Raw genomic sequence first — 121,896 nt, forward strand, 5'->3', positions numbered from 1 at the left:
GATGTGATTAACAGCAGGAATAACAGCAGAATCCAACCCGTCATCACTTGTGAACCCTTTGGTGTCTCAGCATGTTGGACGACTGAGTGAATCCCTTCCCACAGTGAGAACAGGTGAATGGCTTCTTTCCAGTGTGAACTCGCTGGTGTTTCCGCAGTGTGGATGATGTTTGAAACCTCTTTGTGCACTGAGAGCAGCTGAACGGTCTCTCCTCAGTGTGAATGCACTGGTGGGGCATCAGTATCCAAGAGCTTTTAAACCCACTCCCACAGTCAGAGCATTTAAAGGGTCTCTCGTTGCTGTGAGTGACATTGTGGCTCAGCAAGTTATGACTGAGTGAATCTTTTCCCAGTCGGAGAGGTGACCGGGCTCTCCCCGGTGTGACCTCGCTCGTGTTTCATCAGGTTGGATGAGGTTCTAAAGCTCTTTGTGCAGTGAGAGCAGCTGAACGGTCTCTCCTCAGAGTGAACGCGCTGGTGGGATATCAGTAGCTGAGAGCTTTTGAAACCCCTTTTGCAGTCAGAGCATTTAAAGGGCCTGCTTTTGGTGTGAGTGACATTGTGTTTCAGAAGGCTGGATAATTCAGTGAATCCCATATCACACACGGTGCAGATGAACGGCTTCTCCCCGGTGTGAACTTTCTGGTGTCTCTGCAGGTTGGATAACTGAGTGAATCCCTTCCCACAGTCAGAGCAGGCGAATGGCCTCTCCCCAGTGTGAACTCGTTCGTGTGTCCGCAGGTTGTCCATGGCAGTGAATCCCTTTTCACACTGAGAGCAGGTGAAAGGCCTTTCACCAGTGTGAACTCGTTCGTGTCTCCGCAGGGTGCCAATGTCATTGAATCTCTTTTCACACTGAGAGCAGGTGAATGGCCTCTCCCCAGTGTGAACTCGTTCGTGTTTCCGCAGGCTACTAATGGCAGTGAAATCCTTTTTACACTGAGAGCAGGTGAATGGCCTCTCCCCAGTGTGAACTCGTTCATGATTCCGCAGGCTACTAATGTCAGTGAAATCTTTTTCACACTGAGAGCAGGTGAAAGGCCTCTCCCCAGTGTGAACTCGTTCGTGTTTCCGCAGGTTGCCAATGTCATTGAATCTCTTTTCACACTGAAAGCAGGTGAAAGGCCTCTCGCCAGTGTGAACTCGTTCGTGTCTCCGCAGGTTGCTAATGTTAGTGAATCCCTTTTCACACTGAGAGCAAGTGAAAGGCCTCTCCCCAGTGTGAACTCGTTCATGTCTCTGCAGGTTGCCAATGTCAGTGAATCCCTTTTCACACTGAGAGCAGGTGAAAGGCCTCTCCCCAGTGTGAACTCGTTCGTGTCTCCGCAGACTGCCAATGGCAGTGAATCCATTTTCACACTGAGAACAAGTGAAAGGACTCTTTCCAGTGTGAACTCGTTCGTGTCTCCGCAGGCTGCCAATGTCAGTGAATCCCTTTTCACACTGAGAGCAGGTGAACGGCCTGTCTCCAGTGTGACTGCGTTGATGCCTTTCCAGCCCGTACGAGCCTTTGAACCCCTTCCCACAATCCTCACATTTCCATGGTTTCTCCATGGTCCGGGTGATCTTGCGTCTCACCACGTTGGATAATCAGTTGAAGCCTCGTCCACACACAGAACACCTGTATAGTCTCTCCCTGCTGTGCATGGTGTAGTATTTTTTCAGGCTGTGTCACTGGTTAAAGCTCTTTCCACAGTCAGTCGAAGAGTCTCACACGGGTGTCTGTTTCAGTGCTTTTCCAGACACACTGATGTTTAAAGTCTCTTGAAGCAGACAGAATAGACAAACATTTCTCCTTCTAGATTCAAAGGCCAATGATCCCAAGAATTGAGTGACTCAGTCAGTTCTTGACGTGATATTTAGTTTGAGATCTCGGCCTCAAACTCCTCTTGTTGGAACTTCCTGGAAACAGATTTTACAATAGTAATCATTGTTAGTACAGGATAGAAACTCAGAACAGACAATTCTAGTTTCTATCGAACATTCTTTCCTCTCTCTTTCCCCGAAATGCTCTAAATCTCAATCCCACACACTCTCCCTCCATTCTCACTCTGCTGTATCTAATATTCCCCCTCCCAATTCTCCTGAAGGTGCTGATTCAGGCTGATTGACAAATCCAAGCTCACTGCTTCCTACCCTGGACAGAGAGACCTATATTCACTTACTTTCCCTCCCAATTTTCCTGAAGGTGCTGATCAACAAATCTAAACTCACTAAAACCTGTACAAGAGTAGAGAATTTCCATATAAATACATTTACTGATTAGAGATAGGGAAATTCTGAGGAAGAACTTTATTTAGTCATGGAGTAGTCATGACAGGGAACTCACTGCCCACAAGCGTTGTGGAAGTCGAGATGATCAATAATTCAAAATAATACAGGAAAAAAAAAGCTTTCAGGGGAACAGGGATATGGAGGGGGAATGGGACTGACTGGATTACTGTACAGAGAATCAGCATTGACTTGAGTTCCCAAATCGATTCTGTAAGTGCTGCAATGACTGTATGACTGGAAATATATAACGTAGGTAGAACTAATAATACATGTATTTCATTACAGAACCATCAATAATATATCTAATACATTCCATACAACACTAGATATATCTCTGTGCAATATAACATTTAAAAAAAATCATTTACAGGATGTGAAAGTCGCTGGTTCAGCCAGCATTTATTGCCCATCCCTAGTTGCCCTTCAGAAGGTGGTAATGAGTTGCCTTCTTGAACCGCTGCAGTCCTTGAGTTGTTGGTACATCCCCTGTGCTGTCAGGGAAGGAGTTCCAGGATGTCGCCCCAGCAACAATGAAGGAAGGGCAATATATTTCCAAGTCTGTCTGGTGAGTGACTTGGAGGTGAACCTCCAGGTCGTGGGGTTCCCAACTATCTGCTGCTCTTGTCCTTCTAGATAGTAGTGGTTGTGGGTTTGGAAAGTGCTGTCGGAGGAACCTTGGTGAGTTACTGCAGTGCACATTGTAGATGGTATACACGGCTGCCACTGTTCGTCGGTGGTGGAGTGTTTGAATATTCGTGGAATGGGGAGCAGTCAAGCAGGCTGCTTTGTTCTGGATGGTGTAGAGCAGCATCATGAGTGTTGTTGGAGCTGCACTCAACCAGGCAAGTGGTAATTATTCTATTACACGCCTGACTTGTGCCTTGTATATGGTGGACAGGCTTTGGGGGGGGTCAGGAGGTGCATTATTCACTGTAGTCTTTGGCCTGCCCTGATGGCCACCGTATTAATATGGCTAGTCCAGTTCAGTTTCTGATCAATGGTAACCCTCAGGATGTTGGCTGTGGAGGATTCAGCAAAGCTAGTGCCACTGAATGTCAAGGGGTGGTGGTTAGATCCTCCTTTATAGGAGATGGTCATTGCCTGGCACTTGTGTAGCACAAATGTAACTTGCCACTTATCAGCCAACATCTAGATACTGTGTAGGACATGCTGCATTTGGACATGGACTGCTTCATTATCGGAGGAGTCACGAATGGTGTTGAACATTGTGCAGTCATCCACAAACATTCCCACTTCTAGCCTTGTGATGAAAGGGAGGTCATTGATGAAGTAGGTAGAGATGATTGGGCCCAGGAGTGTACCCTGAGGAACTCCTGGAGCTGAGATGATTGACCTCCAACCACCACAGTCATCTTCCTTTGTGCCAGGTATGACTCCAACCAGCGGAGAGTTTTCCCCGATTCCCATTGACTGCAGTTTAGCTGGGGCACCTTGATGTCATAGTCAGTCAAATGCTGCCTTGATACCAAGGGCAGTCACTCTCACCTCACCTCTGGCATTCAGCTCTTTTGTCCATGTTTGAACCAAGGCTGTAATGAGGTCAGGAGCTGAGTGACCTTGGTTGGACCCAAACTGAGCGTCCGTGAGCAGGTTTTGCTGAGTAAGTACCACCTGCTAGCGCTGTTAATGACTCCTTCCATCACTTTGCTGATGGTGGAGAGTATTCCGACAGGGAAGTAATTGGTTGGGTTTGGTTTGTCCTGTTTACTGTTCCCTTTAATGTCAGCCATCTCCTGGGGAAAGCTGCCCTTTAAATGTGAACATTAGGAAAGAGACCATCATTTTAGCCAGACAAATAAATGTGTCAAGTTGAGGGAGCAAAGTATGTCAATGTCTTTCAGTCAGCCAGAGAGAGAGACATGGGCCAACCTTTCCAGAGTCTGCACACTCACTGGATTCACTGTCTTTCACTTCAGTTGCTGCAAGCTACCAATTGAAGGTCAGACTGAGACAATAAATGGAAAGAGGAAGAAAAGAAAGTGTTTTACTCACAGATCTTGGAGACAGGAGTCTGTGTGCAGCTCAAGCTCACCCAGGGTTGACGGAACAACAGCTTTGCTCGGCAGAAACCTTCACGTCCAACTTCCGCATTGAGACAATAGAGGAGCTCTGATTGGTGGAGCAGCAGAATCCTTCCGGTCCTCCAATCTTCCTATTGGTCAACACCTCAGCAGTAAGGTCAGCGGAAGTGAGCTCCCCTGCACATGCGCATCTTCCCCTTCCCTGAGACATGCACATCCCGGTCCAGGGGCGGGGTCGATCACCGACGGCCGGAACTGTCAGCCGGTTGCCTGGAAACCTCATCTGGAGAATATGTGGGGGAAAGGGAACAATGGGTGGGGGCGGGGATCCCGCGTCTGCGCGTTGGGCAGTGACGTCACCGCGGAGCGGACTTATTCCTATTGGTTGAGTTTGAGGACGAGCTCCTTTGTGATGTCACAATGTGGAGGTTGGCCAATGGGTTTCAGACTAAAACTTCCTCCTCTGGGCAACATCTGGGAGCAAATCAATGTCTCCCCTTTCAATAGTTCAAAAGATATAGGAGCAAGTTAGGCTACTTGGCCCATCGAGTATAACCCTTCAACCCGATTCAAAATCTGTCTAACTCCTCCCTAAATTTACTCACTATCCCAGCTCCACCACACTGGGGTAGTGAATTCCACAGATTCACAGCCCTTGGGAGAAGCAGCTTCTCTTCAACTCTTTAGAATTTGCTATCTCTTTTTTAAAATAATCTTTATTGTCACAAGTAGGCTTACATTAACACTGCAATGAAGTTACTCGGAAAAGCCCCTACGCTCCACATTTTGGCACATGTTCGGGCACACAGAGGGAGAATTCAGAATGTCCAAATTATATAACAGCACGTCTTTTGGGGCTTGTGGGAGGAAACTGAAGCACCCGGTGGAATCATAGAATTTACAGTGCAGAAGGAGGGCATTCAGCCCGTCGAGTTTGCACCAGCCCCTGGAAAGAGCACCCCACCCCAGCCCATGCCTCCACCCTATCCCCGTAACCCAGGAAACCCACCTAACCTTTTTGGACACAAAGGGCAATTTATCATGGCCAATCCACCTAACCTGCACATCTTTGAATGTGGGAGGAAACCGGAGCACGGGTACAAAATCTACGGAGACATGGGGAGAACATGCAGACTCCACACAGCCAGTGACCCAAACCGGAATTGAACCAGGGACCCTGTAGATATGGAGCCACTGTGCTAACCACTGTGCTACCATGCTGCCCATCTTATCCTAAGACTATTACATCTCGTTCTAGAATGCCTGAAAGACGTGCTGTTAGGCGAATTGAACATTCTGAATTCACCTTCTGTGTACCCTAACAGGTGCCAGAATGTGGCGACTTGGGGAGTTTCACAGTAACTTAATTGCCGTGTTTTTAAAAAAATTAAAGTACCCAATTCATTTTTTTCAATTCAGGGGCAATTTAGCGTGGCCAATCCACCTAGGCTGCACATCTTTGGATTGAGGGGGCGAACCCACTCAAACCGGGGAGAATGTGCAAACGCCGCACGGACAGTGACCCAGATCCGGGATCGAACCTGGTACCTCGGCGCTATGAGGCAGTAGTGCTAACCACTGCGCCACCAAGCTGCCCCAATGCGGTGTTAATGTAAGCCTACTTGTGACAAAAATGAAGATTATTATTATTATTAAGTGGGAGTAGCCTCTCCAAGGCGGCCTTCAGGACGCACGACAACGCAGAATCGCCGAGCACAAACCTATAGCCAAGTTCCGCACACATGAGTACGGCCTCAACCGGGACCTTGGATTCATGTCGCATTACATTCACCCCCCCCAACCATCTGGCCTGGGCTTGCGAAATCCTACCAACTGTCCTGGCTTGAGACAATTCACACCTCTTTAACCTGTAATTATCCCTCTCTCCAGTCACTCCGTCTGGACCTGTAAAGACTTAATTACCTGCAAAGACTCACATTCAAAAGTATCATCGTGCATCATTGACTTTGTCTATGTATGTTTCTGGAACCCACCTCTTCATTTGCCTGAGGAAGGAGTTGTGCTCCGAAAGCTGGTGATTCGAAACAAACCTGTTGGACTTTAACCTGGTGTTGTAAGACGTCTTACTGTGCTCACCCCAGTCCAACGCCGGCATTACCACATTAAAGTAAAAGGGCAAAGTGGCAGCACAGTGGCGCAGTGGTTAGTTCTGCTGCCTCACAGTGCCGAGGTCCCAGGTTCGATCCCGGCTCTGGGTCATTGTCCGTATGGAGTTTGCACATTCTCCCCGTGTTTGCGTGGGTTTCACTCCCACAACCCAAAGATGTGCAGGGTATGTGAACTGGTAATGCTAAATTGCCCCTTAATTGGAAAAGATAAATTGGGTACTCTAAAATTTAAAAAAAGTAAAAGGGCAAAGACTATTTATAGGTGAAGAGATACATTCCTAATAAAAATAGTGTTCAGGCATTGTTACTTCTATTTTTTTGCAGAAAAAATCATCAAACTTGAAGTTTTTGCCTTATGACTCTTTAATTTGTTCACTGGGTTTAGAATTTATCTTTTAAAGTTACTGATCTTTTCAGAAATCTTACACAGTTGATTTAGAGCTACAAGTTTCAACTTCCTATTCAGCATCAGGCAACTTCTGTCTCTCTATTGATCATGTCAATGACAGCCCAGCAACAGAGCTGAGGGCTGGAGATGCCGTCACTCCTTTTAGGAGCTGAAATCAGTAGAAAGATGAACCACAGTATCTGGTTGAGCTTTGTGTGAGCTGTCTGACCATAATGATATATACAATAGCTAACCAGGTAATATGTTGTGATGAGGGTTTAGAAACAGACCCTGGGTAGACGAGTTCACTGAAGCTGTGGGCTTGTCAGCTGTACAATGAAACCAGGCATCCAACAGCCACAGAGACCTGTAATATTGGACACTGGGTTTAACCCTGTTCTGTATTAAACAGACCTATCTGATACTGGAGGTGATATAGTTAATCTGACCCTTAATTCATTCAATTCCAAAAGTGAATAACATTTATTCAAGTACAGTGATTACTCTGTTAATCGGTGAACAAAGTGGTGTCAGTTCATGCAGATCCGTGTCTGAACTCAATTTAATTACTTATTTTTGTTACTTACTAGGGTCTCTTTCTCTCTTTCCTCTCCTACCTCTCTCTCTCTCTGGTGCCTCTCTCTCCCTCTGTCACTCTCAGCTGCCTCTCACTCTCTGTTATCAGTGCTTAGGAAGGCAGGTGGGATAGTTTCCTTTGGTAGCCGAGGGCCAAGAATATAAGAACAGGGAGATTGTGCTGGAACTGGATCAAACACCAGTTAGACCACAGCCGGAGCACTGTGGACAGTTCTGGTCACCACATTACAGGAAGGATGTGATCACACGAGAGAGGCTGCAGAGGGGATTTATGATGATGTTACCCAGGATGGAGAATTTTAACGATGAGGAAAGATTGGAGAGGCTGGGGTTGTTCTCATCGCAACAGAGGAGGCTGAGGGGAGATTGAATTGAGTTGTGTGTAATTCTGAGGGGCTCAGATAGAGTGAATATTTCCCTCAGCAGAGTCCAACCCCTGCAGTCAAACAAGGAGTCGCTGGTGTGTCAGGAAGTGGGATGAGTGAGTGACTCTCTATCCGCACAGAGAACATGGAAACAGCAGCTCCCCAGTTTGAACTCGCTGGTGTGTCAACAGGCTGGAGGATTGGCCGAATTCCATCCCACTCCTGGAACATTTTTCAATGTCCTCTCCCCAGTGCCAGAAGGCTGCCTGACTGAGAGAAGCTCTGTCCACAGACAGAGCAGATGAATGGCCTGTCGTTAATATGGAGATGCTGGTGTCATATTGATATAGTTCATTCCGGGGACTTCCGGTGACAACATGTCGGTGGATGTCGCACGTTAGGTGGCTCCTGCGAGAGGCTTGGATTTTGGACTTTTATGCCTGGTTTCGGGGTAGTTTTTAGATGAGTTGTTGTGGGAAGTCATAAGGAGGCCGACGAATGTTGAAGTCCCAGAGGAAAGGTGTTGGAAAGAAGGGGCCGAGCGAAGGTCCGCCAGCGAGTGCTGCTGTGAGTCCTGCAGGAAGGAAGATGGCCGGGGCTGGGTCGTCGGGTGGGGCCGCTCCCCTCACCGGGGAAACTCTGACCAAGGTGATGTCAGAGCTTCAGACATAAGTAGATATTACCCCTTTGAACTGAATTGGCCACATTCTTCTCAGAGGTCTGTTCTATTCTCGGAGCCATCACCCATTTGATCCTCGGTCGTCGCTGAAACGGAATCTTCGAGGCTTGGCTCTTATTCTCCTTCTGACCCGTGTCCCAGACAGGTCAAATTTACTCTACTTCGAACTGTCGAATGACATCTTTCTTCCAACCACAGATCCATTCTTCAGACATTGTAGTTAAAGGTGTCAACTCAGGTTCTACTCGGCATTTCATCGGTGGTTTGGGAGGCTCTGAAAGCGGTCATGAGGAGGGAGGTGATCCTGTTTAAGGCTAAGGTGGATAGGAAGGAGAGGGAGGAATGCCAACAACTGATGGAAGAGATTTTGGAGGTGGATGGGAGACCTGGACCCGGAGCTCTTGGCAAAGAGGAAGGAGTTACAGGAAGAGGTTTGACCTATTGTCCACAGGGAAAGTGGTGCATCAGCTGAGAAGGGCGAGTGGGGCTGTCTCAGTATGGGAGGGGAAGGGAGGCAGAGTTGAATTTTATTAAAGATTTAAGGATAGGCTGGCGCCTTTGATGGTTAATGTTCAAGGACGCAATGGACAGTGTTGCCTTGCCACAAACGATGGGGCAGGCGTCCATCTTCTTGTTGCTTAAGAAGGGCAAAGATGACTTCCGGTGGCGGCCCTGGAGTGAGAGGTCGCTTATTTGGTAGCTCCCGCTCGTGCTGGACCTTTGGGACCTTTTCCCCTGACTTATTGGGGATTTGATCGGTAAAATTGGAGACTGGTGAGGTAGAGGAGAAGAATCCCCCACTGGGTTTATAGAGTCGTGGACCAGAAGTGGTCTGGAAAGGAGAGATAGTGGGGCAAAGAAGGGAGTGAAGACTGCACAGGAAAACATGGCGGAGGCTCGGGGACTGGGATTGCCGGTCCAGTGGTCAATGGAGCAGCTGGTGAAATTCCTTCAGCAGAGCTTCGCCAAGCAAAGACAAGAGTACCTGGACCCGATTAAGATGGGGATTGACCGGGTGGGGCAAAGATTGGAAGCCCAGGGACAGGCGATCCAGAAGGTGGAAGAGACGGTGGCTGAGCACGAGGACCAGCTAACCGCGATGGCAGTGGAGGGACCACCAGAATAGGCTGCAAGAGAAGGTGGAGGATCTGGAGGTAGGTGGCGCAGGCAGAACCTGAGGATTATTAGCCTCTCGGAGGGCATTGAGGGATTGGACGCAGGGGCATACGTGGTGCGTATGTTCGTGAATCTGATGGGGAAGGTTTGCCCGACCCTTGGAGGTGGATAGGGCGCACAGAGCGCTTGCAAGGAAGCCACGGATGAATGATCCACTGAGGGCGATGGTGGTACAGATGCCCCGGTTCCTGGATAAGGAACAGATCTTGAGGTGGGCCAGGCAGACGAACTGCGGTAAATGGGAAAATAACGAGCTGCACATTTACCAGGACTTGGGTGCGGAACTGGCCAAAAGAAGGTCGAGCTTCAACAAAGTTAAAACGGCCTCTTTAAGAAAGGGGTGAAGTTCGGCACGTTGTAACCAGCTCGTTTGTGGGTTACTTCCCTACGGATGAGGCGATGAACTTTGTTAAGAACAGGGGACTGGCAGGTGATGGAGGACATTGAACTTGGGGGCAAGTAATTCTGTGCCTATGCTGCTAAATTCCCTTTCTTTATGGGCTGTGTATGTAGTGTTTTTGTCCAATTTTGGGGCCGTTGTTCAGTTTTGTATGCGGGTTAACTTTGTTCTTGTGGGGGGGATGGTGGGTGGAATTTTCTTCTTTGTGTTTGTTGGGAATTGTTATGTTTTACATATGTCTGTTCGAGCGGGGGGGGGAAAGAGGGAGATCAATGGGGGGGTAGGTTGCTTGGCACCATGGGCAGGGGTTACGAGGCTAGCTGGGTGGGCTAACTCAGTGGGGGTCGAGCAGGTGACTAGTTTGGTATGGGGGGGTTGGGATTGCTGTTTTGTTAGTGTGGGGCGGGGGGAGGGAATTGTTCTGCTGATGAGAGGGACTAGCGCTGAGAGACAAATTGGAGGTCGATGACTGTGGGCACCAGAGGGTGGGCCTGAGGAGGCGCGGGACGCGAGCTGGAGGCTGGCCAAAGGGTGATGGTTGATTGGAGGGTGGGCGGCGGCGGGGGGGGGGGGGGGGGGGGGGGCCTCCAGTCTGATCACATGGAATGTGAGAGGGCTGAATGGGCCGGTCAAGAGGGCTTGTGTGTTCGCACATTTGAAGAGGTTGAAGGCGGACGTGGCAATGTTACAAGAGACACACCTGAGGGTAGTGGATCAGACTAGGCTGAGGAACGGGTCGGTCGGGCAGATATTTCATTCGTTGCTAAAACTAGGGGGGTTGTAATCATTTTTAAAATATAATTTTAGAGTACCCGATTAAATTTTCTCTAATTAAGGGGCAGTTTAACGTGGCCAATCCACCTAACCTGCACATCTTTGGGTTGTGGGGGTGAAACCCACGCAGATATGGGGAGAAAGTGCAAACCTCACACGGACAGTGACCCAGGGACGGGATTCGAACCCGGGTCCTCAGCGCCGCAGTCCCAGTGCTAACCACTGCGCCACATGCTGCCGCTCAGGGGGTTGTGATCTTGATTAAATAAGTGGGTGTCATTTGAGGTCGGGAATATAGTGGTGGACTCAGGGGGGCAGGTATATCCTGGTGAGTGGGAAGCTGGAGGGGATGCCGGTGGTATGAGTGAATATTCACGCACCTAATTGGGACGATGCGGAATTTATGAGGCGGGTGTTGGGGAAGATTCCGGACCTGGATTCGCATAAGCTGATCATGGGGCGGTTATAGATCAGAGGTTGGATCGGTCGAGTTCAAGGACAGGGAGGGTGCGAGCCGCGGCAAAGGAGCTAAAGGGTTTATGGAACAGATGAGGGGGGGGGGGGGTGACCCCTGGAGGTTTGGACGGCCAAGAACAAAGGAGTTTTCTTTTTTTCCCCACGTGCACAAAGTGTATTCCCGGATGATTTTTTAAATTTTGAACAAGGCTTTGCTGGCGGGGGTGGTGGATACCGAGTATTTGGCGATTGTTGTGTCAGATCGGCCCCACACTGGGTGGATCTACGGGTGAGCAAGGAGTAGGGTCAGCGACCGCACTGGAGATTGGATGTAGGACTGTTGGCGGACGAGGGGGTGTGCGGGTGGGTGAGGGAGGCCATCCAGAATTATTTGGAGATAAATGACACGGAAGGTTTCTGCAGCAACGGTGTGGGAAGCGCTGAAGGCAGTGGATAGGGGGGAGCTAATTTTGATACGGGCTCAAAGGGAGAAGGTGTTGCGGGTAGAGATGGATAGGCTGGTTAGGGAAATACTCCAGGTGGACAGAAGGTATTCTGAAGCCCCGGAGGCAGGGTTCTTGAAGGAGCGGCAGAAGCTGCAGATAGAGTTTGGTCTGTTATCCACAGGGAAGGTGGTGGGGCAGCTGAGGAAGGCGAGGGGGGCGGTTTCTGAGTATGGGGAGAAGGCCAGTAGGATGCTAGCACACCAGCTAAAGAAGAGGGAGGTGGCCAGGGAGATAGGAAGAGTGAAGGACAGAGGGGGGAACACGATCTTGGACCCAGTGGGGGTGAATGGGGTGTTTAAGGAGTTTTGTAGTCGGCTGTATGAGTCGGAGCCCCCAGCTGGGGTGGAGGGGAATGAGGCAGTTTTTGGAAGGGTTGGAGTTTCCGAAGGTGGAGGAAGGGTTAGTTGAGGGGTTGGGAGCCCCGATCGGGATTGTAGAAGTAATAGAGGGAATAGAGGCCATGCAGTCGGGCAAGGCCCTTTGACCGGACGGCTACCCTGTGGAATTTTACAAGACGTTTTCTGGGATGCTGGTGAGGGCATTTAATGAGGCAAGGGAGTGGAGTGTCCTTCCCCCAACAATGTCACAGGCGATTATCTCATTGATGCTGAAGCAGGAGAAGGACCCACGGCAATGTGGGTCATACAGACCAATCTCCATACTGAATGTTGATGCCAAAGTGCTGGCCAAGATTTTGGCCTCAAGGATAGAGGATTGTTTTCCGGGGGTGATTGGGGAAGACCAGACAGGGTTTGTTAAAGGCAGGCAGCTAACGGCCAACGTTAGAAGGCTTCTAAGTGTGATCATGATGCCCTTCGAGGGGAGGGAGGCGGAGGTAGTGGTCGCTATGGACGCAGAAAAGGCCTTCGACAGGGTGGAATGGAATTATCTGTGGGAGGTCCTGGGACGGTCTGGGTTTGGGCAGGGCTTTATTGACTGGGTTTGGTTGCTGTACCAGGCAACAGTGGCGAGTGTGTGGATGAACCGGGTGAGTTTGGACTACCTTAGACCGCACCGGAGACAAGGCAGGAATGTTCGCTCCCCCACGGTTGTTTGCCTTGGCTATAGAGCCATTGCCGATGGTGCTGAGAGCGTCAAAGGACTGGAAGGGGCTCGTCCGGGGAAAGATGGGGGGGGGGGGGGTTGAACACAGGGTCATTATGCAGACGACCTACTCCTATACATTTCTGACCCGTTAGGGGGGATGGGGGAGATTTCACGGATCTTAGGGGAATTTGGCCGGTTCTCGGGGTACAAATTAAAGATGGGTAAGAGCGAGGTTTTTGTGATCCAGGCGAGCGGGCAGGAGAGGAGACTGGGGGAACTGCCGTTTAAAATGGTGGGAGTTTCTGTTACTTGGGAATTCAGGTAGCACGGGGATGGCAGCAGTGACATCAATTAAATTTGACCCCGTTAGTCGAACAAAGAAAGAGGACGTTCGGAGGTGGGACAGGCTCCCGTTGTCACTGGCGGGGAGGGTATAGACCGTAAAAATGACAGTCCTCCCGAGATTTCTGTTTGTTTTCCAGTGTCTCCCTATTTTTATACCAAAGGCATTTTTTAAGCGGGTGAACAGGTGATTTCTGGTTGTGTGTGGGCGGGTAAAACCCCGCAAGTAAAGAAGGTGCTGTTAGAGCGGAGCCGGGGGGGGGGCACTGCCAAACTTTAGTAACTACTACTGGGCGGCAAATATAGCCATGATCAGGAAGTGGGTCGCGGGGGAAGGGTCAGTGTGGGAGTGGGTAGAGGCGGAATCATGTAAGGGCACAAGTTTGGGGCATTGGTAACGGCTCCTCTGCCGTTCTCCCCAGCCCGGTACTTCACAAACCCAGTGGTAGTGGTGGCTCTGAGAGTTTGGGAGGAGGATTTGGAGGAGGAGTTTGAATTGCCGGGAGGGAATGGGTTTCGATATCTGCAGATAAGGGATTTTGCGCGAAGGCAGGTTTCGACCTTTCTGCTTCTACCGCCACAGGGGATACAGGACAAGGTGGTTTCTGGAACGGGGGTGGGGGAGGGGGAGCTTTTGGAAATTTACAAAGAACTTATGGAGTGGGAGGAAACCCAGTTAGGTGAGCTAAAGCGTAAATGGGAAGATGAGTTGGGAGGGGAGGTAGAGGCGGGTCTGTGGGAGGATGCTCTGAACAGAGTCAACATGTCCTCATCATGTGCCAGGCTCAGCCTGATACAATTCAAGGTGGTTCATCGGACACACATGACGGTGGCCCGGATGAGCAAGTTTTTTGGGATAGAGGACAGGTGTGTAAAGCGCGCGGGAGGGCCCGCAAACCATGTCCACATGTTTTGGGCATGCCCGAAGCTTAGGGGACACTGGCAGGGATTTGCAGATGTCATGTCCATTGTGCGAAAAACAAGGGTGGCGCCGAGTCCAGAGGTGGCGATTTTTGGAGTTTCGGAAGATCCGGGAGTTCAGGGGGCGAGAGAGGCTGACGTCTTGGCCTTTGTCTCCTTGGTAGCCCGGAGACGGATATTGTTAGCATGGAGGGACTCGAAGCCCCCGAAATCAGGGGTTTGGGTTAGCGACATGGCTGGGTTTCTTAAGACTTGAGAAAATTAAGTTCACCCTGAGAGGATCAACGTTAGGGTTCGTTCGGAGGTGGCAGCCGTTTATCGACTTCTTCAGAGAAAACTAAACTGCCAGCAGAGGCAATAGGGGGGGGGGGTGATGGGAGAGGGGGGAGTTTGGCTATGTTGTGTCTAGAGTAGGCGGCAGCAGTGGGAGATGGAGGGATGTTTACGCACTGAACTATGTTTACATTTGTATTTATATCGCTTACTGTTATAAAAGCATAAATGCCTTAATAAAATGTTTTTTTTAAACTTTGCCCCTCGCACCTTAAAAACCTCTGTCACCTGGTAATTGACTTTTCCAACCTGGGAAAAGCTTCTGACTATCCACTCTGTCCGTGCCACTCAGAATTTTGTAAACTTTTATCAGGTCGTCCCTCAACCTCCGTCGCTCGAGTTTCGAATCCGAATTTATCTAACCTCTCCTGACAGCTAATACCCTCCAGACCAGGCTACATCCTGGTAAACCTCCTCTGTACTCTCTCCAAAGCCTCCACATCCTTTACGTAATGTGGTGACCAGAATTGTGGGCAATATTCCACGTTTAGTCTAGCTAAGGTTCTGTACAGCTGCAGCATGACTTGCCACTTTTTATACTCAATGCCCCGACCAATGAAGACAAGCATAGAATCATAGAATTTACAGTGCAGAAGAAGGCCATTTGGCCCATCGATTCTGCACCGGCTCTTGGAAAGAGCACCCTACTTAAGCTGACACCTCCACCCTATCCCCATAACCCAGTAACCCCACCCAACACTAAGGGCAATTTTGGTCACTAAGGGCAATTTATCATGGCCAATCCACCTAATCTGCACATCTTTGGACTGCGGGAGGAAACCGGAGCACCCGGAGGAAACCCACGCACACACGTGGAAAATGTGCAGACTCCGCACAGACAGCGACCCAAGCTGGGAATCGAACCTGGGACCCAGGAGCTGTGAAACAATTGTGCTAACCACTATGCCACCGTGCTGAACAAGCAGGCCGTATGCCTTCTTAGCTAACTTATCCAATTGCATTGCCACTTTCTGTGTTTTTTTTTGTAATTTCCCAATCTACCAGACCATGACAGTTTCCTTCTGCGGGAAACACCCAGATAAATTAGGCAAAAGAACCCTGTAACCCCCATAGCCCATCTTCATGGCAACGTGGCTGCTTTGGGAACTAAATATCTTCCAACATGCAGACATCTTTTCATTCTGTGCTCCTCGTCAAACGTGGAACCAGGTAATCGCAACTAGCCTCAAAAATGGTCAGCCCACCGGAGGCAGGGGTGTTAGACCGGCCAGTCCAGCAGAAAGAAACCCTCCAATCATCACCATTCACCAGATGTCAGAATGAACAAAATGCAGTCCTGGATGTCAGTGAGAGCAGAAAAAATAACAACGGAGCCAACATCTGTAATTTATTGTGAACTTGTTGGAGTCACAACAGGTGTGATGAATCACAAAACCCCTTCCCACATTGACAGCAGATGAATGGTCTCTCCACAGAACTAACTCGCTAGTGTCTTCGGATCATTGAATGTCTCCCCTGCTCAAAGCAGGTGAATGGCCTCTTCCAGGTGTGAACTCGCTAGTGTTCCCGTAGGGTGTATGGATATATGAATCCCTTCTCTCACTAAGAGCAGGTGAATGGCCTCTCCCCATTGTGAACTCGCTGGTGTGTCTGCAGGTGGGATGACCGAGTGAATCTCTTCCCACACTGAGAGCAGGTGAACGGCCTCTCCCCAATGTGAACTTGCTGATGTGACAGCAGGCTCGATGAAGTAGTGAATCCCTTCTCACACTGAGAGCAGGTGAACGGCCTCTCCCCAGTGTGAACTCGCTGGTGCGTCAGTAGGTTGGATAACTGAGCGAATTTCTTCTCACACTGAGAACAGGTGAACGGCCTCTCCCCAATGTGAACTTGCTGATGTGACAGCAGGCTCGATGAAGTAGTGAATCCCTTCTCACACTGAGAACAGGTGAACGGCCTCTCCCCAGTGTGAATTCGCTGGTGTTTCTGCAGGGTAGATGATTGAGTGAATCCCTTCTCACACTGAGAGCAAGTGAACGGCCTGTTCCCAGTGTGAATGCGCCAATGAGCTTCCAGTACAGATGGAACCCTGAATCCCTTCCCACAGTTCCCACATTTCCACCGTTTCTCCAGGGTCCGGGTGTCCTCGTGTCTCTCCAGGTTTGTGGATCAGTTGAAACCTCGTCCACACACAGAACACGTGTACGGTCTCTCCCCACTGTGAATGGTGCGATGTTTTTTCAGGCTGTGTAACTGGTTAAAGCTCTTTCCACAGTCAGTGCTCTGGAACACTCTCACTCGGGTGTGTGTGTCTCGGTGCTTTTCCAGTCACACTGATGTTTAAAATCTTTTGAAGCCAACAGAAAAGACAAACATTTCTCTTTCTAGATTCAATGTCCGGTGATATTCAGTTCCAAGGAATTGAGACACTCTGTCGGATCGAGAGGTTACGGTTGAGATTTCTGTCTGTAATTCCTCCTCTTCTAATATCCTGTAAAAACAATTTACAAAAGACATCACTGTCAGCACTGGATAGAAATTCTGAACAGACAATTCTAGTTCCTAGAGAACATTCTTTCCTCTCTCATTCCCCAAAGCTGTAAATCTCCGTCCCACACACTCTCCCTCCATTCTCACTCTGCTGTATCTAATATTCACCCTCCCAATTCTCCTGTAGGTGCTGATTCAGGCTGATTGACAGATCCATGCTCACTGCTTCCTGTCCTAGGCACAGAGATCATAAGAAATACGAGCTGCAGTTGGCCATTCGGCCCATCGAGCCTGCTCGTCTATTGTGTGGGATCATTGGCCGATCTATGTCAGCGATATTATCCGTGTTATTGACCAGAGGCTGAGTGTGCTGACTCAATATCTGTGAGCTCATGAGGCCGAGCTGCGAAACACCATGAAGAGATTTGATGATCCAGAGGAGAGAATCCTGAATGTTGAGCAAGATGCCTCCTCGGCAGAGGCAAGAATTTAATCCTTGGAAAACCGGCTGAGTGGTATGGTGGACTCCTGGAGTACTTGGAGAACCGAGGGTCAGAGAAAGAACTGCCAGAAGATGTGGAGGGTGAGGCTCCAGCTAGGTTCTTCGAGGACCGGCTGCCACGTTTTCTCAAGCTGGATGTGAAGCCTGAGCGATTTAAATTAGAAAGGGCATCGGATCCTGTCTTTGAGGCCCAGGGATAGTTTTATCCCAGGCCTGTAGTCATTCACTTCCACAACTTGAAAGATCACCAGAGGGTCCTGGAGACGGGTAAGGTGAGATGGGACTGGCTCCCACCTCACCGTGAATTATGTTGCTTCATCCTGTGACCCTGTAAATCGTATCCGACAATTCCGTCAAGTCTTTCGATAATCCGTCTAGTGCCTTGGTCTTCACTAAATCCTCGAAGGGCTAGGATTGGAGCGATGATTTGCAGCTCAGACTAACTCAGGCTCTAATCTGAACTCTTTCCCTATCATGGTGTTGTTGTCTGAAATTATCTTTTATCCCATTGAAGGGAGTTGTTATTCTGTGAGCACCGATAGAATGTCTTCTTCTCCTCGAGTGTTCCAGGGACTCGTGTTATCTTATCTCAGTTATGGTAGATGTGCCGTGTGCTTATTATCCGTCATCTTTCTTCTATTATCCGAACGTTAATCATGGCAGAACCGAGTGGGGCCATTGCCGAAAGGGTGGTTCCACTGTGCTAAAGTGGATTGGTCACATTAAATTGCCGCTTAGTGTCCAAAATGTGTAGGTTCGGTGGGTTGACCATGATCAATGCAGTGGGTTACGAGAATGGAATGGTGGGTGGGCTTCAGTGAAGTGTTCTTTCTGAGGCTCACTGCAGACTTGAGGGGTGAATGGCCTTCTGCACTATAGGAGTTCTATGTCATCTATGTTGTGTTATTCATTTTAATTTGTATATGCTGTTAGTCTGTTTGTAATATTTTACAAACTGAATTGTTATCCTCTGTTTTTATATAATCTTACCCTCTTTTCCCACTCACTACTTTAACCTGTTAACTGGTTGTTCAATTGATCTGGCATTTCATCTCGAGGCTCTGGTCCCTCAAATATCCTGTTCCAAATTAATTCTGCAATGTGTTTTCCTAAGCTGGCACTGAGCGGGAATTAAAAGGATGGGGGATTTATTCATCGAGATAACTTTTGCCAGTCTGAGGGCGCTGGAGGAGAAATTTGGGTTACCTCCGGGAAATGCCTTTTGGTATATGCAGGTTTGGGCATTCTTGAGAAAGCAGATAGGGGAATTCCCGCTGCTGCCTGCCCGAAGGATACAGGACAGGGTGGTTTCGGGCATGTGGGTCGGGGAGGGTAAGATATCGGAGATATACTAGGAGCTGCAGGAGGCGGCGGCAGCCTCGGTGGAGGAGCTGAAGGGCAAGTGGGAGGAGGAGCTGGATGAGGGCCTGTGGGCTGATGCCCTGGGCAGGGTCAATTCCTCCTCATCTTGCGCCAGGCTCAGCCTGATCCAGCTTAAAGTGGTGCACAGGGCGCATATGACAGGGGGCGAGGGTGAGTACGTTTTTTTGGGTAGAGGACAGGTGTTTAGGGAGCCCAGCAAACCACGCCCATATGTTTTGGACATGCCCAGCGCTTACGGAATTTTGCAAATGCTATGTCCAAGGTCTTGGATACTCGGGTCAAACCGAGCTGGGGGATAGCAATATTTTGGGAATCGGATGATCCGGGAGTGCAGGAGTCGAAAGCGGCCGGAGTTCTGGCCTTTGCCTCCTTGGTAGCCCGGAGAAGACTCTTGTTAATGTGGAGGGACGCGAAGCCCCCAAGCGTAGAGGCTTGGGTCAATGACATGGCGGGGTTTCTTAGGTTGGAGAAGATAAAGTTTGCCTTGCGAGGGTCCTTGCAGCGGTTCTCCGGGCGGTGGCAACCGTTCCTTGACTTTCTGGCGGAACGTTTGGGGGAGGTCAGCAGCAGCAGCAACCCGGGGGGAGGGAGGGGGGGTGGAGGAGGAGGGGGGCGGGCTGATTTATTTTGCGTTTTGTAAGGGCTGCATGCCCCATTTTGCTTTGAGATGGGTGTTAAATTGTTAATCATTTAGAGGGTTAAGTTGTTTTGTTTTGTTGGCATATTGCCCTGTTTTCTTCGTATTATTTTCCTTTTTGGAGTGCTTTGTAAAAATTGAAAAACCTGGAATGAAAACATTTATTAAAATTTTTTTTTAAAAACTTTGCAGTGTGTTGCTTGGATTTATGTTGGCAATATCTCTTGTTCCGCTCTGTGCCCATTTCCCACCATGTTTTCTGTTACTCTGTTGCACTCATTGTTTAAAAAATGATTTTTTAAAAAGCAACTCATTACAAATCTGTCCACCTCATGACAAGCTAGTGACATCGAAACAAACCTGTTGGACTTTAACCTGGTGTTGTAAGACTTCGTGCTGTGCTCACCCCAGTCCAACGCCGGCATCTCCACATCATCTCTCTCTTAAAGACAGTGATGTGGAGATGCCGGCGTTGGACTGGGGTGAGCACAGTAAGAAGTCTTACAACACCAGGTTAAAGTCCAACAGGTTTGTTTCAAATCACTTTCGGAGGACTGCTCCTTCCTCGGGTGAATGAAGAGGTAGGTTCCAGAAACATATATATATAGACAAAGTCAAAGATGCAAGACAATGCTTTGAATGCGAGCATTTGCAGGTAATTAACTCTACAGATCTGGAGAGAGGGGTAATCCCAGGTTAAAGAGATATGAATTATCTCAAGCCAGGACAGTTGGTAGGATTTCGCAAACCCAGGCCAGATGGTGGGGGGTGAATGTAATGCGAAATGAATCCAAGGTCCCGGTTGAGGTCATACTCTTAAGTGCGGAACTTGGCAATAAGTTTCTGTTCGGCGATTCTGCATCGTCGTGTGTCCTGAAGGCCGCCTTGGAGAATGCTTACCCAGAGATCAGAGGCTGAATGCCCTTGACTGCTGAAGTGTTCCCCGACTGGAAGGGAACATTCCTGCCTGGCGATTGTTGCGTGATGTCCCTTCGTCCGTTGTCGCAGCGTCTGCATGGTCTCGCCACTGTACCGTGCTTCGGGACATCCTTTCCTGCAGCGTATAAGGTAGACAACATTGGCTGAGTCGCAGGAGTATGTACCGCGTACCTGGTGGGTGGTGTTCTCATGTGTAATGGTGGTACCCATGTCGATGATCTGGCACATCTTGCAGAGATTGCCATGGCAGGGTTGTGTGGTGTCGTGGTCACTGTTCTGAAGGCTGGGTAGTTTGCTGCAAACAATGGTTTGTCTGAGGTTGCGCGGTTGTTTGTAGGTAAACAGTGGGGGTGTGGGGATGACCTTGGCAAGATGTTCGTCTTCATTGATGATATGTTGAAGGCTGTGAAGAAGATGTTGTAGTTTCTCCGCTCCGGGGAAATACTGGACGACGAAGGGTACTCTGTCGGTTGTGTCCCATGTTTGTCTTCTGAGGAGGTTGGTGCGTTTTTTTTTGCTATGTCGCATTGGAACTGACGATCAATGAGTCGAGCACCATATCCCGTTCGTACAAGAGCATCTTTCTGCATCTGTAGATGTCTGTTACGCTCCTCCTTATCTGAGCAGATCCTGTGTATACGGAGGGCTTGTCCATAGGGAATAGCTTCTTTAATATGTTTAGGCTGGAAGCTGGAGAAGTGGAGCACCGTGAGGTTATCCGTGGGGTTGCGGTAAAGCGAAGGGCTGAGGTGACCGTCCTTGATGGAGACGAGTGTGTCCAAGAATGCAACCGATTTTGGAGAGTAGTCCATAGTGAGTCTGATGGTGGGATGGAACTTATTGATGTCATCATGTAGTCGTTTCAGTAATTCTTCGCTGTGGGTCCAAAGGAAAAAAATGTCATCAATGTATCTGGTGTATAACGTTGGTTGATGGTCCTGTGCGGTGAGGAGGTCTTGTTCAAACTTGTGCATGAAGATGTTGGCATATTGAGGTGCGAATTTGGTCCCCATGGCTGTTCCGTGTGTCTTGATGAAGAACTTGTTGTCGAAGGTGAAGACGTTGTGATCCAGAATGAAGCGGATGAGTTGCAGAATTGCGTCTGGAGATTGGCAGTTGTCGGTGTTTGAGTACTGAGGCTGTTGCAGCAATGCCGTCATCATGGGGGATGCTGGTGTAGAGTGCCAAGACGTCCATTGTGACGAGGAATGTTCCTGGTTCAATTGGTCCATGGGTGCTGAGTTTCTGTAAGAAGTCTGCCGTATCACGACAGAAGCTGGGCGTTCCTTGTATGATGGGTTTCAAAGATGCCCTTGATGTAGCCAGCAAGGTTCTCACACAGGGTCCCATTGCCTGATACGATAGGATGGCCTGGTGTGTTGGCCTTATCTATTTTCGGGAGGCAGTAGAGATCCCCAACGCGGGGAGTACATGGGAAGAGAGCACGTAGGGTGCTCTGAAGGTCTGGATCCAAGGTCTTGATCAGTCTATTGAGTTGGCGGGTGTGTTCCTTGGTTGGATCTGTAGGTAATGCCTGTCGTGTTCCTGGTTGTTGAGTTGTCGGTACATTTCTTTGCAGTAGTCCGTTCTGTTCAGTATGACAGTGGCCCCTCCTTTGTCTGCTGGTTTGATGACGATGCTGCGGTTGGTCTTGAGAGTGCGGATGGCATTGCGTTGTGCTTGGGTGACGTTCGGGGCTGTCTTGTGAATGCGACTGATGAATCTGGCATTGACGCGACTCCTGACGGCTTGAGCATACATGTCGAGTCTAGGGCAGCAGCCTTCTGGAGGGGTCCAATTCGACTCTTTCCTCTTCGGTTGCCGCACCGCAGATCTCTCGGTCTGCTGTTCTGGGTCATTGATAGTCTGCTTGGGTTCGCTGTTGGCCTCTTGGGGTCTATGGAAGAATTCCCAGAGCCTCATTCGCCTGATGAACTCCTCCGTGTCTGCCGCGAGACTGATGGCGCAGAATTGCCGAGCAGAAGCTTATAGCCAAGTTCCGCACACATGAGTGCGGCCTCAACCGGGACCTGGGGTTCATGTCGCATTACATGCATCCCCCACCATCTGGCCTGCGAAATCCTACCAACTGTCCTGGCTTGACACAATTCACACCTCTTTAACCTGGGGTTACCCCATCTCTGGATTTGTAAAGATTTAATTACCTGCTAATGCTCGCATTCCAAGCATTAAGACCATAAGACATAGGAGCGGAAGTAAGGCCATTTGGCCCATCGAGTCCACTCCACCATTCAATCATGGCTGATTTCAACTCCATTTACCCGCTCTCTCTCCATAGCCCTTAATTCCTCGAGAAATCAAGAATTTATCAACCTCTGTCTTAAAGACACTCAACGTCCCGGCCTCCACCGCCCTCTGTGGCAATGAATTCCACAGACCCACCAGTCTTGGGCTGAAGAAATTTCTCCTCATCTCTGTTCTAAAGTGACTCCCTTTTATTCTAAGGCTGTGCCCCCGGGTCCTAGTCTCCCCTGCTAATGGAAACAACTTCCCTACGTCCACCCTATCTAAGCCATTCATTATCTTGTAAGTTTCTATTAGATCTCCCCTCAACCTCCTCAACTCCAATGAATATAATCCCAGGATCCTCAGATGTTCATCGTATGTTAGGCCTACCATTCCTGGGATCATCCGTGTGAATCTCCGCTGGACCCGCTCCAGTGCCAGTATGTCCTTCCTGAGGTGTGGGGCCCAAAATTGTTCACAGTATTCTAAATGGGGCCTAATGCTTTATAAAGCTTCAGAAGTACATCCCTGCTTTTATATTCCAAGCCTCTTGAGATAAATGACAACATTGCATTTGCTTTCTTAATTACGGACTCAACCTGCAAGTTTACCTTTAGAGAATCCTGGACTAGGACTCCCAAGTCCCTTTGCATTATGAATTTTGTCACCGTTTAGAAAATAGTCCATGCCTCTATTCTTTTTTCCAAAGTGCAAGTCCTCGCACTTGCTCACGTTGAATTTCATCAGCCATTTCTTGGACCACTCTCCTAAACTGTCTAAATCTTTCTGCAGCCTCCCCACCTCCTCCATACTACCTGCCCCTCCACCTATCTTTGTATCATCGGCAAACTTAGCCAGAATGCCCCCAGTCCCGTCATCTAGGTCGTTAATATATAAAGAGAACAGCTGTGGCCCCAACACTGAACCCTGCGGGACACCACTCGTCACCGGTTGCCATTCCGAAAAAGAACCTTTTATCCCAACTCTCTGCCTTCTGCCTGACAGCCAATCGTCAATCCATGTTAGTACCTTGCCTCGAATACCATGGGCCCTTATTTTACTCAGCAATCTCCCGTGAGGCACCTTATCAAAGGCCTTTGGAAGTCAAGATAGATAACACCCATTGGCTCTCCTTGGTCTAACCTATTTGTTATCTCTTCAAAGAACTCTAACAGGTTTGTCAGGCACGACCTCTCCTTACTAAATCCATGCTGACTTGTCCTAATACGACCCTGCACTTCCAAGAATTTAGAAATCTCATCTTTAACAATGGATTCTAGAATCTTGCCAACAACCGAGGTTAGGCTAATTTGCCTATAATTTTCCATCTTTTTCCTTGTTCTTTTCTTGAACAGGGGGGTTACAACAGCGATTTTCCAATCCTTTGGGACTTTCCCTGACTCCAGTGACTTTTGAAAGATCATACCTAACGCCTCCACTATTTCTTCAGCTATCTCCTTTAGAACTCTAGGATGTAGCCCATCTGGGCCCGGAGATTTATCAATTTTTAGACCTCTTAGTTTCTCTAGCACTTTCTCCTTTGTGATGGCTACCATATTCAACTCTGCCCCCTGACTCTCCTGAATTGTTGGGATATTACTCATGTCTTCTACTGAGAAGACTGACGCAAAGTACTTATTTAGTTCCTCAGCTATTTCCTTGTCTCCCATCACTAGATTATCAGCGTCATTTTGGAGCGGCCCAATGTCTACTTTTGCCTCACGTTTGTTTTTAATGTATTTAAATAAACTTTTACTATCATTCCTAATGTTACTGGCTAGCTTACCTTCATAATTGATCCTCTCTTTCCTTATTTCTCTCTTTGTTATCCTCTGTTTGTTTTTGTAGCCTTCCCAATCTTCTGACTTCCCACTACTCTTTGCCAGATTATAGGCTTTCTCTTTTGCTTTGATGCATTCCCTAACTTCCTTTGTCAGCCATGGCTGCCTAATCCCCCCTCTGATAACCTTTCTTTTCTTTGGGATGAACCTCTGTACTGTGTCCTCAATTACTCCCAGAAACTCCTGCCATTGCTGTTCTACTGTCTTTCCCACTAGGGTCTGCTCCCAGTCGATTTTCGTCAGTTCCTCCCTCATGCCCCTGTAGTTACCTTTATTTAACTGTAACACCTTTACATCTGATTCTACCTTTCTTTCAAATTGTCTGGCATCTTTGAATCTGTCTATATATATATGTATGTTTCTGGAACAGACCTCTTCATTCACCTGAGGAAGGAGCAGCGCTCCGAAAGCTAGTGACATCGAAACAAACCTGTTGGACTTTAACCTGGTGTTGTAAGACTTCGTACTGTGCTCACCCCAGTCCAACGTCGGCATCTCCACATCATGTCTTTAAGAGAGAGTGAGAGACCTGGGCCAAGCTTTCCAGAGCCTGCACCCTCCCTGGATTCACTTCATTTCGCTTCAGTTACTGCAAGTGACCAATTGAAGGTCAGAATGAGAAAAGAAATGGAAAGGGGGAGAAAAGAAAGTGTTTTACTCCCAGATGTTGGAGACAGGAGGAGGTTTCAGTCTGTGTGAAGCTCAATCATTTACACACACACACACACACACACACACACACACAGCCCGCGTGCTGATTGGCTGGAGGACTAGAGACGTTCCGGTCCTCCAGATCTTCCCATTGGTCAAAACGTCACAGGGAGGTCAGGGGGAGCTCCGTCGCACACGCGCAGCTTCCTTTCTTCCCTGCACATGCGCAGCCCCGGGCTCGGGTGGAGGGGAAGGTCACTGACTGGGTTGTCCCCCCCCCGTCAGACCCTGAGCACCGACCAGGCTGCACGGAAAGAGCTGAAGCGGCTCCCTGACTCCCTGTCGGAAGGGAAGCCGCGCACCTCCCGCCAGACACCCGCAAATGTAAATATTTTTATTACTTTTCTTTTCACCATTTTTCAAACAATGAAAGCAGCAGAAAAACTGGCGGGAAATGGGCCCAGAGAACAAGAGATATTGCCGCAGAAATACAACCAGACATTGGGAATTCATTCAGAACAGGATATCTGAGGGAGCACAGCCTCCAGATGAAATGTCAGCAATTCAACAACCAGTCACCATGTTCACATAGTGAGTGGGGAAAGAGGGTTAGATTCTATAAAAACAGGAGGATAACAATGCAGGTCACACACCCCAAAGTATTGCACAAGTGACCAACAACATAGTCAAACTTGAAATGGATAAATTGAATTCGCTCATGGGAAGCCCAGGAAGAGCAAGCCTATAAAATTGAAACATCTGAATCTGAGGTTGGGGTCTCATCCGTTGCAGAATGGGGAGGGCAAATTTTTAAAAATAAGACCGGATCTGTACAACGTTAACTGGGAGCAGCCACTTGTAGAAAAATCTACATCAGAGCAGTGGGGTTCATTCAAAAGGCACATGGCGGCACGGTAGCTAGCACTGCTGCTTTACAGCTCTAGGGTCCCAGGTTCGATTCCCGGCTTGGGTCACTGTCTGTGTGGCGTCTGCACATTCTCCCCGTGTCTGCGTGGGTTTCCTCCGGTTTCCTCCCACAGTCCAAAGATGTGCAGGTTAGGTGGTTTGGCCGTGTTACATTGCCCTTAGTGTCCAAAAAGATTAGGTGGGGTCACGGGGATAGGGTGGAGGTGTGGGCCTCAGTGGGGTGCTCTTTCCAAGGGCCGGTGCTGACTCGATGGGCCAAATGATCTCCTCCTGCACTGTAAATTCAATGATTCTGTGTTCCCATGATAGTGAAGGATGGGAGCAATAAGTCCAGGGAACCCTGGATGTCAAGGGATATCCAGGGTTGGGTAAGGAATTAAAGATGAGCCTTATCACAGATACCGAGGGCTCAAAGTGGATGTCCTGAGGAACATAGAAAGTGCAAAGGATTACTTAAGAAAGGAATTAGGAGAGCAAAGAGGGAGCATGGAAATTAACTGTTGGACAAAATAAAGGAAAATCCAACAAAGTTTTATAAGTATATTTGGGGCAGGAGGTTGACTAGGGTAGGAGTAGGGACCAATGTGGCAATGTGTGCATGGAACTGGAAGATACAGGTGAGGTTTTAAATGAGTACTTTGCATCTGTGTTCACTAGAGAAGGATGATGTAGGCATAGAAATCACGGAGGCACATTGTGATTTGCTTGAACAACTTGACATTGAGAGGGAGAAGGTATGAACAGTTTCACCAGGTTTGAAAGTGGATAAATACCCAAAGCCAGATGAGATGTAACCCAGGCTGTTGTGGAAGGCAAAGAAGAAGATTGCAGAGGCTCTGACAAACATTTTCAAATCTTCTCTGGCCACAGAAGAGGTGCCTGAGGACTGGAAGACAGCTAATGTGGTGCCATTATTCAAGAAGGCAAGTAGGGACAAACCAGGAAATTACAAGCCAGTGAGACTAACTTCACTGCCAGGGAAACTACTGGAAAACATTCTGAGGGACAGAATTAATCTCCACTTGGAGCGGCAAGGATTAAACAAGGGAGAGCACGTCTTACAAATTTGATTGAATTTTTTGAGGAAGTGACTAGGTTGTAGATGAGGGTAGTGCGGTTCATGGAGTCGACATGGACTTCAGTAAGGCTTTAGACAAATTCTCACATGGGAGGCTGATGCAGAAGGTAAGAGCCCAGGGGATTCAGGGCAATTTGGCAAACTGGATCCAAAACTGGCTTAGTCGTAGGAGGCAGAGGGTGATGTTTGAAGGTTGTTTTTGTACCTGGAAGCCTGGGTCCAATGGTGTTCCGCAGGGATCAGTGCTGGGTCACTTGTTGTTTGTAGTACACATCAGTGATCTGGATGTGAATGCAGGAGGTATGATTAGGAAGTTCAAGGCTGACACAAAAATTAGTGGTGTAAATAGTGAGGAACAAGACCTTAGATTACAGGACAATATGGATTTGCTGGTTCATGGGCAGATGAGGGGGAAGCAGGGTGGTGCAGGGGTTAGCACTGCCACCTCCCAGCGCCAAGGACCCAGAAACTATCCCGGACACATTCCGGAAATTCACTCCCTTTCTGACAGGTGCTTGTCTGCCTCCCAATCTGTGTCAGTTATAAACCCTCATTAATATTTCTCTGCCTTTGCTACACACTTGCTAAATTTCTGCCTTTATACAATCTAGCACCTCAGAACTGCCACCAGGGGGTTGATACACAACACCCATTACAGTTTTAGATTGTTTTTCTTCCTCAGTTCCACTCCTATGGTCACCACATTCTCTGTCCCCCCCCCCTGTAAACTTTATAACCGATATATTTAGTTCCCAGTCCTGACCATCCTGCAGCCAATTCTCTGTAATAGCAACAACATCATAATCTTCAACATGCATTTGCGTCTGCAGCTCATCTAGTTTATTCCTTACACTCCGTGTATTTGTCTATAGAACTCTTAATCTGGCTGTTCCCCCTGACCGCTCCCTCAGCACTGCTTGTTTGTTAATTGCTTGTTTGTTAATTGCTTGTTTGTTATTTGATTGTTAGTTACTTTTGCTTTAACCAGTATACTACTTGTAGTTTTGTCATTAGCTGCAGTTCCTGACGACCTCCCTATTTATCCTTTCCATGAGGACACTGGTCCCAGATCGGTTCAGGTGGAGACTGTCCCAACGGTACAGATCCCCTCTGTCCCAATACTGATGCTAATGCTCCATGAAATTGAACCCCTCTTTCCCGCACCACTCCTTTAGCCACGTGTTTACTTCCCTTAATTTCTCATCCTGGGCCAATTTACACGTGGCTTGGAGATTATAACCTTGAGGATCTGTTCTTTAATTTTGTTCCTAGTTCGTGATTTTCCCCAAACAGGTCCTCTTTCCGAGTCTTGCTGATGTTGTTTGTCCCAACGTGGACCACAACAACTGGATCCTCCCCCTCCCTCTCCAATATCCTTTCAAGCCAGTTAGAGATGCCCCTCACCCTGGCACCGGGCAGGCAACATACCATGTGGGACTCTCGGTCCTGCTTCCAAAGGATATTATAGAATCCCCGACAATGACTATTTCCTCCCCCCACTTGAATGGCCTCCTGTACCAGGGTGCAGTGGTCAGCCAGCTCATCCTTCCTACAGTCACTGCTCCGATACTCTGCCCCTCCGAGTCTGCTCCCTGGAGACTCGGCTGTGAATCCCCGAGATAAGGTTTCTGATTCACAGCTCCGAAACTCGGTACCTCTGTCCGCTCCCTGGAGACTAGGTATGGGGAATAAGTGCATCAGGCTCTGGTCAGACCCCATTTGGAGTATTGTGAGCAGTTTGGGGACCCGTATCTCAGGATGGATGTGCTGACCTTGGAAAGGGTCCAGAGGAGGTTCACAAGAATGATCCCTGGAATGAAGAGCTTGTCGTATGAGGAACAGTTGAGGACTCTGGATCTGTTTTTGTTGGAGTTTAGAAGGATGAGGGGGGATCTTATTGAAACTTACAGGATACTGCGAGGCCTGGATAGAGTGGACGTGGAGAGGGTGTTTCCACTTGTAGGAAAAACTAGAACCAGAGGGCACAATCTCAGACTAAAGGAACGATCCTTTAAAGCACAGATGAGGAGGAATTTCTTCAGCCAGTGGGTGGTGAATCTGTGGAACTCTGCCGCAGAAGGCTGTGGAGACCAAATCACTGTATGTCTTTAAGAAAGAGATAGATAGGTTCTTGATTAATAAGGGGGTTAAGGGTTATGGGAAGGAGTCAGGAGAATGGGGTGAGAAAAGTATCAGCCATGATTGAATGGCGGAGCAGAGTCGAATGGCCGAGTGCCCTAATTCTGCTTCTATGTCTTATGGTCTTGTGGTATTGGAACCGCGGTCTTGGGGAAAGAGAGAACAAAGAATGGTCCAAAGAAATTAGAATGATCTGTTCTGAATTTCTATCCTGGACTGAGTGTTGACTTTTGTAAACTCCTTTTACAGATTTTAGAAGAGGAGGAATTACAGACAGAAATCTCAATTGTCACGTCTCGGTCTTACAGACTCACTCGATACCATCGGCCTTTGAATCTCGAAGGAGAAATGTTTGCCCGATCTGTCGGCATCAAACATTTTAAACATCAGTGTGATTGGAAAAGCACCGAGACACACGCACCCGAGTGAGAGTGTTCCAGAGCACTGACTGTGGAAAGAGCTTTAAACAGTTACACAGCCTGAAAACACATCGCACCATTCACAGCGGGGAGAGACTGTACACGGGTTGTGTCTGTGGACGAGACTTCATGTCCAACATGGAGAGACACGAGGAGATGCAAAACATGAGGAAACCGTGGAAATGTGGGGATTGTGGGAAGGAATACAGAATCCCATCTCAGCTGGAGATTCATCGACGCAGTCACACTGGGGAGAGGCCGTTCACCTGCTCTGTGTGTGGGAAAGGATTTACTCAGTTCTCCAGCCTGAAGTCACACCAGCTAGTTCACACTGGGGAGAGGCCGTTCACCTGCTCTCAGTGTGGGAAAAAATTCAGTGTTTCATCCCAAGTATTGAAACACCAACGAGTTCACACTGGGGAGAGGCCATTCACCTGCTCTGACTGTGGGAAAGCATTCACTCAGTTCTCCAGCCTGAAGTCACACCAGCGAGTTCACACTGGGGAGAGGCCGTTCACCTGCTCTCAGTGTGGGAAGGGATTCACCAAGTTATCCAGCCTGAAGACACATCAGCGAGTTCACACTGGGGAGAGGCCATTCATCTGCTCCCAGTGTGGGAAGAAATTTCCTCGCTTATCCAGCCTGAAGAGACACCAGCGAGTTCACACTGGGGAGAAGCAGTTTACCTGCTCACAGTGTGGGAAGGGATTCATTCAGTTGTCAGACCTGAAGACACACCAGCGAGTTCACACTGGAGAGAGACCATTCACCTGCCCTCAGTGTGGGAAGGGATTCACTCAGTTATCCAGCCTGAAGACACACCAGCGATTTCACACTGGGGAGAGGCCGTTCACCTGCCCTCAGTGTGGGAAGGGATTCCCTCGGTTACCGGACCTTAAGAGACACCAGCGCGTTCACACAGGAGAGTGGCCATTCACTTGCTCTCAGTGTGGGAAGGGATTCAGTGATTCATCCAACCTGCGGATACATCAGCGAGTTCACACAGGGAGAGGCCATTCACCTGCGCTCAGTGTGGGAAGGAATTCACTGACTTATCGAACCTAAAGACACACCGGCGAGTTCACGCTGGGTAGAGTCCATTCACCCCTCAATGTGGGAAGGGAATACATGATTCATCGCACCTGCTGACACACCAACAAGTTCCCAGTTGATTACAGGGGTTGGATTCTGCTGTTATTGTTTCTGCTTCAATTACATCAAGGACGGCATTTTGTTCATTCTAACTGTTGGTCAATGGGGAGGGTCGCAGGATTTCTTTCTGTTAGACTGGCCGGTCTCATGGCTTTGTCTCCAGAGGGCTGATGCTCTTCGAACCTTGTTGCGAATACCTTGTTTTAAATTTCACAAGGATCACAGAGTGAAGGGGTATTTGGAAGTGAGAAGATATTTAGTTTGCATTTCTGTTTGGATGCCCCCCAAATCGTGCCACATTGCCATGAAGATGGGCCCTGGTGGTTACATGTTTTTTTTTGTTTAATTTCTCTGGGTGTTTCGCACAGAAGAAACTATCAGGGTGTGGGGGGGCAAGTTGTCGGAGGTGGACTGGGAAACCACATTAAATGGGAGACAGGCAATAGCTAATATTTAAGGAATTATATATCTACCGGGGGGTCAGTTAGCTCAGTTGGCTGGATGGCTGGTTCATGATGCGGAGTGACTCCAATAGCCGGGGTTCAACTGTTGTACTGGCTGAGGTTATCCATGAAGGGTCCACCGTCTCAACATTGCCCCTCGCCTGAGGTGTGGTTACCCTCAGGTTAAATCACCAGTTATCTCTCTCTCTCTCTCTCAAAAGGGAGATCAGCCTCTGGGACTTTGGCAACTTTCATTTCACACACATACACCAAATATAGATTCCTTCAGGGAACAAAAATCCAACCGGAAAAGTGATGCCACCGTGGCTAACAAGAGAAGTTAAAGATTCCATTAGATCAAAGGAAGGGACTCATAAAGTGGCCAAAATAGTTGTAAAGCCTGAGGATTGGGAACTTGTTTTAGAATTCAGCAAAGGAGGACCAAGAAACTGATGAGGAGAAAATAGAATATGAGAGCAAACTGGGGAGAAACGTAAAAAACGATTGGAAAAGCTTCTATAGGAATGTGAAAAGGAAAAGATTAGCAAAGACCAATGTGGGTCCATTCCAGGCAGAGACAGGAGAGTTTATAATGGGGAATAAGGAAATGGCAGAGAAACTAAATAATGTGTGTCTGTCTTCACAGAGGAAGATACAGAAATTGTGCCCAAAACACTGGAGAAGCAAGGAATTAGTGAGCACGAGGAAATGAAAAGTATTAATATTTGTAAAAAGTGGAACTGGAGAAATTAATGTGGTTGAAAGTTAATAAATCCCCAAAAGCTGCTGCTCTACATACCAGAGTGTTGAAAGAGGCGGCTGTAGAGATAGAGGATACATTGGTGATCATCTTTCAAAATTCTATAGATTCTGGAACGGTTCCTGCAGATTGGAAGGTGGTAAATGTATCCCACTATTTAAGGAGAGAGAAAACGGGGAACCACAGACCCATTAACCTTACATCAGTAGGAGGGAAAATGCTACAATCTATTATAAAGGATGTGATAACATACAAATTAGGAGCAGGAGTAGGCCACTCGGCCCCTCGAGCCTGCTCCATCTTTCAATAAGTTCCAAGCTGATCTGATTGTAACCTCAACTCCACATTCCCGCTGACCCCCAATAACCTTTCACCCCCTTGATTTTCAAGAATCTATCCAGCTCTGCCTTCAAAATATTCAAAGACTCTGCTTCCACTGCCCTTTGAGGAAGAGAGTTCCAAAGACTCCCAACCCTCTGAGAGAAAAAGTTCTCATCTGCCGTAAATGATTCTCCCACAAGAGGAAACATCCTTTCCACATCCACTCTGTCGAGGCCCCTCAGGATCTTATACGGTTCAATCAAGTCACCTAATCCCCATCGGACACAGGCCCAGCCTATCCAATCATTCCTCATAAGACACAAGCCCAGCCTGTCCAATCATTCCTCATAAGACCAGCCTCCAATTCCAGGTACGAATTCAGTAAACCTTCTCTGAACTGCTTCCAACACATTTACATCATTCCTTAAATGAGAGCAATACTGTACACAGTGCTCCAGATGTGGTCTCACCAATGTCCTGTGTAACTGAAGCATAACCTCCCTACTTTTGTATTCAATTCCCTCACAATAAACAATAACATTCTATTAGCTTTCCTAATTACTTGCTGGACCTGTACACTCGCCTTTTGTGATTCATGTTCTTGGACACCCAGATCCCTCTGAATCTCAGAGCTCTGCAATCTCTCACCATTTACATAATTTTTATTATTCGTCCTGCCAAAATGGACAATTTCACATTTTCCCACATAGTACTCTATTTGCCAGATCTTTTCCCGCTCACTTAACCTATTTATATCACTTTGTAGTCTCCTTCTGTCCCCTTCACAATTTACTTTCCTACCTATCTTTGATCATTGAAACATAGGAGCCGGAGTTGGCCATTCAGCCCATCGAGCCTGCTCACCATTCAATAAATAGGAGCAGGAGTTGGCCATTCAGCCCGTCGAGCCTGCTCCATCATTCAATACGATCATGGCTGACCATCCACTTCAATGCCTTTCCCCCACACTATCCCCATATCCCTTTGTGTTATTGGGATTTAGAAATCTGTCAGCCTCTGCTTTAAACACACTCAATGATTGAGCTCCCACAGCCCTCTGGGGTAGAGAATTCCAAAGATTCACAACCCTCTGAGTAAAGAAATGTCTCCTCCGAGACCCGTCCTAAGTGACTTCCCCCTTATTTTGAAATTGTGTCCCCTGGTTAGAGTGGTTTCACAGGTCGGCGCAACACCGAGGGCCGAAGGACCTGTACTGCGCTGTAATGTTCTATGTTCTATGGTTCTGGACTCCCCAACCAGGGGAAACATCTCACCTGCACCTCCCCTGTTTATTCCATTCAGTATTTTATAGGTTTCAATGAGATCACCTCCCATTCTTTAAAACTCTAGAGAATACTAGAGGCCCAGTTTCCTCTATCTCTCTTCATAGGACAGTCCTGCCATCCCCAGAACAAGTCTGGTGAACCTTCATTGCCTTCCCTCTGTGACAATAATACCTTTCCTAAGGTAAGGGGAGTAAAACTGCACACAGTACTCCAGCTGTGGTCTAACCAAGGTTCTATACTATTGAAGCAAATCTTCACTACTCCTGGACTCTCATCCTCTTGTGATAAAGGCCAACATCCCATCAGCATTCCTAACAACTTGCTGCGCCTGTATGTTAGCCTTCGGTGACTTATTGATGAGGACACCCAGGTCCCTTTGTACATCTACACTTTCTAATCTCTGACCATTTCAGAAATACTCTGCTCATCGGTTCCTCCTTCAAAGTAATAATCTTACATTTTTCCACATTATATTCCATCTGCCATGTCCTTGCCCACTCACTAAGTTTGTCCAATTCCTCCTGTAGCCGTTTTACATCTTCCTCACAACACATTCCCACCCAGCTTTGTGTCATCAGTGAACTTGGAAATATTCCATTTGGTCCCCACATCCAAATCATTGTATAAACTGTGAACAGCTGGGGCCCAAGTACTTGTGGTACCCCACTAGTCACAACCTGCCAAGGGGAGAATGACCCATTTATTTCTGCTCTCTGTTTTCTGCCTGTTAGCCAATCCTCAATCCATGCCAGTATATTACCTTCTATTCCATGTGTTTTCATTTTGCTAACTGACCTCTGACTGCACAATGGTTAGCACAGCGCCTCACAACACCAGACACCGGGGTTCGATTCCAACCTCGGGCAACTGTCTGTGTGGAGTTTGCATATTCTTCATGTGTCTGCGTTGGTTTCCTCCGGGTGCTCCGGTTTCCTCCCACAGACCCAAGATGTGCAGGTTAAGTGGATTGGCCATTCTAAATTGTCCCGAGGTGGGGTTACGGGGATAGGCTGGGGAATTGTGATTAGGTACGGTGCTTTTTCACAGGGTCGGTGCAGACTCGATGGGCCAAATGGCCTCCTGCGCTCTAGGGATTGTTGATTCTATGAGCTCCTGTGGAGTGTTTATCAAAAGCTTTCTGAAAATCCAAGTGAACTACATCCATAGACGCCCCTTTATCAATTCTGATAGTAACATCCTCAAAAACCCCAAATGGTTCATAAACATTATTTCCTATTCCAAAATCCATGTTTGATTTTTTTAATCCACCGACTCTGCACAGCTTTGGGTTGTGGGGTTGAAACCCACGCAAACACGGGGCGAACGTGCAAACGCCACACGGACAGTAACCCAGAGCTGCGATCGAACCTGGGACCTTGGCGCCGTGAGGCAGCAGTGCTAACCACTGCACCGCCATGCTGCCCTCTAAATGCATGTTTATTCTTACCCAGGTGTCCATTTATCACATCCTTTATAATAGATTCTGGTATTTTCCCAATACTGATGTCAGGCTAACAGTTCTGTAGTTCACCATTTTCTCTCTCCCTCCCTTCCTGAACAATGGGGTGACATTTGCTACCTTAAATCTGCAAGAACCATTCCAGAATCTATAGAATTGTGGAAGATGATCATCAATGTATCCACAATCTTTATATCATCACTTTTGACTGGTTCTGATACACTTAGAACATAGAACATTACAGCGCAGTACAGGCCATTCGGCCCTCGATGTTGCGCCGACCTGTGAAACCACTCTAAAGCCCATCTACACTATTCCCTTATTGTCCATATGTCTATCCAATGACCATTTGAATGTCCTTAGTGTTGGCGAGTCCACTACTGTTGCAGGCAGAGCATTCCACGCCCTTACTACTCTCTGAGTAAAGAACCTACTTCTGACATCTGTCTTATGTCTATCTCCCCTCAATTTAAATCTATGTCCCCTCGTGCTAGACATCACCATCTGGGAAAAAGGCTCTCACTGTCCACCCTATCCAATCCTCTGATCATCTTGTATGCCTCAATTAAGTCACCTCTTAACCTTCATCTCTCTAACGAAAACAGCCTCAAGTCCCTCAGCCTTTCCTCATAAGATCTTCCCTCCATACCAGGCAACATTCTGGTAAATGGGGCAGCACGGTAGCATTGTGGATAGCACAATTGCTCCACAGCTCCAGGGTCCCAGGTTCGATTCCAGCTTGGGTCACTGTCTGTGCGGAGTCTGCACATCCTCCCCGTGTGTGCGTGGGTTTCCTCCGGGTGCTCCGGTTTCCTCCCACAGTCCAAAGATGTGCAGGTTAGGTGGATTGGCCATGATAAATTGTCCTTAGTGTCCAAAATTGTCCTTAGTGTTGGGTGGGGTTACTGGGTTATGGGGATAGGGTGGAGGTGTGGACCTTGGGTCGGGTGCTCTTTCCAAGAGCCGGTGCAGACTCGCTGGGCCGAATGGCCTCCTTCTGCACTGTAAATTCTATGATAATCTATGAAATCTCCTCTGCACCCTTTCCAATACTTCCACATCCTTCCTATAATGCGGCGACTTCAGTTTGGATTTCTGGTGCAGAGTAAAGTATAACCGTGGAGTGGAATTTTAGATTGTGTAAAAGGACAAAAGCTCTATTTTATAAATAAAGATGTAGGTTTCTGGCAAAAATAGTGTTTTGTTAATGTTGCTTCTGAGGCATCACGGTGATGCAGTGGTTAGCACTGCTGCCTCACGGACCCGAGTTCAATCCCGGCCCTGGGTCACTGTCCGTGTGGAGTTTTCACATTCTCCCCATGTCTGTGTGGGTCACACCCCCACCAACCCAAAGATTTGGTGGATTGGCCACGCTAAATTGCCCCTTAATTGGAAAAATTAAAAACAAAATGTTGCTTCTGGTTTGTTTGCTGCAGTAAAATCCATAAAACCGTAAGTCCTGTTGTGTGATCCTTTCAACTGTTGAGTTGGAATTGATTTTTTTTTAAAGTTACTAATCTGTTGTAACTGTAGTAACAGAGATCCTAATCCACAAGTTCTGACTTCCCATTTGAGCCTCAGGCAGCTTTCTGGCTCACTGTTCTCGTGTCAGTGACAACCAGGAGATGGAGCTGAGGGCTGAATTTAGTTGAGAACAATGGGGCCTGCACCCCAGTTGGGAAATTGCCATGGACGTCGCACGAAGAGAGACAGGAATATGCTGGAGGACTGACGGGGAAATGGACATCCAACCAATTAGGACACAGGACGGGGTGACCAGGGCTGGTAGTGACGTCACCCCCGGTATTCAGTGACCCTGTGTCCAGCGTGGGGAGTCACGGGAACAGAGTAAAGAGAAACCATTTGGGTTCTGAACATTGTGAACATCCTTTTACTCTGCTTACTACTTATCCTCAAGTAATTTTCTGTTAGTTTTTTTAACCATGTTGTTTCATTAATAAACAATTAACAGTAAAAATATTTGATTTGGCTGGATTTTTCATGATCAGATTGATGTAGCTCAGGGAAAGTGAGTGAGAGGAGTTGACAGGATCTTTCACAGAATACAAGTCCTTCTAAGGTGATTGGCAAAGGAACCAGAGGGGAAGAGTAGATTTGATTTTTCTTTTTTTTTATAAAATAAAATTAGAGTACCCAATTATTTCTTTTCCCAATTAAGGGGCAATTTAGTATGACCAATCCACCTAACCTGCACATCTTTGGGTTGTGGGGGTGAAACCCACGCAGACATGGGGAGAATGTGCAAACTCCACACGAACAGTGACCCAGGGCCAGGATTCAAACCTGGGTCCTTCACTCTGCAGTCACAGTCGGGCAGCACGGTAGCATTGTGGATAGCACAATTGCTTCACAGCTCCAGGGTCCCAGGTTCGATTCCCGGCTTGGGTCACTGTCTGTGCAGAGTCTGCACGTTCTCCCCGTGGGTTTCCTCCCACAGTCCAAAGATGTGCGGGTTAGGTGGATTGGCTATGATAAATTGCCCTCCGTGTCCAAAATTGCCCTTAGTGTTGGGTGGGGTTACTGGGTTATGGGGATAGGGTGGAGGTGTGGACCTTGGGTAGGGTGCCCTTTCCAAGAGCCGTTGCAGACTCGATGGGCCAAATAGCCTCCTGCTCTGTAAATTCTATGATAACCACTGCGCCACATGCCGGCCCTATGATTTTTCTTTTCACACACAAGTTGGGGTTCAGGGAGTCAATTCTGATTGACTCATTTATTCAGGCTCTTGAGGGAGTAACATGGGATGTCAATAAAGGGGAACCTGCAGATGTGGTTTATTTAGGTTTCCAGAAGGTTTTTCCCAAGGTGCCACATCAAAGGTCTCTGCACAACAAAGGAGCTCATGGTGTAGACTAGAGGGCAACATATCAGCAGGGATAGAGGATTGGTTAGCTCACAGGAAGCGGAGAGTGGGTATAAATGGGTCATGTTTGGGTTGGGAAAATGTGACAAGTGGAGAATCACAAGGATCAGTGCTGGGCCCTCAACTACTTACAATTATTTATATTAATGAGTTGGATGGGGTTAAATTTGCTGATGACACAAAGAGGGATTGGAAATAAATTTGCCAAGTGGACTTCAGGAGAATGCAAAGCGCAACAAATAGATTAAGTGAGTGGGATCAAATTGACAGATGAAGCATAATGTGAACGAGCCCACTTTGGCAGAAAGGATTAAATAAAACAACATTATTTAAATGGAGAGAGATTGCAGAACTCTTGAGGTACAGAGGGATCTGGGTGTCCTGGTACAGGAATCACAAGTTAGTTTGTCGTGTTATGACACCCTGGGCTAGTGTGCGGTCAATTCCAGCCCCACGTGCCCCGGAGTCACAGCACAAGTGAATTGACCAATAAAAAATACCCTATGTCTTTGGCCCTTGGCTGCCCAATAATCAGTCACCATGGTTGCAAATGTAAATACGATTACTGTTTATTTATAGCAAGGACAATAATAAAATATGCCGAAAACACAACTGATTAACTATAAGGCAATTCCTAATTCCCACTTTAACCTGCCCCCCAGCCTCTATACACACACATAGACAGACAAACACAGAGGGGTGGAAAGGGATAAAATCATAAGTGAAAGAACTATTTTTCAGATGTTTTTTAGCACACTTTTCTTCACCGCAAGCTTGCAGATTAAAGTCTTTAGTTTACAGCCTGAAGTGATCTTCTCTGTAGATTAATTTGTTCAGGTTCTCTGCAGTTTAGAAATGCAGTACTCACTTTTCTGGAGAGGCACCTCATCTCTGTTCAAACGTTTCAGTTTGTGGTTTGTATTCGGATCTCCATGATTTCAGGAATACAGCACCCACAGACTATCTGGGAAGAGAGATAGCACTCACAGCTGCCTTCTGGAGAGAGTTAGTCAGTTCTGCCTCTTGTGCTGCTAGAATTAAACTGAAAGCTTGGGACTCTGAAAAACATCCCAGTGGGATAGGATCCAATCACTGCCTGTTACCTTGGAGCACAGCCTTCTGGGCCAATTCATTGGCCACCAGCGAATCAATCAAACCAAGTCCCAACCCCAATTCTCACACTGGTGCCTAAATATCTGCAGCTCCAGTTTAAACCGGCAGACACCTGGATTCTTCTTCTTGAATTAAAGATACAGGCTGCTTGCCTTAAAGTGACATGTCCATTAATCATCCATGGACCAAAAACGTAACGGCAGAAATAAAAGAAAGGGGAAATAAGGTTATGAAAAGGAAGGGCCCTTCCAGCCGGTACAGCAAGTGATTAGGAAGGTGAATGGAATATTGTTGTTTATTGCAAAGGGATTGGAATATAAAAGTTGGGATGTTTTGCTGCAGTTGTACAGGGCCTTGGTGAGACCATGGGCTGGATTCTCCACTGACGGGATTCTCCATTGCGCCGGCAGTGCACCCACGCCCGGGGATTTCCAGGCGACGGGCTGGCAACAATGGGAAACCCCATTGGCCAGCTGGCGGGATGGAGAATAACACCGCTGGTGGGAGCACGCAGCAGGACGGAGAATCCCGCTGGTGGCGGGAGCACGCCGCAGGACGGAGAATCCCGCTGGTGGCGGGTGCACGCCGCAGGACAGAGAATCCCGCTGGTGGCGGGTGCACGCCACAGGACGGAGAATCCCGCGGCTGGCGTGGGCTCGTCGCAGGACGGAGAATCCCGCCCCATATTCGGAGCACTGTGTACAGTTTGGGTCTCCTTATTTCAGAAATGAGATAATTGCATTAGAAGCAGTTCAGAGGAGATTGACTTCCAGATTCTGGAATGAGGGGGGTATCCTCTGAGGAAAGGTTTGACAGGTTGGGACTGTATCCATTTCAGTTTCGAAGAATGAGAGATGATCGTATTGAAGCACGTGAGATCCTGAATGGAATTGACAGAGAGAATGCTGAGAGAATATTTCCCCTTGTGGCAGAGACTAGAAATAGGGGAGACACGGTTAAAATCTGAAATGTCCGAGCAGCCACTCAGTTCAAGGGCAATAAATTCTGGTCCAGCAACACCCGCATCCCATTAAGAATTTACAAAACTCTCTCCACAAAACCTCACTCCATTATTGTCCAGTTCTGTTCATGGCTCCGCCTGGGGTAACATCTACTCCATATTTTCTTCTTGTGCGGTGAGTTCTAGGTTACTGGTGCATCAGGACAGATGCTTCAAGCAACAGATCAAGCATGGATGTAAAAGATTCTCCAGCTCTCTCTTTGTGGACAGTTCTTACTCAGTATTATTTCTCCCAAGCCCTTCATTGTCCCATTATCACTTTAATTTCACTCCCACTTTGACCATGTCCAGTGTGTTTAATTCTATCCGGATTGTTTTAAAGTCAGTTTCTCTCTGGAGTGTGTGTCAATGTCTTGATGATGTCACAATGGTGTCTCAATCCCCTGGCCACATTAACCATTTCATCTCCTGCTGTGTCTCCAGTAGCTGTGTGTGTTTGGGACCCGGTCTTCAGTCCATTTCACCGTGAATTTAGGCTTGTTATCTTTCACATGTAAGAAATCACATCTGCACACCTACACCGGTATCCCAAAATCATGTCACATATTCTTAACTCTCAGATGCGCTGATGAAAAGATCAAAGTGAGTGTCTGTCTGTCTTATCTCCCCTGTTATGGTGCTGATATTTCATGTTGTGGCCGGGCTTTCAAATCTGGATTTCTTTAAAACAAATTTCATGGGCCAAGATGTAAATATTTCCAAGAGAAAGTGATCAATTTATTTATCTCGTCTACACATTCCAGACTTTCACTCGAACGTAGGTAGATACCAGATTGATATATTCCATTCAACTAACCCAAGGTAAACATTCCAATCATTTATTGTCCAGGACAATATTCCCAGTATCTTTAAAACAGAAATTAAACATTCCAATCCGATCCCAGGTATTAACATATTCTGTTTGTTTGTTCATGTCAGGCTGGGATTGTTTACCTTGGAGCAAAGGAGGTCGAGGGGAGATTTGAGAGAGGTGGACAAGGTTATGACCGATTTAGGTAAGGTGGATAAAGAAAAGCTGTTCCCATTCGCTGATGGGACAAGAATGAGGGGGTCACAGATTTCAGGTTTTGGGTAAGAGCTGGGGGGGGAATGTGCAGGAGAGTATTTTGATGCAGCGAATGGCAATGACCTGGAACTCGCTGCCTGTGAGGGGGGTGGAAACAAAGACAATGGAGGATTTCAAACAGAAATTGGATTGACATTTGAAGAAACCAAACTTGCAGAGCTGCAGGGATAGAATGGAACACTGGGACTGATTGGTTTGCTCCAGAAAGCCGACATGGAATTGATGGGCTGAATGGCTTCTGTCTCTGACTTCATCACTCTGATCGAAAGAGAACAATTTCAGCTGCTCCAGTCTCTCCAACTCACTGAAGTCCCTCCTCCCTGGTGCCATTCTCGTAAATCCCCTTGAAATGAAAGTCGCTTATTGTCACGAGTAGGCTTCAATGAAGTTACTGTGACAAGCCCCTCGTCGCCACATTCCGGCGCCTGTTTGGGGAGGCTGTTACGGGAATCGAACCGTGCTGCTGGCCTGCCTTGGTCTGCTTTCAAAGCCAGCGATTTAGCCCTGTGCTAAACAGCCCCTTGGCACCCTCTCCGAGAACTTCACATCTTTCCTGAAGTGTGGGGCCCATATCCAGGGCTCCATTCAAGAGGGATAGAATTGAAAATCAGGGAGGTTTTGTTCAACTTGTTTAGAACCAGGGTTAGACTACACCGGGAGCACTGTCAACATTTGTGATCTCCATTTCGTAAAAGGAAATAGAGGCACTGGAGAAGGTGCAACAAAGATTCACAAGAATAATACCAGAACTGAGAGCATTTCACCCTCAAGAAAGGCTGGGGCTGCTTTTCTCTAGAAAAGAGAAGACTGAGGGGTGACCTGATGGAAGTCTTTAAGATTATGAAGAGATTCAATAATCCAATAGGGATTTGATGAGAAACCTCTTTACCCAGCGAGTGGTGAGAATGTGGAACTCGCTACCACAGTGAGTGCTTGAGGTGAACAGCATGAATACATTGAAGGGGGAGCTAGATACATACATGAGGGCGAAAGGAACAGAAGGATATGCTAATGGGGGAGATGAAGAAGGGTGGGTGGAGACTCATGTGGAGCATTAATACTGACAGAGACCAATCGAATTGTCTGGCCTGGTCCTGCAGACTCAATGGAACAGAGACAAATATATTTATTTCAGATCTACCTGTAGTGGGGGAAAATACTATTCACTATCCAGGATAAAATAAATGTCCTTCATCAGCCTTTGTGGATCATTCCAGTGGAAATGTGCTCCCCCAGGCTCAAAGAGCATCAGCCCACTGGAAGCAAAGTCTTGAGACCGGCCAGAATAAACCCATTGCATAGAACCTTGGTTAAACCCCAGCTGAAGCAGTGTGTGCAGTTTTACTTCCTTCGAAAAGATATCATTGCTTCACAGGAGTGCAACGAAGGTTCACCAGACTTGTTCCTGAGATGGTTGAACTGTCCTATGAAGAGAGATTGGGGAAACTGGGCCTGTATTCTCCAAGTTGTGAAGAATGAGAACAAAGAACAAAGAAAAGTACAGCACAGGAACAGGCCCTTCGGCCCTCCAAGCCTGTGCCGAACATGCTGCCCGTCTAAACTAAAATCTTGTACACTTCCGGGTCCGTATCCCTCTATTCCCATCCTACTCATGTATTTGTCAAGATGCCCCTCAAACGTCACTACCGCCCCTGCTTCCACCACCTCCCACGGCAGAGAGTTCCAGGCACCCACGACCCTCTGTCTAAAAAAACTTGCCTCGTACATCTCCTCTAAACCTTGCCCCTCGCACCTGAAACCTATGCCCCTAGTAATTGACCCCCTCTGACTATCCACTCTGTCTATGCCCCTCATAATTTTGTAGATCTCTATCAGGTAGCCCCTCAACCTCCGTCGTTCCAATGAGAACAAACCAAGTTTATTCAACCTCTCCTCATAGCTAATGCCCTCCATACCAGGCAACATCCTGGTAAATCTCTTCTGCACACTCTCTAAATCCTCCACATCCTTCTGGTAGTGTGGCGACCAGAATTGAACACTATACTCCAAGTGTGTCCTAACTAAGGTTCTGTACAGCTGCAACATGACTTGCCAATTCTTATACTCAATGCCCCGGCCAATGAAGGCAAGCATGCCGGATGCCTTCTTGATTACCTTCTCCACCTGTGTTGCCCCTTTCAGTGACCTGTGAATCTGTACACTAGATCTCTCTGACTGTCAATACTCTAGGGTTCTACCATTCACTGTATATTCCCTACCTGTATTAGACCTTCCAAAATGCATTACCTCACATTTGTCCGGATTAAACTCCATTTGCCATCTCTCCGCCCAAGACTCCAAATGATCTAAATCCTGCTGTATCCTCTGACAGTCCTCATCGCTATCCGCAATTCCACCAAACCTTGCTTTGTCCGCAAACTTACTAATCAGACCAGTTACATTTTCCTCCAAATCATTTATATATACGAGCAGCAAAGGTCCCAGCACCTATCCCTGCGGAACACCACTAGTCACAGCCCTCCAGTCAGAAAAGCACCCTTCCATTGCTACTCTCTGCCTTCTATGACCTAGCCAGTTCTGTATCCATCTTGCCAGCTCACCACTGATCCCGTATGACTTCACCTTTTATACCAGTCTGCCATGAGGGACCTTGTCAAAGGCCTTACTGAAGTCCATATAGACAACATCCACTGCCCTCCCTCCATCAACGGTCTTTGTGACGTCCTCAAAAAGCTCTATCAAGTTAGTGAGACACGCCCTTCCCTTCACAAAATCGTGCTGCCTCTCGCTAATACGACCACTTGCTTCCAAATGGGAGTGGATCCTGTCTCGAATAATTCTCTCCAGTAAATTCCCAACCACTGACGTAAAGCTCACCGGCCTGTAGTTTCCAGGATTATCATTGCTACCCTTAAACAAAGGAACAACATTGGCTATTCTCCAGTCCTCCGGGACATCACCTGAAGACAGGGAGGATCCAAAGATTTCTGTCAAGGCCTCAGCAATTTCCTTTCTTGCCTCCTTCAGTATTCTGGGGTAGATCCCATCAGGCCCTGGGGACTTATCCACCTTAACATTTTTCAAGACGCCCGACACCTCGTCTTTTTGGATCTCAATGTGACCCAGGCTATCTACACACCCTTCTCCAGATTCAACATCGACCAATTCCTTCTCTTTGGTGAATACTGATGCAAAGTATTCATTTCGTACCTCACCCATTTCCTCTGGCTCCACATATAGATTCCCTCCCCTGTCCTTCAGTGGGCCAACCCTTTCCCTGGCTACCCTCTTGCTTTTTATGTACATGTAAAAAGCCTTGGGATTTTCCTTAATCCTATTTGCCAATGACTTTTCGTGACCCCTTTTAGTCCTCCTGACTCTTTGCTTAAGTTCCTTCCTACTTTCCTTATATTCACACAGGCTTCGTCTGTTCCCAGCCCTCTAGCCCTGACAAATGCCTCCATTTTCTTTTTGACAAGGCCTACAATATCTCTTGTTATTCAAGGATCGCAAAATTTGCCATATTTATCCTTCTTCCTCACAGGAACATGCCGTTCTTGAATTCCTTTCAGCTGACATTTGAAAGCCTCCCACATGTCAGATGTTGATTTACCCTCAAACATCCGCCCCCAATCTATGTTCTTCAGTTCCCGCCTAATATTATTATTAGCCTTCCCCCAGTTTAGCACATTCACCCTCGGACCACTCTTATCCTTGTCCACTAGTACTTCAAAACTTACTGAATTGTGTTCACTGTTCCCGAAATGCTCCCCTACTGAAACTTCTACCACCTGGCCAGGCTCATTCCCCAATACCAGGTCCAGTACAGTCCCTTCCCTAGTTGGACTATCTACATATTGTTTCAAGAAGCCCTCCTAGATGCTCCTTACAAACTCTGCCCCGTCCAAGCCCCTAGCACAAAGTGAGTCCCAGTCAATATTGGGGAAGTGAAGTCTCCCATCACAACAACCCTGTTGCTTTTACTCCTTTCCAAAATCTGTCTACCTATCTGCTCCTCTATCTCCCACTGGCTGTTGGGAGGCCTGTAGTTAAACCCCCAACATTGTGACTGCACCCTTCTTATTCCTGATCTCAACCCATATAGCCTTGCTGCCCTTTGAGGTGTCCTCCCGCAGTACAGCTGTGATATTCTCCCGAACCAGTAGCGCAACTCCTCCACCCCTTTTACATCCCCCTCTAACCCGCCTGAATCAACCAAATCCTGAAATGTTTAGCTGCCAATTTTGTCCTTCCCTCAACCAGGTCTCTGTAATGGCACCAACATCATAGTTCCAAGTACTAATCCAAGCTCTTACGTTCATCTGTCTTACCCGTAATACTTCTTGCATTAAAACATATGCACTTCAGGCCACTAGTCCCGCTGTTTTCAGCAACATCTCCCTGTCTGCTCTTCCTCAGAGCCGGGAATAGTGGCCCTATTTCCTAGTTCTCGCTCAATTTTTTCATCTTCTGACCTATTGCTCCGGTACCCACCCCTGCCATACTAGTTTAAGAACAGCTGTGAACTTATTGAATGGTGCAGCAGCCTCGAGGGGCCGAGTGGCCTACTCCTGCTCCTAATCCGTATGTTATCACATCCTTTATAATAGATTGTAGCATTTTCCCTCCTACTGATGTCAGGCTAATGGGTCTGTGGTTCCCCATTTTCTCTCTCTCTCCTTAAATATTGGGGTTACATTTACCACCTTCCAATCTGCAGGAACCATTCCAGAATCTATCGAATTTTGAAAGATGTTCACCAATGTATCCACTAGCTCTACAGCCGCCTCTTTCAGCACTCTGGGATGTCGAGCATCAGCTTTGGGGATTTATTAACTTTCAACCACGCAAATTTCTCCAGTACTACTTTTTCGCGAACGCTAATCCCTTTCAGTCACTAGACCCTTGGTTCTCTCGTGTTTTTGGGACAATTTCTGTATCTTAATAATAATAATAATGTTTATTGTCACAAGTGGGCTAACATTAACATTGCAATGAAGTTACTGTGAAAAGCCCCTAGTCGCCACATTCCGGCACCTTTTCGGGTACACAGAGGGAGAATTCAGAATGTCCAAATTACCAACAGCACGTCTTTCGGGACTTGTGGGAGGAAACCCGAGCTTCCGGAGGGAACCCATGCAGACATGGGGAGAACGTGCAGACGGCACACAGACAGTGACCCAAGCCAGGAATCGAACCTGGGACTCTGGAGCTGTGAAGCAACAGTGCTAACCATTGTGCCACCATGCTTCATCTGTGAAGACAGACACACATTGTTTAGTTTCTCTGCCATTTCCATATTCCCCATTATAAACTCTCCTGTCGCTGCCTGGAACGGACCCACATTTGTCTTTGCTAATCTATTCCTTTTCGCATTTCTATAGTAGCTTTTCCAGTTGATTTTTATATATTTTTTTGAAAATATATTTATTCAAATTTTCAACAACCCCCAAACAAGAAAAAGAAACAAAAACACAACAAGCAGAAATTATACATAGGATTTCCCCCAAGTACAGTAACCCCACATATAACAGTAGAAAACACAAATAGGGAAACCCCCCACCTTAACCCAAACGCCACCCCAAAGGAACCCCCCCTCCCCGGATTGCTGCTGCTGCTGACCTCCTCCTAACGCTCCACGAGATAGTCTAGGAATGGTTGCCACTGCCCGAGGAACCCCTGCACAGACCCTGGCAAGGCAAACTTTATCCTCTCCAGCTTGATGACCCCTGCCATGTCATTAATCCAGGCTTCCACACTAGGGGACTTTGCATCTTTCCACAGTAACAAAAACCTCCACCGGGCTACCAGGGATGCAAAGGCCAGAATACTGGCCTCTTTCGCCTCCTGCACTCCCGGCTCGTCCGATACCCCAATAATGCTAACCCCCAGCCCGGCTTGACCCGGGCATTCACTACCTTGGACATAATCCTCGCAAAACCTCTCCAAAACTCATCCAGCGCCGGGCATGACCAGAATGTATGGGCGTGATTTGCTGGGCTCCCCGAGCACCTCACACATCTGTCCTCCACCCCAAAGAACCTACTCAACCTCGCCCCTGTCATATGCGCTCTGTGAACAGCTTTAAACTGTATTAGGCTGAGCCTGGCGCAAGAGGAGGAAGAATTGATCCTACTCAGGGCATCAGCCCACAGACCCTCATCTATCTCCTCCCCAAGCTCCTCCTCCCACTTGCCCTTTAACTCCTCCACCGAGGCCTCCTCCTCCTCCTGCAGTTCCTGGTAAATCGCCGAAACCTTGCCTTCTCCAACCCATACACCCGGAATCACCCTGTCCTGAATCCTACGTGCTGGAAGCAGCGGGAATTCCCTCACCTGCCACCTCACGAACGCCCTCACTTGCATGTACTCCAGTTAGTTTTTATGTTTCTCACCAGTTTGCTCTCATATTCTATTTTCTGTTTATCAGTTTCTTGGTCCTCCTTTGTTGAATTCTAAAACAAGTTCTCAATCCTCAGGCTCACTACTATTTTGGCCACTTTAAGAGTCCCTAACTTTGAGCTAATGGATTTTTAATATTTCTTGTTAGCCACTATCACTTTTCCTGTCTCAGAGTCCCTGAGAGAGAAAGAGAGAGAGAGACAGAGATAGAGACAGAGACAGAGAGAGAGAGACAGAGAGAGAGAGACAGAGAGAGAGAGACAGAGAGAGAGAGAGGGAGAGACAGCGAGAGAGAGACAGAGAGAGAGAGAGAGGGAGAGACAGCGAGAGAGAGAGAGGGAGAGAGAGAGGGAGGGAGGGAGGGAGAGACAGCGAGAGGGAGACAGAGAGAGGGAGACAGAGAGAGGGAGACAGAGAGAGGGAGACAGAGAGAGGGAGACAGAGAGAGGGAGACAGAGAGAGGGAGACAGAGAGAGGGAGACAGAGAGAGGGAGACAGAGAGAGGGAGACAGAGAGAGGGAGACAGAGAGAGGGAGACAGAGAGAGGGAGACAGAGAGAGGGAGACAGAGAGAGGGAGACAGAGAGAGGGAGACAGAGAGAGGGAGACAGAGAGAGGGAGACAGAGAGAGGGAGACAGAGAGAGGGAGACAGAGAGAGGGAGACAGAGAGAGGGAGACAGAGAGAGGGAGACAGAGAGAGGGAGACAGAGAGAGGGAGACAGAGAGAGGGAGACAGAGAGAGACAGCGAGAGAGACAGAGAGACAGCGAGAGAGACAGAGTATCAGCCCACGAGAGGAAAAGTCCCGAGACCGGCCAGTCCAGCAGAAAGAAACCTTCGAACCATCCCCATTGACCCACTTTCAGAATGAACGAAATGCCGTCCTGGGTGTGATTGAGAACAGAAACAGTAACAGCAAATCCAACCCCTGTAATCAATTGTGAACTTGTTGGTGTCTCAACAGGTGCGATGAATCACAAAATCCCTTCCCACATTGAGAGCAGATAAATGGCTTCTCCCCAGTGTGAACTCGCTGGTGTCTCTGCAGGTTAGATGACTCACTGAATCCCTTCCCACACTGAGAGCAGGTGAATGGCTTCTCCCCAGTGTGAACCCGCTGGTGTGACAGCAGGTTGTGTAACTGAGTGAATCCCTTCCCACACTGAGAGCAGGTGAATGGCTTCTCCCCAGTGTGAACTCGCTGGTGTGAGTGCAGGTTGGATGAGTGAGTGAATCCCTTCCCGCACTGAGAGCAGATGAATGGCCTCTCCCCAGTGTGAATGCGTCGATGAGCTTCCAGTTCTGATGGGGCTCTGAATCCCTGTCCACAGTCCCCACATTTCCACGGTTTCTCCAGGTTTTGGGTCTCCTCGTGTCTCTCCGGGTCAATCAGTTGAAACCTCGTCCACACACAGAACACGTGTACAGTCTCTCCCCGCTGTGAATGGTGTGATTTTTTTTCAGGCTGTGTAACTGGTTAAAGCTCTTTCCACAGTCAGTGCTCTGGAACACTCACTCGGGTGTGTGTGTCTCGGTGCTTTTCCAGTCACGCTGATGGTTAAAATGTTTTGAAGCCAACAGGTCGGGCAAACATTTCTCCTTCCAGATTAAATGGCCGATGAACCGAGTGAATCTGTCAGATGTGGACGTGCTGTTTGAGATTTCTGTCTGTAAATCTATCCTTTTAACATCTGTAAAAGGAGTTTAGAAAAGACATCACAGTCAGTACAGGATAGAAATTCAGAACAGACAATTCTAGTTCCTAGAGAACATTCTTTCCTCTCTCATTTCCCAAATCTGTAAATCTCCATCCCCCACACTCTCCCTCCATTCTCACTCTGCTGTATCTAATATTCACCCTCCCAATTCTCCTGAAGGTGCTGATTCAGGCTGATTGACTGATCCCTGCTCACTGCTTCCTGTCCTGGACACAGAGATCATAACAAATAGGAGCTGCAGTCAGCCATTCACCCCCTCAAGCCTGCTCAACCATTCAATGAGATCATTGGCCGATCTACCTCAGCACCATTTTCCCACACTACCCCCCTTGACATTGTCAATATCTAGAAACCTGACAATCTCGGTCTTGAAAATACTTGATGACTGAGGCTCCAGAGTCCTCTGGGGTAGAGAATTCTAAAGCTTCACCAGATTGTCTTTAAATTCATTGCTGGGGGGGCACAGTGGTTAGTACTGCTGCCTGTCAGCACCGAGGACCCAGGTTCGATCCTGGCCCCGGGTCACTGTCCATGTGGAGTCTGCACATTCTCCCAGTGTCTGCGTGGGTCTCACCACCACAACTGAAGATGATGTGCAGGGTAGGTGGATTGGCCACGCTAAATTGCCCCTTAATTGGAAAAAAAAAAGAATTTGGTAGTCCAAATTTAAAAAAAAAAAAATCATTGACAGGGGATTTGGGGGTCGCTGGTTAGGCCAGCATTTATTGTCCATCCCTAGTTGTCCTTCAGAAGGTGGTGGTGAGCTGCCTTCTTGAACTTCTGCAGTCTCGGAGGTGTAGGTACACCCACTGTGCTGTTAGGGAAGGAGTTCCAGGATGTTGCCCCAGTGACAGTGAAGGAACGGCGATATATTTCCAAGTCGGTCTGGTGAGGGACTTGGAGGTGAACCTCCAGGGGGTGAGGTTCCAGGTATCTGCTGCTCTTGTACTTCTAGATGGTAGTGGTTGTGGGTTTGGAAGGTGCTGTCTATGGAACCTTGGTGAGTTACTGCAGTGCATAGATGGTACACACGGCTGCCACTGTTCGTCGGCGGTGGAGGGAGTGAATGTTTGTGAAAGGGGAAGCAATCAAAATGGCTGCTTTGTCCTGGATGGTGTCGAGCTTCTTGAGTGTTGTTGGAGCTGCACTCATCCAGGCAAGTGGAGAGTATTCCATTACACTCCTGGCTTGTGCCCTGTAGATGGTGGACAGGCTTTGGGGGTTCAGGAACTGAGTTACTTACCATAGGATCCCCAGCCTTTGACCTGCCCTGGGAGCTACAGTATTAATATGGCTCGTCCAGTTCAGTTTCTGATCAATGGTAACCCCCAGGATGTTGGTTGTGGAGGATTCAGCGATGGAAATGCCACTGAATGTCAAGGGGCGGTGGTTAGATCCTCTCGTCGGAGCTGGTCATTGCCTGGCACTTGTGTTACACCCTCGAGGTGAGGAAATCCCTCCTCATCTCAGCTTTCTCTCCATTTTCCTGCCGGTTCCCCATGACCCTCGGCTCCCTCGTCAATCAGAAATCTGTCTGTGGGGGGGGACCACGTGAAGCGGGCGCGGGAGTAGCTGCTTTTCTGCAGGTTCTGGCGCCACTCGTTTATAATCCGTCATTTATCCTGATTGCCCGGCAGTTGTCTACCTCATCCTTGAATTAATATTTATCAGGTCCCTGGAAGACTTCGGGATTGGGTGTGGTGAGATTATGCCAAAGAGCCTTAAGAAATCCGTCGGTAAAAGAGGGCAGGCAGATTCAGCGGGGGTGGAGCAGCTTTTTCAACATGGCGGCCTGACCCTCAGGAGGTCTCTCGACCCCGCGCTCTGCAGGACTCTCTCAGAGATGAAAATGATGACTGCCGACATTCTCCGTGTTACTGACCAGAGGCTGAGTGAGCTGGCTCAATATCTGTGAGCTCATGAGGCCGTGTAAAACACCATGAAAGGCTCGATGATCTGGAGGAGAGAATCCTGAACGTTGAGCAAGATGCCTCCTTGGCAGAGGCAAGAATTCAAACCTTGGAAAACCGGCTGAGTGGTGTGGTGGACTCCTGGAGGACTTGGAGAACCGAGGGTCAGAGAAAGAACATCTGAGTCATCGGCCTGCCAGACGGTGTGGAGGGCAAGGCTCCCGTTACGTTCTTCGAGGACCAAGGTTCTTCGAGGACTAAAGTCAGAGGAGAATTATAAGGCGGCCCCAAGTAAGCTATTGCTGATGGAGGTTAACGCTGCAAGAGTGGCTTTGGACTCCCTGTTGACTCAGCAGGTCAAGAAAAGTTGGAAGTTTGTGAGGTCGAAGTTGGACGAGTTTGGGAATGAGCGGAGCAAATACTTGCCTGTTTGACAAAGAAAAAGGCCGACTTCAGAGCAAATCCCTCTCTGTGGCTTGGGGGATGGAAAAGGATCATGAAGACGGAGGAGATAAACAGGGATTTTGGGAATTCTGTGCAGGATTATACAAGTCTGAGCAGTCTGGTGATGTGTTGGTGGGTGTGGAGCATTCTTTCTCTTCCCTGAAGCTTCTGGAGGCCTCAGAAACTCGTAATGCTCCCCTTTCTTGGGAAGAGGTGGCAAAGGCCATGAAGAAGATGCAGTCAGGTAAAGCACCGGACCGGATGGCTGTGGGTGTGAATTTTATCAGGGGGTTGAAGATTTGTTGTTGGACCCGTTGGTGGGTATATATTAACTCTGGGTTGCTGCCACCGACTGTTCATGAGTCTAATATCTCTTTGATTCTGAAGGTGGACAAGGACCCAGAGGAGTGGGTCTCTTATCGCCCAATCTCTCTTTTGAATGTTGACTTGAAACTGCGATCTTATGTTTTGGCGATAAGGCTGGAGGACATCCTTCCAACAATCGTGCGGGAGGACCAGACTGGATTTATAAGGAGGAGGTTTTCCAGTAACAATGTTAGAAGGTTGCGGAATGTGATTCAGGCTTTTCAGAAATATGCATTGGATGGGCTGCTGATCTCCTTCGATGCAGAGAAAGGTTTTGCTCGAGCTGAGTGGAATTATCTGGTGTATCCGCTGCGAGGCTTCGGGTTGGGTGAGGATTATATTGAGTGGATTCAATTTTTACATCATAGACCGGCAGCGGCGGTGCGCACAAATGGTTTAAGGGCATCAAACCTTGAGCTTCAGATAAGGACTAGACAGGGCTGCCCTCTGTCTCCCTTGCTGTTTGCGTTGGTATTGAGCCCTTGCCGGAGGATATTAGATCGGATCCTCTGATATCGGGACTGGGAGGTGGGGTGAGGCAGCACAAGATCACTCGGTGTGCAGATGATGGGCTGCTGTTTGTATCAAACCCAGTGTTTCAGTCCCGGCCATTATTGGAGTAGTGGATAGATTTAGTGGCTTCTCTTGTATCAGATCAATTTTACTGAGTCTGAGGCCATGCCGGTGGGGAGGGGTTGAGGGGTAAGCCCCCTCCTCTTGCTAACTTCCCCTTCAGATGTGTCTCCCCCACCCCGCCCATGCCATTTAAAAGCCTGGGAATGTCAATGGCCCCTCTTTCAGACAGCTATATGGGGCCAACTTTACACAGCTGATGGTGACTATTAGGTGGGACCTTGCCCGGTGGTCGGCTCTTCCGATTTCATGGCGAGGGAGGATCGCCTTCATTAAAATGAATGTGTTGCCCAGACTGTTGCACCCTCTGCAGGTGCTGCCTGTACTGCTGTTGACCAGAGTCATTAGGGAAATTAATCAAATCAGGGCAGGACCTACTCAGTTAATGGTTGGGAGTTGGGGAGAGTTACAGAACAAAGAGATCCAGGAGTACAGATTCATAGCTCCTTGAAGGTGGAGTTGCAGGTGGACAGGGTGGTGAAGAAGGCATTCAGTATGCTGGGTTTTATTGGTTAGAATATTGAATACAGGAGTTGGGATGTCTTGTTGACATTGTACAAGACATTTGTAAGACCACACATGGAATACTGTGTTCAGTTCTGGTCACCCTAATATAGAAAGAATATTGTTAAACGAGAAAGAGTGCAGAAGAAATTTACCAGGATGCTGCCAGGACTTGATGATCTGAGTTATAAGGAGAGGCTGAATAGGCTGGGACGTATTTCCCCTGGAGCCTAGGAGGCTTAGCGGCGATCTTATCGAAGTCTATAAAATAATGAGGAGCATAGATAAGGTATATAGTCAACAACTTTCCCCTAAGGTAGAGGCGTCTAGAACTAGAGGGCATTGGTTTAAGGTGAGAGGAGAGAGATACAAAAGAGACCAGAGGGGACATTTCTTCACACGGAGGGTGGTGAACATCTGGAATGGGCTGCCAGAGGCAGTGGTAGAGGCAGGTACAAATTTGTCCTTTAAAAAGCAATTAGACAGTTACATGGACAGCTGGCAAGTGGGACTAGCTTACTGGCCGGCATGGACAAGCTGGGCCGAAGGGCCTGGTTCTAAGCTGTAAACATTTATGACTCTACCTGGAACAAAAAGAAATCTCGCCTCAAGTTTGTTAAGCTCCAATCACCAGGAGTTAAGGGAGGGTATGGTCTCCCGAAAATCAGGCTTCATCAATTGGCCTCTCATCTTAGGTTCATCAGAGATTGGGTGAGGATGGACCCAGCATTCACCTGGCTCAATACTGAAGCAGACCAGTTAGTTCTCCCTCTATCCAAAACTGGCATAGGCTGATTATGGAATGCATCTCCATGCAATTTCTAATGTCTGTAATTCATTCTGAGTCTGATGCATTGGGTAAAGTATGGGACTCATATCTCAAATACATAGGCTCCAATTTGACTGACTTGCTCCTCCTGGGCTTTCCATGAGTGAATTAAATTTAACTTAGGCCGGGGGTAGGGCACAGTGGTTAGTTAGTACTGCTACCTCAGCGCCAGGGATCCAGGTTCAATTCCAGCCTTGGGTAGCTGTCTGAATGGAGTTTGTATATTCTCCTCGTTTCTCTGTGTGTTTCCTCCGGATGCTCCGGTTTCCTCCCACTGTCCAAAGATGTGCAGTGAAAGTGGATTGGTCACGCTAAATTGCCCCTTAGTGTCCAAGATGTGCAGGTTAGGTGGGTTGACCATGATCAATGCACTGGGTTACGAGGATAGGATGGGGAGTGGGCCTCAGTGAAATGCTCTTTCTGAGGCTCAGTGCAGACTTGAAGGGGCCAATGGCCTTCTGCACTATAGGAGTTCTATGTCATCTATGTTGTGTCATTCATTTTAATTTGATTATGCTGTTAGTCTGTTTGTAATATTTTTGGGTTTCCAAACTGAATTTTTATATAATGTTACCTTCTTTACCCATTCACTACTTTAACCTGTTAACTGGTTGTTCGATTGATCTGGCATTTCATCCCTCAAATATCCTGTTCCAAATTAATTCTGCAATGTGTTCCTTGGATTTATGTTGGCAATATCTCTTGTTCTGCTCTGTGCCCATTTCCCACTATTTTTTCTGTTACTCTGTTGCATTCATTGTTTCAAAACGATTTAAAACATAATTTATTAAAAATCTGTCCAACTCATCCGTGAATATATTCAATGACCCCCACACCCCACTGGTCCCCGTGGAAGAAAAATCTAGAGACTAATAACCCTCTGAGGGAAGAGATGACAGGAAATATATAACATAGCTACAGTACAATATTACAAGGCTAGAAATAATAATAAATGTACGTTATTACAGAACCATAAATAATATATCTAATCTACCATATAACAACACGAGACATGTTTCTGTCCGGTATTAATTTACTGTCTCCTTAAATGTCAGCCATTTTGCCTGGAGAAACCAGCCCTTCATTGTGAACATGAGGAAAGAGACCATCCTTTTAGCCAGACAAATAAATGTGTCAAGCTGAGGGAGCAAAGGATGTCAATGTCTTTGAGAGAGAGAGACCTGGGCCAAGCTTTGCAGGGTCTGCAACCTCCCTGATTTCACCTCGTTTAGCTTCAGTTGCTGCAAGTGACCAACTGAAGGTCAGAATGAGAAAAGGAATGGAACAGGGCAGAAAAGAAAGTGTTTTACTCACAGATGTTGGAGACAGGAGGAGGTTTTCAGTCTGTAAGGTCCCAGTTTTGCTCAGTGTCCAGCTTCCGCCTTTAGACAACGCGGGAGCTGATTGGATGGAGGAAAAGACTCCTTCCGGTTCGCCAACTCTTCCCATTGGTCAAAACTTTCCGGCGCACGCATCGGAATCCGCGGTGACTTCTCAGGGTTCCAGTGCGCAGCCCCGGCGCGCGGACACAGCAGCTCCGCCCCACTCATTGTTCCCCCTCCTCGAAGCAAGATTTCGAGGCAACCGGCTGACAGCTCCGGCTGACAGCTCCGGCCAGAGCGAAAAGCCTCTGGGTGATTTCCCCTCCCCCCTGCACGGGACTGCGCATGTGCGAGAGAAGGCCCACCCCTGACCTTCCTGCTGAGGTATTGACCAATGGGAAGAATTAGAACCGGAAGGACTCTTGTTCTCCAGCCAATCAGTGCGGGCTTGTGTGAATGAGATTGAGCTTCACACAGACTGAAACCTCCTCCTGTCTCCAACATCTGGGAGTAAAACACTTTCTTTTCTCCCCCTTTCCATTTCTTTTCTCATTCTCACCTTCAATTGGTCACTTGCAGCAACTGAAGGGAAAGGAAGTGATTACAGGGAAGGTGCAGACTCCGGAAGGGGGCAGCACGGTAGCATTCTGGATAGCACAATTGCTTCACAGCTCCAGGGTCCCAGGTTCGATTCCCGGCTTGGGTCACTGTCTGTGCGGAGTCTGCACACTCTCCCCGTGTGTGCGTGGGTTTCCTCCGGGTGCTCCGATTTCCTCCCACAGTGCAAAGATGTGCAGGTTAGGTGGATTGGCCATGCTAAATTGCCCTTAGTGTTGGGTGGGACTACTGGGTTATGGGGATAGGGTGGAGGTGTGGACCTTGGGTAGGGTGCTCTTTCCAAGAGCCGGTGCAGACTCGATGGGCCGAATGGCCTTCTTCTGCACTGTAAATTCTATGATAATCTATGGAAAGGTTGGCCCAGGTCTCTCTCTCTCTAACACATTTACACCCTTTGCTCCCTCAGCTTGACACATTTATTTGTCTGGCTAAAAGAACCGTCTCATACTGTCCACCATCCCAATATCCCCTGATGCTCTCAGTGCCAGGGCAAACAGCAGTAGGGAGAGTGGGCGCTCCTGCCTCGTCCCCCGGTGCAGCCTGAAATAATCTGAACTCAGTTGGTTTGTCGGTACACACGACACCGGTGCCTGGTATAACAACCGGACCCAGTCCACAAAACACTGTTCAAATCCAAACCGCCCCAGGACCTCCCACAAATAGTCCCACTCCACTCGATCAAAGGCCTTCTCTGCATCCATGGCGACCACCACCTCTACCTCTCGTCCCTCTGGAGGTATCGTGATCACATTGAGTAGCCTCCTGATGTTGGCCGCCAGATGCCTCCCCTTCACAAACCCCTCTAGTTATCCCCTATCACCCCTGGGACACAATCCTCTATTCTCAAGGCCAAGATCTTAGCCAATAGTTTGGCATCTACATTTAGCAGGGAGATCGGTCTGTATGACTCGCATTGTTCGAGGTCCTTTTCCTGCTTCAAAATGAGGGAGATCGAAGCCTGCGACAACGTTGGGAGAGCACGCCCAGCTCCCTTGCCTCGTTAAAATCCCTTACCAGCACCGGCCCCAATACCCCAGAGAATTTCTTATAAAATTTCACCAGGTACCCCTCCGGACCAGGGGCCTTGCCCAGTTGCATCACCTCCAGTCCCTCTATCTATCACTTTCTGAAACCTATTTCCTTTACTTGCTTTTGCTAAATCGCCATCTTTCTTTTTTTTAAATCACTCAGTCATTTTATACTGTGTATTATAATTTGAAGAATTACCACAATTTGTAATTGAATGAAAACTCAACTACTGTATTTGCGAAAGACAATCAATCTGACCTAATCTTGTGTTGACAAACAAAGTTTACCAGTGGCACAAGCTGACAAAGTTCAACTGAACTTTGCCAAAAAGCACAGACTTGACCTCTGTCATTTGGGAACTAAGAAGGGATAACGGATATCCAGGATTCCGAATAGACACAGAGATCCATTAGGCTTCTATCTATGGGAAAGGCGGTGGGGCAGTTTAGAAGGGCAAGAAGGGTGGTGTATGAGTTCGGGGAGAAGGCGAGCAGGATGCTAGTGCACCAGTTGAGGAAGCAGGAGACTGCAAGTGAGACCGGAAAAGTGAAGGATGCTTCTACCAGTGCAATTGGGGCCCCCAGGGCCTCCACCTGCTCCTCTTCCATCTTCAGGAACTCCAACCCCTCTAAGGTCCGCCTCATCGCCCCCACCCCGGCAGGGGGTTCTGACTCGTACAGCTTGCTATAGAAGTCCCGAAACTCCCCATTGTCACCCATCGGGTCCAAAACCATATTCCCTCCTACTCCCTTCACTTTCCCGGTCTCCCTCGCAGCCCCGGGATCAATGAGCCTCTTCATGGTGTTTTGCAGCTCGGCCTCATGAGCTCAATGAGAGGTATTGAATCAGCACACTCAGCCTCTGGTCAATAACATGGAGAATGTCGGCAGTCATCACCTTCACCACCTCCGAGAGAGTCCTGGAGAGCGCGGGGTCGAGAGACCTCCTGAGGGTCAGGCCGCCAGGTTGAAAAGGCAACTCCATTTCCACTGAATCAACCTTCCCTCTTTTATCGACGGATTTCTTAATATTACCTTAACTAATCCCGATGTCTTCCAGAGACTTGAGAACAAATATTAATTCAAGGATCAGGTAGATGAGTGTCGGGCAATCAGGATAAATTACGGATTCTAGATGAGTGGCATCAGAATCTGCGGAAAAGCAGCTACTCCTGCACCGCATCACATGGTTCCCACCCAGACAGATTTCTGATGACGAGGGAGTCAAGGGTTATGGATAACAGGCAGGAAAATGGTGAGAAAGCGGAGATGAGGAGGGATTTCTTCACTCGTTGTGGAGCAGGATGAGAATGGAGGGAGAGTGTGTGGGATGGAGATTTACAGCTTTTGCAGAGTGAGAGAGGATAAAATGTTCCAGAGGAATTAAAATTGTCTGTTCTGAGTTTCTATCCTTTACTGACAATGATGTCTTTTGTAAATTGTTTTTACAGGATATTAGAAGAGGAGGAATTACAGACAGAAATCTCAAAAGTCACATCTCGATCTGCCAGAGTCACTCGGTTCGTCGGGGCCTGAATATCATCGGCCTTTGAATTGAGAAGGAGAAATGTTTGTCTGTTCTGTTCGCTTCAGACAATTTTAAACATCATTGTGACTGGAAAAGCACCAAGACACACACAACCGAGTGAGAGAGTTCCAGAGCACTGGCTGTGGGAAGAGCTTTAACCAGTTACACAGCCTGAAAAAACATAACACCATTCACAGCGGGGAGAGAACGTACACGTGTTCTGTGTGTGGTCAAGGCTTCAACTGATTATCTGATCTGGAGAGTTACGACGAGACCCAAAATATGGAGAAACCGTGGAAATGTGAAGTCTGTGGGAAGAGATTCAGAGTCCGATCTAAGCTGGAGATTCATCGACGCAGTCACACTGGGGAGAGGCCATTTCCCTGCTCTGTGTGTGGGAAGGGATTCACTGAATTATCCAGCCTGAAGTCACATGAAAGAGTTCACACTGTGGAGAAGCCGTTTATCTGCTCTCGGTGTGGGAAGGGATTCAGACATTCATCCACCCTGAAGTCACATCAGCGAATTCATACTGGGGAGAGACCGTTCACCTGCTCTCAGTGTGAGAAGGGATTCACTGCGTTATCCAGCCTGAAGTCACACCAACGGGTTCACACTGGGGAGAAGCCGTTCACCTGCGATCAGTGTGGGAAGGGATTCACTCAGGTATCCAACCTGAAGACACACCAGCGAGTTCACATTGGGGAGAGTCCATTCACCTGCTCTCAGTGTGGGAAGGAATTCACTGCGTTATTCAGCCTGAAGTCACATCAGCGAATTCACACTGGGGAGAGGCCATTCACCTGCTCTCAGTGTGGGAAAGGATTCACTCAGTCACCCCACCTGCAGGCACACCAGCGGGTTCACAGTGGGGAGAAGCCATTCAACTGCTCTCAGTGTGGGAAAGAATTCCGAGATTTATCTACCCTGCGGACACACCAGCGAATTCACACTGGGAGAGACCGTTCACCTGCCCTCAGTGTGGGAAGGGATTCGCTCAGTTATCCAGCCTGAAGATACACCAGCGGGTTCACACAGGGGAGAGGCCGTTCATCTGTTCTCAGTGTGGGAAGGGATTCAGTCATTCATCCACCCTGTGGAAACATGAGCGAGCTCACACTGGGGAGAAGCCGTTCGCCTGCTCTCAGTGTGGGAAGGGATTCAGTGATTCATCCCACTTGAAGCGTCACCAGCGAGTTCACACTAGGAAGAGGCCGTTCACCTGCTCTCAGTGTGGGAAGAGATTCCGACATTTATCCACCCTGCAGAGACATCAGCGAGTTCACACTCCGAGAGGCCATTCACCTGCTCTGATTAGGGGAGATGTTGAATGATCTATCCCATCTGCTGAGTCACCAAGAAGTTCACAATTGATTGCAGGGATTGGATTGTGCTGTTATTGTTTCTATTCTCCATTTCATTCGGAACTGCATTTTATTCATCCTGTCAATTGGTCAATTGGGATGATCGGGGTTTTTTTCTGCTGGAATGGCTGGTCTCTCAACCTTTCCTCCAGTGGGCTGATGCTCTTTGAGCTTTGTTGCGAATACGTGAATTCCAATTTCACAAGGGTTACAGAGTGAAAATGTGTGGGAAGTTAAAATACATTTAATTCCTATTTCTGTTTGCAACCCCCCAAAGCATGCCATGTTGCCCTGAAGATGGGCTATGGTGGTTATATGTTTCTTTGTTTAATTTTTCTGGGTGCTTCTCAAAGAAGGAAATGTTGAGGTATGAGGGACAGGTTGTCTGTGGTAGGTTGGGAAATTACAATAAAAGGTTGGACAATAGGCAGACAATTGCTCGCATTGAAGAAATTATTACATATTTGCAACAAATACACATTCCTTTCAGGAACAAAAATCCACAGGAAAGTGGTGCAGTAATTCTTCACACCTGATTACAGCTTTTGGATTCTGCTGTTACACAAGAGAACCAAGGGAGCAGTGAGCAGGAGGGACTGAAAGAGATTAGTATTAGTGAAAAAGTAGTACTGGAGAATTTATTGGATTAAAAATTAATAAATCCCCAAAAGCTGATGCTCTACCCGAGTGTTGAAAGAGGTGGCTGTAGAGATAGTGGATACATTGGTGATCATCTTTCAAAATTCTATAGATTCTGGAATGGTTCCTGCAGATTGGAAGGTGGTAAATGTAACTCCAATATTTAAGGAGAGAGAGAAAACAGGGAACCACAGACCTATTAAGCTGACATCAGTAGGAAGGAAAATGCTACAACCCATTAAGACGGACGCAGAGCAGCGCGGTAGTGCATTGGTTAGCACTGCTACCTGGTCTTATGGTCTTATGGCTACCTCACGGCGCTGAGGTCCCAGGTTCTATGATCTAAGGAGAGAGAGAAAACAGGGAACCACAGACCTATTAAGCTGACATCAGTAGGAAGGAAAATGCTACAATCCATTAAGACGGACGCAGAGCAGCGCGGTAGTGCATTGGTTAGCACTGCTACCTGGTCTTATGGTCTTATGGCTACCTCACGGCGCTGAGGTCCCAGGTTCAATCCCGGCTCTGGGTCACTGTCTGTGTGGAGTTTGCATATTCTCCCTGTGTTTGCGTGGGTTTCGCCCCCCAAACCAAAGATGTGCGGGGTAGGTGGATTGGCCACACTAAATTGTCCCTGAATTGGAGAAAATGAATTGGGTATTCTAAATTTAAAGAAAAAAATATTATGACGAACGTGATAGCATACGGCTTAGGAGCAGGAGTAGACCACTCGGCCCCTCGAGCCAGCTGCACCATTCAATAAGTTCCCAGCTGATCTGATTGTAACCTCAACTCCACATAGACAAGTTGTGAAGGGGATACAAACAGTTTGCAAAGAGATATTAATAGGTTAAGCAAGTGGACAAGAAGTTGCCACATGGAGCATAATGTGGGAAAATGTGAAGTTCATTTTGGAAGGGAGAACAAAAGAACAGTATTATTTAAATGGAGAAAAACTGCAGAAAGCTGCAACACAAAGGGACTTGGGGGAACTTGTGCACGAAACACAGAAAGCTAGCAGACAGGTGCAGCAGGTAATCAGGAAGGCTAATGGAATGTTGGCCCTGATTCCAAGGAGGTTGGAGTATAAGAGTCGGGAAGTCTTGCTGCAGCTGTGGACCAGAATAAAGTCTCAGAATAAAGAGGAGCCAATTAAGACTGAAATACGGAGAAATTGTGAGGGTTGTGAGTCGTTGGAACTGAAAGCTGTGGGGACAGAGTCCTTGTCTATATTTAAGGCTGAGAGATTCTTGATCAGCGAGAGAATCAAGCATTACAGGGAAAGGGCAGGAAAGTGGACAAGGCAAGTGTTGGATCAGCCATGATTGAATGGTGAGGCAGGCTCGAAGGGCCGAATGGTCTACTCCTGCTCCTTTTTCTTGTGGTATTCCTGCTGACCTCCCTTCCTGATAACCTTTCACCCCCTTGATGAACAGGAATCTATCCAGCTCTGCCTTCAAAATATTCAAAGACTCTGTTTCCACTGCCCTTTGAGGAAGAGAGTTCCAAAGACTCACAACCCTGAGAGAAAAAAGTTATCCTCTGCCTTAAATGGGCAAGTTGTTACTTTTAAAGTGACTCCAATTTCTAGATTCTCCCACAAGAGGAAACATCCTTTCCACATCAACCCTGTCGAGGCCCCTCAGGATCTTATACGGTTCAATCAATTCACCTAAACTCCATCGGACACAAGCCCAGCCTGTCCAATCATTCCTCATAAGACCAGCCTCCAATTCCAGGTATGAGTCCAGTAAATCTTCTATGAACTGCTTCCAACACATTGACATCATTCCTTAAATGAGAGCGATACTGTACACAGTGCTCCAGATGTGGTCTCACCAATGTCCTGTATAACTGAAGCATAACCTCCTTACTTTTGTATTCAATTCCCTCACAATAAACAATAACAGTCTATTAGCTTTCCTAATTACTTGCTGTACCTGTATACTCGCCTTTTGTGATTCATGCTCTTGGACACCCAGGTCCCTCTGAGTCTCAGAGGTCTGCAATCTCTCACCATTTCGATGAGAAGCTTCTTTTTCTTCCTGCCAAAATGAACAATTTCACATTTTCCCACCTGATCACCCTTTTGCCAGATGGTATCCCACTCATTTCAAATATACCATTTTAATCTCCTTATGTCTTTTCACAATTTACTTTCCTGCCTATCTTTGTATCATTTGAACATAGGGGCAGCCGTTAGCCATTCAGCCCGTCGAGGCTCCTCTCATTCAATACGATCATGGTAATCATCCACTTCAATGCCTTTTCCCCCACACTATCCCCATATCCCTTTGTGTTATTGGGATTTAGAAATCTGCCAGTCTCTGCTTTAAACACACTCAATGACTGAGCTCCCACAGCCCTCTGGGTAGAGAATTCCAAAGATTCACAACTTGTAGATTTCTATAGATCAAACCATTTCCCTGTTCTATCCCCATATCCTTGTCGGTTTATTTCCCTCAAGTACCCATCCAATTTCCTTTGGGAAACATTCCATCATCTCTGTGTCTATCCAACTTGAAGGAAGTGGGTTCCAAATATTTCCCACTTTCACAAATGTAAATGAGGTTCAGCGAGCACATGAGGCCATTCTGCCCATTGTTCCCATGCTAGCTCTTTGGATTAATTATCAAATTAATTCCACAACCCTATTTTCCTCGTTTATTTCCAAGTTTATTTTGAATCCCAACTCACAACAACTCGTTCTGTTCTAAATCTAATGGGCAGAATGGCCTCCTGTGCTCTCTGCACAGCATATTGTGAAATTATTAGATTCAAAACAGAACAAGTTGTTGTTATTTGGGATTCTCTGACTGACAAAGGTGCAGGAGCTCTTCCGCCTCCGCCATGGTGGAGGCCGTGGCGGAGGCGGAAGGGAAAGAGTGCCCCCACGGCACAGGCCCGCCCGCGGATCGGTGGGCCCCGATCGCGGGCCAGGCCACCGTGGGGGCACCCCCCGGGGTCAGATCGCCCCGCGCCCCCCCCCCCCCCCCCAGGACCCCGGAGCCCGCCCACGCCGCCTGGTCCCGCCGGTAAATACCAGGTTTGATTTACGCCGGCGGGACAGGCAATTTCTGGGCGGGACTTCGGCCCATCCGGGCCGGAGAATCCAGTGGGTGGTCCCGCCAACCGACGCGGCCCGATTCCCGCCCCTGCCCAATCTCCGGTACCGGAGACTTCGGCGGGGGCGGGATTCACGGCGGCCTACGGCCATTCTCCGACCCGGCGGGGGGTCGGAGAATGACGCCCCAGATCTTTGCCTATGGAGTTTTTAAAAACTCATAGCTGTCAGCTTCTGGAAATCAATCAGGTCTCTTTTGCTTATCAGCATGATGACTCTCCCTGTCCTGTTTCAACACATCCTAAGTGGTTCCATTGAAAACAAAAGAGGCAAGGCTTCAGAATAATCCGTGAGTCAAGCCAGAGATGCCTGTCCCCCAGATCACCATATTTCTGCTGGGGATCCTGCATCCTCTGCAGCAACATAATTTTCTCTGCTTGGGGCCCCAGTGGGTACACACGGTATGGAATACGTAGATCAAGTAAATCCCTGATTTTATGCTGTGCTATCTAATCTCAGCTCATAGTGATAGGCACTCAACAAATGGGGGCTGGTGAGACACTAAACATGACTATACAATGAGCTGAATAGCCTCCTTCTGTGCTATAGATCTCTACAATTCTATGATGAGGGAGTGCCTTTAGCAGAATAGAGAACTGAGAAAAAGGAGGAGGAAGTGATTCTCAATTTCAGGGCACATTTTACACAGAAGTCCATTAAAACTGTAGGCATAAAGGAAGAATTGCTGTGTGGGTGATTCTGGTGTGCTATAGGAGCAATCATGAAATTAGATTAAAAAGAAAATGTCTAAGGCCTATTTTGGAACTGTTTAGATGTATAAAGTTAAAAATGTAAACAATTTCTCTCATCACTTGTAGTATAAAGCTCTGGTACATAAAGGTTTAATGTGGGACTGTGTACAGTAGCACCCACAGTAAGAGAACACATGCACCTGGCCATCAGTGTAGTGTTGGACAGAGCTGTGTGTAGGAGCAAGTGTGTAGGGATAGCTCTTGGCTCGGACCTTTACTGCACCTATATAGGATGCACTTTAATGGAAAAATGTCGAAGTGTCATTTTAGGCGTGATTGATGGGGTGTTTCTCAATGGCTGTATTGGTGAGATCGCAGCCCATATTTAACAGTACATAGTGCCAAAAATGAGGCCCCACAACATTCTCGCCATTACTGGCTATCTTGCAATGATTCGCCCGACTCGCGCCTCAGCAGCTTGCCACTAACAAGGGGGAGCTGCTTTTAAGTGCTCACTCACTCCCAGTCAACACCCAAGCATGGCAGCGATTTCCTCATTTGGCGATGCCAACTTGGCCAGGCATCTGGACGCAGCCGATGAGAGACAGGACATCCTGTTCCCCCGAGGGGGTCGGAGGCCCAGCAACAGGGCCACCAGCACTTCCTCCTCCTTGATGGTGTTCTTAGGGGGACTCCATGAGATGGAGGTGCAGCAGGAGTGAGCTCTAGAGGTCTCTGCGCCATCTGGCTCTGCCAGTCCTGGTGCCTCCCCACGGTCTGCACCATGGTGTTGCTACCCTCAGCGATGCTCCTCAGTGACTGGGCCATGCTCCACAGTGCCTCGGTAATGTCCAACTGCGTCTGGGGCATGTCCCTCAACGACTGGGACATGATGTCGATGCCCTCAGCCTTGGACAGCACCACTCAAGACACTGACCTCGTGCTCCAGGCTTTCCACTGCAGTCACCCCTCTCGCAGTGTTGACCTCGGTGCCACGCTATGTCGGCATCATCTCCTCAAAAAAAAAAGACAAAGGTGCAGGAAGTAAATTCAACTGTAACTTTCAAAAGGGAACTTTACAGATTCTTTACATAGTCCCATCGCCCGGCAAGTTTCTGTTCCTACAGAATCTGTAAAGTTCCTGCACCTTCATCAGGCAGCGAATCCCAAATCACAACACCTCGTTCTGTTTTAAATCGAATGATTTACGAGATGCTGCATTTGGATTTTCACCGGGGATTTGAAACAGAGAGAAAGACATGATTGTTGCACAAAATCAAGACTCAGTCTTAATTCATGATTTTTGTGAGTGGGCTCAGTTTGGGGACTAATGCTTGATTATAATTTATTTTTAAATTCACAATAAAGGGGCAATTGAACGTGGCCAATCCACCTACCCTGAACAACCTTGGGTTGTGGGGGTGAGACCAATGCATACACGGGGAGAATGTGCAAACTCCACATGGACAGTCACCCGGGATCGAACCTGGGTCCTCGGCGCTGTGAAGCAGCAGTGCTAACCACTGTGCCACCGTGCCACCCTATTTAGGGACTAATTCTGAAAATAAATTACATTTCTATAGCATCTTTCATGATCACAGCTTCTCCTGAAGCTTTTTTACAGCCAATTAAGTACTTTTGAGATGTAGTCACTGTTGGAATGTCGGAAACTAGGTTTGCCTCAGTTCTAGGGGAGGGGATGGTGCAGTGGTATTGTCAATGGATTACTTGAGGTTTTACACATTCCACTGACTGGGACCATGGCATCTGGGGCAGAGCAGGGAGCATTTACCTGGAGATGGTGCTTCTACCCGGAGTGTAATGGTAATGCTGCTGCACTTTGATATTACTGCTCAGACATTAGCATGTGTCAGCTCTTACTTATACTGAATAGCATCTAACCACTGTCACCAATAAGTGTTATCACTGTGAATCATTTCAGAATTTGGGAAAAGGGGAAAAAGGGCTAATTAACACCCTAAAATGTAGAGTTTCCAATTAAGCGGCAATTTAGCATGGCCAATCCATGTATCTGCACATCTTTTGGCAGTGGGGGTGAGACCCATGCAGACACAGGGAGAATGTGCAGCTCCACACGGACAGTGACCCCGGGTCCTCAGCGCTAGAGGCACCAGTGCTAACCACTGCACCACCATGCCACCCCTGAACCCCATTTCTAACATCGCTGTGTCAAAACTAAGCTCATCTCCCCCTCTGGCTCCTTTGCCAATTACCTCAGAGGGACTCACTTTTTGTTGAAGAGCCTGTCAACCCCTCTCGCCCTCTTTCCCTAAAGTGCATCAACCTAATCATGAAAAGTCAAGAAAAATCAAATATTTTTATAATCATTTATTAATCAAACAGACAAGGTGAAAAATAGAAAATACCTTGAGGATCAAAGACAATAAAAGTAAAGGATGTTCACAATGTTCAGGATCCAAATGGTTTCTCCTCGGATCCTCTGTACCCTGTTCCCGTGACTCCCTGTGTTATACCGTCAGTTCACTGCGAGATTGTGAGAACGAGTGAATATAAGGCTTTATTATCCATGAACTCGCCTACCAGTGTCTGCTGTACAAATGAGTGCCACCCACAGGTGGCCGGTCTATAAAACGCCCTGGGGAGGGCGGAGCCCACCGGGGTTCCAGTACAGTACCTGGAAGTAGACCGTATTATCATTTCCAGGTCATAGGTCACAGCACTATACAGACAGTTCATACTTAGGTGAATACATTCACCACGCCCTGCTTTGGACATGGGCACTGAAAGCTGTGGGCTCGAGGCCATCAGCCCCAATTACGCCCCCCCACACACACCCTCGAGCCCTGATTGGTAGAGCCCCATTTCCCAGTCTGTTCTCCAGCACCTTCCTGTCTCTCTGTTAGTGAGATGCCCATGGCAAGTGTGATGGGAGGAGATGCATTAGGGTTACAATCAAAAGGAAGTGTGCGGGGGAACAGTGATTTCTGGTTTGAGAGGGAAAAGGATGTTCTCTGATGACTAGAATTGCCAGTTCTGGATTTCTGCCCTTTCCTTACGGCGATGTCCTTTGTAATCTCCTTTCCCAGGCGATGAGCAGATAGGTTTTTGCAGACAGGAAACACAAACCAAACATCCCTGTTCTGAGATGTGTCCTTTTAGATTGGACTCCCGACTTGGGACTTGGTTTGCAGACTATGGACTTATTCCGGTGTCTGTTTAACACTTGTTTATTAGTTCTACATCTAAACAAGTTACAGAGTAGGCATGTTACTCCTCGGCACAATTCCAACCCTCCCTTGAGAGTCTAACACATGTTGATAAATCAGCATCCACGTCATACAGTAGCATGTGCCATCTCTTAACCTGTTACACTAGATCTCTTCCCCCCCCCCCCCACTCCCAAATATACTATCCAGGGGTTCTGTAGCCGTCTAAAATACATGTCAACAGTTTTGAGAATGTACACAAAGTCTGCAGTGCCGCCTGCACACCTGCCTTTGAGAACGTTGCTGCAGTCGGTCCAGTAACAGACAAGAAAGGTGCTGACTTGAAGCTTTTGCTTCATTTCGTGAAGACCTGATGCAGCTCGGTACCAGAGAAAATGGTGTTTCCACAACCTGCACTGCTGGCCTCTCTGCGGGTGGGGCAAGGACAGGGACTGCTCAGCAGGGAGGGTCATCATTACCTCTCCCTCCAGTGAACCTCCTCCTTCAGGACAAGGACAGGGACTGCTCAGCAGGGAGGGTCATCATTACCTCTCCCTCCAGTGAACCTCCTCCTTCAGGACAAGGACAGGGACTGCTCATCAGGGAGGGTCATCATTACCTCTCCCTCCAGTGAACCTCCTCCTTCAGGACAAGGACAGGGACTGCTCAGCAGGAAGGGTCATCATTACCTCTCCCTCCAGTGAACCTCCTCCTCCAGGACAAGGACAGGGACTGCTCAGCAGGGAGGGTCGTCATTACCTCTCCCTCCAGTGAACCTCCTCCTTCAGGACAAGGACAGGGACTGCTCAGCAGGGAGGGTCATCATTACCTCTCCCTCCAGTGACCCTCCTCCTTCAGGACAAGGACAGGGACTGCTCAGCAGGGAGGGTCATCATTACCTCTCCTTCCAGTGAACCTCCTCCTTAAGGACAGGGACTGCTCAGCAGGGAGGGTCATCATTACCTCTCCCTCCAGTGAACTTCCTCCTCCAGGACAAGAAGTCTTACAACACCAGATTAAAGTCCAACAGGTTTGTTTTGAATCACTAGCTTTCGGAGCACAGCTTCTTCCTCAGCTGAGTGTGAGTGAAGGTGCTGTCCACCAACAGCTAGTGATTTGAAACAAACTTGTCGGACTTTAACCTGGTGTTGTTAAGACTTCTTACTGTGTCCACCCCAGTCCAATGCTGGCATCTCCACTTCAGGACAAGGACAGGGACTGCTCACCAGGTAGGGTATTTATTACCTCTCTCTCCAGTTAGCCTCCTTCTTCGATATGACCAAAATGTTTTTTACATCAACATCTTCATCACTGCCACCATGTTCTTTGATGTGTCCTTCTACATTGGACTACAGGCAAGGGCCTCGGTTCTTGCACAAACTATGGTTACATTCTGATACCTGCTTGAAAATAGTTTATTAATATGATATCTGAACAGGTTACAGAGCAGGCATGCTGCTCAGAGGCAGGATTCCAACCTCTGAGTCGAACACACGACTGGCTGATGCCACTGGTACATCATCATCAGTGTCAGACATTAGCACATCCCAGCTGTTAATCCTTCATATTTGGGGCTGAACAATGGCACAGGGATGGCACAGTGGTGCACACTCCTGTCACACAGCGCCAGGGATCCAGGCTCAATTCTGGCCTTGGGTGACTGTGTGGCGTTTGCACTTACTCCCCATATCTTCGTGGGTTTCCTCCGGGTGCTCCAGTTTCCTTCCACAAACCAAAGATGTGCAGGTTAGGTGGATTGGCCGTGCTAAATTGTCCCTAAGTGTCTAAAAGAGGTTAGGTGAGTTTATTGGGTTACAGGAATAAGGGTCGGGGCATGGACCTCGGTGGGGTAATCTTTCCAAGGGTCAGTGCAGACTCGATGGGCCGAATGGCCTCCTGCACTGTAGAGATTCTATGTTACAATTCAATCATGGATGTGATTAACAGCAGCAATAACAACAGAATCCACCTCCTTTAATCACTTGTGAATACACTGGTGCCTCAGCAGGTTGGACACCTGAGTGAATCCCTTCCCACACTCAGAGCAGGCGAACGGCCTCTCCTCTGTGTGAACCCGCTGGTGAGTCAGCAGTTGGGAAGACTGAGCGAATCCTTTCCCACAGTCACAGCAGGTGAACGGCTTCTCCTCAGTGTGAACTCGCCGGTGCTTCTGGAGGGCCGATGAATCAGTGAATCCCTTTCCACATTCGGAGCAGATGAATGGCCTCTCCCCGGTGTGAACTCGTTGGTGTGTCAGCAGTTGGGATGACTGACTAAAACCCTACCCAAACTGAGAACAGGTGAATGGCCTCTCCCCAGTGTGAACCCGCTGGTGTATCAACAGGTAGGATGAATCCCCTTCTCACAGACAGAGCAAGTAAATGGTCTCTCCCCAGAGTGAACTCGCTGGTGTGTCTGCAGTTGGGATAACCGACTGAATCCCTTCCCACACTGAGAGCAGGTGAACATCCTCTCCCCAGTGTGAACTCGCTGGTGTGTTTGCAGGCTGGATAACTGAGTAAATCCTTTCCCACAGTGAGAACAGGCGAACAGCCTCTCCCCAGTGTGAACTTGCTGGTGTCGCAGCAGAGAGGATGAACGAGTGAATGCCTTCCCACATTCAGAGCAGTTGAATAGCCTTTCCCTAGTGTGAACTCGCTGGTGCGACAGCAGGTTGGATGAATCACTGAATCCCTTCCAACACTCAGAACAGGTGAACGGCCTCTCCCCAGTGTGACTGCGTTGATGGGTTTCAAGAGCAGATGGGGACTGGAATCCTTTCCCATAGTCATCACACTTCCACGTTTTTTTCATGGTTCAGGTGTCCTTGTTACCATCAAAGATTGATGATGAATTGAAGGCTCATCGACACACAGAACACGTGTAGGGTCTCTCCCCGCTGTGAATGATGTGATGTTTTTTCAGGCTGTGTAACTGGTTAAAGTTCTTTCCACAGTCAGTGCTCTGGAACACTCTCACTCGGGTGTGTGTGTCTCGGTGCATTTCCAGTCACACTAATGCTAAAAATCTGTTTAAGCCGACTTAACAAACATTTCTCCTTCGAGATTCACAAGCCAATGATATTCAGGTGAATTGAGTGACTGTCAGATCTTGACGTGACATTTAATGTGAGATTTCTGTCTATAGATCTCACATTGTAATAGGTTGTAAAATGAGTTTATAAAAGACATCACTGTCAGTACAGGATAGAAATTCAGAACAGACAGTTGTAGTTTCCCTGGAACATTCTTTCCTCTCTCGCTCCCAAAAAACTGTAAATTTCCATCCCACACACTCTCCCTCCATTCTCACTCTGCTGTATCTAATATTCACCCTCCCAATTCTCCTGAAGATGTTGATTCAGGCTGATTGACAAACCTGAAAATCTCCTGTTAGCAGGAATGAATCTGAAAGTATCACTCTTTCGGGTCTGCCCCAAACAGCAAACATTTAATGATTATGCTCGCAGGGAGTAAGCCTTCTCCACTGAACAACAGAAATCCTCAATACTTATACAGTATCAGAACAGAATCACCTGCACCTTCCCTGGATTCACTTTCTTTTCCTTCAGATGCTGCAAGTCACCAATTGAAGATCAGGTATAGGTTGAGAGTCAGTAGATTTGGAACTGAGATGAGGAGGAACTACTTCTCGCAGAGAATGGTGAATTTGTGGAACTCGCAGGCCCAAAGTGCAGTGAAAACTGAATCAATAAATGGTTTCAAGAAGCAGATAGATATATTTTTGATTTTAAAAACATGTTAAAGGGATATGGGGAACAGGTAGGGAAGTGGATTTGAGACCAGGAAGAGATCAGCCGTGATCTGATTGAATGGTGGAGCAGGCTCGAAGGGCTGAATTGCTTACTCCTAATTTCTATGTTCCTAAGAACCTCCTCTGAGCTGTCTCCAATGCTACTTCATCTTTATTCAAATAAGGGGACAAAAACTGTGCACAATACTCCAGGTGTGGTCTCACCAATGCCTTGTATAGTTGCAACAACACTTCCTTACCTTTATGCTCTGTGCCTTTAGCTGTAAATGCCAACATTCCATTGGCTTTCTATACTACCTGCTGTACCTCCATGCTAGGTTTCTGTGACTCATGCAGAGGACACCCAGATCCCTCTGCATCGGAGCACCCCAAAGTCTCTCTCCATTTAGATAATAAGTTGCGTTTCCATTTTTCTGACCAAAATGGATGACCTCACACTTATCCACATTAAACTCCATCTGCCACATTTTGACCCACTTACCTGACCTATCTATATCCATTTGAAAGGTTCTTATTTCCTCATTGCAACTTACTGTCCCAACTATTTTAGTGTCATCTGCAAATTTGGCTTCAGAACCATCTAACGCTGTCTCCAAGTCGTTTATATAAATTGTAAATAGTTGGGGCCCAAGGACCAAACCCTGTGGCACTCCACTAGTTCCATCTTGCCATCCAGACATAGGTACATTCATCCCGATTTTTTGTCTTCTGTCCATGAGCCAATCTTTTAACCAAGCTAATAAATTACCCCTAATCCTGTGTGACCTAACCTTGTTCATTAACCTTCTTTACAGCACCTTATCAAATGTCTTTTGGAAGTCCAAAGATACTACATCTACAGAAGTGAAATTGCTGGAAATTCTCAGCAGGTCTGGCAGCATCTGTAGGGAGAGAAAAGAGCTAACGTTTCGAGTCCGATGACTCTTTGTCAAAGCTAACAGACAGAGAAAGTGGGAAATATTTATACTGTGGAGTGAGAATGAAAGATGAGCCATAGCCACAGAAACCCAGGGAAACCGGGTGCTAATGGCCACAGAAACCAAGGGGAAAGAGTGCTAATGGCAGTCCCCAGAGAGAACAAAAGATGTGAAAGGTCAAATAGCAGGGAAACTAACGTTTCCAGTTTTCATCCAGTTCCTTACTACATCTACAGGATCTCCATTCTCCACTTGGCTTGTTACATCTTCGGAGACCTCTAGCAAATTAGTCAAACATGATTTACCCTTCATAAAACCATGGATTGTGTTTTGACTTTCCAAATGTCCTGATATTACTTCCTTAATAATGCTTGAGGATTTTCACCTAGCAACAGTGAAAAACGGCGATTTGCTTCCAAGTCAGGATGATGTGTGGCTCAGAGGGGAATTTGCAGATGATGGTGTTCCCGTGTGTCTGTAGCTCTTGTCCTTCTCTAGGTGGCAGAGGCTGTGGGTTTGGAAGTTGCTGGTGATACAGACATGGTGAATTCCTGCAGTGAATCTTGTCGGTGGTACACACACTGTGTGGTGGTGGTGGAAGGAGTGAGTGTTGAATGTGTTGGATTCGGTCCCAATCAAGTGGTCTGCTTTGTACTGGATGGTGTCAAGCTTCCAGAATGTTGATGGAGCCGCACTCATCCAGACAATGAGAATAATCCATCACACTCCTGACCTGTGCTTTGCAGATGGTGGACAGGCTTTGGGGATTGAGGAGGTGAGTTCCTCGCTGCAGGATTCTCAGCCTCTGACCTAGTCTTGTAGCCATAGTATTGATATGGATGGTTCAGTTTAGCTTCTGGGTGAATTGAATTGACTGAAGATTGCCGTCTGAGATGTTTGGGACCTCAGGAGGAGTTCGAGATGGATCATCCATCCGGCTGAAGATTGTTGCGAATGCTTCAGCCTTGTCTTTTATATTGAAGTGCCGGGCTCCCTCATCATTGAGGATGGGGGTATTTGTGCAGCCTCCTCCTCCTGTTCGTTGTTTAATTGTCCATCACCATTCCCAGTGGATGTGACAGGAGTGCAGAGCTTAGATCTGATCCCTTGGCTGTGGGATCTCTTCGCCCTTCCTATAACAGGTTGCTTTTGCTGTTTGCCGGTAAGTAGTCCTATGTTGTAGCTTCACAAGGATGATACCTCATGTTCAGGTATGGCTGGTGCTGTTCCCAGCATACCCTCCTGCACTCTTCATCGAACCGGCTGATCCCCTGGCTTGATCATAGTGGTAGAGTGGGAGGGTAGCACAGTGGCGCAAGGGGTTGGCACGGTTCCCTCACGGCACCGCGGTCCCAGGTTCGATCCCAGCTCTGGGTCACTGTCCGTGTGGAGTTTGCACATTCTCCCCGTGTTTGCATGGGTTTCGCCCCCACAACCCAAAAGATGTGCAGGGTAGGTGGATTGGCCACACTAAATTGCCCCAGAATTGGAAAAAATGAATTGGATACTCTAAAAAAAAAAAAATTTTTTTTAAATAATGGTAGAGTGGGGATATACCAGGCCCCGAGGTTACAAATTGTGATTTAATTCAATTCTGCTGCTGATGGTCCACAGCATCTCATGGATGCTGAGTTTTGAGTTGCATCCTGAAATGTAACAGGAATTCTGACAGTTGGGAGCTAACTAGGCAATATGTTGCGATGAGGTTTTAGAAATAGACCCTGGGTCGACGAGTTCACTGAAGCTCCACAGTGAATCTGTCCAACAGCCACAGCGACCTCTAATGTTGGAAAATGGGTGTAACCCTGTTTGGATGCTGCTGACAAAGGATGCTTGAAAGGTCGATGCAGAGCTTCTTCAGAATAGTAATCTTTATTAATGTCACAAGTAGGCTCACATTAACACTGCAATGAAGTTACTGTGAAAATCCCCTAGTCGCCACACTTCAGCACCTGTTCAGGTACACTGAGGGATAATTCACCTAACAGCACGCCCTTCAGGACTTGTGGGAGGAAACCAGAGCACCCGGAGGAAACCCACGCAGACAGGGGGAGCACGTGCAGACTCCTTACAGACAGGGACCCAAGCCGGGAATCAAACCTGTGTCCCTGGCACTGTGAAGCAACAGTGCTAACCACTCTGCTACCGTGCTGCTTGTAGATGTTACACACTGCTGCCACTGTGTATCAATGGTGGAGTGGTGAATGGGGTGCTGATCAAGTGTCTGCTTTGTCCTGTATAAAATAAACTTTGAATAAGACTGATAATTAAGCATTTTAAAAAATTGATTAAAACCTTTTACATTTAAATAATCCAGCCCATATGAAAATAAGATCTGCTCTTCAAAGATATATTGGTACAAATTACATGAGATCTTTGTTGTTGAATTGAATACCTTCACTCCTCACACGGACACCTGATTGACAAGAGACGCTGATTGGACAATAGCTGGAAACAATGAGCTGAAATGTTCTTCTGGGAGTGAAACTGTTTCACTTTAACCCGGACTCGACTATGTGAGAGTTAAAGGCAATACCAGGCTAAATTACATTGAATATACAACATAGAAACAGCCCAACCAATCCATGCCAGTGTTTAGACTTCACCTGAGCCTCCTCCCATGCTTTCCCATCTGACTCGATCAGTGTATCCGTCTGTTCATTTCTCCCTCATGTGTTCATCCAGCTTCCCCATTAATATATCGATGTTATTCACCTCCACCAATCCCTGTGGTAGCGAGTTCCACATTCCGACCACTCTGGGGAAGAAGTTTCTCCTAAATTCCTGATTAGATTATTTCACATTGATAGCCTCTAGTTTTGCTCTTACCCTTGCAAGTGAAAACATTCTCCATGTGTATCAAAATCTTTCATAATTTCAGCCCTCATTAGTCCCTCAGCCTTGTATTTCGAAGAGAGCAGTGACCCGGCCTATTCATCGTCTCCTGATAGGTTTAACCTCTCACAGTAAAAATCTGAAGACAAAAATGCTTTGTTCACACTTGAGCTCAGCGCAGTGAGAACAGGATGGAATTACAAGGGAGCCTGACCGGGAGTGATCAATGAGGATCAGACGGGGTTTGTGAAGGGCAGGCAGCTGAACACAAATGTGCGGAGGCTCCTGAATGTGATCATGATGCCCTCGGAAGGAGGGGATGCAGAAGTGGTGGCGGCAATGGACGCGGAGAAAGCCTTCGATCGGGTGGAGTGGGAGTACCTGTGGGAAGTGTTAGGCAGATTTGGATTTGGCAAGGAATTCATAGGGTGGGTTAAATTGCTGTATCAGACCCCTGTAGCGAGTGTGTCAATGAACCGGCTGCGGTCGGAGTACTTTAGGCTACATTGAGGAACAAGGCAGGGGTGCCCCCGTCCCCCCTGCTGTTTGCCCTGGCAATCGAGCTGCTGGCCATGGCGTTGAGGGAGTCTAGAAACTGGAGGGGGCTGCTTCGGGGGGGGGGGGGGGGGGGGGGGGGGGGGGAGGAGCATTGGGTTTCACTGTATGCGGATGACCTGCTCCTGTACATTTCGGATCCGGTGGAGGGGATGGGGGAGGTCATGCAGATCCTTAAAGATTTCGGGAACTTTTTGGGGTATAAATTGAATGTCGGGTAAAGCGACATTTTATGATCCATGCGAGGGGCCAGGAAAAGAGACTGGGAGAGCTACTGCATAAGATGGTGGAGAGGAGCTTTCGCTATTTGGGCATACAGGTGGCTAAGAGTTGGGATGCCCTGCACAAGCTCAATCTGGCACAGCTGGTGGATCAGATGGAGGAAGACTTTAAGAGGTGGGACATGCTGCTGCTCTCCCTTGCGGGCAGTCCGTGAAGATGACGGACCTCCCCAGGTTCTTGTTCGTCTTCCAGTGCCTTCCCATCCTCATCCCCAAGTCCATCTTCAAGCCGGTGAACAGGATTATCACGGGATTTGTGTGGGCAAACAAGACCCTGCGTGTCAAGAGACTTCTTATAGTGCAGTCGGGGTGGGGGTGGGCTGGCGCTGCCGAACTTCTGCAGCTATTATTGGGCAGCGAATATATCCATGATTCGAAATGGGTAGTAGAGGGAGGGGGGTGGGGGCATGGAAATGGTTGGAGGCGGTGTCTTGCAGGGATACTAGCCTGGGGGCATTGATAACGGCACCGCTGCCACTCACGCCAACACGGTACACCACGAGCACGGTGGTGATGGCAACATTGAGGATCTGGTGTCAGTGGAGAAGGCACAGGGAGGAGGTAGGGGCCTCAGTCTGGACCCCGATACAAAACAATCACAGGTTCATTCCAGGTAGAATAGACGGTGGGTTCCTAAGCTGGCACAGAGTGGGTATTAAAAGGATGGGGGACTTGTTTATTGATGGGACCTTTGCTAGCCTGAGGGCGCTGGAAGAGAAATTTGGGTTGCCCCAGGGAACCTGCAGGTCTGGGCTTTCGTGAGGAAGCAGGTGGGGGAATTTCTGCTGCTACCGGTCCGGAGGATACAGGACAGGGTGGTCTCAGGCGTGTGGGTAGGGGACGGCAAGGTATCGGTCATATACCAGGAGCTGCAGGAGGCGGAGGAGGCCTCAGTGGAAGAGCTGAAGGCCAAGTGGGAGGAGGAGCTGCGTGAGGAGCTGGATGAGGGCCTGTGGGCAGACACCCTGGGCAGGGTCAATTCCTCCTCATCTTGTGCCAGGCTTAGCCTGATCCAGTTTAAGGTGGTGCACTGGGCGCATATGACAGCGGCAATAATGAGTAAATTCTTTGGGGTGGAGGATAGGTCTGTGTGGGAGCCCAGCAAACCATGTCCATATGTTTTGGGCATGCTCGGCACTTACAGGATTTTGGAGAGGCTTTGCAAAGGTTATGTCAAGGAAAAGCCGAGCTGGGGGATAGCGATATTTGGGGTGTCAGAAGATCTGGGAGTGCAGGAGTTGAAAGAGGCCAGAGTCTTGGCCTTTGCATCCTTGGTAGCCCGGAGACGGCTCTTGTTAATGTGGAGGGATGCAAAACCCCCAAGTGTGGAGACTTGAGTCAGCGACATGGCTGGGTTTCTCAGGTTGGAGAAGATAAAGTTTGCCTTGCGAGGGTCCTTGCAGGGGTTCTCCAGGCGGTGGCAACCGTTCCTTGACTTTCTCGCGGAACGTTAAGTGAAGGTCAGCAGCAGCAAACCAGAGGGAAGGGGGAGGGGGGGGGGGGGGGGAGGCGGTATGGGTGCTGGATGGATTTCACTTGTAAAGTGTAGATACCCCACCTTGTTTTGTTAAGTTGTTAATTCGCTTTTCGCTTTTCTTTATTATTATGTTTTTGTTGCTTTGTTGGTTTGTAAAATTTTGTAAACATTTTGAATAAAAACAAATTTAAATAAAAACCAAAAAAACAAGGGAGCCTGAGAAACGCAGATTCACTGAGAATGGTGGGCTGGTCTGATCATAGAATTTACAGTGCAGAAGGAATGCATTTGGCCCATCGAGTCTGCACCAGCTCTTGGAAAGAGCACCCTACCCAAGCCCTCACCTCCACCCTATCCCCATAACCCAGTTACTTCACCCACACTAAGTGCAATTTTGGACACTAAGGATAATTTAGCACGGCCAATCCACCTAACCTGCACATCTTTGGACTGTGGGAGGGAACCGGAGCACCCAGAGGAAACCCACGCACACACAGGGAGAATGTGCAGACTTCGCACAGACAGAGACCCAAGCCGGGTATCGAACCTGGGACTCTGGAGCTGTGAGGCAATTTTGCTAACCGTGCTGGCCCTGATCCGTGTGAATAAGCTGGTTAATCAGACTGTTCATGATCGGGGTCTTGTTCAGGGTACTGGCGGAGCTCAAGTGACAGCCTTCAATAATACATTAATCTGCATTTATACAGCACATTTAATGTAATTAAATATCCCAAGGTGTTTTCACGGTCATTGTAAATCCGGGTTTGACAGATGATTTCGCAAAATTGTCCAAGCTCACGATCATGTGACAGAAAATACTGCTTCTCTCTGACTCTGCCTCCACACACTCCCTCCCTGTTGATTGTAACACGAATTCATCCCACTATCCTCCTCCTGCTTTCTCCCCAATTCTCCTCCCCTGACGATGTTGACTCTCGGGTTCAGTTTCTCTCTCACCTATTGCCCTCCCCAATATGCCACCCAGGTGTCTGAAGGGGGACGTCACAATCAAACCCAGTGACGTGTCCTTTGTATCCGGAATGGGGTCACTGCCCTCCACTCCCACTTTCATCCCAGTCCCAGGGGTTTGGAGATTGGGCTGGGCAGCTGAATCTCCCATAGTCCCCAGCGCCAGGGAAACCGCTCTATCCGCCGGGGGGGGGGGGGGGAGGAAAGACAGGGGCTGCGCATGTCCAAAGGAGAGGAGATGCAGCGCATGCGTAGTAACGCTTATTCCAATTGAGGTCAAACGGGCATCAATGATCACGTGACATCCGTTGATTATGTTTTCAGTTGGCCAGAAACCAATGGGAAGAGTTGGAGGACCGGAAGGACTCTGGTCCTCCAACCAATCAGAGTGCGGGCGTTGTGTTAATGATGTTCTAGCTTCATGCAGACTGAAACGTCCTGCTGTGCGCAACATCTGTGAGTAAAACACTTTCTTTTTTCCCCCCTTTCCATTTCTTTTCTCATTCTGACCTTCAATTGGTCACTTGCAGCAACTGAAGGGAAAGGAAGTGAATCCAGGGAGGGTGCAGACTTTGCAAAGCTTGGCCCAGGTCTCTCTCTCTCTCAAAGACATTGACATCCTTTGCTCCCTCACGTCGACACATTTATTTGTCTGGCTAAAAGGATTCAGAAAATTTCCAGTGCAGAAGGAGGCCAATTGTCCCATTGAGTCTGCACCGGCCCTTGGAAAGACCATCCCACTTAAGCCCACCCCATCCCCGAAACCCAGTAACCTCACCTAAACTTTTTGCACACTAAGGGTAATTTATCCTGGCCAATCCACCTAACTTGCACATCTTTGCACTGTAGGAGGAAACCGGAACACCCGGAGGAAACCCACGCAGACACTGGGAGAACGTGCTGACTCTGCACAGACAGTGAACCAAGCCAGGAATCGAACCTGGGACTCTGGAGCTGTGAAGCAACTGGCCTAACCACTGTGCTACCTTGCTGGTCTCTTGATGGTCTCTTTCCTAGTGTTCACAATTAGTGGTCTGGTTTCCCCAGGAGATGGCTGATATTTAAGGGGACAGTAAATTAATGTAGGATTGAAATATGTGTAATGTTGTTATATCATACAGATTAGATATATTATTGGTTCTGTAATAAAGCACATTTATTATTATATCCAGTTGTGTAATATAGTACTGTAGAGCTACATTATATATTTCCAGAAGAGAAAATGCTGGAAAATCTCAGCCTGTCTGGCAGCATCTGTAAGGAGAGAAAAGAGCTAATGTTTTCGAGTCCAGATGACCCTCTGTCAAAGGTAAAAAGGATAGAAGGTGGGAGATATTTATACTGTAGGGCGAGGGAAAGGAAGGTGAGTCAGAACCACAGAAACAAAGGAAATAGAGTGCTAAAGGGCTGTACAGTGGTTAGCACTGTGGTTTCACAGCGCCAGGGTCCCAGGTTCACTGTGCGGAGTTTGCACGTTCTCCCCGTGTCTGTGTGGGTTTTCTCCGGGTGCTCCGGTTTCTTCCCAAAAGTCCCGAAAGATGTGCTATTAGATAATTTGGACATTCTGAATTCTCCCTTTGTGTACCCGAAAACTTGCTGGAATGTGGCGACGAGGGGCTTTTCACAGTAACTTAATTGCAGTGTTAATGTAATTATACTTGTGACAATAAAGATTATTAATAAAATAAAGATTATAATGGCAGTCCCCAGAGAGAATAAAAGGTGTGAAAGACCAAACAGCAGAGAAACTAAAATCAGAGGGTAAGCTGTGACAGATGTAGATGTGGGGGTAAAGGGGCATTGTTGGGAGAGAGACAAAATGAGAAAAAGGGGGGGAAGGGGGAAGCAAAGGGAACAAAAGGTAAAGAAAGGGGAGATAAGATAGGGGAAAGAGTGAGGGGCAAATATATATATGAAGAAAGTCAAGAAAGGAATAAAAGGTAATAGACAGTGAAAATGAAATGGAAAGAAAACAAAGGGGTTGAGATGGGGTAGAGCTAATCATCTGAAGTTGTTGAATTTTATGTTGAGACCGGAAGGCTGTAGCGTGCCTAACCAGAAGATGATATGCTGTTCCTCCAGTTTGCGTTGAGCGTCATTGGAACATTGCAACAAGCCAAGGACAGGCATGGGAGCAGGGTCTTGTGTTAAAATGGCAAGCAGGGACAGCACGGTGGCACAGTGGTTAATCACTGCTGCCTCACGACGCTGAGGTCCCAGGTTCGATCCCGGCTCTGGGTCACTGTCCACGTGGAGTATGCACATTTTCCCCGTGTCTGCTTGGGGTTTGCCCCACAACCCAAAGACCTGCAGTGTAGGAGGATTGGCACGGTAAAATTGTCCCTTAATTGGAAAAAATGAATTGGGTACTCCAAATTTATATATATATATATAAATAAATAAATAAAATGGCAAGCAACGGGAAGGTCAGGGTCCTGAATGTGCACAGACCTAAGGTGCTCAGCAAAGCGACCGCGACCATCGAGAAGGACAAGAGCAGCAGATACCTGGGAACCCCACCACCTGGAGGTTCCCCTCCAAGTCACTCACCAGATTGACTTGGAAATATATCGCCATTCCATCACTGTCGCTGGGGCAACTTCCTGGAACTCCCTCCCTAACAGCACAGTGGGTGTGCAAGGAGGCCACTGACCACCACTTTCTGAAGGGCAACTAGGGATGCGCAACAAATACTGGCCTAACCAGCGACACCCAAATCCTGTAAATTAATTTATTTTAAAAACAAATTTAGAGTACCCAATTCTTTTTTTTCCCAAATAAGTGGCAATTTAGCATGGCCAATTCACCGACCCTGCACATCGTTTTACATTGTGGGGATGAGACCCATGTAGACACGGGGAGAATGTGCAGACTCCACACGGACAGTGACACGGGGCCTGGATCTTCAATGAATTTAAAGACAATGTAGTGATGCTTTGGAATTCTCTACCCCAGAGGACTGTGGAGCCTCAGTCGACAAGTATTTTCAAGACAGAGATTGATAGGTTTCTTGCTATTGAAGATATTGAGGGATATGGGGGATAGTGTGGGAAAATGGTGCTGAGGTAGATCATCCAATGATCTCATTGAATGATTGAGCAGGCTCGATGGGCTGAATGGCCGACTGCAGCTCCTATTTGTTATGATCTCTGTGTCCAGGACGGGAAGCAGTGAGCATGGATCTGTCAATCATCCTGAATCAGCACCTTCAGGAGAATTGGGAGGGTGAATATTACATACAGCAGAGTGAGAATGGAGGGAGAGTGTGTGGGATGGAGATTTACAGCTTTTGGGGAACGAGAGAGGAAAGAATGTTCCTGAGAAATTAAAATAATCTCTTGTGAATTTCTATCCTGTACTGTCCAAACTCCTTTTACAGGATGTTAAAAGGATCGGATTTACAGACCAAAATCTCAAACATCACGGCTAATTCTGACAGTCACTCGATTCATTGGCCGTTATCTAGGAGTAATGTTTACTCAACCTGTTGGCTTCAAAAGATTTTAAACATCATTGTGACTGGAAAAGCACCGAGACACACGCACTGACTGTGGAAAGAGCTTTAACCAGTTACACACCCTGAAAAACATCACACCATTCACAGCGGGGAGAGACTGTACACGTGTCCTGTGTGTGGTCAAAGCTTCAACTGATAGTCCAACCTGGAGAGACTCGAGGAAACCCAAAATATGGAGAAACCATGGAAATGTGGGGACTGTGGGAAGGGATACAGAGCCCCATCAGAGCTGGAGATTCATCGACGCAGTCACACTGGGGAGAGACCATTCACCTGCTCTCAGTGTGAGAAGGGATTCACTCAGTTATCTAGCTTAAATTTACATCTGCAAATTCATACTGGGGAGAGGCCGTTCACCTGCTCTCAGTGTGGGAAGGGATTCATTCAATTATCTCGCCTGAATTTACATCAGCGAATTCACACTGGGGAGAGGCCGTTCACCTGCTCTCAGTGTGGGAAGGGATTCACTCAGTTGTCCAGCCTGAAGATACACCAGCGTGTTCATGCTAGGGAGAGGCCGTTCACCTGCTCTCAGTGTGGGAAGGGATTCAGTCAGTTAATCAACCTACAGGCACACCAGCGAGTTCACACAGGGGAGAGGCCATTCACCTGCTCTCAGTGTGAGAAGGGATTCACTTACTTATCCAACCTGCGGAGACACAAGTTTGTTCATGCTGGGGAGAAGCCGTACAACTGCTCTCAGTGTGAGAAGGGATACAGTGACTTACCCAACCTGCGAAGACACCAACTTGTTCACAATCAGGAGAAGCCGTTCACCTGCTCTGTGTGTGAGAAGGAATTCACTCAGTTATCCAGCCTGCAGACACACCAGCGAGTTCACACTGGGGAGAAGCCGTTCACCTGCTCTCAGTGTGAGAAGGGATTCACTTACTTATCCAACCTGCGGAGACACCAGCGAGTTCACACTGGGGAGAGGCCGTTCACCTGCTCTTAGTGTGGGAAGGGATTTTGTGTTTCCTCGTCCCTGCTGAGACACCAACAAGTTCACAATTGATTACAGTGATGGATTCTGCTGTTATTGTTTCTGCTTCGATTACATCCAGGACTGCATTTCGTTCTCTCTTCTCTTTCTCTCTCCGGGATCCTGAGACAGGAAAAGCTTCTATAGGAATGTGAAAAGATTAGCAAAGACCAATATGTGTCCATTCCAGGCAGAGACAGGAGAGTTTCTAATGGGGAATAAGGAAATGACAGAGAAACTAAACAATGTGTGTCTGTCTTCACGAAGGAAGATACAGAAATTGTCCCAAAAACACGAGAGAACCATGGGACTCGTGAGCACGAGGAACTGAAAGAGATTAGTATTAGTGAAAAAGTAGTATTGGAGAAATTAATGTGGTTGAAAGTTAATGAATCCCCAAAAGCTGATGCTCTACATCCCAGAGTGTTGAAAGAGGCAGCTGTAGAGATAGTGGATACATTGGTGATCATCTTTCAAAATTATATAGGTTCTGGAATGGTTCCTGCAGATTGGAAGGTGGTAAATGTAACCCCATTATTTAAGGAGGGAGAGAGAAAACAGGGAACCAGAGACCCATTAGTCTGATATCAGTAGGAGGGAAAATGCTACAATCTATTATAAAGGATGTGATAACATACAAATCAGGAGTAGGCCACTCGGCCCCTCGAGCCTGCTCCACCATTCAATAAGTTAACGGCTGATCTGATTAAATCCTCAAAACCAGATTCCCGCCGACCCCCCCCCCCCCCCCCCCCCCCAATAACCTTTCACCTTCTTACTTGGCAAGAATCTATCCAGCTCTGCCTTAAAAATATTCATAGACTCTGCTTCCACTGCCCTTTGAAGAAGAGAGTTCCAAAGACTCACAACCCTCGGAGAAAATAAGTTCTCCTCTGCCTCAAATGGGCAAGTTATTACTTTTCAAGTGACTCCAATTTCTAGATTCTCCCATAAGAGGAAACATCCTGTCCACATCCACCCTGTCAAGACCCCTCAGGATCCTGTACGCTTCAATCAAATCACCTAAACTCCATCGGACACAAGCCCAGCCTGTCCAATCATTCCTCATAAGACCAGCCTCCAATTCCAGGTATGAGTCCAGTAAACCTTCTCTGAACTGCTTCCAACACATTTACATCATTCCTTCAATGAGAGCAATACTGTACACAGTGCTCCAGATGTGGTCTCACCAATGTCCTGAATAACTGAAGCATAACCTCCCTACTTTTGTATTCAATTCCCCTCACAATAAACAATAACATTCTATTAGCTTTCCTAATTACTTGCTGTACCTGTATACTCGCCTTTTGTGATTCATGCTCTTGGACACCCAGATCCCTCCGAATCTCAGAGCTCTGCAATCTCTCACCATTCAGATAAGAAACTTTTAAAATCATTTTTGCCAAAATGGATAATGTCACAATTTCCCACATAATACTCGATTGGGCAGATCTTTTCCCACTCACGTAACCTTTCTATAATCCTTTGTAACCTCCTTATGTCCTCTTCACAATTTACTTTCCTACCTATCTTTGTATCATTGGAACATAGGAGCAGGAGTTGGCCATTCAGCCCGTCGAGCCTGCTCCATCATTCAATACGATCATGGCTGATCATCCACTTCAATGTCTTTTTCCCCACACTGTCCCCATATCCCTTTGTGTTATTGGTATTTAGAAATCTGTCAGTCTCTGCTTTAAACACACTCAATTACTGAGCTTCCACAGCCCTCTGGGGTAGAGAATTCCAAAGATTCACAACCCTCTTGAGTAAAGAAATGTCTCCTCCGAGACCGGTCCGAAGTGATTTTCCCCTTATTTTGAAACTGTGTCCCCTGGTTCCAGACTTCCCAACCAGGGGAAACATCTCACCTGCACCTACCCTGTCTATTCCATTCAATATCTCAGAAGTTTTGGTGAGATCACCTCTCATTCTTCAAAACTCGAGTGAATACAGGCCCAGTTTCCCCAATCTCTATTCATAGGACAGTCCTGCCATCCCCTGTGGTCTCTGGTTCCCTGTTTTCTCTCTACCTCCTTAAATAGCGGGCTTAGATTTACCACCTTGCAATCTATAGAATATTGAAACATGATCACCAATATATCCACTATCTCTCCAGCCACCTCTTTCAACACTCTGGGATGGAGAGCGTCAGCTTTTGGGGATTTCTGATTTATTTCTTTATTGCCACGTGTACCGAGGTACAGTGAAAAGTATTGTTCCACGTACAGTCCAGACAGATCATTCCAAACATGGAAAAAATACCATTTATTAACTTTCAACCACATTAATTTCTCCAGTACTAGTTTTTCACGATTAATAATCTCGTTCAGTTCCTCAATCTCACTAGTCCCTTAGTGTTCTCATGTTTGGGGGAAATTTCTGTATCTTCCTCTGTGACGACAGACACACAGTTTAGTTTCTCTGTCATTTCCTTATTCCCCATTATAAATTCTCCTGCCTTTGCCTGGAATGGACCCACAGTGGTCTTTGCTAATCTTTTCCTTTTCACATTCCTATAGGAGCTTTTCCTGTTGGTTTTATGTTTCTCGCCTGTTTGCTCTCATATTCTATTTTCTCTTTATCAGTCTCTTGGTTTGGTTTTCAGCAAAGGACGACCAAGTTCCCAATCCTCGGGCTTGCTACTATTTGGGCCACTTTATGAGCCTCTTCCTTTGACCTAATGCAATCTTTAACTTTGCTTGTCAGCCACGGTTGCAAAACGTCTGTTGGATTTTTGTTTATTAAGGGAGTCTATATTTTATGTAAATATGTAACAATTCCTCAAATACTTGTGATTGCCTGTCTATCGTCAGAGCTTTTATTGTAATTTCCCAATCTAGCACAGACAACTGTGAATACAGGCCCAGTTTCCCCAATGTCTCTTCATAGGACAGTCCTCTGTGGTAAAATGTGCCGTGGCCTGTATTTTAGGCTCAATAAACTCAGACACTTTAAATTAAAAATTGGACATTTTAAATCAAGCCACAGCCAGCTCCAGCAACCAGCCTGAATACACTGAACTCCGACAAGCTGCCAGCACATGTCTGGAGCTGCTCTGCTCCATCAATCACCAATCAAGAGATAATTGGCTCTATTCATCGATTGATTGATTGTTTTGAATAGACAAAGTTACATAACAAACAATACACCAGGAAACGGACTCCTGTGGACAGATTCCAGTGTCCTGCTGAGTGGCCATTGGTAACTCCATTGGGTGGTACCACTCCCACCCTGTGACCTCATCGACTGGGGTCAGAGAACATTCTGGAAGGACCTAGAAAGGGTATAACGATCGAACCCTCGGACCGCCCAGCAGTGAAGACTCCACGCAGAGGTAATCAAGACGACTGACCAGAGACGGAAAGAAGCAGCGGCGAGACCCATCTTCTCGGAAGAAGACCCCGAGGAGATTGATCAAACCCGCAGCTCGAATGAGTCCATCGGCTCGGGTACTATTCAGAATCTTGGGACTGTAATTAGTGGGATAATTTAAGGGTAACTGTTTTACTGCTTGTGGAATAAAGTTATGTGATTTATACACTCCGTTGTCCTTTGTTTATCTGGTCAATAAAGATACCTGGGTAAAACATTTGATTAATAAACTGGTCGAAGTGTCTGTGGTTTTATAGAAACAACACCTCCCATCCCTGGAACAAGTCTGGTGAACTTTCCTTACTCCCTCTGTGGCAACATTATCTTTCCTGAGGCAAGGGGAGTAAAACTGCACACAGTACTCCAGCTGTGGTCTAACCAAGGTTCTACACTATTGAAGCAAGTCTTCACTCCTCCTTTACTGAAATCTGCTTGTGATAAAGGCCAACATCCCATTCGCCTTCCTAATAACTTGCTGCGCCTGTATGTTAGCCTTCAGTGACTTATTGATGAGGACACCCAGGTCCCTTTGTACATCTACACTTTCTAATCTCTGACCATTTCAGAAATACTCTGCTCATCGGTTCCTCCTTCAAAGTAATAATCTTACATTTTTCCACATTATATTCCATCTGCCATGTCCTTGCCCACTCACTAAGTCTGTCCAAATCCTCCTGTAGCCGTTTTACATCTTCCTCACAACACACATTCCCACCCAGCTTTGTGTCATCAGTGAACTTGGAAATATTCCATTTGGTCCCCACATCCAAATCATTGTATAAACTATGAATAGCTGGGCCCAAATACTGATCTTTGCAGTAACCCACTTGTCCCAACTGCTAATGTGAGAATGACCCATTTATTCCTCCTCTCTGTTTTCTGCCTGTTAGCCAATCCTCAATCCATGCCAGTATATTACCTCCCATCCCATGTGTTTTCATTTTGCTGACTAACCTCCTGTGGGATGTTTATCATAAACCTTCTGAAAATCCAAGTGTGCCACAGCCACGGACTCCCCTTTATCAATTCTGTTAATAACATCCTCAAAAACTCCAAAGGTTTCGTCAGACATGATTTCCTATTCTGAAATCCATGTTAGAAGTCTTACAATACCAGGTTAAAGTCCAACAGGTTTGTTTTGAATCACTAGCTTTCGGAGTGCAACTCCTTCATCAGGTGAGGAAGAAGCTCCTTCACCTGAGGAAGGAGCAGCGCTCCGAAAGCTATTGATTCGAAACAAACCTGTTGGACTTTAACCTGGTGTTGTAAGACTTCTTACTGTGCCCACCCCAGTCCAACGCCAGCATCTCCATATCATAAATCCATGTTAATTATTATTATCCAGGTGTCCATTTACACATCCTGTATAATAGATTCTAGCATTTTCCCAATACTGATGTCAGGCTAACAGGTCTGTAGTTCACCGTTTTCTCTCTCCCTCCCTTCCTGAACAGTGGGGTGACATTTCCTATCTTTTAATCTGCAGGAACCATTCCAGAATCTATAGAATTTTGGAAGATGATCACCAATGTATCTGTGATTTCTTTAGCAACCTCTTTCAACTGGGATGTAGAATATCAGGTCTCGGGGACTCATCAATATTCAATCCCATTAATTTCTCCAATGCAGCATAAGACCATAAGACATAGGAGCGGAAGTAAGGCCATTCGGCCCATCGAGTCCACTCCACCATTCAATCATGGCTGATTTCAACTCCATTTACCCGCTCTCCATAGCCCTTAATTCCTCGAGAAATCAAGAATTTATAAACTTCTGTCTTAAAGACACTCAACTTCCCGGCCTCCACCGCCCTCTGTGGCAATGAATTTCACAGACCCACCACTCTCTGGCTGAAGAAATTTCTCCTCATCTCTGTTCTAAAGTGACACCCTTTTATTCTAAGGCTGTGCCCCCGGGTCCCAGTCTCCCCTGCTAATGGAAACAACTTCCCTATGTCCACCCTATCTAAGCCATTCATTATCTTGTAAGTTTCTATTAGATCTCCCCTCAACCTCCTAAACTCCACGAATATAATCCCAGGATCCTCAGACGTTCATCGTATGTTAGGCCTACCATTCCTGGGATCATCCGTGTGAATCTCCGCTGGACCCGCTCCAGTGCCAGTATGTCCTTCCTGAGGTGTGAGGCCCAAAATTGCTCACAGTATTCTAAATGGGGCCTAACTAATGCTTTATAAAGCTTCAGAAGTACATCCCTGCTTTTATATTCCAAGCCTCTTGAGATGAATGACAACATTGCATTTTCTTTCTTAATTACGGACTCAACCTGCAAGTTTACCTTTAGAGAATCCTGGACTAGGACTCCCAAGTCCCTTTGCACTTCAGCATTATGGATTTTGTCACCGTTTAGAAAATAGTCCATGCCTCTATTCTTTTTTCCAAAGTGCAAGACCTCGCACTTGCCCACGTTGAATTTCATCAGCCATTTCTTGGACCACTCTCCTAAACTGTCTAAATCTTTCTGCAGCCTCCCCACCTCCTCCATACTACCTGCCCCTCCACCTATCTTTTATATCATCGGCCAACATAGCCAGAATGCCCCCAGTCCCGTCATCTAGATCGTTAATATATAAAGAGAACAGCTGTGGCCCCAACACTGAACCCTGTGGGACACCACTCGTCACTGGTTGCTATTCCGAAAAAGAACCTTTTATCCCAACTCTCTGCCTTCTGCCTGACAGCCAATCGTCAATCCATATTAGTACCTTGCCTCGAATACCATGGGCCCTTATTTTACTCAGCAGTCTCCCGTGAGGCACCTTATCAAAGGCCTTTTGAAAGTCAAGATAGATAACATCCATTGGCTCTCCTTGGTCTAACCTATTTGTTATCTCTTCAAAGAACTCCAACAGGTTTGTCAGGCACAACCTCCCCTTACTAAATCCATGCTGACTTGTCCTAATCCGACCCTGCACTTCCAAGAATTTAGAAATCTCATCCTTAACAATGGATTCTAGAATCTTGCCAACAACCGAGGTTAGGCTAATTGGCCTATAATTTTCCATCTTTTTCCTTGTTCCCTTCTTGAACAGGGGGGTTACAACAGCGATTTTCCAATCCTCTGGGACTTTCCCTGACTCCAGTGACTTTTGAAAGATCATAACTAACGCCTCCACTATTTCTTCAGCTATCTCCTTTAGAACTCTAGGATGTAGCCCATCTGGGCCGGGAGATTTATCAATTTTTAGACCTCTTAGTTTCTCTAGCACTTTCTCCTTTGTGATGGCTACCATATTCAACTCTGCCCCGACTCTCCGGAATTGTTGGGATATTACTCATGTCTTCTACTGTGAAGATTGACGCAAAGTACTTATTTAATTCCTCAGCTATTTCCTTGTCTCCCATCACTAGATTACCATCATCATTTTGGAGTGGTCCAATGTCTACTTTTGCCTCCCGTTTGTTTTTAATGTATTTAAATAAACTTTTACTATCATTCCTAATGTTACTGGCTAGCCTACCTTCATAATTGATCCTCTCTTTCCTTATTTCTCTTTGTTATCCTCTGTTTGTTTTTGTAGCCTTCCCAATCTTCTGACTTCCCACTACTCTTTGCCACATTATAGGCTTTCTCTTTTGCTTTGATGCATTCCCTAACTTCCTTTGTCAGCCATGGCTGCCTAATCCCCACTCTGATAACCTTTCTTTTCTTTGGGATGAACCTCTGTACTGTGTCCTCAATTACTCCCAGAAACTCCTGCCATTGCTGTTCTACTGTCTTTCCCACTAGGCTCTGCTCCCAGTCGATTTTCGTCAGTTCCACCCTCATGCCCCTGTAGTTACCTTTATTTAACTGTAACACCTTTACATCTGATTCTACCTTCTTTCTTTCAAATTGGAGATTGAATTCTACCATATTATGATCACTGCCTCCTAAGTGTTCCCTTACTTTAAGATCATTAATCAAGTCTGGCTCATTACATAACACTAAGTCCAGAGTGGCCTGTTCCCTCGTGGGCTCCATCACAAGCTGTTCCAAAAAGCCCTCCTGTAAACATTCAATGAATTCCCTTTCCTTGGGTCCACTGGCAGCATTATTTACCCAGTCCACCTGCATATTGAAGTCCCCATGATCACTGTGAGCTTGCCTTTCTGACATGCACTTTCTATTTTGTGGTGCATTTTGTGCCCCCGGTCTTGACCACTGTTAGGAGGCCTGTACATAACTCCCATTATGGTTTTTTTGCCTTTGTGGTTCCTCAACTCTACCCACACGGACTCCACATCATCTGACCCTCTGTCGTTTAGTGCTATTGATTTAATTTCATTCCTAATTAACAAGGGAACCCCGCCCCCTCTGCCCACTTCTCTGTCTTTTCGATAGGTTGTGAATCCCTGGATGTTTCAATGCCAGTCCTGAACCCCCTGCAACCACGTCTCTGTGATGCCTACCACATCATACCTGCCAGTCACAATCTGGGCCACAAGCTCATCTACCTCGTTCCGTACACTGCGCGCATTTAAATATAGCACCTTTAATTCTCCATTGACCGTCCCTTTTTGTTTTCTTAGTGTGGTAGACCTTGGTTTACTGAGCCTTTCCATACACTGTCATATTTTGTGGGGTGGGGACTATCGTAACCTCTCCTGAGTTTTGTCTTTTCTTGATTTTTTTGTATTCCTAAGCAGCTACGCTTCCCACTGATTACTTCACCTCTTGGTTCCCTGACTTTCCCTTCCCCCCCCCCCTCTTAGTAATCCTTTATTCCTCATTCTCCCTAGTTCCTTGGATCTCTAACTTTGGGAAATTTCTTTCGCTAAATTCTCCATTCCTGAGACTAAGTGTTGATGCCGGGGCAGGATTCGAGAGTTCTACGATAGCAAAACTGATGCCGCACCTGGTCCAATTCAACGACTGTTGAGGGGCCAGGACCGGCACAACATGGAACACAATCCATTCCAATGAGAAACGGTGCCGGATTTGCCGGATTCACGATTGACACTCGGGAGGCTGACAAGCTGCATAAACACACTTCACTCCACATACACACCATCCCAGCTAACAAGATGGCAGTGAGGAGAGTGGCACCCCGCTTTACAGACACAGAGCTTGAGATCCTGCTGGACGCCATGGAGGAGAGGTGGGCAACCCTGTACCGTGGCCCGGGAAGGAGGCTGCCAGCTGCCACCATTCATCGTGCCTGGGCACAGGTGGCAACACCGTCCGGACAGGCCAACAGTGCTGTAAAAAACTGTACAACCTCCTCAGGGTGGCCAGGGTAAATAGGCAGCACTGTGCCTCTGGCACCAAACTCGTCCCATGCTGTTTCTTAACTCCACCCAAACAGATTCTACATTTTGTATTCCTGATCTGAGACCCTCCCTTACTAATGTACTGATGCCGTCCCTTATTATCAGTGCAACACCACCTCCTTTTCCTTTTTGCCTGCATCATCAGCAAACTCAACAATCATTACCTTCAGACCCATCATCCAAGTCATTGATATAAATTGTAGAAGATTGACGCCCCAGCACTGGTCCCTTTGACACACCACTCGTTACATCTTGCCAACCAGAAAATGATCTATTTATGCTTCATCTCGGTTTTCTGGTAGCTAGCCAATCTTTCACTGTGAAAGATAGTTCTGGAGTTAAAGGCTGCCAGTTTGGGAAAAGAAAAGAACGGAACCCTCGGGAATGAATAATCACTTTGGACTGTAGTGTACTTAAGGTGTAGGTTTCCTACAAAAATAATGTTTAGTTAACATTGCTTCTAGTTTGTTTGTTGCAGTAAAAGTTATAAACCTTAAGTCCTGTCATGTGATCCTTTAATTTGTTGACTGGGGATTTGATTTTTGTTTTGAAGTTACTGATCTTTACAGAGATTCTAATCTACAAGTTTTGTCTTCCCATTTGAACCTCGGGCATCTTTCTGTCTCTATTGCTCGTGTCAATGACAGCGAGGCAACTGAGCTGAGGGCTGAATTTAGCTGAGAATAACGGGGCTGTGCCCCAGTTGAGAATCTGCCATGGGCGTCACACTAACAGAGAGACAGGGAGGTGCTGGAGGACTGACTGGGAAATCAAGGGTTTGGGATGATCAGGCTGATGGTGTCTTGAACCCGGGGTCCGGTGCTCCTGTGCCCAAAGGGGCTGTTAGGGGCTGTTTAGTATAGGGCTAAATCGCTGGCTTTGAAAGCAGACCAAGGCAGGCCAGCAGCACGGTTCAATTCCCGTACCAGCCTCCCCGAACAGGCTTTTTCATTTGAAGCCTACTTGTGACAATAAGCAATTTTCATTTCATTTTTCATTTTCAAGTGGGGAGTCACGGGAACAAGCTACAGAGGAACCGAAGAGAAACATTGTAAACATCCTTTTACCATGGTTACTCTTTTACTCTGGTTGTCTTTGATCAGCAAGTAATTTTCTGATATTTTTTAAAACCATGTTCTATTTCATTAATAAACTTGTTTCATTAAAAATATTTCATTTTTGGTGGTCTTTTTGTGCTTAAATTCATTCACTTTGGGGAAAGTGGGTGAAAGAGGTTGACAGGCTCTTTAACTGAACGTGAGTCTCTCTTAAGCTAATTGCAAAGGAGCCAGAGGGGGAGAGGAGATTTTAATTTTATTTTGACACACTGTTTGAAAATATGGTTCAGAGAGTCAATCGTGATTGACTCGTTTATCGAGTCTTTTTCAGGAAATTACAAGGGATGTCAATAAAGGGGAACCTGTAGATGTGGTTTATCTAGGTTTCCAGAAGGAATTCCCCAGGGTGCCACATCAAAGGTAATAATAATCTTTATTGTCACAAGTAGGCTTACATTAACACCACAATGAAGTTACTGTGAAAAGCCCCGAGTCACCTGTTCGGGTACACAGAGGGAGAATTTTGGATTTCGGCGGCAGCGGTGCGCAGGGGCCTTCTGGGAGGTGAGTAGTGAGTTTAAAAGCTCTTACCTTTACAGGAGCAGCCCTTTGGATTTCGGCAGCAGCAGTGCGCAGGGGCCTTCTGGGAGGTGAGTAGTGAGTTTTAAAGCTCTTACCTTTACAGGAGCAGCCCTTTGGATTTCGGCGGCAGCGGTGCGCAGGGGCCTTCTGGGAGGTGAGTAGTGAGTTTAAAAGCTCTTACCTTTACAGGAGCAGCCCTTTGGATTTCGGCGGCAGCGGTGCGCAGGGGCCTTCTGGGAGGTGAGAAGTGAGTTTAAAAGCTCTTACCTTTACAGGAGCAGCCCTTTGGATTTCGGCGGCAGCGGTGCGCAGGGGCCTTCTGGGAGGTGAGTAGTGAGTTTAAAAGCTCTTACCTTTACAGGAGCAGCCCTTTGGATTTCAGCGGCAGCGGTGCGCAGGGGCCTTCTGGGAGGTGAGTAGTTAGTTTAAAAGCTCTTACCTTTACAGGAGCAGCCCTTTGGATTTCGGCGGCAGCGGTGCGCAGGGGCCTTCTGGGAGGTGAGTAGTGAATTTAAAAAGCCTTGCCTGTTCCCGTGTCTGTTCTTTTCTGTTTTATTTGTTTTTATATAAGGCGGGAACCGGATGTTCGACCTCTGGCAAGTCCCCCCCCCCCCCAGCCAATAAATTCTGGTGGAGAGGAAACCCGAGACACTACACGTGTAGTGTCTCCCACCCGCCCTCCTCCTCTAACCTAATAATAAGACCCATTGGTGTAAGGTAAGTGCCATATTATATTATTATATTATTAGCATTGTGCAGGTCAAGGATCGGAGGTGGAGGAGCAGTCTCTGTCAGCGAGAGAACCTGAGAACATCTCAGACACTCAGAAGGTAAGTAAGTGATTTTTACTTTTATACCTTTTTTCAAATTGTGTGTGTCGGGGGGAAACTGAAGTGACATCACAGAAAAGCTGTGACCTGAGTGGCTGGTTGGGATTCTAACCTAAATTTAAAAAAAAAATTGAGTATTTGGGAACTAATTAAACATAATAACTTAATTATAATTTAGAGGATATCTAAGCCAGAGATCGGAGAGTATTATAGTTAGCTATCGCATTTCTATTAGAAATCTAGTGCTAGGAAACAGATAGTTGACAGTAACTTTGCAATTTAAAAAAAAAGTATTAAAAAAAAAAAATGACAAATTTTAATTTTAATTAATTGACGCAATGTCAGTTAGAGGGGTGCTGTGCTCTGACTGTGAGATGTGGCAGGTCCGGGAGGCTTCCAGCGTCCCGGATGGCTTCATCTGCAGAAAGTGCACCCAACTGCAGCTCCTCACAGACCGCATGGTTCGGTTGGAGCAGCAATTGGATGCACTTAGGAGCATGCAGGTGGCGGAAAGCGTCATAGATCGCAGTTATGTAAATGTGGTCACACCCAAGGTGCAGGCAGAGAAATGGGTGACCACCAGAAAGGGCAGGCAGTCAGTGCAGGAATCCCCTGTGGTTGTCCCCCTCTCGAACAGATATACCCCTTTGGATACTGTCGGGGGGGGTAGCCTATCAGGGGAAAACAGCAGCAGCCAGAGCAGTGGCACGACGGCTGGCTCTGATGTTCAGAAGGGAGGGTCAAAGCGCAGAAGAGTAATAGTAATAGGGGACTCTATAGTCAGGGGCACAGATAGGCGCTTCTGTGGACGTGAAAGAGACTCCAGGATGGTATGTTGCCTCCCTGGTGCCAGGGTCCAGGATGTCTCCGAACGGGTAGAGGGAATCCTGAAGGGGGAGGGCAAACAGGCAGAGGTCGTTGTACATATTGGTACTAACGACATAGGCAGGAAGGGGCATGAGGTCCTGCAGCAGGAGTTCAGGGAGCTAGGCAGAAAGTTAAAAGACAGGACCTCGAGGGTTGTAATCTCGGGATTACTCCCTGTGCCACGTGCCAGTGAGGCTAGAAATAGGAAGATAGAGCAGACAAACACGTGGCTAAACAGCTGGTGTAGGAGGGAGGGTTTCTGTTATCTGGACCACTGGGAGGTCTTCCGGGACAGGTGTGACCTGTATAAGATGGACGGGTTGCATCTAAACCGGAGAGGCATAAATATCCTGGCCGCGAGGTTTGCTAGTGTCACACGGGAGGGTTTAAACTAGTATGGCAGGGGGGTGGGCACGGGAGCAATAGGTCAGAAGGTGAGAGCATTGAGGGAGAACTAGGGAATAGGGACAGTGTGGCTCTGAGGCAGAGCAGACGGGGAGAAGTTGCTGAACACAGCGGGTCTGGTGGCCTGAAGTGCATATGTTTTAATGCAAGGAGCATTACGGGTAAGGCAGATGAACTTAGAGCTTGGATTACTACTTGGAACTATGATGTTGTTGCCATTACAGAGACCTGGTTGAGGGAAGGGCAGGATTGGCAGCTAAACGTTCCAGGATTTAGATGTTTCAGGCGGGATAGAGGGGGATGTAAAAGGGGAGGCGGAGTTGCGCTACTTGTTCGGGAGAATATCACAGCTATACTGCGAGAGGACACCTCAGAGGGCAGTGAGGCTATATGGGTAGAGATCAGGAATAAGAAGGGTGCAGTCACAATGTTGGGGGTATACTACAGGCCTCCCAACAGCCAGCGGGAGATAGAGGAGCAGATAGGTAGACAGATTTTGGAAAAGAGTAAAAACAACAGGGTTGTGGTGATGGGAGACTTCAACTTCCCCAATATTGACTGGGACTCACTTAGTGCCAGGGGCTTAGACGGGGCGGAGTTTGTAAGGAGCATCCAGGAGGGCTTCTTAAAACAATATGTAAACAGTCCAACTAGGGAAGGGGCGGTACTGGACCTGGTATTGGGGAATGAGCCCGGCCAGGTGGTAGATGTTTCAGTAGGGGAGCATTTCGGTAACAGTGACCACAATTCAGTAAGTTTTAAAGTACTGGTGGACAAGGATAAGAGTGGTCCGAGGATGAATGTGCTAAATTGGGGGAAGGCTAATTATAACAATATTAGGCGGGAACTGAAGAACATAGATTGGGGGCGGATGTTTGAGGGCAAATCAACATCTGACATGTGGGAGGCTTTCAAGTGTCAGTTGAAAGGAATACAGGACAGGCATGTTCCTGTGAGGAAGAAAGATAAATACGGCAATTTTCGGGAACCTTGGATGACGAGTGATATTGTAGGCCTCGTCAAAAAGAAAAAGGAGGCATTTGTCAGGGCTAAAAGGCTGGGAACAGACTAAGCCTGTGTGGCATATAAGGAAAGTAGGAAGGAACTTAAGCAAGGAGTCAGGAGGGCTAGAAGGGGTCATGAAAAGTCATTGGCAAATAGGGTTAAGGAAAATCCCAAGGCTTTTTACACGTACATAAAAAGCAAGAGGGTAGCCAGGGAAAGGGTTGGCCCACTGAAGGATAGGCAAGGGAATCTATGTGTGGAGCCAGAGGAAATGGGCGAGGTACTAAATGAATACTTTGCATCAGTATTCACCAAAGAGAAGGAATTGGTAGATGTTGAGTCTGGAGAAGGGGGTGTAGATAGCCTGGGTTACATTGTGATCCAAAAAGACGAGGTGTTGGGTGTCTTAAAAAATATTAAGGTAGATAAGTCCCCAGGGCCTGATGGGATCTACCCCAGAATACTGAAGGAGGCTGGAGAGGAAATTGCCGAGGCCTTGACCGAAATCTTTGGATCCTCGCTGTCTTCAGGGGATGTCCCGGAGGACTGGAGAATAGCCAATGTTGTTCCTTTGTTTAAGAAGGGTAGCAAGGATAATCCCGGGAACTACAGGCCGGTGAGCCTTACTTCAGTGGTAGGGAAATTACTGGAGAGAATTCTTCGAGACAGGATCTACTCCCATTTGGAAGCAAATGGACGTATTAGTGAGAGGCAGCACGGTTTTGTGAAGGGGAGGTCGTGTCTCACTAACTTGATAGAGTTTTTCGAGGAGGTCACTAAGATGATTGATGCAGGTAGGGCAGTAGATGTTGTCTATATGGACTTCAGTATGGCCTTTGACAAGGTCCCTCATGGTAGACTAGTACAAAAGGTGAAGTCACACGGGATCAGGGGTGAACTGGCAAGGTGGATACAGAACTGGCTAGGCCATAGAAGGCAGAGGGTAGCAATGGAGGGATGCTTTTCTAATTGGAGGGCTGTGACCAGTGGTGTTCCACAGGGATCAGTGCTGGGACTGTTGCTCTTTGTAGTATATATAAATGATTTGGAGGAAAATGTAACTGGTCTGATTAGTAAGTTTGCAGACGACACAAAGGTTGGTGGAATTGCGGATAGCGATGAGGACTGTCTGAGGATACAGCAGGATTTAGATTGTCTGGAGACTTGGGCGGAGAGATGGCAGATGGAGTTTAATCCGGACAAATGTGAGGTAATGCATTTTGGAAGGGCTAATGCAGGTAGGGAATATACAGTGAATGGTAGAACCCTCAAGAGTATTGAAAGTCAAAGAGATCTAGGAGTACAGGTCCACAGGTCATTGAAAGGGGCAACACAGGTGGAGAAGGTAGTCAAGAAGGCATACGGCATGCTTGCCTTCATTGGCCGGGGCATTGAGTATAAGAATTGGCAAGTCATGTTGCAGCTGTATAGAACCTTAGTTAGGCCACACTTGGAGTATAGTGTTCAATTCTGGTCGCCACACTACCAGAAGGATGTGGAGGCTTTAGAGAGGGTGTAGAAGAGATTTACCAGAATATTGCCTGGTATGGAGGGCATAAGCTATGAGGAGCGATTGAATAAACTCGGTTTGTTCTCACTGGAACGAAGGAGGTTGAGGGGCGACCTGATAGAGGTATACAAAATTATGAGGGGCATAGACAGAGTGGATAGTCAGAGGCTTTTCCCCAGGGTAGAGGGGTCAATTACTAGGGGGCATAGGTTTAAGGTGAGAGGAGCAAAGTTTAGAGTAGATGTACGAGGCAAGTTTTTTACGCAGAGGGTAGTGGGTGCCTGGAACTCACTACCGGAGGAGGTAGTGGAAGCAGGGACGATAGGGACATTTAAGGGGCATCTTGACAAATACATGAATAGGATGGGAATAGAAGGATACGGACCCAGGAAGTGTAGAAGATTGTAGTTTAGTCGGGCAGTATGGTCGGCACGGGCTTGGAGGGCCGAAGGGCCTGTTCCTGTGCGGTACATTTCTTTGTTCTTTGTTTGTTCTAATTCAGAATGTCCAAATTATCTCATAGCACATCTTTCAAGACTTGTGGGAGGAAACCGGAGCACCCAGAGGAAACCCATGCAGAGACAGGGAGAATGTGCAGACTCCGCACAGACAGTGACCCAAGCTGGGAATTGAACCTAGGACCCTGGCACTGTGAAGCCATAGTGCTAACCACTATGCTATCATGCTGCAGATTACACATAGTAAGAGCTCTTGGTGGCACGTGGGGGGGGGGGGGGGGGGAGGGGGAAAAACATATCAACATGAATAGAGGATTGGTTAGCTCACATTAAGCAGAGAGTAGGTATAAATGGGTTACGTTTGGGTTGGTAAGATGTGACAAGTGGAATGTCACAAGGATCAGTGCTGGGCCCTCAACGATTTTACAATATACATGAATGAGTTGGATGATGGGATTGAATGTATGGCGGCTAAATTTGCTGATGACACAAAGACAGGCAGGAAAGTAATTTGTGAAATGAACTTAAGGAGTCTGCAAAAGACAACAAATAGATTAAGTGAGTGGGAACAAATTGACAGAAGGAGCATAACTTGGGAAAATGTGAACGTGTCCACTTTGGCAGAAAGGGTTAAATAAAACAGAACATAATTTAAATAGAGAGAGATTGCTGAAGCATGAGGGACAGAGATTTCTGGGTGTCCTGGTACAGGAACCACAATAAATTAGTTTGCAGGTACAGTAAGTGATTAGGAAGGCAAATGGAATATTGCCATTTGTTGCAAAGGAACTGGAATATAAATGTAGCTATGATTTGCTACAGTTGCACAGGGCCTTGGTGAGACCATATTTAGAGCACTGTGTACAGTTTGGGTCTCCTTATTTCAGAAATGAAATTAATGCATTGGAAGCAGTTCAGAGAAAGTTGACTCCCTTGTTTCCTGGAATGAGGGGGTTATCCTCTGAGGAAAGTTTTGACAGGTTGGGACTGTATCCATTGCAGTTTAGAAGAATGAGAGATGATCTTATTGAAACATGTGAAATCCTGAGTGGAATTGACAGAGAGAATGCGGAGATGATGTTTCCCTTGTGGCAGAGACTAGAATTACATTTAAAAAGGATTTCCCATTGAAGACGCAGATGAGGATATTTCTTTCCCCTGAGGTCTATGAGTCTGTGAATCTCTCTTCCCCAGGGAGTGGTATAGTCGGGGTCATTGATGGACCACCATACAGCCGACCAACCTCACTGAAGTTCTCAACATGAGAGTTTTAAATGGATTTTCAATGGCTCCTCTCTTTATCCTGAACCCTCAGGAAGAGTCCAACAGGTGAGAGAAAACTCAGAGCTCTGGCCTCACAGTTGCCTAATCAGAACAGAGATGACAACTTGCCAACAGCTCCCAGGTTGTGCAGAAAGAGGAAGGTATTTGGCCACAAGCCCTCAGCTGAGAGAGATCTGCTTTCGCTTCCAGTGGAACTTTCACAGGCTGGCTGGAACATTTTAAATCGCCAGGCAGAGAGGTAATAGAGAGAGTCCAGACTTGCTGTGTGCTGCCTTCTAGGTGTAAATAGAAGTGAATTAAAATGGAGATTGCTTCTTTTCCTAGCCTTCCCTTCAGACGTTTCTGAAGGGTTCCACCAATCACAATGAAGAATGGGATAAATCTCGGAATTTTAGAAGAGCTGATTGACTGCTAGTCAAGTCCATCAAAATGACACCACGGGATCCTACCACACAGCACAGAGGGGAATCCCTTTGGCCAGTTCAACTGACAGCTTGCAGCGGGGGGGGGGGGGGGGGGGGATCCAAAGTCTGTAGTTCAAACCCAGAATCTGCAATGGTGCAGCAGTGAGCAAGACAGTAATAAAAAGGGAGACATGGATCAGGCAAGGATTTTAAAAAGAATCCTTACACATGGACTAATTACAAAGCCTGTCATTGAACCATCTGTACCCGCCCAAGCCACGTCAAACTCTCAAACAATTGTCTTCCCCACGCTCCATCCCCAGTACAGGGAGTCAGCATTCCCATGCCAAGCAGTGAAAACATGGTGGCCTTGACATCCAGGTGTTGTCTCGGATTCCAGGCACTCTTGTTTTCTGTCCTCTGGGAGCTGTTTATCTCCCTGTTCCCACACAGCAAGTCGTCTGTTCTCAGCTCTGCTCGATTTCTGCTGGAGTTTGGTCCCTTTTACACCTTTCAGATCAATAAAACATTTGGTCAGTGAAGACCCAAACCATAATTTCCCATCCTGTCACCTGTCAACCATCCTTACCCAGAGCGTAATCACAACAGGAATAAAAACAGAAGTGTAACAATCAAATTCAAAATAAATCCACAGCCAGTCATACAATTTAATTTAATGTTCACTAATTAGCAATAAAACCTGAAGCAGGATGTCCTCCAGGAATCTTACAGTCCACACCTAGAGGGTGTGTTGGTGGTGGTGGTGGTGGTGGTGGGGGGAGTCTTTCTGACCCCTCACTCAATGTCACTTCGTTATTTCCCATTTCTTTTCTGGCTCCGCCTGGGGTAACATCTACTCCATCTTTTCTTCTCCTGAATTAGCGCCGTGAGTTCTCAGTTACATTGGGACAGATGCTTCAAGGAACAGATCAAACATGGATGTGAAAGATTCTCCAGCTCTCTCTTTGTGGACAGTTCTTACTCAGTATTATTTCTCCCAAGCCCTTCATTGTCCCATTATCACTTTAATTTCACTCCCACTTTGCCCATGTCCAGTGTGTTTAATTCTATCCGGATTGTTTTAAAGTCAGTTTCTCTCTGGAGTGTGTCAATGTCTTGATGATGTCACAATGGTGTCTCAATCCCCTGGCCACATTAACCATTTCATCTCCTGCTGTGTCTCCAGTAGCTGTGTGTGTTTGGGACCCGGTCTTCAGTCCATTTCACCATGAATTTAGGCTTGTTATTTTTCACATGTAACAAATCACAACTGCACACCCACACCGGTATCCCAAAATCATGTCACATATTCTTAACTCTCAGATGCACTGATGAAAAGATCAAAGTGAGTGTCTGTCTGTCTTATCTCCCCTGTTATGGTGCTGATATTTCATGTCGTGGCCGGGCTTTCAAATGTGGATTTCTTTGAAACAAAGTTCATGGGCCAGGATGTAAATATTTCCAAGAGAAAGTGATCAACTTATTTATCTCGTCTACACATTCCAGACTTTCATTAGAACGTCGGAGGATACCAGATTGATATATTCCATTCACCCACACCCAAGGTAAATATTCCAATCATTTATTGTCCAGGACAATATTCCCAGTATCTTTCAAACAGAAATTAAACATTCCCATCTGATCCCAGGTATTAACATATTCTGTTTGTTTGTTCATGTCAGGCTGGGATTGTTCACCTTGGAGCAAAGGAGGTCGAGGGGAGATTTGATAGAGGTGGTCAAGACTATGACAGGTTTAGGTAAGATGGATAAAGAAAAGCTGATGGGACAAGGATGAAGGGGATAACATATTTCAGGTTTTGGGTAAGAGATGTGGGGGGGGGGGGGGCGGGGACAGTGGGGGATGTGAGGGAGAATATTTTGATGCAGCAAATGGTAATGATCTGGAACTCGCTGCCTGTGAGGGGGGTGGAAATGAAGACAATGGAGGATTTTAAACAGAAATTGGATTGATATTTAAGGGAACTAAATTGCAGGGCTACAGGGTTAGAACAGGGCACTGGGACTGACTGGTTTGCTCCAGAGCCAACAGGGAATCGATGGGCTGTATGGTCTCCTTCTGTGCCCTCATGGCTCTAATCTAACAATTTCAGCTGCTCCAGTCTCTCTAACTAAGTAACCCTCATCCCTGGTCCATTCTCATAAATCTTCCCTGCACCCTCTCTGAGAACTTCACATCTTTCCTCAAGTGTGGAGCCCATATATAGGGTTCCATTCTGGAGGGATAGAATTGAAAAGCAGGGAGGTTATGCCAACTTGTTTAGACCCAGGGTTAGACTACACTGGGAGCACTGTCAACATCTGTGATCTCCATTTAGAAAAAGGAAAAAAAGGCACTGGAGAAGGTGCAACAAAGATTCACAAGAATAATACCAGAACTGAGCATTTCACCCTCAGGAAAGGCTGGGGCTGCTTTTCTCTCTTAAAAAAAAAGACTGGAGGATGACCTGATGGAAATCTTTAAGATGATGAAGGGGTTCAATAATCCAGTAGGGATTTGATGAGAAACCTCTTTACCCAGCGAGTGGTGAGAATGTGGAACTCGCCACCACAGTGAGTGGTTGAGGTGAACAGCATGAATACATTGAAGGGGAAGCTAGATACATACATGAGGGAGAAAGGAATAGAAGGCGATGCTGATGGGGGAGATGAAGAGGGCTGGGTGGAGGCTCATGTGGAGCATAAATACTGACAGAGACCAATTGGGCCGACTGGCCTGGCCCTGTGCTGTAGACTCAATGGAACAGAAACAAATGTATTTATTTCAGATCTACCTGTAGTGGGGGAAAAACACTATTTACTATGCAGGATAAAATAAATGTCCTTCATCAGTTTCTGTGGATCATTTCAGTGGAAATGTGCTCTCCCAGGCTCTAAGAGCATCAGCCCACTGGAAGCAAAGTTGTGAGACCGGCCAGTCCAGCAGAAAGAAACCCTCCGACACTCCCACTTCACCAAGTGTCAGAATGAACAAGGTTTGATTTAGATTTGTCACGTGCACCGAGGTACAGTGAAAAGTATTGTTCTGCGTACAGTCCAGATAGATCATTCTATACATGAAAAAACAAAGGACATACAGAGGTTTTGGAGAACGGGCAGGACAGTGGAGTTGAGGCCAGGATCAGCCATAATCACATTGAGGGTGTTAGAATCGGGAGGCTAAATTGCCCACTCCCGCTCCTATGTCATGTGTTCCAGGGAGGAGATGATCTGGCTCATTTTGCAATCCAGCAACATTGTAGGCAGCAGATGAGGAACATATCAGTCATGATAGAATGGCAGAGCAAACTTGATGGGCCGAACGGCCTAATTCTGCTCCTGTATCTTATGAACTTCTAAAATACGCAATATAAATACATAGACATCGGGTGAAGCATACGGAGTGTAGTGCTACTCAGCAGAGAAGATGTGTGGAGAGATCAGTTCAGTCCATAAGAGGGCCATTCAGGAGTCTGGTAACAGCGGGGAAGAAGCTGTTTTTGAATATGTTCGTTCGTGTTCTCAGACTTTTGTATCACCTGCCTGATGGAAGAGAAAATAACCTGGGTGGGAGAGGTCTTTGATTACGCTGCCTGCTTTCCCAAGGCAGTGGGAGTTGTAGACAGAGTCAATGGATGGGAGGCGGGTTTGTGTGATGGACTGGGCTGTGTTCACGGCTCTCTGTAGTTTCTTACGGTCTTGGGACGAGCAGTTGCCATACCAGGTTGTGATGCAGCCAGATAGGATGCTTTCTCTGGTGTATCTGTAATAATTGGTAAGATTCAATGTGGACATGCTGAATTTCCTTAGTTTCCTGAGGAGGTATAGGCGCAGTTGTACTTTCTTGGTCGTAGTGTTGATGTTGGTGGACCGGGACAGATTGTTGGTGATGTGCACACCTCGGAATTTGAAGCTGTCAACCAGCTCCACCTCGGCACCATTGATGCAGACAGGGGTGTGTACGATATTTTGCTTCCTGAAGTAAATGACCAGCTCCTTAGTTTTGCTGACATTGAGGGAGAGGTTGTTGTCGTTACACCATGCCACTAGGTTCTCTATCTCCCTCCTGTATGCTGACCCATTGTTGTTTGAGATCCGACCCACTACGGTCGTGCCATCAGCAAACTCATAGATGGAGCGGGAGCCAAAATTTGCCACAGTCGTGCGTGTACAGGGAGTATAGGAGCTAAGTACGCAACCTTGTGGGGCCCTGGTATTGAGGACTATCGTGGAGTTGTTGTTGTTTATCCTTACTGATTGTGGTCGATGGGTCAGGAAGTTGAGGATCCAGTTGCAGAGGGAGGAGCCAAGTCCTAGGTTTTGGAGTTTTGATGTGAGCTTGGCTGGGATTATGGTGTTGAAGGCACAGCTGTAGTTAATGAATAGGAGTCTGACATAGGAGTCCTTGTTGTCGAGATGCTGCAGGGATGAGTGTAGGGCCAGGGAGAAGGCGTCTGCTGTGGACCGTTGAGGCGGTATGCAAATTACAGTGGATCAAGGCACTCTGGGAGTCTGGAGTTGGATGTGAGTCATGGCTAACCTCTCGAAGCACACCATAATGATCGCTGTCAAGGCCACCGGATGGTAGTCATTGAGGCACGTTGCCTGGTTCTCCTTTGGCATCGGTATGGTGGTGGTCTTCTTGAAGCAGGTGGGAACCTCGGAATCGAGTGGGGAGAGACTGAGGATGTCCGCGAACACACCTGCCAGAGGGTCAGCGCAGGATCTGGGTGCACAATCTGGGATCCCGTCAGGACCCATCGCTTTCCGAGGGTTCACTTTCAAGAAGGCCAATCTGACTTCAGAGGCTGTGATGGTGGGCCTGTGTGTGTCCAAGGCTGCTGGGGCAGTTGACAACCGTTTGTTGGTTTCCTGCTCGAAACAAGCATCAAATGCATTACGTTTGTTGGGAAGGGGTGTGCTGTTGCTGAAGATTCTACTCAACTTTACTTTGTAGCCCATTATGGTTGCCTGCCTTGAACACTTTCAGTCGGGAGTGAATCTCCCAATTAAACCATGGATTCTGGTTGGGTAACGTACAGACTACCTTCTTTTGCACACAATCTTCTACACTAACTGATGAAGTCTGTGACGGTGCTGGCATACTCGTCTAGGTTGGCTGCTGAGTTCTTGAATATGGACCAGTCCACTGACTCCAAGCAGTCGCGTAGGAGCTCTTCTGTTGCCTCAGACCAGCATTTGCACAACCTTCTCAACTGGATTCTCCGCTTAAGTTTCTGCTTGTATGCCGGGAGAAGGAGCACCGTCTTGTGGTCCGATTTTCCGAAGTGCGGTCAGGGGATGGATCATCAGGCGCCCTTGATGTTTGTGTGGCAGTGGTCAAGGATGTTGGGGCCCCTGTTGGGACAGGAGATGAGTTGGTGGAATTTTGGCAGTATACTCTTGAGGTTGGCCTGGTTGAAGTCCCGGCCACGATGAACAAGGCCTCCGGGTATTCTGCTTCATTGTTATTTATAGCGGTTACAATTCATCAAGCAGCTTCTTCACTTCCGCCTGGGGTGGGATGTAGACCACCATGATGACGGCAGAAGTGAACTCCGTGGAAGGTAGTATGGACGGTACTTCACAGTCGGGTATTCCAGGTCAGGTCCGGGGAGCAGTAGTTCGCCAGGGTCGCACATCCGAGCACCAGGAGTTGACGAGGAGACAAACCCCTCCACCCACTCCAGGTTCAGTCCTGGATGTGATGAACAGCAGGAATAACAGCAGAATCCAACCCGTCATCACTTGTGAACCCTTTGGTGACACAGCATGTTGGATGACTGAGTGAATCCCTCCCCACAGTGAGAGCAGATGAATGGCTTCTTTCCAGTGTGAACTCCCTGGTGTGTCAACAGGGCAGATGAATCACGGAATCTCCTCCCACAATCAGAGCAGGTGAATCAACTCTCCCTAGTGTGGACTCGCTGGTGTCTCCGTAATGTGGATGATGTTCGAAACGTCTTTGTGCAGTGAGAGCAGCTGAACCGTCTCTCCTCAGAATGAATGCACTGGTGGGACATCAGTAACTGTGAGCTTTTGAAACTCATCGTGCAGTCAGAGCATTTAAAGGGCCTGCTCTTGGTGTGAGTGACATTGTGGCTACACAGGCCGGATAACTGAGTGAATCCCTTATCACACACAGTGCAGGTGAATGGCCTCTCCCCGGTGTGAGCGCTCTGGTGTCTCTTCAGGTGGGATAACCGAGTGAATGCCTTATCACACACAGTGCAGGTGAATGGCCTCTCCCCGGTGTGAACTCGTTGGTGGTTCTCCAGATGGGATAACTGAGTGAATCCCTTCCCACACACAGTGCCGATGAATGGCCCCTCCCTGGTGTGAAGTCTCTGGTGGCTCTGCAGGTTGCATAACCGAGTGAATCCCTTATCACACACAGTGCAGGTGAATGGCCTCTCCCCAGTGTGAACTCGTTCGTATCTCCGCAGGTTGCCAATGTCAGTGAATCCCTTTTCACACTGAGAGCAGGTGAAAGGTCTCTCTCCAGTGTGACTGCGTTGATGCCATTCCAGCCCAGAGGGGCCTTTGAATCCCTTCTCACAGTCCTCACATTTCCATGGTTTCTCCATGGTCTGGGTGATCTTGCGTCTCACCACGTTGGATGATCAGTTGAAGCCTCGTCCACACACAGAACACCTGTACAGTCTCTCCCTGCTGTGAATGGTGTAGTATTTTTTCAGGCTGTATCACTGGTTAAAGCTCTTTCCACAGCCAGTGCTCTGTAACAGTCTCACACGGGTGTGCGTGTGTGTCTCAGTGTTTTTCCAGACACACCGATGTTTAAAATCTCTTGAAGCAGACAGAATAGACAAACATTTCTCCTTCTAGATTCAAAGGTCGATGATATTCGGTTCCCAAGAATTGAGTGACTCAGTCAGTTCCTGACGTGATATTTAGTTTGAGATATCGGCCTCAAACTCCTCTCGTTTTAACTTCCTGCAAAAAGATTTTTCAAAAATTATCACTGTCAGCACAGGATAGAAATTCAGAACAGACAATTCTAGTTTCTATCGAACATTCTTTCCTCTCTCACTTTCCCTGAAATGCTCTAAATCTCCATCCCACACACTCTCCCTCCATTCTCACTCTGCTGTATCTAATATTCACCCTCCCAATTCTCCTGAAGGTGCTGATTCAGGCTGATTGACAGACCCATGCTCACTGCTTCCTGTCCTGGACACAGAGGCTGCCAGGCAGATATATGTCTATGTTACTGGACGAAAAATGTGTGTAATATACGGACTGGATTCACTTCCTTTCCCTCCCAATTCTCATCAAGGTGCTGATCAACAAATCTAAACTCATTACAACCTGTATAAAAGTAGAGACTCTCCATCTCAGTATATTTACTGATTAGATGGGATGATCCTGAGGAAGAATTTTATTTAGTCACGGAGTGGTCATGAGCAGGAACTCACTGCCCACAAGGGTTGTGGAAGTCCAGATGATCAATAATTTAAAATAAAATAGGATGGTTACTTGAAGAAAATAAACTTGCTGGTGAACAGGGATATCGAGGGGAAAGGGACTGACTGGATTGCTGGACAGAGAGTCAGCATTGACTCGAGTTACCAAATGGATTCTGTCAGTGCTGCAAGGACTGTATGACTGGAAATATATAATGTAGATACAGTACTATATTACAAAACTAGAAATAATAATACATGTATTTTATGACACAACCATCAATAATATATATCATACATACCATATAACACTAGATATATCTCTATCCGATATAACATTTTTAAAAATTCATTTACGGGGTGTGGACATCGATGATCAGGCCAGCATTTATTGCCCATCCCTAGTTGCCCTTCAGAAGGTGGTGATGAGTTGCCTTCTTGAACCGCTGTAGTCCTTGAGTTGTAGGTACATCCCCTGTGCTGTCAGGGAAGGAGTTCCAGGATGTCGCCCCAGCAACAATGAAGGAAGGGCGATATATTTCCAAGTCCGTCTGGTGAATGACTTGGAGGTGAACCTCCAGGTCGTGGGGTTCCCAGGTATCTGCTGCTCCTGTCCTTCTAGATAGTAGTAGTTGTGGGTTTGGAAGGTGCTGTCTGAGGAACCTTGGTGAGTTACTGCAGTGCACATTATAGATGGTATACACGGCTGCCACAGTTTGCCAGTGGCGAATATTTGTGGAATGGGGAGCAGTCAAGCAAGCAGGCTGCTTTGTTCTGGATGGTGTAGAGCAGCATCTTGAATGTTGTTGGAGCTGCACTCAACCAGGCAAGTAGTGATTATTCTATTACACACCTGACTTGTACCTTGTATATGGGGGACAGGCTTTGGGGGTCAGGAGGTGCGTTACTCGCTGTAGTCTTTGACCTGCCCTGGTGGCCACCATATTAATATGGCTAGTCCAGTTCAGTTTCTGATCAATGGTAACCCTCAGGATCTTGGTTGTGGGGATTCAGTGATGGTAATGCTACTGAATGTCAAGGGGCGGTGGTTAGATTCTCCTTTGTAGGAGATAGTCACTGCCTGGCACTTGTGTAGCACAAATGTAACTTGCCACTTATCAGCCCACATCTGGATACTGTCCCGGTCTTGCTGAATTTGGACATGGACTGCTTCATTATCTGAGTTGTCGCGAATGATGCTGAACATTGTGCAGTCATTGGCAAACATCCCCACTTCTCACCTTATGATGGAAGGGAGGTCATTGATGAAGCAGCTAAAGATGGTTGGGTCTGGGAATGTGCCCTGAGGAACTCCTGGAACTGAGATGATTGACCTCCAACCACCACAACCATCTTCCTTTGTGCCAGGTATGACTCTAACCCATTGACTCCAGTTTAGCTAGGGCTACTTGATGTCATACTCGATCAAATGCTGCCTTGATGCCAAGGGCAGTCACTCTCACCTCACCTCTGGCATTCAGCTCTTTTGTCCATGTTTGAAAGCTGTAATGAGGTCAGGGGCTGAGTGACCCTGGCGGAACCCAAACTGAGCGTCTGCGAACAGGTTATTGCTCAGTAAAGTGCTATTTGATTGCACTGTTGATGACTCCTTCCGTCAGTTTGCTGATGATGTAAATAAACTGACAGGGAAGGAATTGGCTGGATTGAATTATGTCCTGTTTACTGTCCGCTTAAATGTCAGCCATCTCCTGGGGAAAGCAGCCCTTTAATTGAGAACATTAGAAAAGAGACGATCCTTTTAGCCAGACAAATAAATGTGTCAAGCTGAGGGAGCAAAGGATGTCAATGCCTTTAAGAGATTAGAGAGAGAGAGACCTGGGCCAAGCTTTGCAGAGTCTGCACCCTCCCTGGATTCACTTCCTTTCTCTACAGTTATTTGCAAGTCACCAATTGAAGGTCTGAATGAGAAAAGAAATGGTAAAAGGGGAGAAAAGAAAGCGTTTTACTCACAGATGTTGGAGACAGGAGTCTGTCTGCAGCTCAAGCTCATTCAGGGTTGGGGGAACAACAGCTTTGCTCGGCAGAAACCTCCATGTCCAGCTTCCACAATGAGACAATGAGGGAGCTCTGATTGGCGGAGAAGCAGGGTCCTTCCGGCCCTCCAATCTTCCTATTGGTCACAACTCAGCAGTGTCACCGGAGGTGAGCTCCCTCTGCACATGCGCACAGTCCCTTCTCCCTGAAGCATGCGCAGTCCCGGGTTGGGATGAGAGGGAATCATCGATAGCCGGAACTGCCAGCCGGTTGCCTGGAAAACTTGTCTCGAGGATGCGGAGGGGAGAGGGGAAAAGTGCACTCAAATGCAGTGACGTCTCCGCGGAGTGGATTTATTCCTATTGGCTGATCTAGAGGACGAGCATCTTTGTGATGTCACAATGTGGAGGGTGGACAATGAGTTTCAGACTAAAACTTCCTCCTCTGGGCAACATCTGGGAGCAAATCAATGTCTCCCCCTTTCATAAGGTCATAAGATATAGGAGCAGAATTAGGCCATTTGGCCCATCGAGTTTGCTCTGCCATTTGATCATCGCTGATCTCATCCTGGCCTTAACTCCACCGTCCTGAGAGTTCTCCATAACCCTTCAACTGATTAAAAATCTAACTCCACCCTAAATTTACTCACTGTCCCAGCTCCACCACACTCTGGGGTAGTGAGTTCCACAGATTCACAGCCCTTGGGAGAAGCAGTTTCTCAACTCTGTTTTGAATTTGCGACCTCTTATCCGAAGACTATTACTTCTCGTTCTCGAATGCCCCACAAGAGGCAGCAGCCGCTCCAAGTCTACTTTATCTTTCCATTTCCTGTCTCATTCTGAGGGGACATTGGTGACTTGCAGCAACTGAAGAGAAAGGAAGTGAATCCAGTCTGTATGTTGCACACATTTTGAGATCAGTAATATAGACATATTTCTGTCTTGCAGCCTGCATGGAGAATTTCAGGCCTCTGTCCAGGACGGGAAGCAGTGAGAATGGATCTGCCAGTCAGACTGAATCAGCACCTTTAGAGAATTGGTAGGGTGAATATTACATACAGCAGAGTGAGAATGGAGAGAGAGTGTGTTTGATGGCGATTTACAGCTTTAGAGAAATGAGAGAGGAATGAATATTTCATAGGCACTAGAATTGTCTGTTCTTAATTTCCATTTGTTTTACAGGATATTAGATGATGATTTACCGAAAAACAGACTTCAGAATTTGGAAGAGTCACTTGGTTATGGGCAGCATGATGGCACGGTGGTTAGCACTGTTGCTTCCCAGCTCCAGGGTGCCAGGTTCGATTCCCGGCTTGGGTCACAGTGCGAAGTCTGCACGTTCTCCTCGTGTCTGCGTGGGTTCCCTCCGTGTCCTCCGATTTCCTCCCACAAGTCCCGAAAGGTGTGCTGTTAGGTAATTTGGACATTCTGAATTCTCCCTCAGTGTACTCGAACAGGTGCCGGAATGTGGCGACTCGGGCTTTTCACTGTAATTTCATTGCAGTGTTAATGTAAGCCGACTTGTGACAATAAAGATTATTATTATTTATCAGGACCTGAATATCATCAGGAGCACCATCACTGCAAAATACACTTCTGGAATTAAGGATTGCCTGTCAGGCAAAGGAACAGAATGGAAGTAAACACAGGAACGAAGAATCACATTGGACTAGTTCCAGGAAAATTGAGTGACAACTTCAATGATGTAACCATGGAGTGTGATTTTTGATTGTGTTAAAAGTAAAAGGGCAATGTTCTATTGAGAGTTTAAGGGATACGTTCCTTATAAAAATAGTGTTTAGGCATTGTTGTTTCTAGTTTGTATGTTGCAGTAAAATTCATAAACTTGAAGTTTTTGTCTTATGATTCTTTAGTTTGTTCACTGGGTTTAGAATTTATCTTTTGAAGTTACTGATCTTTTCAGAGATCTTACACAGTTGGTTTTGAGTCACAAGTTTCAACTTCCCATTTAAGCCTCAGGCAACTTGCTGTCTCTCTGTTGCTCATGTCAATGACAGCCCAGTAACAGAGCTGAAGGCTGGAGATGCTGTGATCCCTTGTCGGAGTGGAATCAGTAGAAAGAAGAACCATAGTTTCTGGTTGAGCTTTGTGTTAGCTGTCCAACCATGATGATGTGCCTTTCACCACTGAATGGCCTCTCCCCAGTGTGAACTCGCTGGTGTTTCTGCAGGTCAGATAATTGAGTGAATCCTTTTCCACACTGGGAGCAGGTGAATGGCCTTTTCCCAGTGTGAATGCGTTGATGAATTTCCAGCACCAACGGTGCTGTGAATCCCTTCCCACAGTCCTTACATTTCCACGGTTTCTCCATGTTTTGGGTCTCCTCGTGTCTGTCCAGTTCGGACAATCAGTTGAGGCTTTGTCCACACACAGAACAAGTGTACGGTCTCTCCCCGCTGTGAATGGTGCGATGTTTTTTCAGGCTGTGAAACTGGTTAAAGCTCTTTCCACAGTCAGTGCTCTGGAACACTCTCACTCGGGTGTGTGTGTCTCGGTGCTTTTCCACTGATCTTTAAAATCTTTTGACGTTGACAGATGAGGCAAACATTTCTCCTTCTAGATTCGAAGGCCAATGATATTCAGGTCCCAAGGAATTGAGTGACTGTCAGATCCAGAGAACATATATTAGATTTCTGTCTGTAATTCCTCCTCTTTGAATCTCCTGTTAAAACAATTTATAAAATACATCACTGTCAGTATAGGATAGAAATTCAGAACAGACAATTCTAGTTCCTCTGGAACATTCTTTCCTCTTGCATTCCGCAACATCTGTAAATCTCCATCCCTCACACTCTCCCTCCATTCTCACTCTGCTGTATCTAATATTCACCCTCCCAATTCTCCTGAAGGTGCTGATTCAGGCTGATTGACAGATCCCTGCTCACTGCATCCTGTCCTGGACACAGAGACCATAACAAATCGGATCTCTATTCAGCCCATCAAACCTGCTTAACCATCCAAAGGGAACATTGGCCTATCTACCTCAGCATAATGTTCCCACACTATCCCCCATATCCCTCGATATTTTCACTCCCTTGAAATGTTATCAATCTCTGATTTGAAAATACTTGATGACTGAGGTTCCACAGTCCTCTGGGGTAGAGAATTCCAAATGCTGACAGGGGGAGTGAGGGGAAGATGGGTTTGGTGGTGGAGTCATGCTGGAGTTGGCAGAACTGGCAGAGAATGATTTCTTCAATGCGGAGACTGGCGGGGTGAAAAATGAGGACAGTGGGGATTCTATCCGGGTTCTGGGAGAGAGGAGTGAGGGGGAGGGCAGAGGTGTGGGAGATGGTCGGACACGGTTGAGAGCCCCGGCGACCACAGTGGGTGGGAAGCCACGGTTAAAGAAGAATGAAGACATGTCAGCAGCACCGTTTTGGAAAGTGACATAATCGGAACAGATACGACGGAGGCGAAGGAACTGAGAGAATGGGATGGAGTCCTTACAGGATGTGGGGTGTGAAGAGCTATAGTCGACGTAGCTGTGGGAGTCGGTAGGTTTGTAATGGATATTAGTGGACAGTCTATCTCAGAAATTGAAATAGAAAGAATCATAGAATTTACAGTGCCGAAGGAGGCGATTCAGCCCATCGAGTATGCACCGGCTCTTGGAAAGAGCACCCTACCCAAGGTCAACACCGCCACCCTATCCCCATAACCCAGTAACCCCACCCAACACGAAGGGCAATTTTGGACACTAAGGGCAATTTATCCTGGCCAATCCACCTAACCTGCACATCTTTGGACTGTGGGAGGAAACCGGAGCACCCGGAGGAAACCCACGCACACACAGGGAGGATGTGCAGACTCCGCACAGACAGTGACCCAAGCCGGAATCGAACCTGGGACCCTGGAGCTGTGAAGCAATTGTGCTATCCACAATGCTACCGTGCTGCCCAAAGGTCAAGGATGGAAAGGTAAGTGTTGGAGAAAGACATGTGGAGGTGATAGAGCAGTGGAAACTAGAAGCAAAATGAATATATTTTTCCAGGCTTTGCAGAACACCTCCGGTCCATCCGCAAGCAGTTCCCAGACCTTCCTGCCATTTGCCATTTCAACTCACCGTCCTGCTCTCAGTCCACATGTCCGACCTTGGCCTGCTGCAATGTTCAGGTGAAGCCCAGCGCAAACTGGAGGAACAGCACCTCATCTTCCGATTAGGCATGTTACACCCTTCTGGACTTAACATTGAGTTCAACAACTTCAGACTCTCCACCACCTTTACCCCATTTTTAATCTCTCAATTTATTTTTGTTTTCATTTCTTCCGTTGATCGTTTTTTCCCTCCCCATTATTCCCCTCCCCTACCCCCATTCGAATTATTTCAAGTTGCCCGTTACACACTGCTCACCTTTATTCTGCCATTCGCACATTCTAACCTTTTTATGTACCACTATCCTTCTTAGCCTTTATTACCACCATTTGCATTCCTTTTATCTTCTGTTCTCAACATCTTTATCTATATCTCCACCTATTGCTGGCCCCTATCCAGCCACACTGCTCCATTCCACCCCTCCCCAATACAGTACAAATCTGACCCCATTTCCAGTTCTCTCTAAATGTAACAAAGAGTCATCCAGACTCGAAACATTAGTTCCCTTTTCTCTCCACAGATGCTGTCAGACCTTCTGAGATTGTCCAGTATTTTCTGTTTTTGTTTAAGATTCCAGCATCCACAGTAATTTGTTTTCATGATTATATCTAATCTGTACCATGTAAAACACTAGACATATCTCTGTCCAGCATTTATTTACTGTCCCTTTAAATTTTAGCCAACTCTAATAATAATAATCATCATCTTTATTGTCACAAGTAGGCTTACATTAACACTGCAATGAAATTATTGTGAAAAGTCCCTAATCACCACATTCTGGTGCCTGTTCGGGTACACTGAGGGAGAATTCAGAATGTCCAAATTTTCAGACAGTACGTCTTTCGGGACTTGTGGGAGGAAACCAGAGCACCCGGAGGAAACCCACGCAGACATAGGGAGAACTCTGGGGAAACCAACCCTTTTAGTTGTGAACATTAGGAAGCGGACCACCCTTTTAGCCAGACAAATAAATGTGTCAAGCTGAGGAAGCAAAGGATGCCAATGTCTTTGAGTGAGAGAGGGACCTGGGCCAACCTTTCCAGAGTCTGCAACCTGACTGGATTCACTTCCTTTCCGTTCAGTTGCTGCAAGTGACCAATTGAAGGTCAGAATGGGGGAAGAAAAGAAAGTGTTTTACGCCCAGATGTTGGGAGACAGGAGCAGGTTTCAGTCTGTGTAATGGTCAATGTTCATTAAAACAAAGTCTGCGTTCTGATTGGCTGGAAGACCAGAGTCCTTCCGGTCCTCCCACTTTCCCATAGGTTAATACCTCAGCCCAGAGTGTGGGCTTTCCTCCACGCGCAGCTGCCCCTCCCTTGGACATGCGCAGTACCTGATCACCCGCCCGTGCGGCGGACAGATCGGTTTCCTCAGCGCGGGGGATTGTGGGGGCTGCGGCCGCCATTACTCATCTGGAGACCTGTCTCCAAACCCCTGGGACTGGGAGGAAAACGGGGGAGAGGGGGGTAGTCACCTCACCATGACACAACGTACATGTTGGTAGTCATGGGAATTGATTGTGACGTTCCTCTTCGCAGCTGGGTGACATATTGGGGAGGACAATAGATGAGAGTGAAACTGAACCCGAGAGTCAACAGCTTCAGGGGAGGAGACTTGGGGAAAAGGAGGACAGTCGGATAAATTAGTGTTGAAATCAACAGTGAGGAGGGCATGTGTGGGGGTCAGACATTTATAGTTTAAGAGGAAGAAGGATTTTCTGTACAATTAGAATTGTCAGTTCCGAATTTCTATTCTGTAATCACAGCGAAGACTTTAATTTTTTAAAATATAGATTTAGAGTACCCAATTATTTTTTCCAATTAAGAGGCATTTTAGCATGGCCAATCCACCTAACCTACACATCTTTTGGGTTGTGTGGGGCGAGACTCACGCAGACACGGGGAGAAAGTGCAAACTCCACATGGACAGTGACCCAGAGCGAACCAGGGTCCTCAGGGCTATGAAGAAGTAGTGCTGACCACTGTGCCACCCTGATGATGTCGATTGTATCACACCCATTAAAATCTCTATCAGGTCAGTCTTCAACCTTCCCTTCCCCAGGGAAAATATCCCCAACTGTTCAATATCTCCTGAAACTTAAACACTCTCATTTCTGATAACATCCTTGTTAATCTTTCTTGCACATCCTATCTCTGTTTTAAAAGGTATATAATTAATATTCAGATTCAGTTTAATTTGGTTGAAGGTGCATTATTTATTCAGTTCCAAATTGACCCTCAAAAATGTTTTATTGGATTTAACCATTGATGTAAATTGTTCCGTGGAGCAGAACAATGAGACTGTTCAGGATCTTTCTATTATCTGAGTTTAGACAAGATCATGATCGAGTAAATAAAGAAAAAAAATTTCCACCAACAAAAGGGTTGTTTTTTTTTTTATTAAATATTTTATTGAAAATTTTTGGTCAACCAACACAGTACATTGTGCATCCTTTACACAATATTATAACAACACAAATAACAATGACCTATTTTATAAACAAAAAATGAATAAATAATAAATAACAAAAATGAAAACTAGCCCTAATTGGCAACTGCCTTGTCACAAGTAACACTCTCCAAAAATATAATTTAACAGTCCAATATATAATTATCTGTAGCAACGACCTATACATACTATACAGTATATATTAACAACCCTGAGAGTCAACAAAGAACAAAGAACAAGTGGTTCCTCCTCCCCCCCCCCCCCCGAACCTGGGCTGCTGCTGCTGCCTTCTTTTTCCCATTCCGTCTATCTTTCTGCGAGGTATTCGACGAACGGTTGCCACCGCCTGGTGAACCCTTGAGCCGACCCCCTTAGGACGAACTTAATCCGCTCTAGCTTTATAAACCCCGCCATGTCATTTATCCAGGTCTCCACCCCCGGGGGCTTGGCTTCTTTCCACATTAGCAATATCCTGCGCCGGGCTACTAGGGACGCAAAGGCCAAAACATTGGCCTCTCTCGCCTCCTGCACTCCCGGCTCTTGTGCAACCCCAAATATAGCCAACCCCCACCTTGGTTCGATCCGGACTCCTACTACTTTTGAAAGCACCTTTGTCACCCCCATCCAAAACCCCTGTAGTGCCGGGCATGACCAAAACATATGGGTATGATTCGCTGGGCTTCTCGAGCACCTCGCACACCTATCCTCCACCCCAAAAAATTTACTGAGCCGTGCTCCAGTCATATGTGCCCTGTGTAATACCTTAAACTGAATCAGGCTTAGCCTGGCACACGAGGACGACGAGTTTACCCTGCTTAGGGCATCTGCCCACAGCCCCTCCTCGATCTCCTCCCCCAGCTCTTCTTCCCATTTCCCTTTTAGTTCATCTACCATAGTCTCCCCTTCGTCCCTCATTTCCCTATATATATCTGACACCTTACCATCCCCCACCCATGTCTTTGAGATCACTCTGTCCTGCACCTCTTGTGTCGGGAGCTGCGGGAATTCCCTCACCTGTTGCCTCGCAAAAGCCCTCAGTTGCATATACCTGAATGCATTCCCTTGGGGCAACCCATATTTCTCGGTCAGCGCTCCCAGACTCGCAAACTTCCCATCCACAAACAGATCTTTCAGTTGCGTTATTCCTGCTCTTTGCCACATTCCATATCCCCCATCTATTCCCCCCGGGGCAAACCTATGGTTGTTTCTTATCGGGGACCCCCCCAAGGCTCCAGTCTTTCCCCTATGCCGTCTCCACTGTCCCCAAATCTTCAGTGTAGCCACCACCACCGGGCTTGTGGTGTAGTTCCTCGGTGAGAACGGCAATGGGGCTGTCCCCATAGCCTGTAGGCTAGTCCCCCTACAGGACGCCCTCTCTAATCTCTTCCACGCCGCTCCCTCCTCCTCTCCCATCCACTTACTCACCATTGAAATATTAGCGGCCCAATAATACTCACTTAGGCTCGGTAGTGCCAGCCCCCCCCTATCCCTGCTACGCTGTAAGAATCCCTTCCTCACTCTCGGGGTCTTCCCGGCCCACACAAAACCCATGATGCTCTTTTCAATCCTTTTTAAAAAAGCCTTCGTGATCACCACCGGGAGGCACTGAAACACAAAGAGGAATCTCGGGAGGACCACCATCTTAACCGCCTGCACCCTCCCTGCCATTGACAGGGATACCATATCCCATCTCTTGAAATCCTCCTCCATCTGTTCCACCAAACACGTTAAATTTAACCTATGCAATGTGCCCCAATTCTTAGCTATCTGGATCCCCAGGTAACGAAAGTCCCTTGTTACCTTCCTCAACGGTAGGTCCTCTATTTCTCTACTCTGCTCCCCTGGATGCACCACAAACAACTCACTTTTCCCCATGTTCAATTTATACCCTGAAAAATCCCCAAACTCCCCAAGTATCCGCATTATTTCTGGCATCCCCTCCGCCGGGTCCGCCACGTATAGTAGCAAATCGTCCGCATACAAAGATACCCGGTGCTCTTCTCCTCCCCTAAGTACTCCCCTCCACTTCTTGGAACCCCTCAACGCTATCGCCAGGGGCTCAATCGCCAGTGCAAACAATAATGGGGACAGAGGGCATCCCTGCCTTGTCCCTCTATGGAGCCGAAAATATGCAGATCCCCCTCCATTCGTGACCACGCTCGCCACTGGGGCCCGATACAACAGCTGCACCCATCTAACATACCCCTCTCCAAAACCAAATCTCCTCAACACCTCCCACAAATAATCCCACTCCACTCTATCAAATGCTTTCTCGGCATCCATCGCCACTACTATCTCCGTTTCTCCCTCTGGTGGGGCCATCATCATTACCCCTAACAACCTCCGTATATTCGTGTTCAGCTGTCTCCCCTTCACAAACCCAGTTTGGTCCTCGTGGACCACCCCCGGGACACATTCCTCTATTCTCATTGCCATTACCTTGGCCAGGACCTTGGCATCTACATTTAGGAGGGAAATAGGTCTATAGGACACGCATTGTAGCGGGTCCTTTTCCTTCTTTAAGAGAAGCGATATCGTTGCTTCAGACATAGTCGGGGGCAGTTGTCCCCTTTCCTTTGCCTCATTAAAGGTCCTTGTCAGTACCGGGGCGAGCAAGTCCACATATTTTCTATAGAATTCGACTGGGAATCCATCCGGTCCCGGGGCCTTTCCCGCCTGCATGCTCCTAATTCCTTTCACCACTTCTTCTACCTCGATCTGTGCTCCCAGTCCCACCCTTTCCTGCTCTTCCACCTTGGGAAATTCCAGCCGATCCAAGAAGCCCATCATTCTCTCCCTCCCATCCGGGGGTTGAGCTTCATATCATTTTTTATAAAATGTCTTGAACACTCCATTCACTCTCTCCGCTCCCCGCTCCATCTCTCCTTCCTCATCCCTCACTCCCCCTATTTCCCTCGCTGCTCCCCTTTTCCTCAATTGGTGTGCCAGCAACCTGCTCGCCTTCTCCCCATATTCGTACTGTACACCCTGTGCCTTCCTCCATTGTGCCTCTGCAGTGCCTGTAGTCAGCAAGTCAAATTCTACATGTAGCCTTTGCCTTTCCCTGTACAGTCCCTCCTCCGGTGCTTCCGCATATTGTCTGTCCACCCTCAAAAGTTCTTGCAGCAACCGCTCCCGTTCCTTACTCTCCTGCTTCCCTTTATGTGCCCTTATTGATATCAGCTCCCCTCTAACCACCGCCTTCAACGCCTCCCAGACCACTCCCACCTGGACCTCCCCATTATCATTGAGTTCCAAGTACTTTTCAATGCACCCCCTCACCCTTAGACACACCCCCTCATCTGCCATTAGTCCCATGTCCATTCTCCAGGGTGGGCGCCCTCCTGTTTCCTCCCCTATCTCCAAGTCCACCCAGTGTGGAGCATGATCCGAAATGGCTATAGCCGTATACTCCGTTCCCCTCACCTTCGGGATCAATGCCCTACCCAGCACAAAAAAGTCTATTCGCGAGTAGACTTTATGGACATAGGAGAAAAACAAGAACTCCTTACTCCTAGGTCTGCTAAATCTCCACGGGTCTACACCTCCCATCTGCTCCATAAAATCTTTACGTACCTTGGCTGCTGCCGGCCTCCTTCCAGTCCTGGACTTCGACCTATCCAGCCCTGGTTCCAACACCGTATTAAAATCTCCCCCCATTATCAGCTTTCCCATCTCTAGGTCCGGAATGCGTCCTAGCATCCGCCTCATAAAATTGGCATCATCCCAGTTCGGGGCATATACGTTTACCAAAACCACCGTCTCCCCCTGTAGTTTGCCACTCACCATCACGTATCTGCCCCCGTTATCCGCCACTATAGTCTTTGCCTCGAACATTACCCGCTTCCCCACTAATATAGCCACCCCCCTGTTTTTCGCATCTAGCCCCGAATGGAACACCTGCCCCACCCATCCTTTGCGTAGCCTAACCTGGTCTATCAGTTTCAGGTGCGTTTCCTGTAACAGAACCACATCTGCCTTAAGTTTCTTAAGGTGTGCGAGTACCCGTGCCCTCTTTATCGGCCCGTTCAGCCCTCTCACGTTCCACGTGATCAGCCGAGTTGGGGGGCTTCCTACCCCCCCCCCCCTTGTCGATTAGCCATCACCTTTTTCCAGCTCCTCACCCGGTTCCCACGCAGCTGTATCTCCCCCAGGCGGTGCCCCCCCGCCCATCCTCTCCCATACCAGCTCCCCTCTCTCCCCAGCAGCAGCAACCCAGTAATTCCCCCCTCCCACCCCCCCCCCCGCTAGATCCCCCGCTAGCGTAATTACTCCCCCCATGTTGCTCCCAGAAGTCAGCAAACTCTGGCTGACCTCGGCTTCCCCCCGTGACCTTGGCTCGCACCGTGCGATGCCCCCTCCTTCCTGCTTCTCTATTCCCGCCATGATTATCATAGCGCGGGAACCAAGCCCGCGCTTCTCCCTTGGCCCCGCCCCCAATGGCCAACGCCCCATCTCCTCCACCTCCCCTCCTCCCCCCATCACCACCTGTGGGAGAGAGAAAAGTTACCACATCGCAGGATTAGTACATAAAACCCCTCTTTGCCCCCCACATTCGCCCCACCACTTTGTTCGAACGTTCTTTTTAATAACCCGCTCATTCCAGTTTTTCTTCCACAATAAAAGTCCACGCTTCATCCGCCGTCTCAAAGTAGTGGTGCCTCCCTCGATATGTGACCCACAGTCTTGCCGGTTGCAGCATTCCAAATTTTATCTTCTTTTTATGAAGCACCGCCTTGGCCCGATTAAAGCTCGCCCTCCTTCTCGCCACCTCCGCACTCCAGTCTTGATAAACGCGGATCACCGCGTTCTCCCATTTACTGCTCCGAGTTTTCTTCGCCCATCTAAGGACCATTTCTCTATCCTTAAAACGGAGGAATCTCACCACTATGGCTCTGGGAATTTCTCCTGCTCTCGGTCCTCGCGCCCTCGGTATGCTCCCTCCACCTCCAACGGACCCGCCGGGGCCTCCGCTCCCATTAACGAGTGCAGCATCGTGCTCACATATGCCCCGACGTCCGCTCCCTCCACACCTTCAGGAAGACCAAGAATCCTCAGGTTGTTCCTCCTTGCGTTGTTTTCCAGTGCCTCCAACCTTTCCACACATCGTTTCTGATGTGCCTCCTGCGTCTCCGTCTTCACCACCAGGCCCTGTATATCGTCCTCATTCTCGGCTGCCTCTGCCTTCACGACCCGAAGCTCCCGCTCCTGGGTCTTTTGTTCCTCCTTTAGCCCTTCGATCGCCTGTAGTATCGGGGCCAACAGCTCTTTCTTCATTTCCTTTTTGATCTCTTCCACACAGCATTTCAAGAACTCTTGTTGTTCAGGGCCCCATGTTAAACTGCCACCTCCCGACGCCATCTTGGTTTTTGCTTGCCTTCCTTGCCGCTGTTCTAAAGGATCCACTGCAATCTGGCCACTCTCTCCTCCTTTTTCCATCCGTATCCAGGGGGGATTCCCTTCTGGTTTACCGCACAGTGTTTTTAGCCGTCAAAATTGCCGTTGGGGTTCCTATCAAGAGCCCAAAAGTCCGTTTCACAGGGAGCTGCCGAAACGTGCGACTCAGCTGGTCATCGCCGCACCCGGAAGTCAACAAAAAGGTTGTTAACCAGAGGACACAGATTTAAGGTGATTGACATAAAAGGCAGAGGGGAAATGAGGAAGATGAATCTTTACACAGTGAGGTGCTGTGATCCGGAATGCAAAGAACAAAGAAATGTACAGCACAGGAACAGGCCCTTCGGCCCTCCAAGCCCGTGCCGACCATGCTGCCGTCTGAACTAAAATCTTCTCCACTTCCAGGGTCTGTATCCCTCTATTCCCATCCTATTCATGTATTTGTCAAGATGCCCCTTAAATGTCACTATTGTCCCTGCTTCCACCACCTCCTCCGGCAGCAAGTTCCAGGCACCCACTGCCCTCTGTGTAAAAAATCTTGCCTCTTATATCTCCTCTAAGCCTTGGCCTTCGCACCTTAAACCTATGCCCTCTAGTAATTGACCCCTCTACCCTGGGAAAAAGTCTCTTTTCTTTTTAAACAAACAATTTTATTGAGGTATTTTAGGCATATAGAAAAAGTGACATTGTACAGTACAAAAAAGAGAAGTCAAAACACAAATTAAACATAGAGCCGTGGTTTGC

At 47.4% G+C, this 121,896-nt stretch overlaps 3 protein-coding genes and 3 long non-coding RNA genes across 15 annotated transcripts in view; 3 read left to right on the forward strand and 3 right to left on the reverse strand.

The window, feature by feature from the left end:
• LOC140419844 (uncharacterized) overlaps positions 1–4,376 on the reverse strand; it is a 9,257-nt gene extending 4,881 nt beyond the window's left edge. Inside the window, exons 1-2 of the mRNA XM_072503891.1 lie at positions 4,287–4,376; positions 1–1,901 (exon numbers count right to left, since the gene is read on the reverse strand). The exon at positions 1–1,901 is cut by the window's left edge and continues 4,881 nt beyond it. Coding sequence (XP_072359992.1) covers positions 327–1,553 — 1,227 coding nt within the window. The 5' untranslated portion in view covers positions 1,554–1,901; positions 4,287–4,376 and the 3' untranslated portion in view covers positions 1–326. The remainder of the gene's footprint in view (positions 1,902–4,286) is intronic.
• Positions 4,377–15,762: 11,386 nt separating this feature from the next.
• Positions 15,763–25,134, reverse strand: LOC140419858 (uncharacterized). Its single transcript, XR_011946047.1, has 2 exons — positions 24,905–25,134; positions 15,763–16,880 (listed from the first exon to the last, which is right to left on the reverse strand). It is a non-coding gene; the product is annotated as an uncharacterized lncRNA (long non-coding RNA).
• A 175-nt stretch (positions 25,135–25,309) lies between these two features.
• Positions 25,310–37,022, forward strand: LOC140419848 (uncharacterized). The gene is made up of 2 exons (XM_072503896.1): positions 25,310–25,463; positions 29,473–37,022. The coding sequence occupies exon 2, from the start codon at positions 29,772–29,774 to the stop codon at positions 30,705–30,707; it is 936 nt and encodes a 311-aa protein (XP_072359997.1). The 5' UTR covers positions 25,310–25,463; positions 29,473–29,771; the 3' UTR covers positions 30,708–37,022.
• Positions 37,023–46,049: 9,027 nt separating this feature from the next.
• On the reverse strand, positions 46,050–55,556 carry LOC140419860 (uncharacterized). The gene is made up of 3 exons (XR_011946049.1): positions 55,227–55,556; positions 53,239–53,344; positions 46,050–49,199 (listed from the first exon to the last, which is right to left on the reverse strand). It is a non-coding gene; the product is annotated as an uncharacterized lncRNA (long non-coding RNA).
• A 174-nt stretch (positions 55,557–55,730) lies between these two features.
• LOC140419869 (uncharacterized) lies at positions 55,731–60,198 on the forward strand. Its single transcript, XR_011946057.1, has 2 exons — positions 55,731–58,234; positions 58,332–60,198. It is a non-coding gene; the product is annotated as an uncharacterized lncRNA (long non-coding RNA).
• An 18,347-nt stretch (positions 60,199–78,545) lies between these two features.
• Positions 78,546–111,041, forward strand: LOC140419852 (uncharacterized). Of its 10 annotated transcripts, none has more exons than XM_072503908.1 (4): positions 78,546–78,679; positions 110,139–110,229; positions 110,373–110,592; positions 110,744–111,041. In XM_072503908.1, the coding sequence occupies exons 1-4, from the start codon at positions 78,562–78,564 to the stop codon at positions 110,831–110,833; spliced, it is 519 nt and encodes a 172-aa protein (XP_072360009.1). In that variant the 5' UTR covers positions 78,546–78,561; the 3' UTR covers positions 110,834–111,041. The 10 variants fall into 10 exon arrangements, 3 of the variants coding, with proteins under 3 accessions (XP_072360009.1, XP_072360007.1, XP_072360008.1); XR_011946041.1 differs by lacking the exon at positions 110,139–110,229 and adding an exon at positions 99,280–99,414 and having other exon boundaries at positions 78,626–78,679; positions 110,373–110,604; XR_011946042.1 differs by lacking the exon at positions 110,139–110,229 and adding an exon at positions 93,028–93,078 and having other exon boundaries at positions 78,651–78,679; positions 110,373–110,604.
• The last annotated feature ends 10,855 nt before the right edge of the window (positions 111,042–121,896 follow it).

Source organism: Scyliorhinus torazame, chromosome 5 (assembly GCF_047496885.1).
Source record: "Scyliorhinus torazame isolate Kashiwa2021f chromosome 5, sScyTor2.1, whole genome shotgun sequence".
NCBI lineage: Eukaryota > Metazoa > Chordata > Chondrichthyes > Carcharhiniformes > Scyliorhinidae > Scyliorhinus > Scyliorhinus torazame.

What these genes read in the sequence shown, in the direction of transcription:
- LOC140419848 (XM_072503896.1), top strand. Translation starts at nt 29,772, where the DNA reads ATGTCCAACATGGAGAGACACGAGGAGATGCAAAACATGAGGAAACCG.
- LOC140419852 (XM_072503906.1), top strand. Translation starts at nt 81,913, where the DNA reads ATGGAGAAACCATGGAAATGTGGGGACTGTGGGAAGGGATACAGAGCC.